Source organism: Biomphalaria glabrata, chromosome 16, assembly GCF_947242115.1.
Source record: "Biomphalaria glabrata chromosome 16, xgBioGlab47.1, whole genome shotgun sequence".
Lineage (NCBI taxonomy): Eukaryota > Metazoa > Mollusca > Gastropoda > Planorbidae > Biomphalaria > Biomphalaria glabrata.
The window spans coordinates 28,469,451-28,579,815 of record NC_074726.1 but is presented as its reverse complement, the minus strand read 5'-3'; the positions used below and the strand labels follow the sequence as shown (position 1 = coordinate 28,579,815).

The following is a 110,365-nucleotide window of genomic DNA, read 5'->3' as shown; positions in this document are numbered from 1 at the left end:
ACTTAAATTAGCATTAAAGTAAGCACCTTGTATTATGTTGATAACACCAACTGCAACAAAATCAATATTTCATAAATTCTGCTCAAGCTTTGACTGTGACAAGTAGGTATGAACTGTCTACACATGTCAATCTTGATAGAAGCATTTAAAAACTGTCATTAACCCCTGACCAGAACCCACAGTAATAATATGTAAACCCAACACTGAAACCAATGACAATGATGATACACATATTCAGGGAAATACCAGAGCCCACAGTATCAATACCGGTATGTAAACCCAACACTGAAACCTTCTAAAATAAATAACAGATCTAAAATTCCAATACATTAGGAGATATAAACTATGTTTCAATACAAAGGAAGGTATATAACTGTTTTAATGCAAAGGCTGGTAACGAAAACTGTATGTTTCAACGCAAAGATAGATAAAAAAAACAACTGTCAATGCAAAGAGAGGTTTGAAAACTACTGTATGTTACTACGTACAGGGAGGTAACAAAGGCTATTGTATGTGTTTCAATGCAAAGTAAAGTAAGCAACTAATGTTGCTTGATTAACATTGACTTCAACGAAATCACAAAATTTCATAACTTCAGCCAAAGATTCTACTCTGTAACAGGTACTCTTATAAACTGTCTACAAAGTCAATCTTGATAATGACGTACAAGAACTGTCATAACCTCCGACCAACAATAATGACAATGATGATACACATATTCAGGGAAATACCAGAACCCACAGTATCAATACCGGTATGCAATCCCAACACTGAAACCTTATAAAAAAAAAAACAGATTTATAATTCCAATACAAAACGGAGATAAAAACTATGTTTCACTACAAAGGAAGGTATCAAACTGAATGGAAAGAGTGGTAACACAAATTACTGTATGTTTCAACACAAAGGGTAGTAACATAGAAACTGTATTTGTTTCGATGCAAAGGGCGGTAACAAATACTAATGGTTGTAAAAACTTAAAAGGGAAATAAAAGCTACTGTGTGTTTCAATACAAAGCAAGGTATCAAACTGTTTTAATACTAAGGGTGGTAAAAATTACTGTATGTTTCAAGGCAAAGGGATGTTCCAAATCTACTGTTTGTTGCTATGTACAGGGAGGTAACAAAGGCTACTTTATGGGTTTCAATGGAAAGTACAGTAACAAAAACGACTGTTTCAATGTAAAGAAAGGTAAAAAAAATAATTTTTTGGAGGTAACAAAAACTGTTTAAATACAATGGAAGATATACGAACTTTCAATGCAAAAAAAGGAAAAAATAAGAAAGAATTATGGTATGTGTTTCAATGCAAATGGAGGTACCAAGACAACTGTATGTGTTTCAATGACAAGGGAGGTATAATAAGAAAACTGCAGTGCAAAGGGAGGCTACATAGAAAAACTCCAGTGCTAAGGGAGGTAACAAAAACAACCTTATGTTTGATCACAAAGAGAGGTAAAAACTTTCCATGTAAATTAAAGTAACAAAACCTGTACGAGTCAATACAAAGAAAATGTAACATAAATAAAATTTGAAAAAATACTTGACAAAATATCATTGCCAGGGATTTGAAACAAGGGATTTCTAGCAGGCACCTCCAGCATGGGATTTCTGTATGTCTTTTTAAAGTGCTTTATTCATCAGACAAATGCATCAGCTGAAAACATAAAAAGGGACACTATGCAGAGAAACAGAAGCAAAATAATGTTCAGGATATTTAATATCTATTAAATTAAATATGAAAAACTACTTGCGAAGATTTGATTGCCAGGGATTTGAAGCAAGAAATTATTAGCAGGCACCTCCAGCATGGGATTTCTGTTTGTCTATTTTATGTTCTTAACTCCAGAGACAAATGCATCAGCTAAAAACATTAAAAGGGACATTATGCAGAGAAACAAAAGCAAAATAATGTTCAAGATATTTAATATCTATTAAATTAAATTTGAAAAACTACTTGCTAAAATATCGTTGCCACAGATTTAAAGCAAGAGATTTCTAGCAGGCATCTCCAGCAAGAGATTTCTAGCAGGCACCTCCGGGTAGGGATTTCTAGCAGGCACCTCCAGCAAGGGCTTTCTAGCAGGCACCTCAAACATGGGATTTCTGTTTGTCTATTTTGGGTTCTTAACTCCACAGACAAATGCATTAGCTGAAAACATGAAAAGGGACACTATGCAGAGAAACAGAAGCAAAATAATGTTCAGGATATTGAATATCTATTAAATTAAATTGAAAAACTACTTGCCAAAATATCATTGCCACATATTTAAAGCATGGGATTTCTAGCAGGCACATCCAGCAAGGGATTTCTAACAGGCACCTCCAGCAAGGGATTTCTAGCAGGCACCTCAAACATGGGATTTCTAGCAGGCACCTCCAGCAAGCCTTTTCTAGCAGGCACCTCAAGCATGGGATTTCTAGCAGGCACCTCCAGCAAGAGATTTCTAGCAGGCACCTCCAGCAAGGGATTTCTAGCAGCCACCTCCAGCAAGAGATTTCTAGCAGCCACCTCCAGCATGGGATTTCTGTATGTCTACTTTAGGTGCTTTATTCCACAGACAAACGCATTAGCTGAAAACATCAAAAGGAACACTATGCAGAGAAACAGAAGCAAAATAATGTTCAAGATATTTAATATCTTTTAAATTAAATTTGAAAAACTACTTGCCAAAATATCATTGCCAGGGATTTGAAGCAAGGGTTTTCCAGCAGGCACCTCCAGCAAGAGATTTCTAGCAGCCACCTCCAGCATGGGATTTTCTGTATGTCTTTTTTAGGTGCTTTATTCCACAGACAAATGCATCAGCTGAAAACATCAAAAGGGACACTATACAGAGAAACAGAAGGAAAATAATGCTCAAGATATTTAATATCTATTAAATTAAATTGAAAAACTACTTGCCAAAATATCATTGCCACGGATTTAAAGCATGAGATTTCTAGCAAGCACCTCCAGCAAGGGATTTCTAACAGGCACCTTCAGCATGGGATTTCTAGCAGGCACCTCAAACATGGGATTTCTGTATATCTATTTTAGGTTCTTAACTCCACAGACAAATGCATCAGCTGAAAACATAGAAAGGGACAATACGCAGAGAAACAGAAGCAAAATAATGTTCAAGATATTTAATATCTATTAAATAAAATTGAAAAACTACTTGCCAAAATATCATTGCCACATATTTAAAGCATGGGATTTCTAGCAGGCACCTCCAGCATGGGATTTCTAGCAGGCACCTCAAACATGGGATTTCTGTATGTCTATTTTGGGTTCTTAACTCCACAGACAAATGCATCAGCTGAAAACATAGAAAGGGACAATACGCAGAGAAACAGAAGCAAAATAATGTTCAAGATATTTAATATCTATTAAATAAAATTGAAAAACTACTTGCCAAAATATCATTGCCACGGATTTGAAGCACAGGTTTTCTAGCAGGTACCTCCAGCAAGGGCTTTCTAGCAGGCACCTCCAGCATGGGATTTCTGTCTTTTTTAGGTGCTTTATTCCACAGACAAATGCATCAGCTGAAAACATCAAAAGGGACACTATACAAAGAAACAGAAGCAAAATAATGTTCAAGATATTTAATATCTATTATATTAAATTGAAAAACTACCTGCCAAAATATCATTGCCACGGATTTGAAGCAAGGGTTTTCCAGCAGGCACATCCAGCAAGGGCTTTCTAGCAGGCACCTCCAGCATGGGATTTCTGTCTTTTTTAGGTGCTTTATTCCACAGACAAATGCATCAGCTGAAAACATCAAAAGGGACACTATGCAGAGAAACAGAAGGAAAATAATGTTCAAGTTTTTTAATATCTATTAAATTAAATTTGAAAAACTACTTGCCAAAATATCATTGCCAGGGATTTGAAGCACGGGTTTTCTAGCAGGCACCTCCAGCAAGGGATTTCTAGCAGGCACATACAGCAAGGGATTTCTAGCAGGCACCTCCAGCATGGGATTTCTGTATGTCTACTTTAGGTGCTTTATTCCACAGACAAATGCATCAGCTGAAAACAAAAAGGGACACTATGCAGAGAAACAGAAGCAAAATAATGTTCAGAAAATTTACTATCAAATTAATTTTTAAAAAATCACTTGCCAAAATATCATTACCATGGATTTGATTGAAGCAAGGGATTTCTAGCAGGCACATACAGCAAGGGATTTCTAGCAGGCACATACAGCAAGGGATTTCTAGCAGGCACATACAGCAAGGGATTTCTAGCAGGCACATACAGCAAGGGATTTCTAGCAGGCACATACAGCAAGGGATTTCTAGCAGGCACATACAGCAAGGGATTTCTAGCAGGCACATACAGCAAGGGATTTCTAGCAGGCACATACAGCAAGGGATTTCTAGCAGGCACATACAGCAAGGGATTTCTAGCAGGCACATACAGCAAGGGATTTCTAGCAGGCACATACAGCAAGGGATTTCTAGCAGGCACATACAGCAAGGGATTTCTAGCAGGCACATACAGCAAGGGATTTCTAGCAGGCACATACAGCAAGGGATTTCTAGCAGGCACATACAGCAAGGGATTTCTAGCAGGCACATACAGCAAGGGATTTCTAGCAGGCACATACAGCAAGGGATTTCTAGCAGGCACATACAGCAAGGGATTTCTAGCAGGTACATACAGCAAGGGATTTCTAGCAGGTACATACAGCAAGGGATTTCTAGCAGGCACATACAGCAAGGGATTTCTAGCAGGCACATACAGCAAGGGATTTCTAGCAGGTACATACAGCAAGGGATTTCTAGCAGGCACATACAGCAAGGGATTTCTAGCAGGTACATACAGCAAGGGATTTCTAGCAGGCACATACAGCAAGGGATTTCTAGCAGGCACATACAGCAAGGGATTTCTAGCAGGCACTTCCAGCAAGGGCTTTCTAGAAGGCAAATCCAGCTTGGGATTTCTGTTTGTCTATTTTAGTTTTTTTATTCCACAAACAAATGCATCAGCTGAAAAGAAAAAGGGACACTATGCAGAGAAACAGAATATATCTATAAAATAAAATTTGAAAAACTACTTGCCAAAATATCATTTCCAATGTTTTGAAGCACGAGTTTTCTAGCAGGCACCTCCAGCAAAGGATTTTTAGCATGCACTTCTAGCAAGGGATTCCTAGCAGGCTTCTCCAGCAGCAGCTGAAAAAAAGGCACATTACGCAGAGAAACAGAAAAAAAGTTTGTTCAACATATTTAATATCTAATAAATTTAATTTGGAAAACTACTTGCCAAAATTATTTCTGGCAAGGCATTTTTAGCAAGGAATTTCTGTATGTCTATATAGGTACTTTATTCCACAGATAAAAGAATCAGCTGAAAAAAGAAACTATGCTGAAAAAATGAAAAAAAAAGAATTATTGTTCATGGTATTTAATATGTAATTAGTTTTGAAAAACTACTAGCCAAAATATCTCAAGATATTCCCAGCAAGTGATTTCTAGCAAGGCATTGTCAGCAGGGATTTTCATCTATTTGGGTGCTTTTCCATTCAAATGCATCAGCTGCAAAAAAAAGCAAACTATGCAGAGAAACAGCAAAAACTTTTGTTGAAGATATTTAATATCTTTTAAACATTATTAGAAAAACTACTTGCCAAAATATCTCGCAAGGGATTTCTAGCAAGGCTTTTCCAGCAAGTCAATTCCCTATGTCTATTTTAGCTGCTTCTTAGGATTTTTTTGTGCCTTTGCTAAAGATCAAATAAACATTTTTATGATTTACATATGCATCTCCTAATTCAAGAATAATTCATGTTTCCTGTAAATCTGTTTAAAAGAATTAAAAAGTATTTAATTACAACTGCAAAATGCTTGAAATATGAGTTTCAAATCAATATGAGTAGACTGGCTTCATTACAACTAAAGATAATATATATGTAATATGTCCAAGTATTGCAAGCATCTAGAATACTCTTCAACATTGCAGTTCATTATAAAAGAAACATGCAATAAATTTCATGAAGGAGACAATGCAATAAGTAAGAGAAAAGAGTTGATTGTGGAATCTTTAAAACTAATAGATTTTTATACATATATTTTTAAGTCATCAATAATGTATGATAATGAGCTGAAAAGACTAAAAATAGCATTTAATTACATAACTAATGCAATACTGGATTAGGTCAAAAAGTAAAAAGTATGAATTGATAGTGGTACTGTTAATGATCAGTGGTTAAATTTGTATGTACATCTTGTATGCATCATGTTTCAACCATGTAATATTTGTTACGTGTTTCAACCATGTAATATTTGATATGTGTTTCAACCAAGTAATATTTGATATGTGTTTCAACCATGTAATATTTGATACATGTTTCAACCATGTAATATTTGATATGTGTTTCAACCATGTAATATTTGATACATGTTTCAACCATGTAATATTTGATATGTGTTTCAACCATGTAATATTTGATACGTGTTTCAACCATGTAATATTTGATACGTGTTTCAACCATGTAATATTTGATACTGTTTCAACCATGTCATATTTGATAAATGTCATATTTGATAAGTGTTTCAACCATCTAATATTTGATACGTGTTTCAACCATGTAATATTTGATACTGTTCCAACCATGTAATATTTGATATGTGTTTCAACCAAGTAATATTTGATATGTGTTTCAACCATGTAATATTTGATACATGTTTCAACCATGTAATATTTGATACGTGTTTCAACCATGTAATATTTTATACGTGTTTCAACCATGTAATATTTGATAAATGTTTCAACCATGTAATATTTTATACGTGTTTCAACCATGTAATATTTGATACATGTTTCAACCATGTAATATTTGATACGTGTTTCAACCATGTAATATTTGATACGTGTTTCAACCATGTAATATTTAATACATGTTTCAACGATGTAATGTTTGATACGTGTTTCAACCATGTAATATTTAATATGTGTTTCAACCATGTAATATTTGATATGTATTTCAACCATGTAATATTTGATACGTGTTTCAACCATGTAATAGTGTTTCAACCAGGTAATATTTGATATGTGTTTCAACCATATAATATTTGATACATGTTTCAACTATCTAATATTTGATACATGTTTCAACCATCTAATATTTGATATGTGTTTCAACCATCTTATATTTGATATATGTTGCAAACATCTAATATTTGAATATATGCTTAGTGGCATTAAAATGGCATTCAATTACTAATGAAACAATGCAATAAATAGGAGATAAGATCAAAGTAGAAACTGATAGTGACATTCCTAAAATAAGAGTATTTCTAATTAGCATTTAGCATATATTAAAATGTATAAAGAAAGCATTTCATTACCAAGAAGATAATGCAATTTATAAATTAAACAAGTGAAGTTGATATAAGGCTTTGCAAACAATTGTAATACATATAATAAATATCATGAATCCATCAAGTCTTTCAAGCATTAATGTTTAGTAAATATGTAAAGCATTAAATATAAAATGAAAGTATCAGTATTTTGTAACAAATTAATAAAGCAATAAATAAGAGAGAAGAACCAAGAATGAATTGTCGCTTTGCAAATCATAGTAAATGTCTATACTTCATCCAAGCAAAAAATGCAATGTCAATACTGGATTAGTTCAAAAAGTAAAAAAAAAAATTTATTGTAGCTTCCTTAAAATTAATAAATTTCTATACATATATTTAAGTTATCTATATTCGATAATGTGCTGAAAAGACTAAAAATATAATTTAATTACAGCCATTCAATATTTGATACATGTTTCAACCATCTAATATTTGATATGCTTTGTGACCTGAAAATATTCAATTAGGGCCTACAAATGAAACAATGCAATAAACAGATAAGATCAAAGTAGAAATATGAATTTCATATTAACATTCCTATTAGTTGTAAAAAAAACATTTCTAATTAGCATTTAGTATATATTAAAAAGTATAAAGATATCATTTGATTACTAAGAAGATAATGCAATTTATAAATAGAAAAAGTGAAGTGGATAAAGGCTTTGTACACAATTGTAATAAATATAAATATCAGGAATCCAAGTTTTTGAAGCATCAAATATTTGTTAAATATGCAAAACATTAAATATGAATCAAAGTACTGGTATTTTGTAACAAATTAATAATGCAAAAATAGGAGATATTAGAACCAAGTATGAGTAAATTTTGGCTTTGCAAAAAATCATAGTAAATGTCTATACTTCATGTGTATTAGTTTAAAATATTCAAGTAATATTTGGCTGTAAAGCAAAAATATGCAATGTCATAAAATTGAATAGGAACAAGTAACTGTTTCAATCATTCAATAGAAAACTTTGGTGTAAACATGGTTTAAGGCATCGATAAAAGACAAGAAATAAAATGCTATAAATAGAAGATAAGTAAAGATCCAAGTAGGGTAAGTGATGATTTGAGAAAAATAGTAAATTTCTATATTTCATGTGTATGCAAGTGTTTAAAACATCTAAGGGATGTTTGAAATGAGTTTTGAAGAAAATAAAAGCATCTTATTACAATGACAACAATATAATAGACATTGCGCTAAATTATTTTTCTAAGGTTAACGAGTTTAATATATAAAAGTGATAAAAGAAAAATGCATGAATAATCAAATTAAAGTTTGGTATTAGTAGACATAACCTGATTTAAATAGCAATGTATTAAAAAGTTCATTTCATTCATATGCAGCCCTCAAACAACGCAGGCAAAAGATGGTTTGAGAACACAATAACCCAAAATAAGGTAAACTAAAAATGTATTGCCATAGAGAACCAATGATAACCTCAGTCTAAGAGGATCAAATTGAATGTTAGTTTGTGTTCATCTGTCATTGCTGTTCAACATACATACATAAAAGGATAGACATGCCTAATGTGCATCTAAAGTTTTCAAAAGATTTGAAATAGCATTCTTAGATTCTAAGTTTTAAACAATAAACTCCACATTTAGGCTAAATTTACACTTGTATACTTACAAACAAACAACAGCCAAGTCCACTCCTCTGCTTGCTGAGCGCATCATTAAAATAGGTTCCATAACCTACTACGGTAAGTTCGGCTAACTTGACATCGAATCTTTCACAATCTTCTCTTCTCTACTGGTCCACTGAAAGTGACGGCTTTAGCCAACAGTCAAGGTCAGTTCGAGTCACGTGGACTGGTGTAAGATCTGCTCAGGTTGGCTATTAATATTGACATTATAAACAAAATGATGTCCGTTTGGTCACTGTAGCAGTGTACCAGTACACATCAATCAACACTGGCCTACATACATTGCCGTCGGAAAAAAAACTAACTAAAAACTAAAAATACTTAATTTAAAAAAATGAAATAAAAAAATGAACAACCGCCTGTTGCTATTGCCAGTCTATCACTCACATCAGACAACACACGCCTATAGAGCCAAAATAATATTGCAACTATGCCGGGGCGGACTAGGTGTCAAAATCGGCGCGGGCAATACTATACGATTCGGGACATAACTTGATTGCATATGAAATGCATACGACTGAATGCATGTATACAAACGTGGATTGGATTAATATATTGCACGTCTACATTGAAATAGACTTAGGGACTAAAGGCAATCTCAATTTGTCCCAAAAAAATGTACAGTATAGTCGCAGTCTTAATTAGTCTATGACATTATTTTCATATCACTAAAACAGAAAAACTAAACACTTGGTGGCTGCCTGTCCGTGTGTTATGCGCCCTGGGTATCTTCTCTATGATCCCAAGTTCGAATTCTGCCCGCCGCCCACTTCCCCCGCCCCGGCAGCCCTGCGGGGTGTTAGGGCTATTCTGAAGTAACAACCAAAACATGTAAAATAAAACAATACAGGTCTTATGTTGTTTGTTAATCTCTTAGTGTTAATAGATGATAAAAAAAAATCACACAGGCGAGGTACAGAGGTATACGAGAATCCATTATTTCAAAATGTGTATTTAGATTCCCACAATAAAGTCGGTTAATATCTTTTATAAAAGTTAAAGCAAGGCCAATCACGTTACGTAATGACAGTTAAAGTGGTCCAACAACACCGGCCCACCCCCCGCCCACCGGGCGATTGCCCGGTTACCCATATAGCCAGTCCGCCTCTGCCCACAATCTTTAATAATTTTTAAATCCACGAGATTTAAGATTCGAGTTGATGGAAACATTGTAAAATATGTCACACGCAAACACACACACATACATAGAGAGAGTGAGAGGGGAACAAGTAAAGAGAGGAGAGAGAGAGAGGGAGAGAGAGAGACAGAGAGAGAGAGACAGAGACAGAGAGAGAGAGACAGAGAGAGAGACAGGGAGAGATAGAGAGAGACAGAGAGAGAGAGACAGAGAGAGACAGAGAGAGAGACAGAGAGAGATAGAGAGAGACAGAGAGAGAGACAGAGAGAGTGACAGAGAGAGAGAGAGACAGAGACAGAGAGAGACAGAGAGAGAGACAGAGAAAGACAGAGAGAGAGACAGAGAGAGACAGAGAGAGAGACAGAGAGAGAGACAGAGAGAGAGAGACAGAGAGATAGGCTACACCTTGCTGCACTTGAATCACATTAATCGTATAGAGCGGTTCGCGTTGTGTCTCGGTCTTAAGGACTTCCAACAACCGCCCCCTTCCCTCTCCCTTTTTTTTAAAGTTCTGGATTGTCACAGTTGTTACCGTTGGAGTGTAATTTGTTTTAAGGGGGTGGGGTGCGCAGGAGATTATAGACAGTTGAAATTTCACATTCTCTACTGGTGGGTGTGGGGGGGGGGGGAGTGTGCAGGTACTCAAGAAGACAAGACAAACTTTTAATTGCATTAATGCTTCTTATTGGAAGAGTCCACCCAGCTCTAATGGGTACCTGACATTAGTTGGAGCAAAGTAAAGGCGGTTGGTCGTTGTGCTGGCCACATGACACCCTCGTTAACCGTAGGACACAGAAAGAGATGACCTTAAAATCATCTGCCCTATAGACTAGTATAGACCACAAGGTCTGAAAGGGGGAACTTTACTTTACTTTAATGCTTCATATGCTTTTGTTTTTTTTTTTGTTTGCCTAAGACATGCAATTTGAGGCGGACTCGACGAAAAGAGAACCAGATCTAGATTAGAGATTAGAATCAGGATTATTACATCGACTGGACCCCATGATGACCTCTAACTACTAACAAAAAAATGCAAACTAAATTTTTATGTCCAAATTACAAGTTCCTCATGGCTCGTAAAGACTTTCCACCAGGGAACAGTACCAGGAAAACTATTTACACTGTCAGCTTTATAATTGAGTGGCTGACGTTATTTGGAAGGTTGTTCTATCAAAGTTACTTTTAGTTACGTTGAAGTTTATACACTGGTTATTGGCCTACTATTATACAGAATTCTGTATCATATTCTTTATAATTCTATATTCTAGAATATCCTTTTTCATTAAAATAGCTTAGCCGTTGTGATTTGTCTGTAAATGTGGAGGGATTTTCTTTTAAAATTATAATTTGTAAAATGTTGTTTTTTTTCCAACTTTCCTGGATCACGAGACATTTTTTTTTTAAATCAACGAATTAGTTAATCATTTAGTGATAATTATTTAATTTTGTTTTATGCATTGAAAGGGGGGCCTATCCCTCAGTATTGAGATAAATGGAAGTGATTTCTAAGTTCTTTCCCTTCGTTTTTTTTTTAAAAGTGACCTGTTTGATAGTTCACGGTTGGAGAGTTGGTAAGATAGTGAGAGAGAGAGTAAGTTAAAGAGAATTCGTCAAAGTCAGTCAGCTGCGGACAGTCAGTTGAATCAAACGAAGTTAAAGTGATTGGAATATTAAAGAAAATATTTCACAAGATACAATAAAATGAGTCGATGAACGGCAAGCTAAAAAGTTGGTCACAGTTTAAGCCAACACATGAAGCTGTCACTGCATGTATTTTCTGTTCGGTGACGTTGGGCTCAAGTTTATTACTAGACGACGCATGGTTAAATTGGAGGATAAGAAAGTGGAGGATAAAAGTTATATATTTCCTCAATAGAAGAACCAGGTTTAAGTCGGCAGCCTTTCTCCCAGTACAATTAAAAGGAGAGTGAAAGAAATGTAGATAAACTCTTCAGTCAAAAGTATTTATCAAATCAGTACTTTTCCAAATATTTTCAATTGCCATTAACCCTTAAAACGCGTGTGGTAGTTTAGCCTCTCAACATCAGAATTGTAATTCCATTTTGTATGCACTCATTGTAAAACAGCTCAGCAGTTTAAGGGTCAAGTACAACGACACATTGAAACTGCCCAAATCATGGAATTTATTTGCATTACAAACAACATTTGTGAAATCTTAACCGAACTAGCAGCTAAGAAAATTATGCCACCTCCACTCTCGAAGTATAAACTCATAAATAACCTTTCTATTGTAAAGTAGTCAAGTTTATCTTTCAGACCTTGTGATGATGTAAAGGTAAATATGTTTTTTTTTGTGGCCCACCATTAACTCTTTACCTCCGTAATTATTTTCCTTGTTCTGACAGAATTTTCTTTTTTCACATTTGTATGTTATGATCAAACTTCAATAACATCGTTGTTTGATAAGTAAACTTGACTTTTGGTATAGAATTATAGGAGGATGCATGCTCTTTTTATAAAAACACAAAATTAAAGTTTATAAAATAAAAAAAAAATTAATTGAATTTAATGGGGTCAAATCAACGATGGTATCGTTAATTAGGAGAGGAAGAGTTAAAGAAGGTGTAATGTGGGCAGCACAACGACTAACTTTTCCCCCAAATTAGTGTCAGATACACATTAGAGCTGGCTGGACTCAGAGGGCTGGCAACAAGAGCATTCAGAAAAGTTGTCGAGACCAATAAACAGAACTTGTACGACTAGAACTCATTATAAACTAAGAAAATCTTTGTGGCAAAGTGTTGAATCCGAGCCTCGTGAAGTTAATAGTGTTTAAAACTTTAAATGTCATCCAATGACATTCAATGAACCACCACACCTCACCTATCACTTAGTCCATTGAACTGTTGGGGCACCACAAACGATCTGTTGACCTTCTTGCTCCATTCTTCTCTTATTTTTCCCTTTGATAGAATTTCATTCAATTACAGGCCTGTCCATTCTTTAATGTTATTTCATATATATATATATATATATATATATATATATATATATATATATCTGTGGCATTTTACGTCTCGAGAGACGATCTTTTCCCTTTCCAACTTCTTGTGTGACTAAAGAGGCCAATCCTTGGTACACAGCTGCGATCGCAGGTTGGGCATATGTAACCACCAGGCGCCGTTGCATTTTCACCTTTCTTTCTGCTTCTGTTGTGTATGACATCTGCAATCCCTGACCCTTTCTTTATACTCTCTCTCTCCATGTGGATACATCCAGTGCCACCTCTTCCCAGTTGCCAGTGTCGATTTTGAAGAGCTGCATGTCGCGTTTGCATACATCCTTATAACGTAAAAGTGGGCGACCAGCGGCTCTCCTGCCTTCTATTAGATCGCCATACAGGATGTCCTGTGGAAGTCGACCTACTGGCATTCTACGAACGTGGCCAAGCCAGCCAAGGCGTCTGCTGCTGATAACAGAGCGGATGTCCTGGCACCCTGCTCTTTGTAGCGCTTCCGAATTGGTTATCTTATCTTGTCACCTTATTTTAAAGATCCGCCTTAGGCATCAGAGGCGGAAGACATTCAGCTTTTTTTCCTGCCATGTGTAGGTTGACCATGTTTCACTTCCGTACAGCAAGGTGCTCAACACACAGGTCCGGTAGACTAGGGCTTTAGTACTGCTAGTCAGCAATATGTTGTCCCAGACTCTTTTCTGCAACCGTGACATGGTGGCCATTGCCTTGGCTATCCTGTTGTTTATGTCTTTATCCAGTAGAGTGTTGTTGGATATGATGGAGCCAAGGTAACAAAAGTGATCAACAATTTCTAGTGGTTGGCCATTAATGCTTACTTGAGGTGCAGTGTTTGTGTTTTGGACAAGTATCTTAGTCTTGCTTTGACTGATATATATATATATATATCAGTCAAAGCAAGACTAAGATATATATATATATATATATATATATATACAGGGCCGCCGCGAGGATTGTGGCCGCCTGCGTGCGAAATTAAAAAATGACGCCCCCCCCCTTTTTTTATTTCTAGAAAAAGAAATGTATTACAATTGGGCTGCACCAAAAGCACCCGTTGATTTAGATCCCGAAATCTCAAATACCAATCTTCACCTGGATTCGATCCCGGTATCCCCGTTTTGGAAGCCAAGCGTTTTACCGTTCAGCCACCGCGCCTCCTGAAAGCATACAATACGTAACACAAAGCTCTTTATGTCGCTGTGCTTAAGATAACAAACCACAATGAGTCAAGGGCATGTATTGTTTCTTAGTTATTTAGAACTGAACGAGTTACATCCCTTTGTTTCTATATACCCAGGTATGACATAAGGGGAATGATGTATTTTATTTTAGTAATTTTTATTATAGGAAGGCCTTCCTAGCCGTGACATTCTGCTGATGGCCAACTATCGTAGCCTCTAAACTGCTAACTTATGGCCAACTATCGTAGCCTCTAAACTGCTAACTTATGGCCAACTATCGTAGCCTCTAAACTGCTAACTTATGGCCAACTATCGTAGCCTCTAAACTGCTAACTTATGGCCAACTATCGTAGCCTCTAAACTGCTAACTTATGGCCAACTATCGTAGCCTCTAAACTGCTAACTTATGGCCAACTATCGTAGCCTCTAAACTGCTAACTTATGGCCAACTATCGTAGCCACTAAACTGCTAACTTATGGCCAACTATCGTAGCCACTAAACTGCTAACTTATGGCCAACTATCGTAGCCTCTAAACTGCTAACTTATGGCCAACTATCGTAGCCTCTAAACTGCTAACTTATGGCCAACTATCGTAGCCACTAAACTGCTAACTTATGGCCAACTATCGTAGCCACTAAACTGCTAACTTATGGCCAACTATCGTAGCCTCTAAACTGCTAACTTATGGGCAACTATCGTAGCCTCTAAACTGCTAACTTATGGCCAACTATCGTAGCCACTAAACTGCTAACTTATGGCCAACTATCGTAGCCACTAAACTGCTAACTTATGGCCAACTATCGTAGCCTCTAAACTGCTAACTTATGGGCAACTATCGTAGCCTCTAAACTGCTAACTTATGGCCAACTATCGTAGCCACTAAACTGCTAGCTTATGGACAACTATCGTAGCCTTTTAAATCTAAACCATAACATCCAGACAAATAGTCTCTGTAACATTTGGATGTCATTGCTTCAGAAATTTCCATTACTTTGGTGTCGTAATAGCAAAAGATCTAGATTATTGATTTTATTGAATCACACGTTTCGTAAGTTTCCATTAATCGATCCGCACTGGTCCAACTTTTTTCACTACTCAAGGAAGTGTGTAGCTTCTTGTCTAGCTATTTACTACGTTGACTTTCGGTGTTTTAAAACTAATGATATAGATCAGCGGTTCTCAACCTTTTATGCTCGGCGAAATCCTTTTTTACAATCCCCCACTCTGCCGTGACCCCCCCCCCCACATACACCAATAGAAGAATAGACAATATCAATCCATATTTGCGATGGTCTTTGGCGACCCCTAGCAAATCGTCAATCGACCCTAAGGGGGTCACGACCCACAGGTTGAGAACCCCTGATATAGATAGTTTGATTATTTCTTTTAAGTAAGTATTTTAATATATATTTCTATAGCTGTATGCCATAATCCTAGAAGTGGTACCAAGCTTTAAAAGTGTACATGCCTACACACACGCCCATACAAACACGCCTACACACACACACACACCAATGGCGTAGCAAGGTACCCGTGCACCCGGGTTCAAGAATATGTTGATGTGCTCCTCCCCCCCCCCCCCCCCCCCCCAAAATATGACACATATTTTGTGTGACTAAGAAATCCAGTAGTTTGCATGTATCGGTACATTTACTGGAAGACATTCCAATGCAAATTCATTAGGACAGCTGACAGAATCATTGAAGATCATGTTTAGGTACTTCTTAGAGGCTGCTTTTGTTCAAACAATACCGCTCATATTGAAAAAATGTCATTGCCTCGTAAGTAATTTAAAGAAAGTTATGATATTTCATTACTTAAAAGTATTTGTTCAATCAATCCTTCAAACCTACAAATGATTTTGATTGCAATTTTCTGTGAGTAGTTCGTCATCGGAGTTCACTAAACATTTTCAGAAAATAATGCTAATTTAATACATTTGTAATTCTCTTTGAGTGTTGTCAACAGTGATAGAGAAAAATGGAACAGATTAGATCTCCTTTAATATTTTGTTGCTAAAATAGCAATGTCCAGCAAGTCTATTATCGCGGTGTAAATGTGTGGGTCGAGGTAAAGGGTTGTGTTTTTTTTTTTGTTTTCTTAAGAATGTGTGTACTGCTGAGACATTGTCGTTGTTACGTGTGTCACCTAAACTCTTCGCGATGACCACTATATGAAAGGTTGTGGCATTTTAAAGTTAAAGCTAACATTCACTAGGCGATGAATTACTTTCAGTCAGTAATTGTCAACTTCAGTGTGCTCTTTGTTTGCATCATCCACCGCTCTCAGTCTTTCATGTTGTTTGTATGTTTAGGCAGCTTGTTGATGAAGTTAAGTCATTAGTAAGCCTATCACTTTTTCTTTTGGTGATACAGTTGGAAAACAAACAACATTGATTCTATCTCAGGGTGTAAGCCCGAAACCATCGAGACCATCTGAACGACTTTCCAGTGCACATACCAGACGACTAAGCAGCCATTCAAGTGAAAGACACTATTTAATGATAAATATAATTATCGCTCTATCTTGAAATCTTTTGTTATAATAACTCCTACGCAGTTCAGTCCATAAAAAGTAGCTGAAAAGTCATCATCTTTAAGGTTTTCCTAAGTAACTGAATATGAAGTTTCCTTTGCTTGTTTAATATCTAATTTTGAGCATAAATCTAGATTTCTGGTAATAGAAGAATGGAAAAATAAAGATGCTTACTTTAAACAAAAAAGGAGAAAAAAAGAAAATACTATCAACAAGTTAATTAACATAGAGAAAAAGAAAACAACGAAAAAAATATTGGGAGATGGTATTCAACCGTCACCACCAACACACCGTCACCACATTACATAATAAAGCTTGTCTTCGAGTCCGAAGATTAATGAGGAATACAGTATTTCCCGTGGCTGCGCAGCCCCAGCTGTGACCTGCATATTTTGCCACATCCAGGGCGAGCATAACCATTGTCCGCAGGTGGTCGATTTAGATTTTCTTTTCGTCGTCTGCGTTTGTCCTCGGCAACAGATTTTCTTTTGGTCTCAAATGTGTATCCCGCGGCCTTCGTGAGTGACCTCCAGATGTCTCGTTCTGAGGCCGCATGCAGCCAGGGGCTCTCTTCTATGCCAGCCAAGGAAAGTTGACGCCTTAGCTGTTCTTTTGAAGCGTTTCCGTGGAGCGCCTCTGTTACGTCGACCACCTTTTAGCTCACCAAAAAAGACTGCCTTTGGCATACGTTCGTCTCCCATACGGGATACGTGCCCTGCCCAGCGTAGCTGTCGGACCATAAGAAGTCCCTCTATACTGTCCATACCACATTACAATAAACCTGATGAAAGCAGTTCCTTATATGTTTCTAGGTTAAAACATAGGTTAATGTTTGGAAGTTAATATAAACGGAAATACAACACAATAGGTCATTTGTCTTGGGACCTGGCGATATCAAAACTCTACGCGCCATGCAGTGACATATTTAGAGCTGAAAAGATGTTACGCCACTGCTACACAGACACAAGCCACCATCAGCTAGTTAGGGAACATGTAGAAATCTGCAGCTCACGTAATGGCGTTCAGGAGGCTTTTAGATTAAAATAATTAAAAAAAACATGACTATTTCATATTACATTTTGCAGGGAAGGCGCGGTGGAACAGCGATAATGTTCTTGACTTCCGGGGGTGAAGACAGGGATTCTTAACGTGGTTAACCCATTCACATATCTGGGAAGCAGACTACTAGTGATTAATGGCTATTAAACCAGGTTGATAAGCATCTGGAGCTCAAAGTAGGCACGCTCGAAACAATTGACCTCATTCACCAATCGTAAACAAACAACATGTCTTTTAATTCACATTTGTACTGTATTATGCATTTATATTTCTTTTTTTTTTTTTTACACTCCCAATGGAGAAATTGCAACAAGATTTAGCAATATCTGAAACTCATTTTACGAATTAAAAAAAAATCCATTGTGGTCTTTTCACATCACAACATTTCACCATAAAATATACAGTTGTACTTAATATGAAGTATATAAGTATTTACATTCGTGCATAATGTTCCGAAACTGTGGAACTAGTTTAATAGTTGTTATCCTAGTGAAAGGTGCCAAATTAAAGTCAGAATCGACTAGATATGGATATTGTCGTAACCCTGTAAACCTACCCTGCACCAGTGCTTGTGGTGCACACGATCGCACTATTGAACGAGAACAGGAAGGCGCTAGGATAAAGAAAAGAACAGGGTATCCAGAGATTGGGAAGAGTCTGTTGCTAGAAACTAAGGAGCCGTCTTTTGTGATTCCTGAAGTCTGTAGTGGGGACCTGGAGCGAAGTGGGGAAGGCTGTCGTTTGTTCGTATTCAGGTTGCTGGTGAAAGCACTGGTATAATTAGTAGAAAGACTCTTGGAACGCAGAAGCATGTTATGTGTTTGTCCTGGTAAATAAACACACGTATTTATTACTGTAGAACTTCATTAAGATGATTAAGTTGCCTGCCTTAGAGCTACAACAATATTTATAATTATTTATTTCTAATATATTTGCATTTTTATACATAAAATCTGCGAGCATATCTGATTTCTGTACGTGTCCGCGGTCCCCATGTGGCTCGCGTTCCGTACTTTGCCCACCTCTATTTAGTTTGGATTTTTGTTTTTAAATTGCATTGCATTTCTTAGTGTACAGACCAATAGCACTAAAGTTGAGGTTTTCAGAAGTCATGAAACCGCTGTGAGCATGGCCACTTGGACAAGAGACATTGAACACTGGAGCACCACTGCTTCCTGGGCATGTAGCCGCTGTGTATGTCATTTGTGTGATGCTTATTGTTTTGTTAAACTCAGCTATTTCGGTATTGTCTATCCAGTGTCCGAAACTAACATGTTTAGAACAACCGTGAGGATGCGACACAACGAAAACCAGCTTATCGTCAAAAGATTCGTATTTGGTCCATACTTCCTTCCAAAGAGTATCCAGATTTCGTTGCATGGCGTGAAACGTCTTCCCCAATGACTCATCACACGTCACGTATTTTAAGTTTGCAGTATCCTCCTCGACATTGACATAGTCAACCACAAATCGGCTCAAATCAATCTCTTTAGCTCCCTCGCCCCGTACATTTTGTGGAGCTTGCTTCGCAGTCATCAAAAACCACATGTGCGGCTGTACCCACAATAAATTCCCACCAGACAGTGCTAGGATCATCTGACAGTAGGCATTTTTCACATGGACAAGTTTTGTAACATCTGTTACAGTTGAGTCCAAGGTCTTCATATGTTACTCCATCTTCGGTTAGTCCAATGCCATCTCTAAACATGTACACCATCAATAGTCCACTACCACATCTTAAGTAAGTTTTCCCTTTATAATCACAGAAAGGATACGGTACGTCTTTGCCGGGCCAAATGTTGGGTCTGTGACAACTCGTCATTTTGACGTCCACCTTTACCGTCAAATCGGCGACGCCTCTGATCAGCTCATAGAACTCAGCGTCTCGATATCCTTCAGGTAGATCTTCTACTGTAAGAGTCTCAATAGATACAAACTGTGTATGATTTGGATTTTTCTTGCATCCTATAAGTTGATTAAATAAATCCGCTTCTCCAGCCTCTGAAATTAAGCATTCGTGTCGACCTGCATATTTAATATATAATCACTATTAGTTTAATTTAGCATTGATCTAATTTAACAACAAAAACATAAAAGTACTTTTTAAAAAAAAAAGCTTTTATTAAGTGTAATTATACAATTAGTTTGGATCAGTCATGTAATTTAATATGTAGTAAAACCAGACTACAAATTTTTAATCTGTGCGTTTAGAAATATTTTATCAATTGTTTTGTTTAGCGCAATTTCATGCTTTTAGTTACCTTTCTCAATGCGCTTTGATCATATCACCCGTTTGGACCAGTTGGGAAAGGGGACGGGGAAGATAGGGATATCTGTGTGAATGTTACCGTGATCGCTTTATGAATGTTAAAAAAAAAAGTTGTAAGACTTGAATTGAATGTCAGGGCTCAATCCTCCTAATGGGGACTAACTCCAATTAATGAATGTTACCGTGATCGCTTTATGAATGTTAAAAAAAAAAGTTGTAAGACTTGAATTGAATGTCAGGGCTCAATCCTCCTAATGGGGACTAACTCCAATTATACCGCCACATCTGACAAGTACATTTTTTTCTCTTGTTCGATACCAAACACAATAACTAATTACCAATAGTTAAATAACTAATAGTTATTTTTTTCTTTATTCTTGAGTTGTCAGGTAAAATTAATAATTGTCAAAAATTTCAACTTGATCCGAGACTAGATTAGGGAGATATAACGTGTCCAACTTTTTATCAGAGTAAATTGATATAGCTTTGTTAAAATTTAAAACTAAATATAGATTGTACTATTTACACTACAAGTCCTTGCAGTACAAATTATAATTATATGGCCTCATTTAGTCGTGAAGCAACTCTGGATCATCTAATAGAGATGAAAGCCTGGTCATTAGCCATGGTCTGAACGATGTCGCCAACACAGCAGTTCCACACACACACACACACACACACACACACACACACGCGCGCGCACACACACACACACACACACGCGCACACACACACACACACACACGCACAAACACGTAACTGACGTGTTTAAAGGAACGACAGGTACCGTTAAAGTTTGAAATCAGCGGCGTCGTAAGCTCTGCCAGGGTGTAGCATTGAGCTGCAAACTCCCTAAGGGTCGCCGGTGGTCAGCCAAGGCTAACGATTCCCCTCCTGTCAGATGCTTACTGGATTATGTGCTAGTTTCTCGCCTTCACACCATTAACTTGCCAGTGATAACAGTTCCGACGGAGTCAATATTTGAGCTACACCTGAAGGCTAGGAGTTGGACTCGTTGTCAGAAACTATTTAACGACGCATGTCATTGGAAGCACTTGATACATTATAGGTAGAGGAGTACATAGAGCTACATAGAGCAGGATGCCAGGACATCCGCTCTGTTATCAGCAGCAGACGCCTTGGCTGGCTTGGCCACGTTCGTAGAATGCCAGTAGGTCGACTTCCACAGGACATCCTGTATGGCGATCTAATAGAAGGCAGGAGAGCCGCTGGTCGCCCACTTTTACTTTATACGGATGTATGCAAACGCGACATGAAGCTCTTCAAAATCGACACTGGCAACTGGGAAGAGGTGGCACTGGACAGATCCACATGGAGAGAGAGCATAAAGGAAGGGTCACAGATTGCAGATGTCATACACAACAGAAGCAGAAAGAAGGGTGAAAATGCAACGGCGCCTGGTGATTATATATGCCCAACCTGAGATCGCAGCTGTGTATCAAGGATTGGCCTCTTTAGTCACACAAGAAGTTGCAAAGGGAAAAGATCGTCTCTCGAGACGTAAAATGCCACAGAGACAGAGAGGAGTACTTATATCCATTACCATTTCATGCAATAACAGTTTTACGGACCCAAACTATATTTTTTTAATTATGAGAGAAATTAATTTATTTTTTAATTAATTAAAAATTTAATTCTTCTTTCTCCCAATTCATCATTAGCATCATCACCAGTACTTGCTCTTTTATGTGATTTGTGCAAGTGGTGGAAAGCGTGGTCGAGAGGCCAAGTGCAATTGAACTTGGCTTGGCTTGGCTACCTAGACACCCGACTCGGGCAGAGTTGTGTTTACTGAGCGCCTAAAGGCAGCACGGAAAACCAACTCCTAGATACCCCCTCCCCCCCCCCCCCCCCCACTGGTCCACAAATGAAATTGGACCAAAAGCGCTCTGAGCATGCTATAAGCATGAAAGTAGCGCTATATAAAAGCTATATATATATATATATATATATATATATATATATATATATATATATATATATATATATATATATATATATATATATATATATAAGTGAATTTAATTAATTATTTGACTTGGTTTACGCATGAGAGAAGAGCTAGATGGAAAGAAATATTCGTCTGCCTAGTAAAGTCTAGTTACTAGTCACTTTCGTCACTCAACACTGCCGTCAAGATATATAATTAATAAAAATAACAAAAATCAATGAGGTCATCTAATCCTGCCGCCTTTCAGTGCACGTGAAAATTAGGAAACAGTACTTCAAGACTCTGTTCTCCTCTCCAGTAGGGCCTTAGATCATTGGAGGTCATGGGCGAAGTGAGTTTGATGGGCCCCAAATGAAATTGAAAAATAAACAAATAAACAACAAAGAAATAAGAATTACACAATTACCATGAGAACGGTTCTTTGAGAAACGGTGTGTGGATGATGACATGCTATTTGGGTGGAGGGGGGGGGGAGGGTTTCTTCCATCCTCGCCAGTGCAATTAACTCGGTTCTTTAATTGCTTCCCTGTTGGTCTAATCGTCTCCTCTAGTAACTGTGCCCACTTTGAGGCTGAGAAACATTGCTATTTAATGTCCATATTTTAGCTTTAAAAAAGGTGTTGTTTTTTTTGTTTAGTTTGTGAAGAGTAAGGTAGACGCACTTAGATGCTACCAGCCAGGGGCGGACTGGGTGTTAAAATCGGCCCGGGCTTCTCTATACATTCCGGCCCTTTAACTGTATATCATATGATGGACATCCATTTCTAGGTCTACCTGTTCTCAAAATCATTCTGTTAAGTTTGATAATGTATCCATAACTGAACGCATGCATACAACTCTGTATCTTTTAAAGAAATATAGTAGGCCTTATGTTGCTTTTAAATCGCTAAAAATGTGGACCCTAAATAGGATGAAGCCTACTAGTAGCACTGTCTACCGATGTAGACTATTATATTATTTCGGAAAATGTGTTACATTAAATTAACATTACACTGTTTTAAACACACTCTCAGAGTGCCCCCTTTACAAGAGAATATTATAAAACCATTAATAATTTAAAACGTTCTATAGTGGCATTCTAGGTGACCCTACCGGCCCATTTGGGTACCGGCCCACCGGGCATTTGCCCGAATGCTCATATAGCCAGTCCGCCCCTGCTACTAGCGTACACTTTCTTATACGAGGCAACGTGCGGTCACATATTTTGCAGACCCCTAAGTCCAGTCCTGCCTTTATCTTCTTTCCCAAGTTCTTTGTCTGCTTATCACCTTTAACCACATCAGGGGCTTTTTCTTTTTTTCATTGTCTTCGCTTTTCTTCGTTAACAGGTTTTCGTTGGATCTTGAGCATAGACCTAAAGACTAGGCTACTAGCATTGCATACCGATTATGCTACTTGATTTCTTCACAGGCTTTGTGTTTTTTGTTTATTTTGGCAAGAACATTTCCCTCCTTTTTTTTTTTAGTTGAACAACGGATCACAATAACAGATAACTCAGGTGTACCTGAACTAACAGTTGTATGTCCTCCGCCAGGAAAACCAGTGGCTTGGCAGAATTCAAGTCATTGATTAGCATGTATGACTAGATTGACCTAAGGACACGCGTAGGACGTAATCATCTTCTTTTTTTTTAAGTAACGTCTGTATTTTATAAGATAAGATTTAAACGATGCCCCCTAATGTGCTTTTTATCCCTTGAGGGTAGACTTTTGACTTGAATTGGAATGGCCAGTTTTATAACACCCCTCCCACCCGACACATAAACACGTACCTACACATACTTTTCGGCCGTAAATTTCCCTCCTCCTCCTCCCGCCCACGACTTAGTTGCCTACTAGGTACAATTTTTAACTTTTCTTCGGCTATTTTTGGGAGTGTAACCCCCTACCCAACCCCACTTTCACATTTTCAGCCCTTTTCTATTACAGTGACAACGTCTAACATTTTTTAGCATCCCCCGATGAATCTATCCCCTCACCACACACTTTTCAGCCCTTGAATGGTAGATATAACACCTTTCTGGTTAGTTTTACCTTTTTTCCCCCATTCAATCGTAAGGCAAGCAATGACAGCTCACAAATTGTTTTACACCTAGATGGGGGGGGGGGGGAAATGCGTTCTCCGAAAGCCTCAATCGATTGCGCCTTTCCTATTCCCCACACATTTATTTTGGCAAATATTAATTTGTTTTTGAATGCCCGGCCCCAACCCGCTTCTACACTACATTCATTATAGCGTAAGGATCATAGACATATATATGTCTATGGTAAGGATATAATAGGCTGCCGTGAAGAACGGTAGAAGTAGCATAATCGGGAATTTCTGTAGTGACGCGACGATATATTTAAAACATAACGCAAGTAAATTATAGAACATATGAATATGTAAAACATAGATATATTTATTTATGATAAGCTATGTATTTTTTAAGTTACATAAATAAGCTTGGCATCCTCTGCCACGTGTAAATTGTGGAATCAGAAACAAGTAACATCAGCTTCCAAGTCAAATTAAAACTGTTATTCGCTGGTGGTCTTTGTGCTCGTAATGGTTGTGAAAGTTGGACACTGAACGCTGAGGGTGAAAGGAAAACCTCAGCCTTTGAGAGTAAATGCTACAGAGAATTCTGGGTATCAGATACGAGGATTAGAAGACAAATGAGTTTATACTGTTACAAGTCAACACTCTGGTTGGCAAAAAAAAAAATTGAAGACCTCCTCAATACTGTGAAGAGACAAAGGCTGACCTGGTTTGGTCCTATTGTAAGACATGACTCGCTGTCTACTAAAGTCATCCTACAAGGCACAGTGGAGGGAGCACGAAGAAAGGGTCATCCGAAAAAAAAACTGGCTGGACAACGTAAAAGAACGGACCGGCCTATCACGTGATATCCTGCTAAGAACAGCTGCTGACGGGAAATAATGGAGCTATTTTGTTACGCGAACTGTCACAGCGCCCCCTACGACGAAAGTCAAGAGATAGATGATGAAGATGATAGTGTATGCACTTTTTAGCAACGCAAATTCAATTTTCTAAGCTCTTTCACTTGTTTATGACATTTGTTTAGTATATCGTGGTGTAATGCACAAATTGTAAGACAAATTTCCTTACGGATAATTAAGATTATTATTATTATTATTAAAAGACAAAAAAAAAAGGGGGGGGGGGGTATTTATATTAGGCCTACCTGTTAAATTGAGATCACGACAGTCCTAGAGAGAAAATGATAAATGAAACATTTAGTTGCTTGACTAAAGAAGAAAAATTACAACAATATTTAAATATGATATATTTTAATATGGAATTATAAATACCATCCATATATAACAGAAGATAGTTTATCTTCGCGCTCATTTGCCAGATGCGAGTAGTGCGAACTTTCGTTCAAGATCTTACACAATGAGAAATACTTTTGTTTATGATTATCTTTATGGTGTAAGGATTAAGTAATAAATGAAATACCTTTTTGTTGAAGTGCATTTTGTCCTTGTCAATTGATATCATAGAGCCCATTCCGCCGCAAACGTTACTGCGAATTTTATTGACAACTACTCATTTGGGGTTACTTCTTACATTTGGTGACCCATCACAGAGTGGAATTTTTATTTATAGATTTCAATAAAAACAGAAATGTCAAAAGGAGTCATTGACCTACCCACCTTGAAAATAGAATCTTCATAACCTATGGAATTACCCGTTACAGCAAAAGGTACTTTTAAGCCTTTAAGTAAAGTAAAAGTTCCATCTTTCCAACGTAGCAATCTATAGGGCAGATAATGTAAAGGTCATCTGTTTCTTTGGCCCAAGGTTAACTAGGGTGTCATGTGGCCAGCACAACGACCAGCCGCCTTTACTTTCCCCCAACTAAAGTCAGGTAGGCCTACCCATTAGAGCTGGGTGGACTTAGAGGAGCGCAAAGATCCCGAAATTAAAAATCCCAGTTTTCACCAGGATTTGAACCCGGTACTGGGAAGCCAAGCGCTTTACCGCTCAGCCACCAAGCCTCCACACCTTTAGCCTCCTTTTTTTTTTTAAAAAAAGTAGGATGTTGCCCCCTAAACCTTTTTATTTAGGTCTATTAAGGCCTACTCAGTCACAGGTATTTTTCCGGTGTCTTCTGTAGATCTATCTACAAGTTGGTTGGCCGCTTTCAATAGTAGCCTATATAGCGACCTTAATTGTTGTTTTTTTTTTCCAACAGAGCACTTCTTCTTGTGGCTGTAGATATGTCTTATCTTATCTTATATAATACAGACGTTACTTCAAAAAAGATGATTACGTCCTACGCGTCAACCATTTAGTCATGTATATTAACCAATGACTTAAATTCTGCCAAGTCACTGGTTTTCCTGGCTGACTCAGGCAACCCATTCCATGCTCTAATAGCACTAGGGAAGAGGGAGCATTTGTACAAATTTGTCCTAGCATATGGGACGAGGAATGTGCCTTTATCTGTGTGTCTTTCAGAGTATTTTTATTAAATTTTGTTTATGTATTTGAAGATTATGGTTCAGTGCTATATGTCCTCCTTTATGGGACCTTGTCCTCCGTCTGGCAGACATAATCTGAAGTGCTCCCCTCTCTTGATTTAGTTCAATTAGGCTTACACATTAATCAATATTCATCAATTAAAAGAAGAACAACTAAGGTTTAGATGGTCATGGTTGACACACATGACTAGATTGATCTATGACGTGATTATCTTCTTTTTTGAAGTAACGCCTGTATTTTATAGGATAAGATACGATATTTGAACTGTGGAAGTGTGATAAATTGGTGAACAAGACTAGGTAGGCTATGTGTTTAGCCTAAGTAAAGCTCTAGTGCTATTAGAGCATGGAATAGATTGCCTGAGCTAGCCAGGAAAACCAATGACAGCAGAAGTTAGGTCATTGGTTAATATGCATGACTAAATGCATGACGCGTAGGACGTAATCATCATCTTTTTTTTTTTGAAGTAACGTCTGTATTAGGCCTAGTCGCCGCCTAGATCTATATAGGCCTATTCTATTCTATGGCCTCCTTCAGTCGCAAAGCGACTATGGCTCATCTCGGTGAGATGAATACCTGGGCATTAGCTGTGGTCGGAACGATGTCGCTCACACATCAGTTCCACCCTCTCCACGCAGCTGACTGCAGTGCCTTGCGGCTATACCCAATCATGGGAAAGGCTTCGGGAGTCAACCCTGAGGAAAAATCAGGAGCTGGCGACCCTAAGGCAGTTTGCAGCACCCAGTGCAACTAAAGTTGATTTTATTTGCCTTTGGGAACCGGTAATAGGGTAATAACTAATACAAAAATTATTTTGAAAGTGTTAAACTCTTTATTGCTTGATGTAGCAAATTTGCCAACGACAATGCTACAATGCCAAGAAAGTCTAATTAGAATAGCATTATGATTATTGATTTCTCATTCTTTGAAGCGAAAATATTTTTTCTACAGCTTCCGTTTTCCGGTTGACTAATGACAACAATGTAAATGAAATACAAAAAAACAACAACAATATTAGACCTAGATCTAGATCTATATAATAAGAATTTATAAGATGTAGATCTAGATCTTATTTTTATAGACTAAAGTGAGTCTGTAGACACTATAGTCTATAGATTTTAGTATAGACTGATCATACCACTAGTCGCTAGTAATTATAATTATAGTATTATAGTAAGTATTCTAGACTAGAGTCTGACTAGACCAATATTTATTAATTAGATCTAGACTCTAATTCTAATTAATTAAATTCAAAATTGCTTAGTCACTTAGATTAGATCTATGTTACTATGTCTTGAGTTAAAGTTAAGCCAGCCCATAGCCATAGACAGACTTTAGAGTTCAGTAGATCTACTACTTTATTAGTACTTATCATCTAGTTACTAGTAGAATAATCTAGACTCTAGACTTAGACTTAAGTCAAAGTCAAATTTAAGACTTAGTAACTAAGTTAGAGTTAGATCTATCATCTAGATCTAGAGTAGTTTTATACATTGTAAAATGTTTTGTTTGTTTTGTAAAATGTTTTACATGTTTTGGATGTATCTTCATGATTACCCAGAGTTGAAGATAGTTTACTTCTTGTCCAAACCTCCCGCAGGACAACGGGGGATGGGAGCGGGCAGGGTTTGAACCCTCGACCGTCGATAAATCCGAACGACAGTCCAGCGCCCAAGCCGGCCAAGCCGCACAACCAGGCACCCATCCTATGATGTTTATGAGTTTATATTTATGGCAATTTATCATCTTATGATATGCTATTCGAACACCTTATACTTTTATAGGCACTATAGTAGTGTGACTATAGCCTATACTTATACTATAGGCTACATATAGATCTAGCTGCTATAGTATAGGATAGGCCAAAAATTCAAAGTTTGACTTTGACAGTGATAATGGTTTGACATAAAAAAGAAAATGAAGTATCAAAATCTTCTTTATTTAGTTTAAGGAGAATAAGAATGACTACTTTATTTGCACCCCTAACCTATATTTGATATATATTATTATATTTACGGTCAAAGAGGCCATATGTTTTCATTTAATTCAGACAAATTTGACGCACTACATTATTTGATTCCGGACACTGTAATATAATTTATTTCAAACAGTCTCTATATTTTGGCATCAATAAACTCAGATTTTAATTCTATATTAATATTAACTAAATTTTAAGATCCCCGGGCACATGAAATCATTAGTCATTAAGATGTTTTCAAATTATGCATAAATACAAACACAAAAGTCACTTCTACACCGACTTTTAGACTTATTTTTATGTTTGCATGATCAGATGTCTGTTGAATGTTTGTGTTTTTTGTTTATTCATTTAATAAATTTCTAATACAGATGATCTTTTGTAGTATAGTACAGGCTAGGATGGAAGTTAAATGCCTAGATCTAGACTAACTAAATATATCTAGATTTTTTATAGAGATAAAATAGAGAATTCAGCTAATTAGACAAAAATGGCCATCCTAGCCTGTACTAGACTACAAGAGTTACAAGGTATCATCTGTATTAGAAATTTTTTAAATGAATAATAAAAAAAAACACAAACATTTAACACACAAGTAATCATGCAAACAGTCTAGATTAGATGGATAAAGTGATTATTAAGTCCAAAGGTACTACTACTACTACTCGATCTACATCTCTAGGTTAGCTCTAGCAGTAGAGTCTAATATTTCATAATATTTAGTCATTACACAGCAGTAGTTTAAAACTAACATTTAAAAAAAATAGCTTAGATAGTTAGATTGGGAGAGAGTATGTAAGGGGCCTCAGTGACTGCTATGTATGTGTAGAAATTAAATTGTATTGTTTATTTATGAAGTGTGTTCATCATTATAGTTATTTCAAGTTCTAGAATAAATGCTTTGTGTTTATTTAAATAATATTTCTGTTCGAGTTCATAATTTAAACTAATAGCTCTGGCATTTTGATGGTGTTTGAATGATTAGACATTGTTCTGAAGGGTAAAGCACATTATAAAGTATTTACAACACTGTATTGACCACACAATCCCATTATCACAGAGGGCTTTGAAGGCAGGCAAGTTTGACCTGAACCATCAATGTGGCAGTATAGCATACATACCACATGACCAGGCAGCCATCAGAGTTCGAAGTTTTGAAATCTAAACTAGTTACTAGTATACTATCTAGAATGTCTAGATCTAGTTTCAGAGACTCAGACTGCTGCATTCCATCAAATGACAGACTATGAGTTAAGACCGAGTTATAACTTGACCCTTCATTGTAAGTGCTAGCAAGAGACTCAACACTTATAATAACTGAAAAGTCATGGCAGTTAAGTCAATATAAAATACACCTACTTGTAGAAAAAAATTCTCAGCTAAAATAGCCCTTCACTAGCAATTATTTTAAAAAAAAAATAACTCTCTTACTAAACAGTCTTTTACCACAATTAACAAGAAGCTTAATCTGATGACCCAGTATTCAATGGTGACCTGACAAAATAGCGCAGAACAAATATTTTTTATTTTATCTTCTTTTTTTTTTCGTCATTTTGCAGTAAACACTTCATATATATAGTAAAATATGAATATGTGAACATAATAGAGTAAGCGAAAATGAATAATTTCAATATATATCATATATATTTATTTATATTCCAAAAAAACAGGCATGCATACATCCATACTTGTCAAATATGTAACCATCAAATTTATTAGGTCTTATATTAAAAATATGTGAGAATATAATAAAGTAATGATCAATTTTCTTTTTTTAGGAAGATGTCCAATACACCAGATTTAAAGGAAGATTTCACACAAGAACTGAAGAATGTCATTAAGTCTGAATGGAAAGAAGATGATGGAAGCTATTGTAGCTCAACACCGGGGGTTTTCATTGAAAACAGACTTCACGCAAGTCCCTATTTACTTTATAAATTTATTTTTTTTTTATTTTTTTTTTTTAAGAATGGCACACCTTAGAAAATAAAACAAGCAAAATATATATATATATTTTTTTTTAAATTTAATTATATAAGGGAAAAAAATTGCATATTTACAGCCATGTAGTGTTTCCCTTTTTCTATATCAATTAAAATTAATTAATTACCACTATTTCATCGATATTATTTAATTATTATTTTTTTTTATGTGTTGTCTTTGACAATAAATAATTGCGCAAAGTTTCAACTTGATTCGAGAATGGGAACTGGGAGAAATATTGTGTTTAAAATTTGTATCAGACAGACAGAGTGAGTTGGTATAAGCTTTGTAAAAAAATATCTCATGAGATTAATGTCATCATTAACATTACAACATCAGTTTCATTTACTTCATTTCTCTCTTGCTTCCACCCCTTTGGTTTTTTTTTTTTTACTATAACAAAAATTATTAATACCAACTTATCATCAAACAATTTTATATTATGTAGCCTTATTTTTTTAGCATGTTATCTAAAGATTATTAAAGAAGGCTGAAAAAAGATTTATTTATTTTTTAATCTATAATTTTTTTAATGAATAATTTTTTGTTACTGTTGGACGATCCTTTAGAATAGTTTTGAAGAAAAAAAGATTTTATTACATTAATTAATAAAGCGATCAATATGTATTGTGTTTTTTGGGGGGCATGTTTTGAGACGTTAAACTTTTCCCACTTTGTTCACTGCTTTGTGGCATTTATTACTAGTCTAACTTTAACACTCTGATGAGCACTCTGCTATACGGATGTGAAACATGGTCAACCTGCTCTTGGCATGAAAAAAGATGAATATCTTCCATCTCCTATGCTTAAGGCAGATTTTTTAAATAAGGGTGTAAGATAAATTAATTAATGAGGAACTGCTGTGAAGAGCAGGGTGCCGGGACATCTGCGCTGTTATCACCTTGGCTGGTCTGGTCATGTTCACAGAATGCCACAATGTCAACTCCCATAAGAAAATCTCTGATGATCTAATAGAAGGCAGGGGAGGTGCAGAAGTAGAGATAAGGGTGAAAGGGCAACACCGCCTGGTGGTTACAGACGTCCAACCTGTGTCCACAGCTGTTTATCAAAAATAGTCCTCTTTAGTCACCTGTCTTTGGTGACGTAAAATGCAACAGAACTATAACTCTGTAGTATAGATTGTTTGATGAGTTTTTAGCTTTAAAGTTGGAGATACATTATAACTTTACAATTTTACTCTGACAGACCAATCCAATAAAATAAAATAAAATTGTTAAAAAAAAAAAATTACAACGATGACTATCAAGCAAGAGTTGTGAAAAAAGATTTTTAATTTTTAATCTTGTTAAATTCATCTATTGGTAAACTGCATTCTAAATAACCTTGTAAAGTCATCTATTGGTAAACTGCATTTTAAATAACCTTGTAAAGTTTAGTTTTCCCTTAAAGTAAGTATTAAGCAAATTTTTTTTTTTTTACAGGGAAACATAACACAAGAAACAATATTGAAGGACCATCAGTTGGTTCAGTCAAGTAATAAACTATTTGAATGTCAAATATGTCAAAAACTGTTCGCTGACGCACCATGTTTGAAAAGACACAAGTTAATCCACACTGGTGAAAATCCATTCCAATGTCAAGTATGTCAGAGAGAATTTGCTCGCATAGATTATTTGAAAAAGCACATGTTTGTCCATAAATATGAAAAACCGTTCGAATGTCAAATATGCCTGAAAGCATTTAAAATGGCATCAGCTTTGAAAACCCACCAGGTGGTTCATAGAGATGTAAAACCATTCAAATGTCAAATATGCCAGAAAGCATACACTTCTGGATGCTCTCTGAAAGCACACCAATTAATCCATACTGGTGAAAAACCATTCACATGTCAAATATGTCAGAAAGCTTTTGCTGCTGTCTCAACTTTGAACAGGCACAAGAGGGTTCACACTGGCGACAAACCTTTTGACTGTCAAATATGCCAGAAAGCATTTGCTTCTTCAGAATCTTTGAAAAGACATGAGAGGTCCCACACTGGTGAAAAACCATTTCGGTGTCAAATTTGTTGTAAAGCCTTTACCCGCTCATCAATTTTGAAAACTCACAACTGTGGAAATAAAAGGAAGGAAATGGTAGAGCGGCCATTTCATTGTGAAAGATGTGACAAATATTATTCAACTCCTTTTACCCTTAAGCGACACAAATGTCATCGCCCGTGTAAACAGTTCATAGAGTTCAAATGCAGCCTTTGCAATAAATTTTTTCCAAAAAGGAAACGAATTCAAAGACACTTGGTGACACATATCAAAGAAAATTTAACTTGTGTGTTAGGGAATAAAATATTTTCTACCTTTGTAAAAAACAAAAAACAAAGCGACATATATTGATTTACATTATTAAATAGGATAGATACTCCTTTTTAGTCATTGCAATCTATGGAAGCAGATGTTGTTAAACTAACTTTTTATATGGCCGACAGTTAACGAGGGTGTCATGTGAGCAGCATTTGGCCAACTGCCTTTACTATTTCAGGTACCCATTAGAGTTGGGTGCATTCAGAGGAATCCGAAAATTCTTGAAGCTCAATATCTCAGTCTATTTACATTATTAAACTTTTGTAACTTAACGAATTTGTTTTTTTACATTTTATTAAATACAGCTATTATTAATTGATCATGTTAAAATAGAAAAATCATTTAAATCTTTGTAATGTAGTTTTAAAGAGAACATATTTTTTAGCAACTTTGACTATAAATTAAATTGTTGGTACTAGACAGTAGAATCTATTTATTGACCAATGACAGTTTGAAAAGTTTGTGATAATAAGGATAATAACAAGTAAATGTATTTTGTAAATTGTAATTTATGGTGAAAAAAATAAATATAAATAAAGTTTTTGAATTGTGCATTTTTTGAAAGGGGAAAAAATTATTAAATAATGAGTCCTTGCTCATTGTCTGTACAAACATATTGCTTTAATTAATATATACAAGATATTTTGGTTAGTGTACCAAAATTAAAAGTTGAAATCCCATATTGGACCTATTTTTTTTTATTTCATTATATAATAGTTAAGCAATATGCAAAAATATCTGGATTTTTTTTTTTAGGATTGTTATGGTTCAATATTTTTTTATCAATGTCAGAACTACTATGGTATATAATGTTACTATGGTTAGAACTCACAAACCACCTTAAAGAATCTCAAAATGTATTAGCTCTGTGGCAATTTACATATTTTTACTGTTTTGACTATAGATTTGGACTGAAAGCAGCCCTGTTGTTAATGTAGCAATTTTATTGTTGAATTTGTTTGTTTTTTTATTCTCTACAAATAACTACTTCATCTGGCATGACCTTTTATTCACCCCTGTTTGTTTGCATTGACCTTACTGCAGTGCTATCCACACAATTTTTTTTTTTTAAGTTTGGTGGGGCATATGAATTTCCAACATGTGTTAAGGCAGCTACATAAGTTTTGGGAAGCTGGACAGCGCTGTTTTAAAGAGAGGTAGCTGGCAGTTTTGTACTTTGGTTATCAATGCCTTATAGAATCAAGTTTTGATGTTGTTGTGTTTTTTTACATTTTATTAATTTCTTATACAACCTATAGTGGGATCTTTTGAGAGCATTTCTCTTTGATCTGCATGACATTGTCTTACAAGTAAAATTGTAACATTTTCTAAATATCATAGATCCATTATTTATTTAGCATACAATTTTCGTCTTGGTTTGTTTGATTTGCATGTTTCGGATGTTCCTTCAGATTGTGAAGCCCAAACCTCCCACAGGATGATGGGGGGCGGCAGCAGGTAGTGTTTGAACCCAGGAACTTCGAGACAAACAAATGACAGTCCAGACAGATTACCACACGACCAGGCAGGCATTTACGTGTGTGTGTGTGGGGTGGGGGGTGTTGCTAAAGTTTGTTGGAAATAATTATAAAGAAATAAGTCATACACAATAAGAGACATCAATTAGAAGCCATATTGCTATACTTGCATGTCACTGTTGTTATTTGTATGATTATTTTGTTTTTATTTTTGTTGGGAAGGTGAGTAGCTATTCAGCACTACATAGACCATGTTGCCCCCATTTATACTGTGTTTATACTTTGTACAGCAGTCTACTGTTTGCTTATGTCAGTCATATATTGTATGAATTTTACTGTTATATCAACAATAGTAACAAGTTTTATACTGAATTTTATTTGTGTATACACCTTCACAATTTCAGAAGTTTTTAGCACATTTTATTGTACCTAGTTAAAAAAGTAAAGTTCCCTTGTTAGACCTTATGGGTGTCATGTGGCCAGCATAACGACCAACTGACTTTACTTTTCCCCAACTAGTGTCAGGTGGGCGCCCGAAGATCCAAAAATTAAAAATCCCAGCCTTTACCAGAATTCAAACCTGGGTCCCCTGATTTGGAAGCCAAGCGCTTTACCGATCAGCCACTGCGCCTACCCTTATACCTAGAGTTGGCAAGAAATGTGTTTTACAATATTTATTTGATTGGCTGAGAGAGCAGAAGTGATTATGGGCAATGAACTCTTCAGAAAAGAAGGGAGAAACGTTTATTCCAAAGATGGAACAGAGACATTTGAATCACTCAGGAGTTGCAATCTTTACTTACATTCTCTTATTTATTGGGACAAAGTCTTATTGGAAACTCAACAGTATTATCTTTGTATTGGCATTAAATGTTGATGCTACTTGATATTATTGACATAAGTTGATGTGGCAATTTACTTTGTAACAGACAGTATTATCTTTGTATTTGCATTAAATGTTGATGCTACTTGATATTATTGACATAAGTTGATGTGGCAATTTACTTTGTAACAGACAGTATTATGTTTATCTTATTGTAAGACTTTTTATACATCTTCAATATGAATTTTTATCTAAATCGTTTTGTATGTGTATTGTATTATTCATGTTGTCTTCAAAGTTTGAATAAATCACACATATTTTTATGTGAACATTGACTTATTATTTTAAAGTTTGTCTGTTAGCAGTTTGATTAATTTACAAAATAATACAATTGTCCAATCTTTGACTTACCAAATACACACACACACACACATCTACACATGCACAAAAAAACAAAAAAAAAATTTTTTGGTTTCTTATTAGTTTTAAAATATACAGTATCAATTTTGAACAATTTATGTATTGTCCTTGAGAAACCAATTTTTGTTTAAATTCAAAATGGCCAACAGTACCATGGCAACCATGAAGCATCAACTTCAAATATAACTTTTTTTTTTTTTAGTTGTAATGTGATTGTAAGTTGGAGCAGAAATTTATTTAAAATCTCCTCAGTGGCCGTTTAAAATTAAATACCTCTAAAAATGTTTTGACTTAAATTGAACATTGTTGACTTTTTTTTTATCATTCAGCAGATTAATACTACCCCTACACAAAAATAATTTTGAATGATATGGCACCACTTGACACCAGGCATTCAGTTAATGTTCCTCATGTGGTTTTGTGCACTATAAGAAGAAACTTTGGGCACATCAATTGTAACCTTTTACCTTTACCTATCCCTTTTTACCTTTACCTATCCCTAAGTCTGTTGGACCGTTGGGGCACCATGCACGATTTGTCGACAGTCTTTCTCCATTCCTCTCTGTCTTTTGCCTAAGTTAGAACCTCTTTCAATGTCAGGCTCGTCCATTCTTTTATATTGTTTTCCCATCAATTGTTATTGAAGACACAAGGAGCCATGGTATAATATTAATAATTTTACAGTCACTAGAAACTCTGATTCCTCCTATATAAAATGACTCAGGATGGCACTATATAGCTCAACAACAACAGCAAAAAAAACTGTGATCCAATGGATACCAGCACATATAGAACTAGAAGGAAATGAAAAGGTTGACACACTCGCCAAGTGTGGGAGAAAAAACTCACAATTAAACATTGCACTCTATCCAGAAAAAATGAAGAAACTAATGGTAAATAAAATAAATGAGAAATGGACAAGCTCTCATGTTATAAGCTATCCCGACAAGATCAATGACTAATCTTTCGACTCAGGACCGGACACAACAGAATGAGACAACATATGTACCGGAAGCTCAAAAATTGGAACCAGTGAAATCTGTCCATGTGGAGTGTCACCAGAGAATGCTGACCATGTCCTTCAAAACTGTTCTCTTTACCAAAAGGCCCGTACAAGACACTGGCCCCAAAACAGCCCAATAGAAAGAAAACTATATGGAGAGCTCCCTGATTTGGAAACCACTGCGCAGTTCATCTCATGTGTTGGTCTAGTTGGTCTAGTCATCTGAACACTCCAGCTCCCTGATTTGGAAACCACTGCGCAGTTCATCTCATGTATTGGTCTAGTCATCTGAACACTCCAGCATAAAAATGAGAACAAGGAAGAAGAAGAAGACTAGGAATAGAAAAAATAAAATTTAGGAAAAGCTAAGAATTCGTAAGAGGAGAAGAAGGAGCACTCGAGGATTGACTGTTTAACACTTGCAATGAAAGTAGAACCACAGAAATGTATGCAAGTAGAGGGGAGAAAACAGAGGTGTAACAAAAATTCAGAATTTATTTGGAACTTTAATGCTTCATAAAATAAGATGACCAGACGTCCAGACATAGTTGGTACGGTACAGTCTTGCCTTTGACCGTCTGTCAAGCCAAGTTGTTCATAGAATGTCCGGGCGGGATAAAAAAAAGTATATCATTGCTCCGCTTTTATTTCAAACTTTAATTTAGCGTATCCCCATTTGATTAATAACTTCAAAGTTGCCGCCTTCTTGGCCTTATTTCATGTTCACCCCCCCCCCCCCCCGAGGGCTTTTTAAAATTTTATTTTGAACAAATAAATAAGTCTGGGATGCCCAGTCAGTGACAGTGTTCACGGTTGGTTGGAACTAACTTGGAACAAGACCAATCGTCGCAGAAGGTTTGAACACTGACCTGCAAAATCACAACCTGTTAGCAGTCAGGAAAACAAACGACTTAGCAAATTTTAAGTTATTTATTAACATGCTTGACTGGATTGACACATGAAATGCGTAGAATATAGGCCCAGTTATCTTCTTTTTTGAAGTAAAGTCTGTAATCTATAATAATAATAATATGACTTGTGAGTCCGAAGATTAATGAGTAAAATAGTATTTCCCGTAGCTACGCAGCCCCAGCTGTGACCTAGATATTTTGCCACATCCAACACAATCATAACCATTGTCCTCCGGTGGTCGATTTAGATGTTCTTTTCGCCGTCTACGTCTGTCCTCGGCAGAGAATTTTTTTGTCTCTATGTGTATCCCGCGGTTTTTGTGAGTGACCTCCAGATGTCTCGTTTTGATGCCGCATGCAACCAGGTGCTCTCTTCTATGTCAATTAAAGCAATAGTTGGTGCCAAAGCTTGTCTTAAAAGCGTTTCCGTGGGGCACATCTGTTACGTCGACCAACTTTCAGCTCATCAAAAAAAAAAAACCAAAAAAACTGCTTTTGGCATACGTTCGTCCCCCATACGGGATACATGCCCTGTCCAGCGTAACTGTCGGACCATAGGAAGTACCGCTTTACTGTCCATACCGGCGTTCGCAAGGACATCGCTGTTTGCAGTGCGTCTTGCTACCGTATGTAATGATTTGTAATCTATATGTAGGCTCATATGTAATCTATATCTAAGATAAGATAAGATAAAAGATAAGATAAGAAGTTGGTTAAAAGTTGAAAGCACTAGCGAGGTGTGAATGTGGAATGGAGCAAATAGGCCCTACGTGTCTAAAAAAATAAATAAAACTAAAACTTCACCCAGTCAGATCCAAACTGATCCGTTTCGATCTGATACAGTTTTCAAGCTAAAATTTAAGCAAAATCAGATCAGGTCCGATTAAATCTGATCCGATTTCAATCTAAAATTTCGAACTTAGTAAGCCTATTCCATGGCTGCATGCTGGTTGATAGAGTGTCGAACTAATAGGCCTACTGGCTAATTTTATTTTCTCACTTTATATTTCGAAGTATAGATCTAGAAATTATATCTTTCTCTCCGTAATTATTTTCCACGTATCAATGGAATTCTTCATTTTGCTCATTAGTATTTTTCTACCCTGTTATGAATTAGCTTGAATAACTTTTTTTGTTTGTTATCAGAAATTGTTTTTATTTGTATAGAATTAAAGGGGAATGCATGCTCTTTTTATATAACACAAAGTAAAGTTTATAAAATCAAACATTAATTTAATTTATTTAGGTTAAAATCAACGATGGTATCGTCGATTAGGAGAGAAAGAGTTTAAATTAAAAAACAAACAAACGTGTATACTATATTAGTTGTTTACATCCATATAAGCGACATGATGACATGCGTCTCGCTTTCGCTCCCCATAATGCTATCTGGTCACGTTGTAAAACGGAGGCCTATTTTTTTTTTTAAAGGGAGAGGGGGTAGAGACAAGAATAGTGCAATGACAATTAATACTTGAGTGAATATTTTAAATTGAATTTTAAACAGCTGACTGCACTAAAATTATTTGGCACTTCTGGCTGGGGCTAAATAGACCTATTCCGTAGCGGCTTTGATTAAATTTTCAAAAACAACTACGATCTTTAAGGGCATCTTATCTGTCTGTTTGCAAAATGTTTTACATGTTTCGGATGTTCCTTCAGAGTTAAAGATAGTTTACTTCCTAGTCCAAACCTCCCGCAGGACGACGGGGGATGGGAGCGGGCAGGGTTTGAACCCTGGACCATCGATAAATCCAAACGACAGTCCAGCGCGCAAACCGCACGACCAGACAGCCATTTTATCTTATATTTTATAGACGTTACTTCAAAAAATGAATATATCCTTAGTACGTCCTAAGCATTTCACGAGTCAATCTATAATATATTATAGTCATCGATGTTAATCAGTGACTAGACTAGAACTCTGTTCGAGTCATTGGTTTTCCTGGCTGAGGCAACCCATGCAGGCATACCATCTATTTTTATGTAAGCCTATTAGCTACCAATAGTATGAAATCAATTTCCATTTTTCATAATGTCTTTTTTTTTTTTAATTTTAAATTTACATTTTAATCTAATCTCCTCTACCCCCCCCCCTTTTTTTTTTTTTCTTTTACCGTCATTAAAAACATCTTTTGTCGAAAGAAACATAAAATATATAGGTCATTAGTATTTTAGGATCTACATTTTTATCGTCCTTACAGAAGAGCTACATGTAAATTTAAGATGGACTCGAATTCTCATATACCAACAACAATGTTCACAAAATGGAAATCATATTTGACATCGGTAATATTAAATATAGAGTAAACTAATCATTAGCATTAATTGACCTAATCTAAATAACAGGATATAGTTAGAAATATGTTTTTGTTTTTAACGCAAAATGAAAAAGACTAGCGAGTTTTCGCCTGACGTCTGATGACTGAAGTGAAGAGAGTCGAGATGTCTTTTTATGAAAATATACATTGTCATTACATATGAAGATGTAGATTTTCATTCTATCTTTATTGCTAATGTAGCTTTGCTCATTTTTGTTTCTGTTAGCCCAATAAATGTTCCTTGGTTTCCTATCAAATTTTCTCAAGCAAGCAACATTTCCAAGCTTTATTAAAAAAAATATTTTTAATACTTTAAAACTTTTGTTTTTGATTAGCAAACTTCCTGCATATCTATTAATCTATATCAATATCATCTTATCATATTAATCATAATGATAAGGTCAACTTTGTTTACATTTTACATTCAGGTGACACCAGTTGAGGGGGTGTGACCAGGCCTAATTGGAAATTTTATCTAATCTGCATATGAATTTTTATATATTTTTTTAATCTTCTTTAAAAAAAAATTCATTTTAGATAGCTTTAGATACATCATTCTATAAATAGTTAATAAAAAAAAATACAATTTATTATTTTTTTATTTTTAATTGGGCCTTTCCTTTAACCTTAGTGACTAATGTTTACCCTGTCTATAGATAATAGACATTCTATGATTTTTGTTTTTACTAAAACTGTTTTAGAATGCCTTTATTTTAATATGATAGACACTCATTGTAAAGATAGTAAATTCTGTCATGACTAATTAGGCCATAGTTTGTTGTAACTTGTTTTTAATTTTGTCTTACTTCTTGTGTCTTTTGATGAATGAAAGACTTTTTTCATTTTTATGTTTTAAATCTACCCTTCCAAATATAGTTACAGCTTGAATTTTAACTGAAAAGTTAAATGTAATATATATATTTAAAAGGACTTGAAAAAATTTAATAATTTTAAGGTCTAAATGAACAGCTTTTTTTTTGTTTTAGTAATTGACATCTTGAGAAGTTATTTGTGACCTAAAGAGAAAGAAAAAATATATATATATAGTTGGTATTAGGTTTCTCTAATGTGCAATCTTTTTTCTTATTGCAAACTATTAAACTTGAATGACGCATGAATTGACAAAAGATATTCAGACAGCAACACACTACGTCAATGTTGTCAACACATTCTCACAATATCACATAAACAGTAAAAAGTATCACAATGATTTCACAAAAGTATATATATGTGTCTCCTTCAGTTGTAGAAAGACTATGGTTCATCTCGAACACTTTTTCATATGGCTGTTTAGCCCTATTTTGGAGAGACACTCCCATCCACATATATTGCAGGTCAAGGTGGCTTTCGCTTTGGTGGTAGAGGAGCTGGCCTTTTTTGGTGTGGCATGCTTTTCTTTAAGAGCTGAGGCCCATGTTTTCTCGCTTTCCATAGCTTTCTTGATCACTGTCTCTCTCCAACTAGTGTGGTCTAAAGCTTTATCTTCCCAATGGTCAGTATCAATGCTTACTGATTATAAATATGCAAATAAATGAGTATACATATATATACAGTGGTCCCTTGACATTAGTGGAAGAACTATACCATAAGTATTCAAAATATTAGTGGAAAAATATTCAGCTGTTGTTTTGTAAAATGTTTTGTAAAATGTTTTATATGTTTCGGATGTTCCTTCAGAATTGAAGATAGTTTACTTCCTAGTCCAAACCTCCCGCAGGACGACGGGGGATGGGAGCGGGCTGGGTTTGAACTCTCGACCGTCGATAAATCTGAACGACAGTCCAGCGATCAAACCGCACGACTAGGCAGCCATCCCGACCAGGCAGCCAGGCAGCTGTTTTTTTAGATACTAGAGGCAATATCGCCCCTTGATATTTATGTGCAGTATTGGGGAAAAAAACTGATTATGCTTATAGGCCATAATAGCTGTTTAGCACATCAACTGATTGAATATATGCTAGTTTAATGAATCCTTCTGACTTCTCACTTACCTACCAGCCTTCATCCCCCTAGTATGTTTTTTTAATCTCAGTGTTTGTGTGCGTTATTTGTGAATAGTTTTACTTAAACCTATTATAAAGACATATAATGCTTACTTATTTTTGTTTTAGCTGGTAAGCCTCATTTTCTTTCAAACCCTACAAAGGAAATGTTGCCCCCCATGTTTTGTCTATGACTAACTGTACTTAGCAATTCTTTTTATACTTAACTGCGACATATAGGACAATACTGTAAAAGTTACTGGACATTTAAGGAGTGTTTTAAAAGAAACAGCATGTAAAGGTTATTAAAGGAATGGGAAATTGTTATTTAAGGGTTGAAAGTGTAAGGATGCCCTGCGATACTGTTCATATCCAAAATAGTGTAAGCATAGGAAATTAAATAACTGCATCTCCACTTTGTGGAAATTCAACTTTTGCTGGTGGTCTTTTAACTAATAATAATAATAATAATCTTTATTATCCATAAGGAAATTGGTCTTACAATTTGTGCATTACACCAAACAAAACATTATAACTATAGGAAACAAAATGTACATTTACACCAGACTCACTCATAATTTACATGCAAAAAGTTTATATCAGATAGTTTCTATTTAATGATTTTATTCCAGGGGAACAAACAAGGTTTAGTGTCTGTTTGTCTTTGCTAACAGTGTCTTGTATCTCTTTTGAAATGGTAAAATTACACAATTCTGACCGAAAGGGAGATTTTTTTATTTCTAGAATCCTTTAAGCTTTTTATGAATGTTTTTCTCAAAACAGCTGCCCAAATGTTTTTTTTGTTTGTTTTTTGCCATACATATAAAGTAAAGTAAATGACCCCTTTCAGACCTTGCAGTGATCTATCAGGCAGATGATGTAGTAACTTTTAATTGCATTAGAACACATATTTAATTGTTGCAATACTTTTTTTATACCATAAAACTAGATCCACTTCTCATCTGATCATTTGACAAAAAATGTGTTTCTTAAATTTTGATGTTCTAATAATGTTAACTTAACTTCACTGCAATCATAAACAAATATTTTTCATATTAAAATGACATTTTTATTTCAATTATATTTTCTCATTAACAGGGAGAAACATCCCAACTATTACAATTCTTAGAAGAATACATACATTTATTTGGACATTTTTTAGACCTTGAATTTCAGCAACTTAGTGAAGGGTGAGTTAAAAATTATATATATATTATTTTTTTTTTACATTTTAATCCTGAGTGAAGGGAACTCAAATTGTTAATTCATTCATTCTTCTTTAGCATCATTTCTATTAGATTCATTCTTTTGTAACTTGTAAATATTTTGTCCTGTTTAATTTTAATTTTTACTGGGTTTTTTTTTATTCACCACAAGCTTGTACAATGAAAGCCCACCCAGTTTAACCCAACACCCAGAGTCCTTACTTGATCATTTAGGAAGAGAAATACTGAAGTGCAGCTGTGATTTGGCTAGAGATATTCAACAAGACAGCCTGGAATTATTGGCAGCTATTATGAAGTGCCTTATAATTATATGCAGGTCTGTGTATGTCACATTGTATGATACTATCAACATCAGTAATTATAAAGCAAAATATGAAACTTACATATGTACGAGAGATCGTTATTATTAAAGTGAAAAGTTGGTCCTCGTGGATTTCTAGTTTGAGTAATTTAAATGCTCTTCTTGGCTGACTTAATCCTTGTAAGTCCCACTGGAGCCTAGGGTGCAACAGTACTTCATCATCGGACTCTGATCTGGGCATGTCCCTTCGGTTGAGTCCATGTTTGTCCTGCCATCTTAGCTTCTTGGTCTACCGTTCTCCTCAAAGTTTGCTTTGGTCTTCCAGCCTTACGCTTCTGCTGTTAGTTCCACTATAGAGCCTGTCATATTGTCTGCTCTTTTTCACATTGTGTGCCCCATCCAACCCCATTTGCATGTCATTAGATTTCTTGTTCTATTGGTATTGGATGAGTTGTTTCCCCTAGGTTTAGTTTGAGGTTTTGTTTAGCCATCTGACACTTATTATATTAGGCAAGAATTTGTTGGTGAATGCCTGGAGTTTGTCGGTGTCGCTAGTTACTACTCTCCAAGTTTCTGCAGCATAACAAAAGAACTGCTTTCACATTGGTGTTGAAGATTCAGATTTAATTGTACAGAGACAGTGTTTTTGATCGCCAGATTGGCCGCAGGGTGTTAAAAGCATTCCTAGCCTTGTTGACATATGCATCTGCTCCCCCTTTTTTGTTTATGATGCTTCCACGTTTGTTTTTACTAGGTTTTCCTCCTTGAAGCTGTAGTGGTGTTTCTTCGGCATTATTTATTATCATCACCGCAGGTTTTTTTGTTGACTTTTAAACCAGCCTTCTCAGCTTCTAGCGTGAGCTTGGTTAATTTTGTCTGAGCATGTTGTAACCCTCAGAAACTACAGATTCTATTATTTCAGTGTTCTCATGTGGCAAAAATGTTATTTTTAAAGTTAATGCTCCCTATACATTATTTTATTAATGCCCTACAGCTGTGTCTTATGTTCTGTTCTCTTGAAATAGTTGGTTGTTAATGAACTTACATTCTAGTCCAAATCTCCTGGCAGTGGGGATGGTTCAAACTTAGAGCCCTTGTGATGACAGTCCAAAGTGCATACCAAATGACCAGGCGGCCATCCTGTGGAGGTAGAAAAGGATAAATGCATAAAAAAAAAAGAAATATCTGAATAATTGTATCTAATTTGTTTATATCTTATTTTAATAATTATTCTTCCTACATATTAGTTCTCACATGCTATGGTTCAGTATGAGATTTATGTTGAATTTAAAAGATTCATTCCAGTGAAATGCAAAAAATAAAGAAGGGCAAAATGAAGGATCTATATAGGTCTATGTTTTGTTTGTTAATGTTTTACATGTTTCGGATGTTCCTTCAGAGTTGAAGATAGTTTACTTCCTAGTCCAAACCTCTGGCAGGATGACGAGGGATGGGAGCAGGCAGGGTTTGAACCCGGGACCATCAATAAATATAAACAACGGTCCAGCGTGCAAACTGCACGACCAGGCATCCATCCGTCTATATCAAATATATGAAAAATAATTTTGAAATGTTGAATTTTCTCCTAAAGTTGAGTGGCTCAATCCTCCATCATTAGAGGATTCATTCATCTGTGTCCCTTGCATACTCAGCTCGTGTGATGGGATTAAATATGTTTTTATACGTTATTTGAAGGTGTTAAATGTATTTATTTATGATAGTCACCAATTAAAAAAAATTTTTTTTTTGCTTTTCTTTTTTAGAAATTATGACAACGTGCTTTTTGTAGCGTCCTGTGATTTTGTTAAGCATGCAGTGGCCAGTGCTCAGACTATTCTGTCCAATGTATGTAGGATCACCATTTTTCCTTTGGCATTGTTTATTTTTTTTTAATTTGTTTTATTTTTAACTTAAGCTGTTTATCAGAATAAGTTTGATATTTATTCAATATTGTTTAAATATTTATATTAGTTATGTCAAAAATAATATACTAGAACAATGTAAGTAGTTAGTGCACAGAAGTTTATATCTTATCCTAAACCAGCAGACAACACCAAAACTTGTGACTACAGTCTGAGGGCATACAGAATTACTAGACTATTTCTCCTGTTTTTTGGAAATACTTTTAGGCTCAGATGAATGCAAACAGTGCAGTTTTTTAGTCTGTCTTATTCATTTATGGTTCTAAATCTTCTTAGTACAACTATTTCTCTATCTATTACTACAGAATTTTTAGATTGGATTTTAAAAGATGGTTTAAAAAAAATCTTTTAAACAAGTTTGCTGTTGTTGGCCTCCTTCAGTTATAGTGTGACTATGGCTCATCTCATTTGGCACTTATTTGTGTGACTGGAGAGCCTTATTATGCAGATATTCCTGCCCACAACATAACATATAAATGTGATATTTTTTGCTTTATTTTCCAGTGCTGAGGTTATCTTTCTTTTCTTCCAGGGCTGAGGTTATCGCTTTTTCACTGTCCATAGCTTTCTTTGTCACTATTTTTCTCCACATAGTGGGGGGGGGCTATGTCTTCCCAGTAGTCAACATTTGATTTTACTGCTTTGAGATCCTGTTTGATTGCATGCTCACTACCATTGCAGCTCACAAGTGGCAGCAAGCAAACATTGAGCACAGCTTTGTTGAACATGATGGAGCTGAATGTCAAGTTGGTTTTGCATTTTCTGGAGTGTTTGTATGATCCTTACTTTGTTTGGAGAAAAAGATTAAAAGGGTAAGATTTAACTTTGATGAATATTACGTTCTAGTTCAATCTCCTACGGCAGTGTTTCCCAAACTTTTAACCTATGTGTACCCCCTTTTATAATTTTTGTAATGCTGAGCACCCCTCGCCCCCCAACCACACTGTAATTTATTAACAGAACACAATAAATGGGTATTTTAAAAAATCTGCATAGTTAATGAGGTGTAAGGCATATCCCATCTTAAGTCTTTCCATACCTCTAGGGGTATGCATACCCCAATTTTGGAAACCACCTACAGAATGACAGGAGATGGTGACTAGAACCTGGGCCATTGAGACGACAGTCCAAACCACATACCACATGATCACTTAAGTATAATGGTTGAAAATGGTAAGTTTCATGCAAAGGTTAAAGGGTTAAAGGGTAAGGCTTTACTTGTAACTATTTTACCGTTAAGGCTTTATTTCTTAAAAATCTGTGTGTCTGAAAATTCAGCAATTATGAATTTCATTATTATGTTTGGATAAAGGTAAAAATTTAGGTAAATGAGTTGTTTTTTAAGTGTCATGTTTTTCATTAATATTGTCTATTTTATTTCACTTTACAATTTAAGTGAGATCTCTTTATATTTTTTTACTTTCCATTTAGATGGACAGTTGATGTAGAACAGTTAATTTCCCAGCCAGCATTGGTGCATAATGAGGTCATTCCATTTTTTCATGGTAAATAGATTTTTACACATTTCTTCTCAGTGTAGCTAGCATGTTTGTGGTTATCTTATCTCTCGAGATCAAGATGTCATTTGATTAGTACACATGCTATTTTATTTGTTCCTGTCTTCAATATCATAATAGGGGCATGGTGGCCAAGTCATAAAGCACTTGGCTTCTGAAACAAGGATGCTTGAGTTGAAATCCAGGTGAAGACTTGGATTTTGAATTCTGTGATTCCTAGGACACTGCTGAGTCCACCCAACTTTATGTTGGGAAAGTAAAGGTGATTGGTCTTTGTGCTGGCCTCATGACACCCTCATTAATCATTGACCATTGAAACAGATGAGCTTTACATCATCTGCCCCACTGATTGCAGGGTCTGAAAGGGATATCTACCTTTACATCATGATGTCATGCATCTGTAACATAACTAGTAAACAAGTATCTTTACTCATGAGAGTTTTTGTGACTTCAACATTTTCACAATAAAAATTATAGATATAAAATATTGCAAAATATAATATAGTTATAAGAAGAAATAGATAACTAGACAGTCCCTTGTGTAAAAGGCTTTGAGATATTCCTTTATATGCTGGAAAGAAGCGAAGCCCCAAGAATACAAACTGCGTTCTTTACAACAGATCATTCTATACATTTTTGTTTGTTCTAACCTTGTATTTGTGCTGTATTTTCAGAGTGTTTTCAGAAACCCAGTCTTTCACAGGAGCTGCAACGCTCTCTTCTTCATATGTTTGGTGCCATAATGTCTGGCTCTCAGGTCAGTAGTTTCTGTTACTTGTGATGGTGTAGTATTGCTAGTGATACTACAGTCTGACCGAGAGAAGAGATGGTGTGATGCTTACTAAGTTACTCTCTCCTGACATCGCATTGGCCTGTAGTCTAAATAGCATAACTTTTTAACACACTCACAAGTATTAAGATTAGAAGGAGACCTTCACCTATCTCTTAGTTCGTTGAACTGTCAACAGTCTTTCTCCATTCCACTCTGTCTTTCAATGGCAGGCCTGTCCATTCTTTTATGTTGTCTCCCCATCGCTTTCTCTGTCTGGCCCTTCTTCTTTTTCCTGGTACTGTTCCCTGGAGGAAGGTCTTTGTGAGCTCTGAGAACCTTGTGAAATGGCCATCAAGATTTAGTTTGTGTTTTTTTGACAGTAGTCAGCAGGTCATCGTGGGGCCCAATCGACATTGTGATCTTGTTTCGAAACTTATTTGTGATGCGGTGTAGGTGATACCTAGTATCCTTCTATACCATCTCAATTCCATTGCTATGATCCTTCTCTCTAGTTCTGCAGTTAGCGTCCAAGATTTGCAAGCGTACAACATGTCAATTATTAATAAGATAAACCTTTTTACATATGAAATATAAGATGTCTTATCACACATAATTTATAAGATAAGCCTAATCACACATGAATTATCGGATAAAATATCCTTGCTACTTTTTCTAAAACAATTTTGTGCAATCTTGTCTAAACAAGGTCAGAGAATTTGATAAAACAAAAGTTAATGTACTCACTTATCGTTGTAACCAGGTTAATGCCGTCAGGACAGTGACCCCCGCTACACTTGATGTCCTACTCTCCTTGCTGTCCAGTAAAGCACAGTGCAGCTTCAGTGTCACGGATGACAGATACCATGAGCTCCAGACCCTCACCCTGCGATGCATGGTCATAATGATTCACACTATACATTCCTGCAGTCCTGATGAGGTAATGGCATGGCAGTCTAAGCCTCTTAAGGCAAAGAACATGTCTATTATGTCTGTGAGGTGAAATCTAATTTGTGATATAGTTGTCTATCAGGCTTTTTCAATTCAACTAAATGATATTGTTTATTTAGAGCATTTTTAATAAGACAAGTCACTTTAAACCTTGGTGAAGACTGGGATTTTGAATTTCGGGATCTTTGGGGAGCCTCTGAGTCTACCCAGCTTGAATGGGTACCTGAAGTTAGTTGGGGAAAAGTAAAGGTGGTATCATATGCCCTAAAGATCATCAGGTCTGAGAGGGGAACTTTGCTTTTCACTTTTATGTTAGTTATTTTTAAGTTTAATATTGATCTTCTGCTAGTTAAATATAAGTTTAATATTGGTCTTATGTTAGTTAAATGTAAGTTTAATATTAGTCTTATGTTAGTAAAATGTAAGTTTAATATTGGTCTTATGTTAGTTATGTAAGTTTAATATTGGCCTTATGCTAGTTAAATGTAAGTTTAATATTAGTTTTATGCTAGTTAAATCTAAGCTCAATATTGGTCTATTGTTTGTTTAATGTGAATTTAATATTATCTTGCTATTAGTTTGTTAATCTGATATTTTCTCATGTTGCTATACTATGAGTCTAATATTAATTTTTTTCTCTTTGATGTAGCGCCAAGTAGAAGTACCAGAAGTGTTCTCAAATTTCTTGGAAGTGATATTTACGCTGAGTGCCAGCATTCGTCAAGTTGACATTCTGTGTGCAATGATAGGTGAATTGTTGGACTTTGGACTTTTGTTGATGTTACTTATGAACTCTTTCTTTTAACCAATCTTTCAAAACTTTGACTTTTAGAAACACAATAGTTTTTATCTGAAAGGAAACAAAAGATTAATAACAAGCCCCAAATTTAAAAAAAAAACCTTGTTTGAATTTTGCCAAATTGTTTTATAAGATTTATCCATATTTTTTATTTTTTCATTGTGAGTCAGTTATGTTCTCTTTACACTTTGGGCGGGGGTAAGTGGATGTGAGTGCAGGTAACTCTACAGATATCCTGATGAAGTTGAGATAATAATTTCTTAGCTGTATATTTTGTTTATTTGTTCCTCCTTGTTCTGTCGTAAGAGGACATTGCCTGTTTGCTTTTAGGGGCTATTGCCCTGCTTGAAGCTAGTCTTGTTTAAAATGTTTTACATGATTCGGATGATCCTTCACAATTGAGGATAATTTACTTCCTAGTCCAAACCTCCCGCAGGACGACGGGGGAATGACAGCGGGCAGAGTGTGAACCCAGGGCCATCAAAAAGTCAGAACGACAGTCTAGTGTGCATACCGCTCGACCAGGCAGCCACCCCAGTTTTTCTATTTAATTCACTATTACCTATGCCATGACAGATCAAACTGGGCCTATTTATATTTCTTGTTATTACTCCTCCATTATGATGTTGGTTAGAAATACTAGAAATTGGGCAGTGTGGGCTTGTTAGCTTTGCCTGGCTACCTGAGAGAATGAGAATTCTGAATCCAAACATCAGCCTTGTGGCTGTATCCAAACATGTGAAAGACTTGGGAGTTGACCCTGAGGAAAAAAATCTGGAACCAGTGACCTTCTTAGGTAGCTTGCAGCGCAAAGTGCTACAGCCTGGTAGAACCTGTGATGCTGGCTGATCCTAAACTATTTTGGTACCTTTCAGTCCTTCTGACACATCAGCTGCTTGGAGGGGGGGGGTGACATTGTTCAACCATAACTAATGTCCAGCCTTTCATCTCATGCTTTGATGATCCATAGTCTGAAGGGGGCTTCCACTGGGGAACTGCTGTGTGGGTGACATTGTCCAACTTGAGAGAAGGGAAGGGGTGATATGACTTGATTGTGTTAAGATTTGTTTATTCTGTTGTTGCCAGGCAGCATTGGAGACATAGTGAACTGCTCGGATAAAGTGGCACTACAGGCATTGGTGATGAGTGACAACCTGTTTGAAGGACTTGTCTCCTTGTTAAAAGGCAGCCAGGTGTGTTAAAAACTGTCTCAGTCCTATGTTTTTATCATTCTTTTTACGTCTGTCCATTTTAAGTATCTCTTCATTTAGATTTAACCTCAATAAATAAATTGAGAAGTTGAAATTGTTATGTTCTCTTTTCATCCAAGTAGTGGGGCTTGGTGGCTGAGTGGTTAAGCACTTGACTTAAAAACCTAAGGGTGGTGAGTTTGAACCCTGGTGAAGACTGACATATGATTATTGGCTGTCTCTAAGCTCACCGAATTTAAATAAGTACCTAATGTTGGGGAAAGTATAGACAGTCAGTTATTGTGTTGGCCACATAGCGCCCTCATTAAAATAAATAAATAAAATAAATTATAGTTTTTATATAGCGCTACTTTCATGCTTATAGCATGCTCAGAGAGCTATGGTCCAATCATCTCATTTGTGGAACAGTGGAGGGAGGGGGTATCTGGGAGAAGGTTTTTCCATGCTGCCTTTAGGGGCTCAGTAAACACAATTCAACTTGAGTCGGGTGTCGAACCTTGAGCCCCCTTCATAGATAGACAAGTTCAAGCGTACTTAGCCTCTTGACCACGCTTCCCGCTAACCACCTAACCATCTGTCATAGAAACAAAAAAGAATGACATCATTTGTTCTTTTTACTCTACCTGTCCTTTTTTCAACAAGTACATTCACTTTGTAATGAAATGAACACATCTGGATACACTCATAATTCAGCCATACAAAACTATCTTGGTATGTGATTCATAGATTGTGGCTTCAAAGTTAGCTTGGCATAGTTGGTCTGAAGGGAGGGTCTCCAGTCATGGTCTTATGGAGGCTAGAAATATTAGTTTCAGATGTAACTGAAACTGAGTTATGTTTGTTCAGTGTATTATGTTAGCACTAAAACTTCTCTTAGATACTCTCCACCACCTGTACACAATTTGAACTAAATGCTCTATGCATACATGGAAACATTATACAAAAATAAATAATAGTAATATCCATAAAACTTTATTATTGTTTTATCGAAGATGCTATATAGAAATGTTTTTATTAGATCACTTCTTAGGATGTGCTTAGATGTAAGGGTATTCCTCAAAGTCTATACTTTTGTTAAGGCATTAGAATACATTCACACCATATATCTTCAGTTTCAGGGACTAGATCTTCAAAAACTTGCTTGTGCAATAGTCAAAACACTACAGAGCATTTTCTCTGGGTCACCGAGTGCAAAGGTAATTACTTAGTACTTTGGTAAGGTTTTCTAGTTGTATCATTCTGTGTAATAGGGAAAAGAATTATAAAACATATATACTATAGACTAACAAGTCCAAAAAAGGATCTTCTAGAAAGATTTATGGTAAAACAAATATTTAGATCTGTTGACTTCTTCTTGTAAAAAAGATGCATAGATTTAAACATATGCTGGTGTAAAAGTGTGGGAAATCAGAAAAATGCTGTCAGACTTGGTGTGGGGGTCAAAATGTTTATTCCTGTTTCATTTAGCTGCTGAGGTGTAAGCGCTTTTGCAGTCTGTGTCATGGACAAATAGTCCTCTGTTTTTCTCAACTGTTCCACGCTGTCCTACAGAGTGTTGGTTATGCTGGGTGGTTGTGGTAATAGTGTCTTTTTAAGGTGAATTAAATTGGGGCAGCCTTCAAAGGTACGAGTGACAATTTTATAGGAGTGGGAAGAGTGTCTACTGTGGGTTGTGCGTTGGTGTGTGGGGGTTTTTTTTAGGTGAAAATCTAAAGACATGTCCTATTCTGAGTAGATTGCTATTTGCATAGGGGGAAATCTGTTAAATTTAGTCCTATTATCTTATCTTATATACTAAAGACGTTACTTCAAAAAAAGAAATTTATGTCCTAGACATTTTATGTGTCAATCTAGTCATGCATGCTAATCAAAGACTTAAACTTTGCTAAGTCGTTGGTTTTCCTGGCTGATTCAGGCAACCCATTCCATTCTCTAATGGCACTATGGAAGAAAAAGCACTTGTATGAGTTTGTTCTAGTGTATGGAATAAGAAATGGTTGTTATTGGTGTCAATTATTGTCTATGAACTTAAATATTTATGTAGATTTTTGTTTGTTTCATGTTTCCCAGGGAATGTTTGAGATGTGTGTTGGATATAACGAGTTCCTACAGATATTGAAAGATTGTGGACAGCCGTCTCGAGAACTGCTTGTATGTCTGTTAGATTTGGTGAGTAAAATTGTACATTACCATATTATATAGAGATGTATAGAATCGGTAGACTTAGCATGTTTAAAAAACAAACTTTGACAGTTTTCATTATAAATGTTACTTTTACTGAGATGCCTTCTTAACACTTTTTTTTTTCATTTTGTCTGAAAATATGCAAGTGTTGAGTTAACCATATTTAGCTCATTCAGTGCACTAAGGGGGAAACATTCTGATATTAAGAAAACTGGCCTAAATTTTTGTAACACATGTTAGGTAAAGCAATGTTTTATATAATTAACTTAGATACTACATTTTTAAACACATGTTAGGTAAAGAGGTATTGTATAGAATTAACTTATATATTACTTTTATTAAAAAGTTTTGTTGAGAAGTTCTGAGACAATTTCTCATCATGATTAGTTGGCTTTTTTTTTTAGTGTTTTTTTTTAAAGTTTCAGATGTCCCTTCAGAAATAAAGATTGTTACATCCTTGCCCAAGCCCCGTGCCCAAACCACAGGAAATGTTAGAGGGAAAGTTTTTTTTTTTTTAAGTTTCTTGAAAACCCAGACCTTGGTGGTTTATTTTTTTATTTGATTCTTTTTTCTTCATTTTGACATGACACATGAATGAAGCAACTAATCACAAGCTGAAATATGAATGCTTCAATTAAATAAATCCAACATGGAAAATCATAAGTTTTTGTCTTGTAGGCTGAGTGGTAAAGCACTTGGCTTCTAAACCATGGGGTATCGAGATCAAATCCCAGTGAAGACTAGGGTTTTGAACTATGTGATTTTAGGACATCCTGATACAGATACAAATCCAACTATAATGGGTACCTGACTTTAGAGGATTAATGGGCTTGTTTTTTTGTTGTTGTTGTTTTTTTTTAGAAGTTTTAGATGTACCTTCAGAAATGAACATTGTTACATCCTTGCCCAAGCCCCCTGGAGAACCACACAGGATGGTAGTGGGCAATGTTTGAACCATCATGAAAACATGGATCTTCTAACTTTTATATAGATTTAGTGTTTCCTTTTCTCATTCACTATGCCTTAGTCTGTTGGACCATTGGGACACCACACGTGATCTTTTGACCCTCTTTTTCCATTCCTCACTTTCGCCTTGACTAGAATCTCTTTTCAATTATAAGGTTCATCTGTTCTTTAGTGTTGTCTTCCCATAACTTTCTCTGCCTGTTCCATGGTACTGTTCCCTGCAGGAAGGTTTTTGGGATCCTTCAGGATGTCATGATAAGTTTTAAGATCCAGTGCTACCATTTATTAACCAAATACTTAAACTTGTCTGATAGCATGAATGAAATGGGAACAATATTATTAATACAGCATTTTTTTTTTCTATTAGTCTTTAATCTGATTGTTTTTGAGATGTTCAAGAAATATTTGGTCATTATTGTTTGATACATAACAAAAAACTGAAACGTCATTAAATGAAGGGTAACCAAAGAATAAAGGTTTTAGTCATTATTAAGAAAAAATAATCTTTACCTTTACTTTCTACATTCAAATAGATTGAAGAAGGACCTTTCCAAACGACAAAATGTCATGTGATAAGGAACACCCAAGCTGCTGTTTTGCTGATGAAATGGGTGGAACACATTCAGACTCCTGAGCTTCAGGTTTGGCTTGCCTCTTAATTTCTTTTAAAAATTGTATTTATAGAAAGAATTGAATATCAATTTAGAAAGAGATGTCTAGACAAATCGAGGTCTAAAATAATTTAAAAAAAAACACATTTAGATCTAGAAATATGTGGATTATGCTGGCAACTAGATTTATATTCTAAGCATTGATTAAGATTTTAGTATTGGATCTAGATTACATCAAAAATAAAATACCTGAATTACTCGATTTTGTTCTAACTTTTAGGCCTTAAATAAAACTAGATAATCAAAAAAAAAAAAAGTTTGACACCATGAAATCAGAAGTGAACTCATATTTTAAGGTTTTTGACTTAAGTCTGGAAAATATCTGATACTCAATATTACAAAGGTCAAGGATAGAAAACAAATATGGCAGCTGAAAATTAAGCTGAGGTTGACATTATCCTAAAAGAGCTAAATCATATCAATGTGACTATGATATTTTTTTCCTTGGATTCTTTGATTTCATTGTCTTTATTTCATTGACTTTAGTTCATTGTATTTAGTACATTGACTTTAGTTCATTGATTTTATGGACTTTATTTCATTGACTTTAATTCATTGACTTTATTTCATTGTTCCCCACAGGTGTGGCTGAGTGAAGAAATGAAGAAAGTCTGCACTGCCAGTTATGGTAACAGAATGGCCTGCTGTAGAGGACAGATGGTTGGGGTATTGATCTCTTTGTTACAAAACCACTCGAACCTTCAACTCAAGACTGTTGGTATGAATAAACTGCACTAGTTTTTAATTGTTTCTTGAAAACCCAGAGCATAGTTTCACTTCAGTCAGACCATAATTTCACTTTGCTGTTGTGTACTTTCTATCTCTTTGTAATCCGACTTTTATAAAGAGTATTCCCAATGATTTAGTGTCACAGTTGTATTGTACATAGCTGGGCATATTCCCAGTAAAAGTAAAAAGTAAAGTTTCCCTTTCAGACCTTGCGATCTATGGGGCAGATGATGTTAAGGTCATCTGTTTCTACGGCCAACAGTTAACAAGCAGGGTGTTATGTGGCCAGCATAACGACCAACTGCCTTTACTTTCCCCAACTAAAATCAGATACCCATTAGAGTTGGGTGGACTCAGGGGCGCCCTAAAAATCCAGAAATTTAAAATGCCAGTCTTCACTAGGATTTGACCCCAGGTTCGGAAGCCGAGCGCTTAACCACTCAGCCACCGCGCCCCACCATATTCCCAGTAACTCTGATAAATTTTGGTGGATTCTCTGTCTTTACCCAAACACAACACACTGTAATGAATAAAACAAAAAATGAAATATCCACCAGTTAAAATATGCATTCTTCCATTCAATAAATCCAACAAGAAAAATCACATAAGTCTGAATTACTATATGGGTTGTTGTGGCTGAGTGGTAAAGCACTTGGTTTCCAAACAGAGGAGTCTCAAGTTTGAATCCAAGTGAAGTCTGGGGTTTTAAGCTCCTAGATTTTGATTACGCCCCTAAAGCCACCCCAACTCTAATGGGTACTGACTTACATTGGGGAAGTAAAGTGGATGTTGGTTTTGCTGGTCACATGACATCCTCATTACTTTTCGGTCATAGAAACCGAAGAGCTTTACATCATTTGAGCCCAAGGTCTGAAAGAGGCACCTTGAATTACAATATCGAAATCACATAAAATAGATTTAGGCCAAACTAGTTTTATAACGGAATGAACTGGACTCCTCCCCCTCACATTACGTTGTTTCCATTTTATATAACATTTACAAGTCTAGTCTTATCGTCTTATCTTATATGATACAGACGTTACTTCAAAAAAGAAGATGATTCATCCTGCGTGTCATTTAGTCATGCATATTAACCAATGATCTAAACTCCGCCAAGTCACTGGTTTTCCTGGCTAGCTCAGGCTACCCATTCCATGCTCTAATAGCGCTAGGGAAGAAGGAGCTCTGCTAGATACTTGTGGAGGAGAAGCTTCTGACTTGGTTCTATCCCGCCAGTCAACCTTATTTCTAAACATTTTCAGGGTACATAATTTGCCTCTTGGAGAGACTTGGTAACTTGTCCATCTCTGCTTCAGAACTCAAGAGTTTAATTGGTCTCTTGAAGCCCTCGGCAGATAAAAAACAGGTAATTATATGAGATTACATCCAGACCTGTCCTATTACGGACTTTTATCATAACAGACTTGTCCTATTACAGACTTTAACCATAACAGATTTGTCCTATTACAGACTTTAACCATAACAGACTTGTACTGTAATGAACTTGTTCTATTACAGACTTATAACATAATGGATTTGTACCTTACAAACTTTAACAGACTTGTCCTATTACAGACTTATATAAAATAACAGGCTTGTCTTATTACTTATTACAGACTTATAACACAACAGGCTTGTTCTATTACAGACTTTAACCATAACAGACATTTACTATAATGGACATGTCCTATTACAGATTTATACCATAACAGACTTGTCCTATTACAAACTTGAACTATAAAAGGCTTATACCATTTTTTTATTTTTTTATTATAGCTTTTATATAGCGCTTCTTTCATGCTTATAGCATGCTCAGAGCCCTTTTGGTCCAATCTCATTTGTGGGGGGGAGGGGGGGGGATATCTAGGAGTTGGTTTTCCGTGCTGCTTTTAGGCGCTCAGTAAACACAACTCTGCCCGAGTCGGGTGTCGAACCTCGAGCCCCCTTCTAGGTAGCCAAGTTCAAGTGCACTTGGCCTCTCGACCATGCTTCCCACATAACATACCATAGCAGAATTATCCTATTAAATATTTGTCCTATTAAAGTCTTGTCTTACTACAGACATTTTCTATTACAGTTTTGTCCAGTGACAGACTTATTAACTTTTAGTAACAAAAAAAAAATTGAAGTCATTGATTCATAGAACCTCATCTGAAATCATCACAACATAATTATCTTTAAATTGTATATGATTGACTTGTGTTGACAGTATCCTTACACCACGCGACTGATGAGGTCATTATCATTTATGGCAAGACGAGATGGATTGTGTGGACCTCTTCACTTCTTTGATATACAGAATTTATCTGATGTAAGTTTTTTTTGTCTAGCGGTGCTGATAGAGACATTTCTATTCTTCTTGTATCAATGTTGAATTCCTAGGACATATTGATCATTTCTATTCTATCAATGTTGAATTCCTAGGACATATTGATCATTTCTATTCTATCAATGTTGACTTCCTAGGACATATTGATCATTTAGTTGGCATCTTCTCTATGGGCATGTATCTAAAAATAACGTTCTGTCATGCACTAATAAACAGGACTTTAAACATTGATCTTGGGGCATGGTAGCAGAGTGGTAAAGTGCTTGGCCTTCCAACCAAGGGGTCCCCAGTTTTGAATCTCTGTGAAGAGAGTGGTTTTGAATTTCAGGATTCTTAGGACGCTCCAGCCAACTCTGTTGGGTACCTGGCATTAGTTGGAGAAAGTAAAGACAGTTGTCATTGTGCTAGCCACTTGACACCCTCATTAACCATCAGCCAGAGAAACAGATGACCTTTACATCATCCCCCCTATAGATCCCAAGGTCCGAAAGGGGTATTTTACTTTACTTTTTTGTTATTTAAACATTGATCTATATACTGCTGCATAGCTAATTTAACTTTCTTTGACAGGGGGGTAGGAGAAGGTGCTATTAAAAGCAATCAATAATAATTTCTGCATCTTCCATCTCTGTTTACTGCAGATTCAATGAGTAACTGTTTCTATTTATACACAATAAAACAGTACAGTTTTAATTTCTGTTACATTTTGTCAGTTTTAAATTAACCCTTGTTGTTTTTTCTCTCCACTACAAGGTGATCAACTTACCTGGCATACGCAAGTGGCCAGGTCCTGGGTTTTCATTCTTCACCCTTCTGTGTTTAGAACCACACCCGAGTTTAGAAAGAATAAGGCAGTCAGTCTCATCGCTATCATCATTTTCATTGTCATCTGGAACATTATCTTCACCGTACTACAGGAGAATCATTTACAGGTAATAATGATATGATAAAGTTAATTGGCATTTCAAGTTATGGCATGATTAATTAGTGTTTGGCTACCTTTTTTACAAAACTTAGATCAACTCTGTCTGTCTGTTGGGTAAAAAGTTTGAACATGTTTTTCTCTCATTTCCCATTGTCAGATCAAGTTTTAAAACTTTGAACAATTATTCATTGAACCTGACAAGTCACGAAACTATAAAAAAAAATTAACCAATTAATTAATTAACTATTGGGGATTAATTATTTTGTTTGATATAGAAATAAAGGGAATAAATGCTAATTAATAAGAGATGTTGATGTATATATGGATTTAACCCCCTTATTAAGTTATGACACTTTTTTTCTCTCACTTCCCATTCTCGGATCAAGTTTAAATTTTGCATAATTATTCTTAGTCGATGACGATTCATGCAATCAATCCAAATATTAACCATTTAATACTAATTAATTAATTGTGTTTTATATAGCAGAAAGGGAGCTAAACCCTGTAATTTTAAGATAAATAGCAGTAATTAGCATCTTTTTCCCTTAGATGAACTTTGTTATTAAAAAGTGTTGTTTTTTTCTATTGCTTGTAAGAACATTGGCTTCAAGCCTGTTGAGAGATATTAAGATGTATTTTCGTGGGTGATTAAGAGAATTTAATTAAATAGACTTAAATAGACAACGGCTTTGTCTGAGTAAGATGTTATAAAAATATGCAGGTTGCAACTAGGTCTCCATGGTCTTATGCTGCACTCTTCCTTAATCTTCAAACCTGAAGACAATGCCTCAACATTTTCCTGAACATTGAATCTCTTTGCTTGCTCATTAGATTTGTATATGTAGGTAATTGTAGATTTTATTCTGTGCCTTGCAAAGACTAATTCTGAGGATGAGTAGCCTGGATTGCTTCTCATGAGCCCATGAGTTTATTTTATCTCTTTTGGCTGTTTCTTTAGCTTGTATCTATCACTCTGAGCCTCAAGACAATGGGCTTTAAGCTCTAATGGAGACAGTGGAATTTTTTTAAAGTCTCAGTCCGCTAAAACTCATCAGTATACGTTTCTGAATTAACTTATGCAGGAACATTTTACTAATTAAAAAGACAGAAGTAAACCCAACATTTTGAGTTTGTGAACCAGACGCTGCAGCCTCTCTTTAAAAAGTATATACTGTTTCTCTTCTGCTAATGAAACAAATCACTAATTTTATGGCAATTTTAAAAAATCAGAAAACTAAACTTTGATCTAGATGAGAGTGAAAAAAATAACTGCAAGCCATACAAAGAAATGAAGTACAATATTTTGTATGTATAAATAACAAAAATGATATACAGTTATTTCATTTTCTCAGTTTTAGCAGCAGTAGTGGTTGTGGGTTTGAGGCTTTTGTGACGTCTGGTCTCAGCCTGACTGTTGCTACCTTCAGTAAAAAAGATTACAGCACAGTTACAGTTCCAGAAGTCACTCTGGATGATGGTTACTGGGTAAGTGTGGACACCCAGGTTGCATATTACACTCATTATGTCATGCAGCCTCCTGAAGCATTGATGGATTTTTTTTTTCCATCTGGAAATCCTTAATTCCCAGACTATCCTAACCAAAGGGTTTTTATTGTACAGCAAACTTTGGCAGACATAATGAAGCTGGGTACAAATCTTCCAGCTTTACTTATGCATGTTCTTTTTTTAAACTGTTCCAAGCAGAAAATCATATTACTAGCCGTGTGTGACCAGCGGCATGTGGGCCTCAGTTTTGGTATTACTGTTGGGTATTACTGATCAACTGGATTGAATTTGAATCTGTTAAACATGGAAAATGTTGCAACGAAAATAAAAAGTAGAGTGTGAAAATGGGTTGGCGCATTCATATTCATAACTAATATAAAATACTGTGATAGGGGGTTGACACAATTTCTTTAACAAAGATACAATTAAGTATTTTATGTCTATTTTTTGGGCCCTGTGGTTATGGGAGGGACATTAAACATATACTTCGGTCTCCACCATGATCTAAGGAATATTTAGTTTTATAAAGATTGGCCCAACAGTTTTGATTTCTATTCGAGACATACATACATACACCTTACTTTGTGCTTTATATATTAGATATACCATTTCCCAAATCTAGATTTTGATAGCCTTAAAAAAATAAAGCAAGTCAAAACAGTAAAACTTTTTGAATAATAGTAAATTATTGTTATTGTTCTTTTAAGTGATTCCTTAACTTACTAAGAATCTCATTCTTTTCACTTTTGCAGCATTCCATTTGCATAGTCCACCTGGCTGGTAGGAGATTCTCCAACAGTCCTGGCCAAGTCATCGTGTATATAGATGGTAAACTGAGAACCACCGCACCACTTAAATTTCCAAGTCTTTCAGAAGTAAGTCATTCCATGTATTGGTAGATTTTTATAAAGCTTCATAGCATCACTGGCCTCCTCTCATTTGTAGAAGCACTATGGTTTATCTTATAGAGCATAATAACAGGCCTGGACATTTGTTATGGTAGGAATGATGTTACCCACGCAGCTGATATGTCGAAAGGAACAAATAGCGAATACACGATTACAGTTTGGGATCAGTACCTTCACACATTCTGTCAGGATTTAGCAGTGTGTGCAGTAACTTGTCTAGCAAATGGTCACTGGCTCCTGATTTTTCCTCAGGGTTGACTTTGAAGAATTTCTCATGTTTGGGTTTAGAAGCAGGGCAACAGAAGTTTTGTTTCTGAGTTTTCCTTCTCCTAGGTGGGTAGCCAGACAGGAAAAGATATTACAACTACAAACATGCTTTGACCTTAGATCTAATTACAAGTTTCCCCTTCAGAACCTTGCGATCTATGGGGCAGATGATGTTAAGATCATCTGCTTTTTGGGGTCCTGGGTTCGAATCTCGGTGAATACTGGGATTTTGAATTTCAGGATTTTTAGGGCTTCCCTGAGTCCACCCAACTCTATGGGGTACCTGACATTAGTTGGGGAAAAGTAAAGGTGGTTGGTTGTTGTGCTGGCCACATAACACTATGCTCTTTAACATTTGGCCAAAAGAAACAGATGAAACAGATCTAGTTACAGATCATTTGCTATTTCTTAACTTATATACTACAGACCTGCTTCAGAACAGGTTATTATTATATCTTGAGCATGTCCATGTCCTTCACTTAGTCGTTCATGTTATTTAGAGACTGAAACTTATTATGTTCTTCCGTCTGGCTCATGCAACCCATTCCATTATTTCTCAACAGGACACTTTCCTTTCGTAAATAGACAAATAAACTAGAGTAATATGTATTTTAGGATACAAAGTGTTTGACTTAAATCCACATGGAACCAACATGGACCTGCCTCAATAAGTTTTCAAACATTTGCTTGTATTTTGTTAAGCAATGACAAGAAATAACATGCCTATCCCAAACTCTTATAATCTTCACTAATTGGCTGCTCAAATTGATTTGTATTCATTTTGTTTTCATTTTAACTACCATTTTTGTTTCAGCCTTTCAATATTTGTCAAGTCGGGTCCCCTGGTAAGAAATTGACAACAGAATGTGTCAGCGACACGTCTGCTAACAGTCAACAAGAAGTGAAAAAAGTCTCTTCCTTAAAGTACATGTTATCCTTCGCTGTGAGTAGTTTGACTTCTCATTACCCAGCATACATTTGTCTTGTTTGTTTTTTTTTTGTTTTGAGCATTTGGAAGCCAGACCTCCTGCAAGATGGTGGGAGATGGCAGTAGACAGGATTCAAACCCTGGACCATCTTGAAGACAGTCTTGAATGCATACCACACATCTAGGCAGTCGTCTTTGTTTGTAAAAATGTTTCACGTTTCGGGTGTTCCTTCAGAGTTGAAGATAATTTACTTCCTAGTCGAAATCTCAGGCATGATGATGGGGGATGCCAGCTTGCAGGGACTGACCCAGGACCATCGAATGACATTCCAGCTCGCATACTGCATGACTATGCAGCCACCCATGTGATATAATTTTAATGGCTCACATATTGTATCAATCTGTGTTAAACCATCAATAACTTTATGCAAAAATTGATACTGTTACTTTATGCCACAATTTTATACAGGTCATAGACTCTTATCTAAGTAGATGGTTGCTATTCATATTGTATTTGGATTCCTATTCAGTTTTGTACCTTCACTGCTTTAAGTTTACTTTGTGTAGCAGTCTAGAAATGTATGGCTGTGAGTCTAGAAATGTATGGCTGTGAGTCTAGAAATGTATGGCTGTGAGTCTAGAAATGTGTGGCTGTGAGTCTAGAAATGTATGGCTGTGAGTCTAGAAATGTGTGGCTATGAGTCTTGAAATGTATGGCTGTGAGTCTAGAAATGTGTGGCTGTGAGTCTAGAAATGTGTGGCTGTGAGTCTAGAAATGTATGGGTGTGAGTCTAGAAATGTGTGGCTATGAGTCTAGAAATTTATGGCTGTGAGTCTAGAAATGTATGACTGTGTCTAATTAGTTTTTCATGTTGTTAGTAAATCTCAGCCTTTCTAAATGTGGACTTTTCTGTTTGTGGGTCAGGCACTGCAATTGTTATAGCTTATTTGTAATGCAGCTATTTGGGTATGTCTTAATGTCATCATATATTAAGATACAATATATATATATTCCTCATGCTTTTAATTTGTATTAGTTAAAGCAAATCTCAAATCTGTATTTAGGAGATGGAGAATATATAAAAAAAAAAAACTACATGTATTTACTTATCCTTTCAACTGATCTTTCCCAGCTTCGAGGCAGTGATACATCTACTAGTGGCTCCAATGTCAACACCCTAGCCTCCGGAGCTCAGGAGGAGACTTGGGGTCCAGTGACGTGCCTCCATGGTCAGATGGAGTCTATTTGTGTGTTCCATGATTCCCTCCAGTCAGATCAGGTTAAAGCCCTCCATCAAATGAGTGAGTAATTGGCTGTCAAATTTCCAGCGATTGTAAATAAAATTTAAAAATTAGCAAAAAAAAAAAACAACAACAAAAGTGGCAAGGTACCTGAAGAGCTAGGTAAATGTGCTAGAATCTGAAGAGAGAGGTATATGTGCTAGGATAGCCTGATGGTTTGGTAGTTTTTTTTATGAAGCTTTTTGGAGAGAATCTAAATGTGTCTACAATGGTTGCTAACATATGCAATAACTTGTTGGCTAGGTAACATGTCGGGAGGCGGGATCTTTGGGAGCCTCTGAGCCCACTCAGCTCTAATGGGTACCTTCTATTACTAGATCTAGATGTAAACATTTAATGATATGTTACATAGGTTAGGGTTGAAAAAAAAAACTTTGCTTCATATAACTACTTTATAAAACAATGCTTTGTTTCAGCTTTTTTAAAGTTTTTCACATTTTTGTTAAGAATTTCAAGTCCAGTCTAGGTATAATATCTATAGGTCTGTGATCGCAACATATTTTCATTAAGGATAGCGCAGTCTTTGTCTTCAATAAGGCATCAGTCTCATGTTTGAGGGACAGTGACACTTTTTGCTTCTTGTTAAGTTTGTATCAATCTTTTCTGATTGTCATCACGTTTATCTTTTTTTACTCTTCAATTTATTTTGAATTATACAAAGCTAAAAACAAAATCTAATTAGATACATCAGATTAGTCTTATAACTTGACAATATTATCCATGCTAGTTATATTTTGTTACTTTGACATTGGTCTGAATAGAAGCTCTACTTCTATCTGCCACATGAAACTAGCTCTTTTTTTTTATCCAGGCGTCAATTCACTGTTCCATTTTTCCACTGATGCAATAATGGCTGACTTGCCAAGTAAGCTGATAGCCAGGTATAGTGCAAAGGTGAGCAGCTGGTAGTATATTTCAATTTGTCTGAGCTATTACAATACAAGGCCTTTATTTGGCTTGAATACTGTCTTATCTTGCTTAGGTTTGATTATGTTATCAAAGAACCACAAATCTATTTTGATATCTCTGCCAGGCTTGCAAGGGCTCTGTGTGTGCTGACCTTTCACCTTTTCAAAATCATGGCACATTCTCAGGCAACAAGTGTATCAACTGGGATTTAAAAGTGAGTTGTTGGTAGCTTTACATTTTAGTGTCACAAATAGCTAGCTAGAAAAATAAAGCCAAAAACACCCTCTATTTTAATGTCTGTCTAATCAGAAAGACCATTAGACATTTTTTATATATATTTGCCACAAACCAAAAAAAACAAACATTATATAAATACAGTGCTTTTTTTGGAATAAAAAAAAAATAGGTGGCGGTACTCAGTGATGGATTGCCTAACTTTTAACTACTAATAAATTAATAATAAACGTTAAAATACTAGAAAAGTAATAATTTTCCTCCACATTGAAAAAGTTGCTGGTACATCGTACCGGTGTGTACCGTAAAACAAAAAAGCACTGTATAAATATATATGGGGCATGGTTGTTGAGTGGTAAAGCCGAGGTTTCTTGAGCTCTAATCCAGGTATAGATTGAGATTTGAGATTTTCAAGATGCCTCAACTCTAATGAGTACCTGACATACATTGTGGAGTTAAAGATGGTCGTTCATTGTGCTGGCTACATGATCCCTGTTGTAAACTGTCTGCTTAGAAATAGACGAGCTTTATTTCTTCTACCCTCATAGGTCGCAAGGTTTGAAAGGGATACCTATACTTTTTTACTTTTATAGTTATAAACATATCAAACTTTTTCTGAATTGGCCTTCAAATGATATTTGTAAAAAAAAATTTTGTTGAAATAAGAATTGTTGTTTATTATTTTCTTAATAATAATTTTTTTTTTCAGGATGTCATAAATTGCCTGGGTGGCATCCAAGTGTTATTTCCCTTGATAGAACTCTTGGACCAGAGAGTCATAGAGCTTCCAGATGAAAGCCCAAGTTCCCCAACAAGGGGAGAGGCTGAAGAGCTTGACCTTGATGATTGGGCCATTGTGGATAGTCGAGCTTCGCTAACAACAGGTTGGTTTTCTTTATCCTTTTCCATTTCAGAGGTATCAGGCAATCATATAAAAATTGTCTTCTAGTCTAAAGATGGGAGGGGGGGGGGTGACTGAGTGGTTAAGCACTTGGCTTCTAAACCTGTGGTCCTGGGTTCGAATCTCGGTGAAGATTGGGATTTTGAATTTCATGATTTTTAGGACGCCTGTGACTCCACCCAACTTTAGTTGGGAAAAATTAAGGTGGTTGGTCACTGTGCTGGCCACATGACACCCTGCTCATTAACCTTTGGCCATAAAACAGATTACCTTAACATCATCTGCCCTGTAGATCGCAAGGTCTGAAAGGGGAACTTTTTCAACACCATTTGGTACCTGCATTTTTTGGTTATATCTGATGCAGATAGAACTCTAGTCCAACAGGGATCTGTTTAAGTTTAAGCATGGTCCAGAGGCTAAGTGCACTTGAACTTGGCTTGGCTTGGCTACTTCTGAAGGGAGTTCGTTGTTCAACACCTGACTCGGGCAGAGTTGTGTTTACTGAGCGCCTGAAGGCAGCACGGAAAAACCTTCTCCTAGATACCCCCTCCACCCACTGGTCCACAACTGAGATTGGACCAAAGCCCTCTGAGCATGCTATAAGCATGAAAGTATCGCTATATAAAAGCCATAATTTATTTTATTAATTTCTTTTGCTGTCTGCATCTGTCCTGCTAGGGCTTGGGATTGGGTAATATTTAATTCAAAAAGAATCGACCAATGTGGTTAGTAGTAAACTACTGTATTAAGTTGTTGTCAACTCAATATTGAATCACTGCACCACTTGCTATAGAAAGTAGTTGCTTGTAAAGGACTGATAACTTGACTTTGTATGTTTGTATAGAAATTAAACTGGACCACAACCAACTGGCTGCGTTCATCACCATGCTGCGATGCATGCTAAAAGAAAAGTCGGTAAACAGAGACAACTTTGTCCGCTCACACTGTGCTTCCACGCTGGGGATGCTGATGCAGAAGGTAGGTTGAAAATTATTCAAATTTTAAAATCAGAAAGTATTTTAATATACAAAGCGTCTATGGATCGTCTCATAGATGTCCCCCACATAACAGTTCCTCTCTCTCCATTCAGCTGATGTATCAAAAGAAACGGCAAGGGTCGATACAGTTTGGGGTCAGCGGCATCGCTGACTCTGTAAGGGTGTAGCACTGCGTGCTGCAAACTGCCGAAGGGTTGCCAGCTCCTGATTTATCCTAAGGGTTGAGTCCTGAAGCCTGTCCATGTTTAGGTGTAGCTCCAAGGCAGCAGAGGTTTGAATTCATCATTTTCTTTCTCCTAGCTGGGTAACTAGCCAAGGCTAACAAGCCCCTCTTGCCCAAAGCTATTTCAATACATTGTGTATTTGAATAATCATGCAATAAATAACAAATGAGAACTTGCCCTATAAAACATGGGTGGCTGTTAGGAAAATCATTAAATCACTAAATTTAAAAAAAATCATCTGAGACAAGAATTAGTTCCTAAATCATTTCAGAGACAGCAGTAACATTATAGAAGATTTGACTATGTTTGTTCAAAGCCAGCAGTACAACAGATTACAGAAGATTCGACCATGTTTATTAAATTGTTTTTTTTTTGTTTTGTTTTTCTGTGGATAAGAAGAGTTTTTTATTATTGTTTTGTTTTCTTTTTGTATATCTTTATCTGTGGATGTGTGGCAGCGTGACACTTGGCTTTCTGAGAGGGCTTGAGTTCAAAACTTGATGTAGGCTAGAAATGTTTGCTGAGCGTTTAAAGGCATCACAAAAACCTCCAAATACTGCCACGCCCCCCCCCCCCCCCCCCCCCCACTTTCCATGTCACACAAACTATTGTGCTTGGAAGTAACTTTGAAGACATTGTATTCAAAAGCAATAATTAAAAAAAAAACTAATTGTAATGATAGCCGAATGTTGTTTTGTTTTGAGCTGTTATGTATCTACTGATTGGGTATTATTGGGGTGGGATGCTTTCTCTCCCTTGTGGTAAAAAATAATAATAATAATAAATCCTTCTTATTTACAGACTTTTTGATTATCCTGAGTTATCTAGGTTTATCTCAGTTTTTTCCCAAACTGTGTTTTGTGGAACGCTAGTGTTTCACAAGGCCTGAATAGGTGCTTCAAAAGCTACTGGAATAATTAACTAGTAGGCCACTCGTGAATTAAAGCAGTGTTTCGCTAAATACTCAGAATGTGCAAAGTGTTCCATTCAGGAAGAATGTTTGAGAAACACTGGTCCACCTGTTAGAAGAGATCCTAATGATTCTTAGTCACAGTCAACTTCTACATAGATCATTATAAAAATTATTTTGAAGAATTCAGGCCAACATATAAATATATATATATGTATATTGTTACGTTTATTATGTGGTGAGACTCTAGCGATAAACCAATATCAAAACGACAAAATCATAGTTTATAAATGCTTTAAATTTTATTAACACTGACACCACTATTTAGTTTCTATTCCCCCATTTTGGATCTCTCCTTTTCAACACGCATCCGCACTGTTCCACATTTACGCTAACATGCGCATGTATATATAAAATCTAGCTGTTGAACTAATCGTTGTACTCCCTTGAAATGTAAGAGAAATACAAATCCATTGGACCATAGCTAATTTCATATGGGATTTAAATTATATCCAACTGTTTGAACAGCCAGTACTGTTTTGTTTCAGGTTCATCCAGACTTCATGGATGTGACTGTCTTGATGGCTGTCCAATATCTGGTTGAAGATTGTGATGACAGGACAGCGGTCAAGTCAACATTACTACAGCACATCTACCACTACATTTTGTTTGACTTCTCCTTATGGAGCAAAACACAGTTTGCTGTTAGAATTGGTAGGACATTGGTTTTGTTACTTTGCATAGAATAAAACTGTCTGCTGTTAGAATATTTATTACAAGTGTTATACTCCTAAACTAATAGCACTATTTTTAGTTACCTGTACTTTGTAATATAAATAAAGGATAACTCTTGCTTTGAATGAAATAATCTTCATTTCTGATGGAATGTCTGAAACTTGTAAAACCAACCAACAAAAAAATATTTTTGTTCCTAGGCCACATCCAGTACTTGAACACACTCATCAAAGATGACAGGAAGTATTTCAGAAACAAATATGGAGTTCAGTTTTTCTTGGACATCATCAGAGCTTATTACAGGTTTACATTTGTTTAAATTTGACCTTTCTCCTGAGTTTCAGTAATTATAACTTAATTCATTTAGGCATATCTAAGTGAGTTTTTATATAGTCATTAATTTCTTTATATTTTTTTTTCTATATAGCTTTTATATAGCGCAACTTTCATGTTTATAGCGTAGAGCACAATGTCCAATCGTATTTTTTTGTACCAGTGGTGGGAAGGGGTATCTGGGAGAAGGTTTTCCGTTCTGCTTTTAGGTGGTCATTAAACACAACTCTGCTCGAGTTGGGTTTTAAACCTCGAGTCCCTTTTGATAGGTAGCCAAGCCAAGTTCAAGGGTACTTAGCCTCTTGGCCACACATCCCAACTTAGTTGGAACAAACCAGTAACAAAGGTTCAGGGAGATGCATTATGTACTTTAACAAATAGCTGACTTTGCTTGGCTAGCCCAATGATTGAGGTCATCAGTTTGGCCCATAAGTCCTGTGCCATCTTACATCCGAAGAGATGACTGTTTCCCTTTGCATCTTCTCATATGACTTAAGAGGCCTTGAAGTTGATACGCAGCTGCAGTCACATCTGTCATTACCAGGCACCACAACATTTTCACTCTTCTTTTTACTTCTGGTGTGTGCACCATCCATGATTCAGGAAACTAATATGTGAATAGCGTGAATGTTGTGTATTCTATCAATTCTATTCAATCTAGTCTTTTTTTTTCTTTTTTGGATGGCATATTAAATATGAATGTTAACTTGACTGTAAACTTTTTATAATTTTGTTTTCTTTTTGGCCCTTAGATAAATTTCTTTGAATTAAAACTTTTCTTAAATCAGTGCGCTTATAAACCAAATTAGTTAAGACTATAATATGTCTTGATTGTTGAAATCAGAAAAGCCTTATGCATGTAAAATATGCAACTTAGTTTGAGTCACAAATCTTGTATGGCAAACACTTGTCGTTTCAGTACACCAGAAGACAGTCACCTGAGCGAGGATGATGGGAAGGTGATTAGAACGTCCTTGTTCTCTCTGATCAAGTTCTACGTCATGAATACCATCAAATCAGAAGAGCTGACTCAGATCATGAGCTTTTTGTTGGCTGTGAAGCAACCTGCATTGGTCAGTGAGATTTTTACAAGTGACTTTTGTTGTTTGAAAAAAAAAAAAAAGGTCGTCGCCTTTTTGCTGACAGCAAAGCTCAGTAAAACTAAAACATTTCTTACACCAGAATATATGTTATAAATAGTCTCACCTTCACCTATCCCTTAGTCCATTGGGGCACCACACAAGATCTGTCAACCGTCTTTCTCCAAATAGTCCATGCCAGCTAAAATTTTGGACATCATTCGACCAAAGCTTGTTTTATAGTATAAAGTAAGCTTTTGTGTTTACTTGAGGGGGGGGGGGAATGGACTCATCATCTCTGAGCAGAGTGAGTGATTAGTATGTCAGCTTGAGGAGGCGTGAGACATGAGTTTAAATTCAGGTCATGAAGCCTTTTTTTGGGGACACTGTGGCTGAGTGGTTCCGAACCTGGGTCCTGGGTTCAAATCTTGGTGAAGACTGGGATTTTGAATTTTGTTATTTTTAGGGCACCCCAGTTGGGCAAAGTAAAGGAAGTTGATCATTGTTGTGCCCACAAGACACCCTTTTCATTAACTGTTGGCCAAAGAAACAGTTAATCCTAACATCATCTGCCATATAGACCGCAAGGTCTGAAAGGGAACCTAATTAACTTTACATAGGGTGCTTGGAAATACAAAACCTTCTTTAGTGTAGTACTTGTAAGAAAAGAAATATCTAACCTTATAGAATACATTTATAGTCATTTATTTTGTAATAAATGTGTTAAAAGTCATAAATGTGTTCAGGAATTCTATGTTTAACTTTATATTTTCTTTGAAGTCCCTCTTGTATACTTAAATTAGCTGTTTTTGATTTTTGACTGTGTAGCTTTTGGAAGCCATGGACCTCCTGATCTCACTCTTAGAGAACCCAAACAGAAAGCAGGACCAGTTGATACTATTGCTGTACGAGGCTTACCAAGCCGAGATGTTTTACAAACTGTTGACCTACCCCAGGCAGCCAATCATATTCTATGAAAAAATTGTTAAGGTTAGTATTGCAGAATTTTGTTTTGGTATTTCAATTAACTTTTTCAATTAACCCCATCCTAGATGGTTTTTTTTTTACTGACCTTTTTATCAAGTTGTATAAAAATGGTGAATTTGTGTGTTTTTTTGTTGTTGTTTTTTTGGTTTCTTGATATTTGGGTTGACATTGACATTAAATTTGTGCACAAGTGTTATAATGTCTTTAAATCTGTAAATGTTCAAAACTGATATTCTTTTGTTTTCACAAAAGAAGGTAAAAAAGAAGGCATTCTGTGTTGTTATTTTTGTGTTATCTTTTATCTTCTGATGTACAGTAGTATTATGTCTATTTAATTTTCAAAGTTCAATGTTCATATTTCATCTATTTGTGCTTTCATGTTAATGTTTAATTAAAAAAACATAAGTGTGGGTTCAGGCTTCTGCTAGGCAATAAAAACTTAGCTGTGACTTAGATATTTAAGAAGGATGCCTCCTAGTCGTGTGATATCGAGACCAATTCTTACAATAGGCCTGAACACAGACCTGCGACAGGCAACCTATGGTCAGTGGAGACCAATAGCTTGTTGTCAAGTCTAGTCTGTGTTTAGACCTACTATAACGATTGGCCTTGGTGGTATGCACTTCAGACTGTCATCATAATGGTTCCAAATTGGAACTCTGCTTGCTTCCATCCACTGCCGTCCTTCAGAAGGTTCAAACTAGGCCTTAATAATCTTCATTTCTGTTGGAAAGTCTCAAGCTTATAAAACAACAAAACATAAAGCCGATGTCTTTTTGGTTGATAAAAATAAATTTTGGCATGTCTGTGCTTCTCTATGCAAGCTTGTTCACTACTCAGTTGTGATTAACTAATTAAGTTTCACTACTACAAGCTGGTTTGTTTTAATCAGTTATGACTTGCAACAATAGAATACTAAAAGTGCCATTTCATTTGATTTCACAGATTCTCTATATCCTGTTGAAGTCAGAAAGAGTTTATGAGAAGAACAAGTCTCGCCTTCGTCTGGCTGACATTGGTCACTGGGGTCTCATTAACTTGATGAGCCTGTATGACATATCAGCACCAATGATCAAGAGGTTTATTGAACAAGTGTCTTTCACAGGTAGACTGTTTTTCATTGGTTGATAGACTGTTTTTCATTGGTTGATAGACGGTTGTTTGATTGGTGATTATCTTAGATTATAAGTATTATCTGATTTATTTGAGATTATTTAATAATAATAATAATTTTATTTATAAAGCGCTGTTAACAAACAAAATGTAGGCTCAAGGCGCTGTAATAACATTACAAACAAAAACACTAGAGCTAAAATGACAGTTAATCTAAAAAAGTTTTAAACAGATAGGTCTTAATGTTCTTCTTAAAAGTGGTGTAGCATGTTGTCTGTCTGATATCAATGGGGAGTGAGTTCCAAACTTTTGGTCCGTGAACTGAAAAAGCACGCAGACCGTAGCTTTTGAGGGAGAAACGTGGCACTACTAAAAGCGTTGAGTCCATTGAGCGCAGGGCTCTCTGGGGGACATATGGTGTAATCAGTTCGCTAAGGTACAAGGGCATCTCATTGTTATATATACACTGATGACAAAGTGTGGCGACCTTGTAATCGATTCTCGCTTTCACGGGAAGCCAATGGAGCGTGCGCAAGAGCGTAGTAGCAGAATCTTGTCTAGTTTTTTTAAGGACTATTCGAGCGGCGTTGTTCTGTATACGTTGCAGTTTGGCTATTTTGTCATCAGGTATACCTGCTAGCACGGCGTTGCAGTAGTCAAGGCGGGAGAGTATGAATGCCACAGCTAGACTGCTCTTACTTACCTTCAAACTAAGTCTTTGCCAGCCCAAGAATAGCTGGCAAAATAAACTTGACTATAGACTGTAAGTGTATTATTATTTTTTTACACTTATTGATCCTCTCAGAAACACCTCAGACCTATGGAGCCGTCTTGGCTGTACTTGGACTGGTACATAACTGTGGTATGGACATCAAATCTGAAGCTAGTAGGCAGGTTAGTGAAGTAGATGTAATGGTAGTGTCTTTATACCACGCTTATATCAACTCACTCTGTCTTGTAAAATGACACACAATCTCAGATCAAGCTGAAATTTTGGACAGTTATTTCTTTTATCTGACAAACACAAGAATCATTTTTAAAAAATAACAATTGAGTTCATTCATTAATTTGTTTGGTATCTCAAACAAGGGAAAGAAATTGTATTTGACTAAAATAAGCTGAATTAGTCCCCTTATAGTTTTTTTTTTTTGTATATGCTTTTAAAAACCAATTCTGGTAAAATCCACCCAGATATCCCTTCTCCCCCTCCACCCCCATTTTCCCAACTAGTCCAGAAGTGATAAGGTCATAGCGTAGTGAGAAAGCTAAAAGCAAAAAATTGCGCTAAACAAAAACAAGTGGTACAAATATTATTAATCGCAGATTTATTGTGGTTGGTCAATATCTATTACAAATTTAATTACATGTGTGATCCAAACTAATTGATACAATTACACTTCGTATAAGCTTTGTTTTTTAAAAAAAATATTTTTTACGTTTTTTTTTTTGCTTTTATGGCCTCTCAAGGATTAAACCTTTAAAAATCATTTCCACTTGTTCCTTACAAAAAATCTCTGCTATGATCAAGCTTCAATATTTCATCCTTATTTTTATATGAAAGCTTACATTGTTATTTTATTTGCAGTTGTTAGCCATCATCGTTTCCAAATCAGGTGCCGCCAAAGGTTTGGCCAAGCAGCTTGGCTGGCAGGAGAACATCACACGTCTGCTGACACTGGATCGCAAAAGAGCATTCTCAGTGGTTGGAGAGGACATCAGCAGTGCAGCCAGAACTCTCAGGCCTAGGACACAACGGATGAGTGTGAGTGAAGAGAGTATTGTAGCACATCCAGAGACAGGACACGCGGGTGGCAAGCAGGACATCGATGAAACTGACCCACATCTGGAGCAGAAGTTTGTTTTCGATGAATCAGCAGAGGAAAAAATATCTAAGGCTTGTCCTGACTCGGTCTTTATCCCAGACAGCATCAATGCAGGTCAGTCCTCAACAAATCCATTCACAGTTTTGTAATTGATGTTTAACAAACATTTTTTCCTTATAGAATGCTTAAACTGACAAAAAAGGGCCATATACATATTTCTATCCATTAGGATGTACTTTAGGATGTGTTAGTTTAACATAATGGCCCAAAAGTGCTTCGAGGTGTCTAATTAGAATCGGGTCTCGTCTGTAGTCTGTTGTTTCACTTTACTCTATCATTTTTCCTAAAAAAAAAAAGAGTTCCTAAATAATTTTTCTGCTTAGTTCTATAAAATTATGGCTATAAATCTGTGGGTCCTGATTATGTCCCTTTATTCAGTGCTCAAGTTTTTAGTTCAGAAATAATATAGATATCTTTTAATTTTTAGCTCTTGCAAGACATCTGGGCATCTACACAATATGTACACTCTTACTTCCCCTGTGGACAGTTTCTAGATCAAAATAATTGTATGTTTGTAATCATTATTGGTATGCATTATGTCAGTGAACAGTTTCTAGATCAAAATAATTGTATGTTTTTAATCATTATTGGTATGCATTATGTCTGTCTATTTTTCTACTTTTCTTTTTTTTTTATGTTATCTGAAGGTATTTTATTCTTAATAAACATCTTTAAGAATGGGGAACATGGTGGCTGAGGGGTAAAGCACTTGGCTTGCAAACTGAGGGATTTTGGATTCAAATCTAGGTGAAGACTTGGATTTTGAATTTTAGAATTTTCAGGATGCTCTTGAGTCTACCCATCCCTGACATTAGTTGGGGAAAGTAAAAGTGGTTGGTCATCATGCTGGCCACATGACACTCTCATCAACTGTCAAGTAAGAAACAGATGACCTCTACATCATTTGTCTTATAGATTGCAATGTCTGAAAGGGTTACTTTACTTTACTTGAGGCGATCAGTTTTTACTTCATTACTTGTTTCGATGTCTACTATACTAGGGCTACTCTGATGTCCAGACTAAAGTGTTCCTGTATCTATCCAACATTCTAGGTTCCCCCACCAGGCCCACCATGCTGCCCTTCCCACTCTCAAGTCCAGACAAAGACAATGAAGACATCCTCCAGATGATGGAAGAGCCTGCCCCCAACACTCCCCTGTACATCAAGAGAAAGTTCTATGGAATGGAGACTCCAGACCTGGAGGACGGTGATGGTAAGTTGTAGTAGCCTGTTGATGCTGACACCTGAATCATAACTTATTATAGTCCAAGTTCAAGTGAGGAAACAAAACCAACAAAAATTTGTAGAGCTAAAACTTATTAAAATCTGTCAAACTTGGGGGGGTGTTTGAAAATGGCTAAACTCCTTCCTTTTAAGAACTCTATGGTTGCACATAAAAAGCTTTTTTTTTTCTATACTTCTGAAAGCACTTAGCTTCTCTGACTGGTCAAACTAAGAATCTCCAAGTCAGGGATGGTCATACACTCAAAGTTTTGGGACATTTTTCTTTCTTTTTCTAAAATATTTCAATAACATTGTAATCCTTGATACTTTTGTTGTCGTCTGGTTTTATGTGTCGACCTCAATCGCAACAAAAGCAGGGCTATGAAGTTATATTTGCATTTGATGCTAGTGCATTTGTTTCAAGATTAGTGTGAAGTATTTTTACTATTTTTTTTTTTTTTTTTGTTAATCAAGTTTTCCATTTTGGTGAGTGTCTTGTCAAACAACACTTCACTCTTTATGTTTTGGATGCTCTTTCCAATTTTCTCAAGACTTTTGTTCTGACCTGACCAATGTATAGTGTTGGTCTTTTCTGTCAATTACAGGGAGGCTGTCATTATTGTTACTAAAAGATTTTTATTTATAACATTTTATTTTAAATATAATTCATGGTGGGCAGTGTGAGTCAAAGGTCCTGGGTTTAGATCCTTGCAATGATTTTAATAAAAAATTCAAGCATGTCCAAGATGAATGCCTTGCAATGTAAGGAAATGATTGGTCATACTATGGCCATATTACATCCACAGACACTAAAGGCTGCTGCGCTGAAAATCTGCTTTTATTGACCTAAAAATCTCAAATTATGTTTCTTTTGTATTAAAAAAAATGTTGATTTTAATTTCTAATAGTAAAACTTCACAAATGGTTTTATTTGTTCTTGCATTCAGGTCTGCATAATGAAAGCAGAAGTTCTAGCACAAGTGTTGAGGATCTTCTCAGAGATACATCTTCCACTAGTGACTCCATTGGCCTTGACCTCTCTTCCAGCGCCAGCAATGTGTCCATTTCCTCTGGCGTCTTTGAAGGGGACAGCACTTCCAGGGACTCTCGCTCATCCCTAGACACCATCGGCAATGTAGACGACCTGGTTCAGATGAGATCACCAACTTGCAGAAGGGACTCTTCTGCCGAGAACATCTTAAGTAGAGACGATGATTCCTTGAGGGCTTCTGCTGTTTTTCAGAAAGAAAGTTTCAAAAAGGTAAGCTGTATTTTAAGAGAGACTGCTGTTTTTCAGAAAGAAAGTTTTAAAAAGGTAAGCTGTATTTTAAGAGAGACTGCTGTTTTTTTAGAAAGAAAGTTTTAAAAAGGTAAGCTGTATTTTAAGAGAGACTGCTGTTTTTTTAGAAAGAAAGTTTCAAAAAGGTAAGCTGTATTTTAAGAGAGACTGCTGTTTTTTTAGAAAGAAAGTTTTAAAGGATAGAATGTATTTTGAGTTGTTTGCTGTTTTTCAGAAAGTCTTTTGTGTATATCTTTGTATTGTTAAAGGGAAACTCTGATGGTTTTTCAATTTAATTTATTGACATATGTAAATTCTGGGTAAAAGTTGTAATAGTAAACAGTTTACCATTTTTAAGTAAATGCTTAGAAACATTTATATTTAATAAATTAGTCAGTAAATTCTTGACTTCTAAAAAAACAGGGTTCTTTGAGATTTTGTTTTTAGCTTTGGCAAGGTCACTTCCCTCAACAGTACTGAAAGGGAAACTAGATTTTGTTTTTAGCTTAGGCAAATGTCACTTCCCTCAACTATACTGAAAAGGAAACTAGATTTTGTTTGTTTTTAGCTTAGGCAAATGTCACTTCCCTCAACTATACTGAAAAGGAAACTAGATTTTGTTTTTAGCTTAGGCAAATGTCACTTCCCTCAACTATACTGAAAAGGAAACTAGATTTTGTTTTAGCTTAGGCAAATGTCACTTCCCTCAACTATACTGAAAAGGAAACTAGATTTTGTTTTTAGCTTAGGCAAATGTCACTTCCCTCAACTATACTTAAAAGGAAACTAGATTTTGTTTTTAGCTTAGGCAAATGTCACTTCCCTCAACTATACGGAAAGGGAAACTAGATTTTGTTTTTAGCTTAGGCAAACGTCACTTCCCTCAACTATACTGAAAGGGAAACTAGATTTAACCAATCATATCACTTCATTCTTACAGTAGCTGTTAGGCCGTGGTTAGTCGTGCAAGTAAGTCAACTTTTAGCACGCATTTTTTTCTTTGCTTACAAGATCTAGATCTAACTGCATAGACGAAGATATATTTCTTTACGAGAATGTAACTTTACTAAATGGTTTTCCGTTATACAGTAAGTTAATAGATAAAATTAATAGGTTTGTGTGACATCACATGAAAGTGAAAGTCTGACCAATTTGGATGCGCAGGAAAATTACGTCAGAAAAACATCAATTACTAAGTTATTATTGCAAATAAAAATAAAAAGAATAATATATTCATTATCTGTAAATCAAAACACATTATATCTAAAATTGTCAAAAGCATCAGAGTTTCCCTTTAAACTCATTATACTTAACAGATTATTTTGAAAGTTCTATATCTCCATCCAGGTGTTAGACCATGTTGGTGTTGAGTTGAATGATGCCACTGAGCAGAAGGAAGAGCTCTGTCAGAATGTTTTAATCATACTTCTGTCAATTATGTGGAAGGGGATCGAAGGCTCCACTACACAAGCTTGGAATGTGAGTCGCTAGATAGAAGAATACCAATAGTTACCTCTTACAAGGAGTCTCTTCTTTTACTATTTATCTCTTAAAAAGATTTTCTTCTTTCCTTTTGTACTTTCATTGACTCAATCTGGCCTTATAACAAAAATATGATCAGCTTTAGCCCCTGCAAACTAACTCTCCCTCTATTCTATAAAGGATTTTGGGAATAAATCTAAAAACTTCCTTATTCCTTACTCCTAGTCATAACCCCATCTTTACAGCAGAATTAGTGTTGTACATAAAGCCTTTTTTTTTTTAAATACAAGTTTACTGGGTATTTCTTCAAAGCTTATATCAACTCACTCTGTCTGTCTGGTAAAATGTTTGTACATATTATTTCTCCCACACTATCTGAGATTAAGCTGAAACTTTGCACAATTATTTTTTTTTTTACTTGACAACACAAGAACCAATGAAAAAAAAAGTAATTATTATGTTTGGTATCTTGAACAATGGAAAGAAATCAAACTTGACAGATGTCGTTTGTTGAATTAGTCCACTTGAGGACTCGAGCCATGAGTGAATTTTTTCGCTATGCATTTAAAAATTTAAAAAACGATCGTGTAAACATTGACAGATTTAATATGTCTATGTCAATTAATCCAAACTGATCCAAACTAATTGATACAATCAGACATAATATAAGCTTTGCTTTTTTTTTTTAAATATTTTTATGTTTTTTCTTGTTTAATTTGCTAGATTAAAATTCTTTGAAACTCAAGTTTCTGAGATATATGAAATAGAAATTACATTTTGTTGATGGTAGAATGAAATCATTGCCTCATGTTGATCTCTCCAGGAGAGGTGCCAAGTCTTAACTTGGATAGGTGAGCTGGGCGACTCGCATGAATTGATCCGGCCTCCAGACGAAATCAAACGCAGACTGCTGGAAATGATGCTTCACAACTGCACCACAGACATTAAGAATAGTGGAGTGCAGACCCCTGTAGCTCTTATGGAAAATGCTGCTGAAATAATGCGTTTAGTGCAAGACTTTGTCACCCGCATTGATGTCTCTCAAGAATCCTTCTCAACCAGGGTAAAAAATAATTTCAGGATAGTGCATTAAATGTTTGGGGTTATATAACAGGGCTTCACTTTCAATCTCTCTTTGAGACATGATTGCAACTTATAAAATTTAACTCTTTCTCTCCGTACTTATTTTTCCACGTTTCGACGGAATTCTTCATTTGCTAGTTACTATTTCACTACCCTGTTACGATTAAGCTTTAATAGCTTTGTCGTTTGTTATCAGTAAATGTTTTATTTGGTACAGAATTAATATAACACAAAATAAAGTTTATAAAATTAAACATTAATTTAATTTAATGAGGTCAAATCAATGATGGTATCATCAATTAGGAGAGAAAGAGTTAAGTGGCCTGACGTCAAAATTTAAGTGGCCTGACGTCCCAATGTCAGGGTTGTATAAGCCTTGGCCTCTTTGCCTCGGCCCTGATAGTTGTTAACTAGAATAAAAAGCTGATGTAGATATCATTTATTTTACCTCTTGCTAGAAAATCAAAACTTAGGCATATATTTAATAGGGACCCACTAATTCCCCTTGGAGCAGCTTTTAAATCTGAATAAATTGTTTTGTTTTTTAGTCATTACTTGTATGCATCATTTCTTCTAATAATCTTTTTTTCTATGTTACCCCAAAGCCAGTGCTTTTTTTGTAAAATAATAGGTGCCAGTACTCGTTGATGGATTGAATCAATTTAACTACTAATAAATTAATAATAAAGGTCAAAATACAAGAAAAGTCATAATTTTTTACCCAATTTGAAAAAAAGTGTCGGTACGCTGTACCAGTGCGTACTGTCACCAAAAAGAGCACTGCCTAAAGCTGTTTTATTCCTAATACCCATCTTTAAGAATGGAGAGTGGTAAAGTGTTTGGCTTTTGAACGGAGGGGTCTTGGGTTTAAATTGGGATTTTGAATTTCGGGATTTTGAGGACACCCCTGAGTCTACCCAATATGGATGGTTATCTGACTTAGTTGGAGAAAGTAAAGGCTGTTGGTCATTGTGATGTCAACATGAAACCCTCATCAATCCTTTGTCTTGGAACCAGTTGACCTTTACATCATCTGCTTTATAGATTGCAAGGTCTTTACTTTTTTTTTTTTTTACTATCTTTTAGATCAAGGGAAATTGAAATGATAACCTTATTACTTTATTACTTATTTCAATATCTCTTTTATACCAGGGTTACTATAATGTAATAATAATTATAATAACAAGCTTGTCTTGGAGTCCGAAGTTTAATGAGGAATGCAATATTTCTTGTAGATACGCAGTCCCAGCTGTGACCTACATATTTTGCCACATAAAATAGTTTAGTTCACTGAACAAAGCACATTAACTGAATAAGTGTTTAATTAAAGATTGTTGTGTTTACAATGATATGAATCTGGCAGAAGTTACACAATAAGGGAATAGAGTTGTCATATACTTGTCCAAACAATGCTCATTCAATCAAATGTATTTATAAATAAATGTATATTTATGCTTGTTATAGTCTTTTTAAACCTAATAATAATGAGAACAATTTATGGCCCACACCTTAAGACAACATGCACATTGACCACCTGTGGGCTTTGCATTGGTTGATACAGCCACAGCCCCAACACAGTTTCTTGGCTGGTTTTTGTACAAGCCCCAAGCTGGTTCCCTAAAGCAAAGAAAAATCATTTTGAACTCTGCTGACAGATTATATTGAAAGAACAATGGCGAACTGAATCACGTAGCCACATAAACAAACCATACTACAAATAAACTGACCCAATAATGGGGAGCAAGAACGGTACCCCCCTCTCCCCAAAAAAGGCTCACAAAGCTCTAACAAGCAGCTTCCATTGACAAGGCAGAAGGAAAGAATGAATTGCTTTAATAAAAGCCTGACAACAATGTGAAAGCAATTAGCTATGCTTAACTGTGCAGATGCACTTGACTCCCACTACCTTTCTGTTATAAGCTAGCATATAGCCAGGCACCAGGAGATTGGCATCTGTCTATTTAATTCCTTTATGTCCTCTATTTGTGATGACATACAAGCAGCTACATCGTGTGTGTTTCTTTTCTCCTCAGCTCCTAGAAGATGTGATGCTCCTTCTTACCGCACTTGGAATCTGGGACTCACCAGCAATGGTGGCCTGGACTGACATGATCCACAGAGGCTTCTCAATACTCCTGGCATTCTCAAAACAACCAAACCTTGAGGTAATTTGTCCAAACTGGGAGATTTATATTGACTATTCAATGCAAATACTGTTTTTTCCCATTCAAATTTAAATACTTGTGGTTTCTTTTTTTTTTTTGCTAATGCAAATAATGGCCAGAAAAAAAACATTATTTGATATATTCAATTATTTTAGTATTTACATATTTTTAATTTATTTAAGATTTAAAATTGATCTCCAAACTTCCAAGACCTAAGACAAATCCTGAGGTTTGGCTTTTGGCTGAACTGTACTGACAGGGGGGTGATTCCTGCTAGTGTGTGTGGGCTGTGATTTCCCCACCCCTGGAGGACAGCATATTGAAACAAGCAATGACAATTCTAAGCAATCAGAATACCCTTCAAGAATGTTAATTATTTTTTTTTAAATTGTTAAAGCTAAGCAGCCTGACTGCCATAACATTTACATGTATAAAGTCTTAAATAATGGTAGTAGCATTAGTCAATGTCTTGGCTTTTTTCAACAAGATCACAATAATCAAATGCATACACATGACTGATTCTTCAAGTACTATAGGTACACAATGGACATGACTTTCTGACACAGTGGACACATGCTGAGAAACTCATTCACACTGTCTAATTCTAACACTTAAACAATATCCTCTACAATTACAACAATCCAAGATCTTAAGAAGAAAAAAAACAACTTATCAACTTACCCACTAAAAGTGGATACACGACAAACGTTTTTCAACAGCAATAACATCTGATACTAGACCAAACTGTACTTCAGTCAATAACATGGCCTCCACTTACAAGTTACAGGACTACTTGCCTTGAGAATTTGTCCACTTGAGTTTCTTATAGTTGGAACAAAATGTTCAACTCACCAGATGAAATGGCTGTTGAGACTGTCCACTTTATAGTACTTGCCTTAAATGTTCCAATTAGCTTCTCATAACAAAAAAGACCTTTATAAAAAGAGTTATTTTTTGTTTTGTTTTTGCAGCATTAAAGGCTAGGTGTTTCAGACCTACATTTTGTCATTTATCTAATAACTAGATATCCTGCTAAGTTAACTCTTTCTCTCCATAATTATTTACCACATTCTGGTGGGAATCAATGTTGGTATCGTCTATTAGGAGAGAAAGAGTTAAGGGACAGATGATTGATGCAATTGACTTTATGTTAACTATGTCCCTTGTTCTAATGACAACCATTTGCACTGTAGTCTATGAAGACTGTCATGAAATGTGTTGTTTTTTTTAAAGAAACTTGTTGATTTGTACCCTATTTAAACAGTACATTTTTGTTTTCACTTTTTTTTTTTAAATCAAAATTTATCAAATCTAATGACTTTTCTCTGTTCATGATAATGTAACAAAGCCACAATCTTATCAACAGTTAGTGTCTGCATCGTCCGTCAAGCTTCATGCTTTTGTCCAAACCAAACTCATCAGTAGCTCTGCTGAAGCCTCGTACATCCTAGGTGTCCTCAACTCCATTATATTGAAATCTATTGAAGGTGAGCCTGATAGCTACCAAGTCTCAGTAGTTGGTGAATAATTGAATGCTGCTTTCTTTCTGACCATGGTTAATAAAACTCTAGATGTCTTTTAACAAATCTTTTATTTGCACAAATACATAATACAATTTCATTAATTTTCTTCAGAAGCATTTAACTCTTTCTCTCTGTTCCGATGAAATTATTCATTTTGCTCATTTGTGTTTCACTACCCTGTTATGACTAAACTTCAATAACGTTTTTGTATGTAATCAGAAAATTTTATATTATGTTTATAATTATGGAAGAATGCATGCTCTTTGTATATAACACAAATTAAAGTTTATAAAACCAAAAATTAATTTAATTTAATGGGGACAAATCAACGTTGGTATCATCAGTTAGGAGAGAAAGAGTTAAAACGAGATGCAGCATGATGTAAAACATTTCTCTGCGCAACATTCTTATTGGTTTTCTTCCAATTTATCTCAGGCAATTTTCTGTTTGATAATTTATAATTTCATCATTCTTCTGCATGCTTCCTGTCCCTTGTGATACAAACCTTTTATCTTCTTTTCTGGAACTCTTAAACTATATAAAAGCAATTTAATATTTTTCTGTTGGAATGTCTGTAATTTATAAGATTCCTTAGATTTATTCCTTCTGCTTACGGTAGTTTCATTGGCTTAGCTGGGGAGGAGGGGGAGAATTTGAAAATCCCTCCGGGCCCGCACTTGAGGGGGCCCCATAATGAGTGTTTTTTTTTTACATTAAATATTACGTAAAATGCACGTGCCCCAAAGAGGTCAAGCCCCCCCCCTCCCCGGCCCCCAAATGATGGACAATTCCTAGCTACGTCCCTTGGTAGTTTTGTCTTTTTTGCTGTGAATATAAGGAAGTTATGGATGTTTTTTGTAAGCTTGAGTTATGTCTATAATTTTTAAAATAAGAAGAATAGTGAAGAATCTTCAAAATTTAAGCATGTGTTCTATCTTTGGTCCACTGCTCTATTACTTTTGGTATTTTTCTAGTACATGTTCCCTATGTTACATTTGTACCATCTGCGGCAGCCAACAACTTTATTCCCACAATGCAATTCCCCAGAGAACTCAGACAATTATACCTTCCTGATGAATGTACTCCGAGCACTGATCGAAAAGGGGCAAGAACTCCTGACCACCAGCATCCACCTGCCTCACTTGCCCAAGACATCCATGAACCCGTCGTTCTTTGATGACTTCAAAACCTATGTGTACAGTGAAGAATGGCAACGCTTCATATCCAGCTATGTAAGTTTTCTTTACTGAAGCCAAAAACTCATTCTTTTTTTAATTAGAATGATTCTTCCAAATAGTGGACAGTGAACAAGCTTGCTATGCTGTGACAAACAGTTAGTTTTGTTCAGACATTAGACCTAGTAGTCTAATGAAAGACAGGAGAGCGGCAGGTTTCCCACTCTTATACTTGTGTATGTGAGGAATTTAGAAATCTCTTGAACACCAACAGTTGGTAGAAAAAAGCACAGGGTAGGCCAACATTGGGGAGGGGGGGGGGTCCACAAAGGAGGGGTCATGGGTCACAGAGGGTGATCACACCACACTCAAAGCGCTGCAGAGCCAGCTGCACAACCTGTTAGCATGGATCTGTATCAAGGATTATTTTTCTTTAGTGACATGAGAAGTTGCCAAGGGAAAGGATTGCCTCTTAAGATTAAAAGTGCTACTGATCTGATGAGACTTAAAGGATGCCCACTTAAAATCTCCCCCTCCCCGCCCCCCCAAGGTTAAAGGCTATACAAAAAAAAAAGGAAAGGAAAATCAAACTCTAGACCCTAGATTCAGCATCCCAGCTTTGGCCACCATCCACTGTTTGAGATCGAGTGAACAAAATTGTAAGACTATGCTTTCCCATGACATTGAATTATCTCTCATTGCTGTGTGTTTACTTTGCTGAAGGTTGGCCCTCAGATGACCCACTTCATCGAGAGCAACTTTGAGCAGGACCTTGCCTCCATGTCCACCTTCTGGTCAGACTGCCACGAGCAGATGATGATGAACCACCACAAGCACAACCGAGAGATAGGGGAGAGTAGGCTCAAGTTCAAGGTCAGGCTTTAACCTTTGTCTGTATTGCATGCATCAACTTAACTGCACAATGTCATTATAGCGTTTTACAATGTAGATTACAAACCTATTTATAGTTTTGTATATATATAATATATAAAGCACAATGTAAGGAGTATGTGTGTATGACCGTTTGACAAATCTTGACAAAATTTGGCATGAATGTTCCTTAGAGCATAACGGAGACCATAGTGTATGTCAAATGTGTCTCCCACAACAAGAAGGCCCTAAAAATACCTAAATTTATCTCCATTGAGCAACGAAACCCTTTTAACAAATCGGGTAAACCCATTTTCATTGTATTTTTATTTTAAGGCGCTAGATCAGTGATGCACAAAATAAGAGGGCTGTGGGTCATATCTAGCTAGTTGGATATAACATTGAATCCATTCATGTGATTATAAGCTATTGATGTGCCAAAAACTTTGTATACATTTTAACAATGCAGAGGCTACATGCTATAATTTTAAATAATGGGTGCCTGCGTGGCTCAAACTGGTTTGCTATCTATCACGGGGGCTCGAGTTCAAATCCCAATTCAAGTTGAGATTTGTTTGCTGATCACATATGTCACTTAATTTCTGATTGTATTTTCCCGTCAGGCACATTTTGATGAGGTCTACCAGAAGAAGGTGGACCTTGAGACCAGAAGGTTTCTAAACATGCAAGCTCAGCAGAAGAACCAGCATCTGTTTGCTCTGCGGCAATGGAGGGCAACCAAAAGATTCTTCACCGGAGAAAGAGGCACTTGGAGGAGCGGGTACATTGATTTGTATTCTCTTTGCTAGTCTGATTCTTTTCTTATTGGTCAGTTGCTTTTTTGTACAACAAAGCTTATATCAACTCACTCTGTCTGTCTGGTAAAAAATTTGAAAACATTATTTCTCAAACACCCATTCTTGGATCAAGTTGAAACTTTGCACAATTTTTTATTGGCATAGACTAGACACTCGAATTAATTAAAAAAATTAACCAAAAGTCAATTAATTACTGGTATTTAATTATTTTGTTTGATACCAAAAAGGAAAATTAATTCTTCAGTATTCACAGATATGTCTAAATATGTAGGGTTTCGTTCTCTTAGATAACTGAACTTATTATTTCTCCCACACCCATTTGTCAGATCAAGTTGAAACTTTAAACAAGTGTTAATTGTACCTAACAAAACATGAATCAATTTAAAAATGAACCAGTCAGTCAATTAATTACCGGTATTGAATAAGGGAAGTAACTTCTACATTATTGAGAAAAATAGTTGTAAGTGTGGACTCTTTCCCATAGATAAGCTTTGTTGTTGTTGTTTTTTATTAAAAGGATTTTTTTTTAATTTTTTGATTGTTTGTATTTGTTTGTTTTTTGTGTTAATTTCTCTAATTGGCTCAAATTGTAATTCCCAGGCAACAGCAGGAAGTTCACTGGAAACTGTCCAATCAAGAAAACTTCCAAAGGATGAAAGTGAAGCTGACCCAAAACTACAACTTTGATAGTCACATCAACGCTAGCCGGCTCAGAGACAATCTGGGTGAGTGACAGAAAGTTTAATTATAAAAATTATCTTAAATGAAACAAATTGCTGTCTTGTATCAAGTAAACATTTTTTAGATTATTTGACAATTAAATGTGCTATCTTTAGCATGAGGAGGCACTGTGGCTTAGTGGTTAAGCGCTTGACTTCCGACACTGGGGTCCTGGGTTCGAATCTTGGTGAAGACTGGGCTCTTTAATTCTGGATTTTTAGGGCACCCCTGAATCCACCCAACTCTAATGTCTTTATTTTGTGAAAGTAAAGGCGGTTTTATATTGTGCTGGCCACCTGATACCCTGTTTGTTAACCCCTGGTCAGAGAAACAGATGATCCTAACATCATTCACTCTATAGATCACAAGGTCTAAAAGGGGATTTTTACTTTTTACCTTAAGTATCAAGTTCTCTGGAATTTTTTTTCCTATTTATTTAAACCACTTATGAAATATTGACTTGATTTATATTTATTTACTTATTTTAGACCTGTCCTGTTTGGTTTTCCTTCATTCACAGGAGTGATAGATGTGGATAACTCCATCCACTTGGAGGAACTAAAGAGTGTGAAAGATGCTTTAGTCTCAAAGGAGGATATTGCTGATGACAGTCTGGGAGATGAAGAATGGAGTGCCATATCTGCATCAAGGTGAGAATCTCTCAACATCAAAGAAAACAGCAGGGTATCTAATTCTGCCAAACTTAAAGTTGATGCATTCAAAACTTAGTTATTGTGCTAGGAACTGTTCATTAGGGTCTGAAACTCAGGCTGTATCTCTTAATGACAAGTTCATATGTGGGAAATTATTTTCCCAGTGAACTCTTCATATCAAGATTTGAATGTTATCCCATCATTAAACATTCTGGTTCTTGTTACTTATTTAGACTTAAATCCTGGCAAATTGTCTCCAACGAAAATATTCTCCAACTATGTTTGCCTCCATAAAGGTGTGGCACCAAGTTATAGGAGAAGTCCCTGTTTGCATTCTCCTCTTTTGGCTATCCTATGGGACGTACAATTTATTCTATTGGGGAAAATGTCCCACAAACTTCATAGGTTGCTCTGTCACAACCTTGTTAAGAAGTGGAGTGACCCATTCAGCATAGGATTTCTCTTTTTGTGACCTAATCTCTTTAAGTGACTCTTAAAATCTGTTCTACTGAGCCACATTTAGCCTTCCCTCAAGGTAGCTTGTCTTGTATGCACAAGTCGCTGTCGGGACGAGGATTGTGGGATTTTGCTTAACTTATAAACATTCGTCCCTCTGCATTTCTCAAAATAAAAGTAACGTCTTCTATCGTCTGCCAAATGTTATCCTGTATTGTGAATTAACTAATCTGAGTGAGGTCCCTTTAATTATACCAATGCATGCCAACTTCTTATCTTATCTTATATAATACAGATGTTACTTCACAAAAGAAGATGATTATTATGATTTATGATATGTTTATGATTGTGTCCACTTGATTTGCTTTTTCCCATCACCTAGTGCCAACATGGAAGAGTACACTGGTACAGAGAAGCTTGTCATCTCGGCAGACTGTGACCTAATTACTGTGACAGATGATATCAAAGGGAGGCTAGAAGTGACTACAACTCATGTTTATTTCTTTGACTGCAGTCCTCATAAAGAAGAAGGTACAAGTTTAATTGTTATGGCCTGAATAATAAATAACTTTGGCCTGGACAATAATTAACTTTGGCCTGGACAAAAACATATTTGTCTGTACAATTATTAACTTTGGTCCATACAATAATACAATTTTTCTGTACAATAATCAACTTTGGTCTGTACAATAATTAACTTTTGGCCTGTACAATAATTAACTTTGGCTGCACAAGAGTTTACTTGTCTATGCAATAATTAACTTAGCCTGGACAATAATCTACTTTGGCCCATACAATAATTAAGCTTTGGCCTGTGCAATAATTAACTTTGGCCTGTGTAATAATTAACTTTAGCTTGGACAATAATAAACTTTAGCCTGGACAATAATTAACTTGGCCCATAAAATATTTGTCTGTACAATAATTAACTTTGGCCTGTGGTCTGCAAGAAATAAATGTATTTCATAATAATTAATTTAAGCATACTATATAGTAAAACATGTAAGGTATTTAGGCTTGCAGTGTCCCCTATACTTGTGTACATATTTAATTGTTCTTCTTGTCCAAAGGGGGAGAGGATTTCAAGTGGTCGCTGTCACGGCTTCGAGAGATTCACTTCCGTAGATACAACTTGAGGCGCAGTGCCCTGGAAGTTTTCCTCATTGATCAAACTAATTACTTCATCAACTTTCCAGAAAAGGTTTGACGTCTTTTTTTACGATTTTTAAAAACATTTTTGATTTCTTTTTTTAAGATTGGATTGAAGAACATCCTTGCTAGTTTCTATGGGGGTGCAGTGGCTGAGTGGTTAAGTGCTAGGCTTCCCAACCTGGGGTCCTGGGTTCAAATCTCAACAAGAATGGGATTTTGATTTGAGGATTTTTAGTGCACCCTGAGTCCACCCAACTCTAATGGGTACCTGGACTTTAGTTATGTAAAGTAATAGGAGTTGGTCATTGTTGATGCCATGCTTGTTAACCTCTGACCAAAGTCACAGATAACCTCAACATCATCTGCCATATAGATCACAAGGTCTGAAAGGGGAACTTTACTTTTTATTAAATCTAAAATTACCCCCCCCCCCCCCCCCAAATGTAAATTAAAATTTAAACCTGTCAGCCCTTTCATATATTAGTGACTTGTGTAAAATGAAATTATAAAGTTTTTAGTTCTGTATTACCTTTCTTCCACATTTTTCTTCAGTATTTATAATTATCTTAAAATTATGAAGGTCAGTGACAGACAAGCAGCAGGACTATAGATAGAAAATACACACTATGTTTAATGAGTTATTTGTTTGTTTCTTTTTTCTTTTTAGCAAATGCGTAATAAGATCTACAGCCACATACTGAGTTTAAGACCTTCCAATTTGATCTATAAAGGTCAGAGGTCACCAGCAGATCTACTAAAAGCCTCTGGTTTAACTCAGGTAATAATTTCAGTTTTACCAAATTTTTTTTATTGTATCTCCCCCCCTCCATTTTTTTTTTTTTAGTTGCATGTCAACATTGAATTTTAGTCGAAGCCAAACATTTTTGTCTACAGAAGTGGGTGAACAGAGAAATATCCAATTTTGAATATTTGATGCAACTGAACACAATAGCCGGTAGGACTTATAATGACCTCAGCCAATATCATGTGGTAAGTTGCATATATTACTGTATAATACAAATACCTCTTATGTTAGAACTTGTAGAGATTTTTTTTTTTTTGGTATTTTTTTTTTATGCCGATTCTTTTTTCTTAAATGTTTCAGAAAATATATATTGTTTGTGAAATATTTTTTTCCGAAATATTTATGTTTTCAGTTTCCATGGATACTGACAGATTACACATCTAAACACCTTGACCTTGAGAACCCCAAAAGTTTTCGAGACTTGTCTAAGCCAATCGGAGTTGTGAACCCACGCAACGAGGAAGAAGTTAGAGAGAAGTAAGTTTAAAGGGGTTTTTTTTAAAGATCATGTTACAAAACACAACACACATACACACAAAATATATTTTTTTGTCAAACTTCCAAATTCAAAAAGATTTTATCATGGAAATGTTGAAATTTTCGATTCTCAATTTTGTGTAACTTCTAAGCATTTACTTCAGGTTTTAAAATTCAGTTCAAATTCTTACACACTAAAATTACTCCTTTTTGTTTTCAACATTCATAATGTGTAAAAAAAAATAAATAATTTTTAAAAGTAATTCTATTATTGACCCCATCAGACTACTGCATATCTTGTAGACTGTAGACCATTTTCTTTAGTGGCCTAATTTAGAGAGGCATTTATCATGTGCAAAAGTGTTGGAGGTTCCTGTTTTTTTTTTCTTTACCGCATTTTTCTTTTTTCAGCTGAGATCTTTACTAGCTTGCTGTCTCTCATAGATTGCTTGTTTTGCTACCTCTTCACTCTTCTATATGGAGTCTCCTCTTCACTCTTCTATATGCAGTCTCCTCTCCACTCTTCTATAGGGCAGTCTCCTCTCCACTCTTCTGTATGGCAGTCTCCTCTCCACTCTTCTATATGGCAGTCTCCTCTTCACTCTTCTATATGGCAGTCTCCTCTTCACTCTTCTATATGCAGTCTCCTCTTCACTCTTCTATATGCAGTCTCCTCTTCACTCTTCTATATGCAGTCTCCTCTTCACTCTTCTATATGGCAGTCTCCTCTTCACTCTTCTATATGGCAGTCTCCTCTCCACTCTTCTATATGGCAGTCTCCTCTTCACTCTTCTATATGTAGTCTCCTCTCCACTCTTCTATATGCAGTCTCCTCTTCTTCTATATGCAGTCTCCTCTCCACTCTTCTATATGGCAGTCTCCTATCTACTCTTCTATATGGCAGTCTCCTCTTCACTCTTCTATATGGCAGTCTCCTCTCCACTCTTCTATATGCAGTCTACTCTTCTTCTATATGCAGTCTCCTCTTCTCTCTTCTATATGCAGTCTCCTCTTCACTCTTCTATATGGCAGTCTCCTCTTCACTCTTCTATATGCAGTCTCCTCTCCACTCTACGATATGCAGTCTCCTCTCCACTCTTCTATATGCAGTCTCCTCTCCACTCTTCTATATGCAGTTTCCTCTCCACTCTTCTATATGCAGTCTCCTCTCTACTCTTCTATATGCATTCTCCTCTCCACTCTTCTATATGGCAGTCTCCTATCTACTCTTCTATATGCAGTCTCCTCTCCACTCTACGATATGCAGTCTCCTCTCCACTCTTCTATATGCAGTCTCCTCTCCACTCTTCTATATGCAGTTTCCTCTCCACTCTTCTATATGCAGTCTCCTCTCTACTCTTCTATATGCATTCTCCTCTCCACTCTTCTATATGGCAGTCTCCTCTTCACTCTTCTATATGCAGTCTCCTCTCCACTCTTCTATATGCAGTCTCCTCTCCACTCTTCAATATGGCAGTCTCCTCTTCACTCTTCTATATGGCAGTCTCCTCTCTTTTATATGGCAGTCTCCTCTACTTCTATATGCAGTCTCCTCTTCACTCTTCTATATGCAGTCTCCTCTTCTCTCTTCTATATGCAGTCTCCTCTTCACTCTTCTATATGGCAGTCTCCTCTCCACTCTTCTATATGCAGTCTCCTCTCCACTCTTCTATATGCAGTTTCCTCTCCACTCTTCTATATGCAGTCTCCTCTCTACTCTTCTATATGCAGTCTCCTCTCCATTCTTCTATATGGCAGTCTCCTCTTCACTCTTCTATATGCAGTCTCCTCTCCACTCTTCTATATGGCAGTCTCCTATCTACTCTTCTATATGCAGTCTCCTCTCCACTCTTCTATATGGCAGTCTCCTCTCCACTCTTCTATATGGCAGTCTCTTCTCTACTCTTCTATATGGCAGTCTCTTCTCCATTCTTCTATATGGCAGTCTCCTCTCCACTCTTCTATATAGCAGTCTCCTCTCCACTCTTCTATATGGCAGTCTCCTCTCCACTCTTCTATATGCAGTCTCCTCTTCACTCTTCTATATGCAGTCTCTTCTCCACTCTTCTATATGCAGTCTCCTCTCTACTCTTCTATATGCAGTGTCTTCTCCACTCTTCTATATGGCAGTCTCCTCACCACTCTTCTATATGGCAGTCTAGAGCTAAATCTTCCCAACCATTTGCATCTGTGTCCTCTGATAAATTTTAATAACTGATTAAAAAATCACAAAACACCCATACAAAAAAAATGACATAGAAAAAAAAACAATTTTTACAGAGCAAAAATGAATTTGGTTACTAGGGCCTCTATCTCTGCTTCCCTCCCAACTTTTTTCTGTAGGTACGATACATTTGAAGATCCATCTGGCATGATAGAGAAGTTTCACTATGGCACACACTACAGTAATGCTGCCAGCGTCATGCACTACTTGGTGAGAGTGGAGCCATTCACCACACTCCACATTGAGCTACAGAGTGGCAAGTGAGTCTTTCAACACTTTTCTTCCATTTATCATTATAATGTTATTCACGCTGTGTTTAATCTACTTATTTTTTGTCCTGTTAATACTGGTCAGAAATTTAAAGTCGTACATTAAAAAGTAGCATCTAAGCATTTAGTCCTACATGTACTTAAAGGTAACACAATTATTTCAAGTCAATAAACAAGGGAGACAACCAGTCCTTTGCACATAACTAGAGAAAAAAACACATTAGTTCCAGCCCAATGGCTCCCTCATGTACAGTGGGATTGTAAGTTAAATTTTCAATGAAGTTTGATAGAAATATGTGGCTGAAGAGAAGAACAAAAAATATAGGTTGCAGAATTTACACAAAAATTTCATCTTTGAAGCACCCACTGTGGCATAATCATCTCATGAAGCATTGGTGTTAGTTAATGAGTGTCCATTGAAGCCCCCACTGAAGCATAATCATCTCACGAAGCATTGGTGTTAGGTAATCAGTGTCCATTGAAGCACCCACTGTAGCATAATCATCTCATGAAGCATTGGTGTTAGGTAATCAGTATCCATTGAAGCCCCTACTGTAACATAATCATCTCATGAAGCATTGGTGTTAGGTAATCAGTGTCCATTGAAGCACCCACTGTAACATAATCATCTCACGAAGCATTGGTGTTAGGTAATCAGTATCCATTGAAGCCCCTACTGTAGCATAATCATCTCACGAAGCATTGGTGTTAGGTAATCTGTGTCCATTACAAATGTAGTCCTGAAGAACAGATGTAGCAGACATCCAATCCCTAGAAAATCTATCTAGCAAGAGAAATCTGATCACCAAACTATAGCGCCAAACATCATGAAACCCCACCCCCTCTTACTTTCAAACCACAAAGAAAGAGGATTGAACACAATTCATCAATGCTTTTTACTCAAGCGAAACAATTAATCACTACTGAAGACAGTCCTTGTGACTAATGAATATGTTTGACTGCAGCGCTAAATATATTTGATAAAATGTTATATATCTTCTACTTCCTACTTTTAGATACATACAAGATAATGAAAAGGTTTTGTTAAGTTATAAGGTTACAAATTTTGTCCTTAAGTTATGACCTTGCTTTGGAATTTAGTCTACAAGCTTCATGGCTAAATTAGTTGCAAAAAAAAAACAACAACATTAAAATGTTTGGAATATTAGAGCCTTTTAGGGCTAGAAATAGATAAGTTTCCTTGGACATTTTTTTTTCTTGCTCTTTCTTATCTTGCATGCATTTATTTTCACGCCTCATCTCTTCAATCTTAGGATTTCTTACTTTCATTTAGTATTGAAAATATATTTTGTTTCATTTAGTCTGTTCCAGTCACTAAGTCCTAGTTTTTAATTCGTTTCCAGGTTTGATGTAGCAGACAGACAGTTTCATTCAATTCCTGGCAGCTTTGCTTCGCTGATGGACAACCCTAATGATGTGAAGGAACTGATTCCTGAATTTTTTTACTTCCCAGAATTTTTAGTCAACTTTAATGGTGAGTGAATAATTCATGAATGGGGCATATCAACTTCAATGGTGAGTGAATAATTCATGAATGGGGCTTTTTTTTTTCCCCAACTTAATGAAATCACTCATAAGACATTGCTGTAATATTAATTTTAAAAATTCAACTCTTGCTCACTTTCAGTGGGTACAATAGAGAATAAGTGTGGAAGTGGTCTATTATTGTCTATAAGTGGAACATTGGACATATTCCCATTTAACTCTTTGTCTCCATAATTATTAACCACACTCTGGTGGAATCAACGCTGGTATAGTCAGTTAGGAGAGAAAGAGTTAAGAACTGATGTGTGATTTTCCATTGAATGTCATTTGAACTTAAGCTGATGTGGACTAAATTCTCCTTTATCTCAAGTTCAATGTAGCCAAACTTAGAAGTTTATGAGGTTTTAGTTGAACAAATAGAGGGATACTTTAACACAAATTAACATTGCTGGAAGTGTAATTGTTGCAAAGATCACGGTTTTCAGAATCTAAAAAGTAAATCAAGTTCCCCTTTCAGACCTGCGATCTATAGGGCAGATGATGTAAATGTTACCTTTTCCTATGGCTGATGGTGTCATATGGTCAGAACAATGACCAACCACCTTTTCCCAAAAAAATGACAGGTAAATTAGAGCTAGGTGGGATCAAAGGCGCCCTGAGTATCCCAAAATTAAAAATCCCAGCCTTCACCAGGATTCAAACCCAGGACTCTTTGGTTAGGAAGACTAGCTCTTTACCACTTAGGCAGCTTGCCTTCTTTTGAGGATCTATAAGTAAGTAGTTTTCTTTTCACACCTTGCGATCTATAGAGCAGATGATGCTAAGGTCATCTGTTTCTGTTGAGGATCTAGCTGCAAGTTAAATATTTGGCAACATTTTAGTACAAAACAAAATGAAAAGAAATACAGAAAATTATTTTTGAAACATGAAATAATAAAAGAGTGGAATAGATGAACACAAAACATGTGGACATTATATTAAACATAAGGACATAGTATTAAACATGTGGACATTATATTCTATGTAAAGCATCACTGTGTGGTATATACTTATTTTTATTTGTAGGTTATTGATACATAATGCTTATTTTTAAACATGAAATAGTAAAAGAGTGGAATACATGAACACAAAACATATTGACATAGTATTAAACATAAGAACATAGTACTAAACATGTGGACATTATATTCTACGTATAGCGTCACTGTGTGGCATATACTTGTTTTTATTTGTAGGTTATTGATACATAATGCTTACTTTTTCTACACTTTGAATGTCTCTATGAAAGGTTTTGATCTGGGGAGGCTGCAGATCACTTGTGATCCGGTGGATGATGTGAAACTACCACCCTGGGCTAGTACTCCTGAGGAATTCATCTATAAACATCGACAGGCTTTGGTAGGTTAAAGGTTAATTTGGAATATGCTGGAATGTTGAAGTTTACTCCTATTATCACTTATATTGTATATTTGTTTTCATAATACTCTTTATCAGTTTTTAAATAGAATATTGTCTTATATATTGTTTTTTGTACATAATATTGGTTTTTGATACATATTTTGTACATAATTATTTTTTTTACTTTTTCTAAATCTTTTTTTTTCCCATAATATTATATCTAAGCTTTTGATCCTTTCATAATCCACAAGTTCTTAAATTCTTTCCCTTTTATTTAGGAATGTGAGTACGTGTCCTCTAATCTCCATAACTGGATTGATCTTATCTTTGGCTACAAGCAGAAGGGACCAGCAGCTGTGGAGGCTCTTAATGTGTTCTACTATGTTACTTATGAAGGTAAAAGTAAAATTTGCAATATTTCTCTCTGAGTTTGTTTATATAGCTCAGTGCACCTTTGCCTTATTTTCTCAAGATATCTATGTCATTGTCATTTTTGTCTGTATCTGTGGAAAAGTTGAGCCACATGTGGATCTAGATCTCCTGTTTTTGTTGTAGGTGCTGTGGACCTTGATGCTATCCAGGACCCCAAAGAGAGGCTCTCTGTGGAAGGCATGATTAGAAACTTTGGCCAGACTCCTTCTCAGTTATTGAAAGTTAGTTTCAATTTTAATACCAATTAAAGTTGGATGTTTTTTATTTGTTGTTTTGGTTGGGGGGAGGGTTGTTAGTTTAAGATATAAATAATGAATTATTTACATTACTGAGATGGTGCTGGTATCTTAAACAATCTATCAATCAGATAACTTTTAGTTTATATATTGTGCATTTTTTGTAAATAAAATATTTTAATTGTGGCTTCTAAGTGAAATTCTTGTTTGTTTGGTCTAGGAACCTCACCCAAAGAGACTAACATTTGATGAAGCTGTAACAAAGAGTGCCAAATCTGGCAAGCCAATGAGCATCTTCAATTTCCTGAAGGATCTCAAGCCATTTTTTGTTCATGTAAGTAAAACCCTTTTATTTATCTAGACATTGTGTTCTCTTTGTTTATCTGGCCACTTCTGTTTAGCCCTAACATTATAACAATTGTATAGTAACTTTCAGTGTTAAGTCTCATTCATTTGTAGACACTGACTGCTGAAATAAAAAAAAACAAGACACAGTACTCATTTAGCATATATTGAAGATTTTCATGATGAACTCAACAATGTCAAGCATGCTCAATTGAACTTCAACTAAAGGAAAAAGAATTGAGCTATAATTTTAATACTAGATCACAATGAGTACCAGTTGATTCTTTATTCAAATCTTCTTTTATTGTTTTTTATTGTTGCCCATTTGTTTTGAAATAAATGTAAAGTCCTAGAGTGAAAGTCTAATGCTTTCTCCAGAGTCAAATCATTTTGTGCTAGAAACAGAAGAGCTTTGAACAATGTGACCTCGCTGCAGTGCTAAAAAAGTGCAAACAAATGATCATAGACCTTTTTTAAAACAAACAAAAATAGTCTATCTACACTTCTGTACACCAAATACACCAAAAGGCAAAGTATTTATAGTTTTTCCGCCATGTATGAAAAGCGATAATATTGTTGTAAACCTGGTGGTGACACAGATGGGGGTAGTGCTGTGTGTTTTTAGCCTACCCAAATCGCCACAGTCCAGCGAAGGATGAGCGGTCAACTGAGTCCAGTGACAGTATACTCCAGTTCGGCAAGGACCAGTGTCATAAATATTACGCACGCAAGTCACGGGCAAAAGTGATCAACTGGAGTGGTCAAGAAGGTTCGAGGCCAGTAGAGACACTATATAAGAGCGAGTGTGTCAGAATCACTTAACTTCATGTTACCTCGCTATGTGACCAGTACGAGGCGAGAACCAGCACGGTGTGTGAAGTCAGTGCGGAGCAGAGACTATGTTTTTGTAAAGTCAGTGTTAATGTTGTTGCCAATTGCGATGTATTTGAAATTAAACTGACTTATACTTTGGAGCCCTGAGTTGTGAGGTTCTTTAAGTTTGTTGTGTCGTGTGGTGCAGTTTGAAGAGAGCCTGGATAGTAGGAGAGATCTTGTCTTCAAGTCCAAAGATTAAGAATGAGTGCACTATTTCATGTGACTTGGAAGACCCAGTTGCAACCTGCATATTGTGTACATCTGTGAGAATCGTCAAAGAATTCTTCCCAAACTAAAAAAAAACAACATAACCAGTGATTCATCTGGTCATATTCATTGTCTTTCAAGACAAGAATTCTCCATCTTTTTGTTTTATAAGCCATTTTCTGCTGGTCTTAATAGTGCTTCCACTGTGAACTTTTGTCACAGCATCCCTCCTTTAATGTCACCACAACAGATTGCTATAATACTGAACAATGTCCACTTTCTTATATCATTATATCATTTCTTACCTCCCCTAACATTTGACTTACTCAGGACTATTATAAAGAAAGTATGTATATATATATCAATTTTTTTTGTTTTCATTAGGTGTCAACTGACCTGGACCCTTTGGTGTATGTGACAGTGCCTAAGAGCCAATCAAGATCCATATTACAACAGGGAATGCCAGACAGTCTGGTATGTTACAATTTGGTGATGTATTTGTATCATTTCAGTTACATTTGGTCCTTGTGAACATCTTTTTATGTAACTTTTATATAGTTTCATATTTTTCTGTATTTTGTTCCAAAAACTTTTACAGCAGCATTTTTAAAAAATTCAAAGTTAAAACAAAATGGTAATTATAAATTGTGGATTTTTAATCCTTTAAAGATTAAGATTTTTGACAATTTTTATGCATTGAAATAAAAAGCTATTTTAAAAGGAACTATAAAATAACATCCTGTAACGAAACTTGTCTTGTTCTTTATTCCTCATTAACTTCACCAGGTTACAATAACAGAAGAAGGTATTATTGGTGTACATGGGTGGCTTCCCTTCGATAAATCCATTCCTAATTTTTACACATTTGACAAGGACCCGACAATGTTGAGTCCAAAGTAAGTGAAACATGGGCTGTTGCCTTTGTTTATTTGTCACAAATTAAATAACACTAAATATGCTAAACAATGATTAAATAATTGGTTGTCAGTTCAGTTTTTTTAAATGTATTGTTGACATTAGGTTCAATGTGATGCTGTCTGACTTAGCCATTGACTTTGTGGTTTTGTTATTTTGACTTAGCCCATAACTTTGAGGTTTCATTATTTACAGAACCAAGAAGCGAGTTGGAGGGTCATTCTCTCCTGGGTTAAAGGTCAGTGCCAAACTGTTTGTGGTATCCCATGATGCCAAGCTGCTGTTCAGTGGAGGATACTGGGATAACAGCCTGCAGGTGTACAGTTTAACTCGGCCAAAAGTCATTAACCACATTGTTAGACACATAGGTCAGTGTTTCATTTTGAATTCTTTTTTTTTTTATTGTAACTGCTGACATGCAAAGTACTAATCTTGGTGGATACTCTGAAATTTTCTATAAAATATTGGAGACTATCCACGTTAGCCTGACATTTGAGGGGGAGACTATGCATGTTAGCCTGACATTTGAGGAGGAGACTATCCATGTTAGCCTAACATCTGAGAAAGAGACTATTCATGGTGCCTGACATCTAAGGTGGAGATAATCCATGGTGCTCTAACCTCTTAGGAAGAGACTATTCATGGTGCCCTAACATCTTAGTAAGAGACTATTCATGGGGCCCTGACATCTTAGGAAGAGACTATTCATGGGGCCTAACATCTGAGGAATGACAGTTGACAAGTGCATGTGCTTATTAAGCTGGCCAGATGACCCTAAGCAAGAACTAAAGATGAACTCTGGTATTGAAGAGCTCTGAACTTTATTATTTAATCTATTATCACATCACTATAAACTGCAATGTTCACTTCTACTAATAGTTTGTTTCACTTCTGCTAATAGTTTGTTTCACTTCTGCTAATATTTTGTTTCACTTCTGCTAATAATTTGTTTCACTTCTGCTAATAATTTGTTTCACTTCTGCTAGTATTTTGTTTCCTTTATGCAGACATAGTCACCTGTTTGTCCCTTGACCTTTGTGGTAGACACTTAGTCACAGGCTCTAAAGACACGACTTGTATGGTCTGGGAAATCATCCAGCAGGTAAAACTCTTTGAACTTTTTACATTTTCTCACATTGTTGAAGCCTAGAATGCACATGATTGAAAACATCATTGGGCAATTAGTTTGAAAGCATGATTGAAAACATCATTGGGCAATTAGTTTGAAAGCATTATTGAAAACATCATTGGGCAATTAGTTTGAAATCATGATTGAAAACATCATTGGGCAATTAGTTTGAAAGCATGATTGAAAACATCATTGGGCAGCTAGCTTGAAAGCATGATTGAAAACATCATTGGGCAGCTAGCTTGAAAGCATGATTGAAAACATCATTGGGCAATTAGTTTGAAAGCATGGTTGAAAACATCATTGGGCAATTAGTTTGAAAGCATGATTGAAAACATCATTGGGCAATTAGTTTGAAAGCATTTTTGAAAACATCATTGGGCAGTTACTTTGAAATCATGATTGAAAACATCATTGGGCAATTAGTTTGAAAGCATGATTGAAAACATCATTGGGCAGCTAGCTTGAAAGCATGATTGAAAGCATCATTGGGCAGCTAGCTTGAAAGCATGATTGAAAACATCATTGGGCAATTAGTTTGAAAGCATGGTTGAAAACATCATTGGGCAATAAGTTTGAAAGCTAATATGGTTGAGAAGTTGTCAATGTAGTCTTAGTTAATTAATTAACAATGTTACTGATAAAAGTTGTTTTATGATGTTTTTGCTTATACCTGAGGTAAGTAATTTAAAACTGGTGAAGGCTTAGATGATTATAATTCTAATTTCATTTTGGAATGTTAAGCCAACAAAAAAAAAATTGCATGGCATCACTTTTAATGGTCCTGTTACATAAGAAGAAGAGATTGATTGTAACATTGGATAATGTTGACCTGCTTAGTGCTGCCTCTACAGGAAAGTCACAAGGAGTGGGACCTGTCTGTTCCCACTTGAATGCAATGTGTGTTGATAATTAAATGAATTGCGGCTTTACTTTCAGAAACCCCTTTTGTATTAGTAGCTTCACATAACAAATTTATTGGTCATGTGGTATGTGCTCTGGACTGTCATTAGGTGGTTTTGATAGTCCCGGGTTCATACCCTGCCCACTGCCATCCCCCATTGTCTAGTGTGAGGTTTGTGCTAGGATTTAATTATCTACATCCGAAGCATTTTACAACCAAAGATGACAACCATTTCTTGCAGTAGTTTTTATAAACCTCAAACAAACAAATTGCATTCAACTTCTCATCACATTCAACTCTTTGATTGACAGGCTGGTGTAAGTGTCAACCTCAATTCAAAGCCTCTACAAACTTTGTATGGTCATGACTCGGAGGTCACTGCCGTTCATATCTCTACAGAACTAGATTTGGTTGTGTCAGCTTCCAAGGTAATGTTAGTCTTATATACTTTTTAAATATTTCGCAAAATTAAAGGGTTTTCTGAAATAAAGTGAAACAAATCTTATTACCATTTATATTTATAAGATTTAAACAAATGAAAGTATGTCTTAAAATTAGGAAAGTGGTGCCAAAATTAGCAAAGTGATGCCAAAATTAGGAAAGTAAGTGATTCCAAAATTAGCAAAGTGATGCCAAAATTAGGAAAGTAAGTGATGCCAAAATTAGCAAAGTGATGCCAAAATTAGGAAAGTAGTGCCAAAATTAGGAAAGTAGTGCCAAAATTAGGAAAGTGATGCCAAAATTAGGAAAGTGATGCCAAAATTCGGAAAGTATGAGCCCTAGAGAAGACATTATAAAGTTCAGATGTTGTTTTTCATTTAAAATAACATACTGTGAATGTTTTAAAACGTATGTCCATTCCACTCATTATTCTACATTTGTTTTATCAAAAATACATCATTGGTCTTGTCCTGGTCTTGTTTATTGGCACTAGATGGTTCTATTACATTTAGATTTTACCAATCAAGTCAGTCTTAGGTCTGCTACTATTTTTTTTTTACATAAATGATTTACCCAATTGCGTTAGTTCAGGAACAAAAGTCAGATTATTCGCAGACAATTGCATAATATATAGAACAATAAAAACATCACAAGATACATACATTTAACAAAAAGAATTAGATGAATTACAGAAATGGGAATCAAATTGGAGAAAAATGTCACTTATTAAGAGTAAAAAAAAAAACTAAAACAAATTAATTCCACTTATCTTATTCATGGTAAACCAGTAACACAGACTAAAAACGCAAAATACCTAGGTGTTATAATAAATGAAAAACTGTCATGGTATCCCCATATTGATGAAAAAATCAAAGCATTAAAGTTTATTGAAAGAAATTTTAGAAATGAAATAAGAACAAAAAACTAAAATGTTATTTAACCTTTGTTAGGCAAATAAAAGAATATGCATCCTCTGTTTAGGACCCCTCAACTCAAGAAAACATTAAGAAACTAGCACAGAAAAACATTTGATTAGAGTAACACATTTAGTAAAATCATGATAGAAGACTTAAAAATAAAGTAGCAATTATACACAAAACACTGAACCATAATCTTCAAATACAAAAATAAAGCCTAATAAAATACTCAGAAAGACACAAGGCACATTCCTCATTCCATATGCTGGGACAAATTTGTACAAATGCTCCTTCTTCCCTAGTGCTATTAGAGCATGGAATGGGTTGCCTGAGCCAGCAGGTTAAAACAATGACTTGGCAGAATTTAAGTCATTGGTTAAAATTCATGACTAGATTGACATAGGAACATGCGTAGGACGTAATCATCTTTTTTCTTTTTGAAGTAATGTCTGTATTTTATAAGGTAGGAAGAAGAGAATATAAAGTCAGGTCAAAGTTTAGACTATAGTTCTAGCGAGCTTGATACAATATATAAGATTGTCGTTTGTTTACAATAACTACCCATTTATCCCTGCGATATATATCTTTTGTCTTTCTGCAGGATGGTACAGTGATTCTACACACTGTCCTGAAAGGTCACTACACTATGACTCTCAGAGCACCCTCCCAGTTGGGCTGGACACTGGACATTCCTCTGATGGCTGTGTCAGACACTGGTCAGATTGTCCTCTACTGTGTGGAGATGGAGAAGCAGACAGGGGAGGGGAGGCGAAGGCAGCAGGTAGACTGATAACATTGTATGATGTGAACAAGTGTGTTACTGCATCTTGTATCTACCACTTTTATCTTTTCACTAACACAGCTGGGTCTGTGTAGTCAGTTGAAGTACTACATCTTGTGTCTAGAACTTACATCTTATCACTTAACACAGCTGGGTCTGTGTAGTCAGTTGAAGTACTACATCTTGTGTCTAGAACTTATATCTTATCACTTAACACAGCTGGGTCTGTGTAGTCAGTTGAAGTACTACATCTTGTGTCTAGAACTTATATCTTATCACTTAACACAGCTGGGTCTGTGTAGTCAGTTGAAGTACTGAATCTTGTATCTAGAACTTATATCTTATCACTTAACACAGCTGGGTCTGTGTAGTCAGTTGAAGTACTACATCTTGTATCTAGCACTTTTATCACTTAACACAGCTGGGTCTGTGTAGTCAGTTGAAGTACTGCACCTTGTATCTAGAACCTATATCTTATCACTTAACACAGCTGGGTCTGTGTAGTCAGTTGAAGTACTGCACCTTGTATCTAGAACCTATATCTTATCACTTAACACAGCTGGGTCTGTGTAGTCAGTTGAAGTACTGCACCTTGTATCTAGAACCTATATCTTATCACTTAACACAGCTGGGTCTGTGTAGTCAGTTGAAGTACTGCACCTTGTATCTAGAACCTATATCTTATCACTTAACACAGCTGGGTCTGTGTAGTCAGTTGAATTACTACATCTTGTATCTAGCACTTTTATCACTTAACACAGCTTGGTCTGCGTAGTCAGTTGAAGTACTACACTTATCCTTCATCTTCAGAAGCGAAGACAATGACTCATTAATATTATAATTTAAACAAGTTTTAAATTGTATGTCAGTCAGGATAGAGATTCAGTGTAAAGGGAAACAAAATTTACTGTCGTCTTCCCTATTATTAATTATCATTAAAAAGGGAAACTTAACTTTTTATATTATAATTATATCTTTTAATTATGTCTTGTAATGATATCTTCTAACCATATCGTAACACTATAACCTATAACTTTATTTTAGAACTATAAATTATTGGAAAGTCTTATATTACATAATATATTTTATATACCACTCCTGATATTTATTTTGGCTCAAACCTCTTTTAATCAATGAAATTGTAATATTAATTTCAAATCTAATTCATATTTGTTTTCCAAGATGTAAACTGAGCTTCAGTAAATAGTCAGGTGCTAAATGTTTGTTTGTTTTTTTGAAATGGTGATTTTCAAATACTAGATTATAATATTGGACACAATTCTTTGCTATTTAGGCATCACACTTTCATACAATATAAGTTTGTAACGTTTAGTTCTTGGTTTCATCCCTCAGGAAAGACATTGCCTACATTTGTACTCAGTGAATGGGAAACATTTGTTTAGTGAGCCGCTGACCTCCAGCCTTGGAGACATGTGCATGTCAGGGGACCACTTGATTCTGGGCAATGGCTCTGGACAGCTGACTGTGATGGAAATATTTGGGTGAGTTTAATTCCTCTGAATTCACTTGCTCATTTGCTTAATGTTGTGGTTATATTTTATTATTATTATTATTATGTTGTAATAAAATATTTTTTCTGAACTGTCACTTTACAGTCACTGTGTAATCTGTGTGAGATGTGACAAGTAAAATAAACAAATAAAAACACAGCAAATACTAAAAGGACAAATTAGTTTTAAAATTATTAATATAGAGTAGAGTCACTATTGCGGAGCAGGCATGTTTGCGGAACAGCTCGTCGAAATTAATTAAAATCTACTTTATTTTGAAATTTTCTGCTAAACTACTATAAAAGTACTGCGCATGGTTCATTTCTCTACATTTCCAATATAAAGGTTTTCCTTTCACAGCAGAAAATTAATTTTGACTCCAGTTTAAAGTTGACAGGTGTAGAATCGTCCATTATTTTTCACGTACCAGGAGAACCGCATACACCAGGGCTTAAGGCTTTTTAAAAATGATAATGACACATCACCAGCATGATACACCTATTTTTCGATTTATAAATGGATGTGGAAAAACTTCATTTCGTAGCGATGTACCAGGAATTCAATTTTTTTTAAATTGGGAGGTGTTCACCCAGTTTTTACCTTTTTAAAGATAGTCACAATTGTGGAACACTATAGATGTCATTTACTTGACCTGCGCATTTTACTTAATATTTAGGCCTACATAGTGATTTAGATTATCGGAATTTAAATATGAGTTTGTATTAGTATACATAAATTTTAAAACATTTAGAGAATACTATTACATATAATATATAATTTATGATTACCAGACGTCCAGCAAAAAGAGGACAAATCATAATATCAAATAATATCATATAGGCCTATATAATATTAATATAACAAAAAAGAATTAAAGAATAGTGGAAAATAAAACCTTGTAAGGAAAATCAGGGTAGTGTGACATCAATTAAATTAAAGAGGTAAAGAATCAAAAAGTTACAATGTGATGTCTTAATTTTTAATAAAATATGATTAATGTAAAGGATAAGGAGTTCAAGTATTATATAAGACTAATAAAATATACTTTATATAGGCTTTGTTCTGACATTTTTACCTTGTTCCGCAATTGTGACTTCTTAAAAAATCCTGTTCCGTAATTGTGACTGACCATATCTCAGTCGATTTGAATGTAAAAGTTAAATATCTGTTGAAAAACTAAACAATTCGTCTATTTTATCGGAAAATGGATGGGCAATGCCTATAGGTCTAACCATTACGGAGCAAAAAATTGAAAACTAAAAGTAGCTGCAAACTGTTCCGCAATAGTGACTCTACTATAGATCTAGCTATAGAAATGTAATTTTTAAAACTAGCTGCTCATATAAGAAAGAAAATAAATAAATAGCAGAAACAAAAGGTACTAACATATATAAATGTTTTATGTTTGTAATCTCAGACTGAGGCACTGACATATATAAATGTTTTATGTTTGTAATCTCAGACTGAGGCACTGACATATATAAATGTTTTATGTTTGCAATCTTAGACTGAGGCACTGACATATATAAATGTTTTATGTTTGCAATCTCAGACTGAGGCCACTGACCACTATGGAGTTGCTTCTCCCCATCCAGTGCATCACTCTCTCCAACGGCAACAGCCACATCCTTGTAGGGCTGAGAGATGGGAAACTGATCATCATTGGGAACAAGGGGAAATAAACAGAAAGTGTAGAAAGGATGACAGAGTTGCCTGCCCTTGTGTAGAGCTTGTTGTTCCCACTCCGGACATCATTTGTAATTGAGATTCTGTTTAGCCCTGAAACTATTAGCACTTGACTGTACAAAATTTTATTTATTGTTTCCTAAACAAGTGATAGTGCAGGCTGTTTCCTGCAGAAAACTTTAAGTTCATGAACAAAAAACCTGGCAGACGTGTTGGACATTGGTTGTCATTGTTGCTGATATCAATTTTGTTTGTAATGCGTTGTTATTGGTTTCTAATTTATTCATTGATAAGCTATGTCAAGAGGCATAACTCTTTATGCTGGGGTAATGCTTTTTATATTTTTTGGCTGTAGAAAAAAATTATTTATTTGACAATTTGTTTTATTTGAATGGTAATATTTTTTTTTTAAACATGAATCACTCTCCTGGGTTATTTGACAAACTGTTGTATGTGAATAGTTTGAAGAGTTTCTTTCACGAATCACTCTTATTTATGTCTTTGTTATTGTGAAATGCCATAGAGTCAAGACAATGATATTAATGCTGTATTCTCTCATGTTTTAGAGTTGTTTTTTTTGGTTAGTGCAAGGTATTACATTCTTGTTGTTTGAGTGACATCAATAGACCAGAGTTTATGTATGTACCCCTCAAACCTATTTATTGTTCTTCAAATGTGTGTTTCAAATGTATTGTAATATTACACTTCTACATGAATATGTATCCAAAATAAAACATTTAATGAAGCAAGTTAATTATTTCTTTGAGTAAAATAATAGGAAGAAATGGGATAGTTTTATGTTATAACGACCTGGCTTTGCCCTACATATTATGCAACAGTTGATGCGTATAGACATGCTGAGAAGTGATCCAGTTCCCTCTATATTCTCTGTTCTGTTCTTTCATCAGGTCTTTTAAAGACTTGAATGTGCTGGCGGTCAAAACTTTCTGCCCCTATCTGTGATTAAAATATTCATTTAAATTACTACCAATCTTATAACACTTTAATAGCGGTTTCAAACAATGCCAAGACACTATGTTATTGCTGACGAAGGATCATATCATTTTAGTGTCCCTGAATACTCTACCTGTCAAAGGCTTCCTTCTGCACCTATCAGAGATAGAAATGTTTATTTAATTTTGGTTTGACTTAAATAGCAGTTTCAATCAATACTAACAAAGTAAAAGTCATTGCAAGTTTATTCAAGGCAGTGATTAGACTAATGCTCGTAACATTGGGACTTTAGAGAATGCTAAACACAATGTTGGTTATATAAATATATTTTCTTTCTATGTGCAGGATATTTGTATATATTTACCAAAATTTGTTAAGATATTGATCAGCTGTTTTGACATTCAGTGAACATGACAGAACCAAAGAACTCCTCCAGCTTTCACTCACATGTTGAAAACTACATTTATGTCAATTGGATTTTTTTTATTTAGAGTTTACAAGGAAAACAATTTTTTTTTCTGATGAACTGGTTACCATTGAACTTATTTATGATTGAACTTTCTTTTCAGAATCATTCATGTTGAGCTTTTTTTTAAAAAAAAATCATAAGCCTTCCTCATAAAATTGAAAAAATTGAAGAAGAGAAAAATGTTATTTTTTAATTTTCTTTCAGTGCGTAAATTATCACAAATGCATATCTTTTGTGAATTAAAATGGATCAACAATTATACACAGCATTAACCTTCAGTCCTCTTCAGGCAGGGTTTTATCAAGACGCTTTTAATTGAAATAATTTTCCTGCACATTCAATAAGACATGCTCGACTCAAATTTTAGTTCATCTGACCAACCCTTACACCTGCTCATTCCAGCAGAATCTTAAAGTAGCAAAATATTCCTTCAACATTCAGATGATCATGTTTGGCCATTATAAAGGCTAAAAGATTTTGTGTCTAGATGTGGTCCAAACTACTGTGCATTTTTTGATGTATTACTTTTGCAAGACACAGAATAACTCTTGTTAGATTGTTGTCCCATAGATTTTAAATAGTTTACAAGTATATGGAACAAAGGGGATTGAACAGAATGTAATGTATGTTCTAATATTTAGATTTGAATGCATATTTCTTTTTAATTATTCAACCAGGTACAATGGCTGTTGTATTTATGAATAATTTATTGGCATATTTATATTATCTGTGCAATTTTAGTTATAAACATTCCACACAAAGTTTTTGAGGTTTGGACAACTATACAAATGTGTGTGTGTGTATTTGATTATTTATAATTGATATAGTAAGACATATACATAATGTACTGACATAGGTCAGTGAACAGGAAGAGAAACTTTGTATCTTTGATATATATATATATATACACTCGGGTTATGACTTTTTGTTTCAAATTGAAAGCTTGCATCTGTAAAAAATAAACTTTTGCCTTTGATTCTCAGAAAAAAACTTCATGAATTGTATTCCTCCAGTTGAACTGGAAATGGGATAAAAATGTTCTCAGCTTATCCACTTATCAGCTTATCCCCTATGTTGAGCTAAAATGTCAAGAATGATAGTTTTTGCGGAGCTCTTCAAACGGACTACCTGATATTCTTCAATGTCACTTCTCTTTCCATTGAAATTCAAGCAAAATTCTTTGTAGAGATCAGTTGTTGTTTTTTTTTTTCAGGCCTGCATTACCTTTGACGACATCCATGCTCACTAGGTGCCTAACTTTTGATGTTGCAGATAAATCTCTCTTCACTTCAAGTTTGAATAATATTTCATGTTGAGAATGTCACCATCTGGACTTCAGATTTTTCTTATGATACTTTTTTTTTTTAATGGAAACTCTTCGCCAGTATTAGGTTCTGTGCTTCTCTTGCCTTCTTTAGTAGAATAACCATTAGAGAATTCTTGCAATTGACCAGTCTAATACGCTTAGGAGGGGGCGCGGTGGTCGAATGGTTAAGCTCTTGACCTCCAAACCTGAGGTCCTGGGTTCAAATCCCAGTAAAGACTGGGATTTTGAATTTCAGGATTTTTAGGGCACCCGAGTCCACCCAATTCTAATGGGTACCTGACTTTAGTTGGGGAGAGTAAAGGCGGTTTATCATTGTGCTGGCCACATAACATCCTGCTCGTTACCGTTGGCCAAAGAAACAGATATCCTTAACATCATCTGCCCCGTAGATGGCAAGGCCTGAAAGGGGTAACTTTACTTTTTTTTTATTAAGCTTAGGAACATTTACGGTGCAAGAATTTTTACCTGACCAAACAGGAAAAAAGTAACATACTGGCAAAAGTTTATCAAATGAAACATAGGGAAAATTAATTTAAAAACAAAAATAAAAAGTCATAACTCTAATATACACTGTGTGAGTTTGCTTATACTTGTTATACAGGTCAGGCCTCTTAATGTTTACTTGCCATGTTGAGTCATGACATATATATCAGTTGCTTGAACTCAGTGAACTGTTGATTTGTTGGTCCATGGCCTACTTTGATTTGTAGGTCAGTTTACTTTTGGTCCATTGATTGGTTGGTCTGTTGTCTGAAGGGGGTCAATACTTGTTTGAATGGTCAATACTTGGTTGTTGGTTGATTAAATGGTCAATATACTGAATGGTCAGTTGAATGCTTTGCTGATGTATTAGATTTTCAGTCTATGTACAAGACTGTTAACGTCAGCTAATATTTGTACATATATATTACATTATGTCGGTATTATTATTGATAAGCAACTTCACAAATATTGAAGGCAGTAATATGGACTTTGATATATACAGTGTAAACCCGTTAATAGGCTTCATTCCTTTTTAATGACCAGGCCCTCCAGTAAAATATAATGTTATGGAATAATCAAGCAGCTTAGCGTGTTTCTGACTGTATTGTTGCAATATGATTGAATATGTTTCATTTTAAACAAAGATGTGCTATTTGCATGAACAAAACATACATCATCTCACTAAAGCTCAGAAAATATGCGGAACGCCATCAAAGAAAACTGTATCTGATGAGGATGGCCTTAGTTGTTTGAATTTATCGGTCAGCCAAGTGCGTCTTCACTATGAGCTGTTTTTTTTTAAAAGGATAATCATATAAAATGTTTCATTTTTTAACTTAGGCGTATTTTGTGCATAAATTGAACATACATCATAGCATTTTACATACATACATGTTATCATAGCTCAGAATATTGATATATCCTGTCAGTCTAGAAGTATTATATCATATATATTATAATTTGTTTTATTGTGTAGCAAGAAATATAGAATGTAGTACAATTTCCTTAATTTGGTATTTCTCTTCCAAACCAGAAAAATACTTGAATTTAAAAAAAGATTTATAATATTTCTTCAAAAATTAATTTTTTTTTACTGTTAATTTATTATAATTTTTGTAGAAAGCCAATACAAAATACTTATTTTCTATACTGATGGCTGTTTATAGGACTCTTCTTTATTGCTATATATATTGTATTTCTTACCTGTTTGACTGTTTTCATGCATAACTTCAATAACTTGTATGAATTATTTTTTAGTCTTTCATAATATGGGCTCATATCATCATTCATTTTTGTGTCCTGACATTGTGCTATGCAAAAGAAATACTGTGGTGTCAAGCTTTGTGTCTGAACTGATCATCTTCATTTTTTTTTTTTTTGTCAAAGTGAAAGTACAGTTATCTATCTTGTTTGTGAATTATGTCCCTTAGAAACCAGTTTCTATTGCTGTGATACATGTTTGGTTTATTTTTCCTGAGAAATGGAGATGAAGAAAAGTAAAAAAAAAATAAAAAAATATTTATCATGGTTTAAACTTCTGTCAGTGGTTGTAGAATTGACAAGACCATTGGTGCTGTCTGTTTTTTTTATACCACAATGTGTGCGTGTGTGTGGCAGTAACTTAGGCAGAGGAATTGTTCTGATTTTACATTCTTACTTGGTATCTATGTTTGTCTTACTTGAAACAATAATTTCAAACAAAAAAGAGGTCTAAGACTCAATAGTTTATGTATAAAGCTCAATAGTTTATAATTTGTGCATATCTAAAGCTCCTCCTTCAATGTCCAAATGCACACATTCTTATTTCATACACATAAGCATCATCTATATTTGAAGTCACAGTCAGTATTTCTTAAGATATGAACTCAAGGATGTCTGCAAAGACCAACTC

General features: G+C 35.6%; 3 protein-coding genes across 6 annotated transcripts; 2 read left to right on the top strand and 1 right to left on the bottom strand.

The window, feature by feature from the left end:
• The first annotated feature begins 15,979 nt into the window (after positions 1-15,979).
• Positions 15,980-35,563, top strand: LOC106067844 (gastrula zinc finger protein xLCGF3.1-like). Of its 4 annotated transcripts, none has more exons than XM_056014784.1 (3): positions 15,980-16,105; positions 30,407-30,542; positions 32,054-35,563. In XM_056014784.1, the coding sequence occupies exons 2-3, from the start codon at positions 30,411-30,413 to the stop codon at positions 32,957-32,959; spliced, it is 1,038 nt and encodes a 345-aa protein (XP_055870759.1). In that variant the 5' UTR covers positions 15,980-16,105; positions 30,407-30,410; the 3' UTR covers positions 32,960-35,563. The 4 variants fall into 4 exon arrangements, with proteins under 4 accessions (XP_055870759.1, XP_055870758.1, XP_055870756.1 ...); XM_056014783.1 differs by lacking the exon at positions 15,980-16,105 and adding an exon at positions 27,623-27,737; XM_056014781.1 differs by lacking the exon at positions 15,980-16,105 and adding an exon at positions 27,628-27,823.
• On the bottom strand, positions 19,408-25,748 carry LOC106067845 (uncharacterized). Its single transcript, XM_013227117.2, has 3 exons — positions 25,622-25,748; positions 25,347-25,371; positions 19,408-19,943 (listed from the first exon to the last, which is right to left on the bottom strand). The coding sequence occupies exons 1-3, from the start codon at positions 25,670-25,672 to the stop codon at positions 19,408-19,410; spliced, it is 612 nt and encodes a 203-aa protein (XP_013082571.2). The 5' UTR covers positions 25,673-25,748.
• Positions 35,564-39,745: 4,182 nt separating the features above from the next.
• On the top strand, positions 39,746-110,060 carry LOC106056697 (neurobeachin-like protein 1). Its single transcript, XM_056013843.1, has 62 exons — positions 39,746-39,850; positions 42,963-43,054; positions 43,242-43,406; positions 45,155-45,236; positions 45,995-46,125; positions 46,745-46,818; positions 47,505-47,587; positions 48,363-48,539; positions 49,200-49,299; positions 50,436-50,542; positions 51,673-51,756; positions 52,631-52,729; positions 54,244-54,351; positions 54,964-55,099; positions 56,373-56,476; positions 57,320-57,421; positions 58,193-58,371; positions 59,717-59,849; positions 60,623-60,745; positions 61,860-61,988; positions 63,107-63,275; positions 64,087-64,169; positions 64,309-64,398; positions 65,128-65,302; positions 66,164-66,297; positions 68,000-68,165; positions 68,387-68,489; positions 69,439-69,592; positions 70,427-70,588; positions 71,531-71,690; positions 72,504-72,592; positions 73,284-73,635; positions 74,634-74,795; positions 75,754-76,067; positions 77,433-77,564; positions 78,391-78,630; positions 80,684-80,815; positions 82,182-82,302; positions 83,386-83,570; positions 84,237-84,386; positions 85,007-85,164; positions 85,802-85,926; positions 86,442-86,571; positions 87,413-87,561; positions 88,101-88,231; positions 88,850-88,960; positions 89,077-89,172; positions 89,340-89,464; positions 91,808-91,948; positions 93,322-93,452; positions 94,752-94,861; positions 95,140-95,257; positions 95,417-95,514; positions 95,750-95,863; positions 97,342-97,431; positions 97,744-97,853; positions 98,068-98,240; positions 98,880-98,974; positions 100,217-100,333; positions 101,865-102,044; positions 103,398-103,546; positions 105,108-110,060. Exons 1-62 carry the CDS (start codon positions 39,788-39,790, stop codon positions 105,235-105,237), a joined length of 8,325 nt encoding a protein of 2,774 aa, XP_055869818.1. The 5' UTR covers positions 39,746-39,787; the 3' UTR covers positions 105,238-110,060.
• Positions 110,061-110,365: the final 305 nt, after the last annotated feature.

Bases quoted from the DNA above. Each gene is read 5' to 3' on its own strand.
- LOC106067844 (XM_056014784.1), top strand. From the start codon at position 30,411: ATGTCCAATACACCAGATTTAAAGGAAGATTTCACACAAGAACTGAAG. The intron at 30,543-32,053 runs GCAAGTCCCTAT...TTTTTTTTACAG, and splicing joins TCATTGAAAACAGACTTCAC to GGAAACATAACACAAGAAAC.
- LOC106067845 (XM_013227117.2), bottom strand. From the start codon at position 25,672: ATGGGCTCTATGATATCAATTGACAAGGACAAAATGCACTTCAACAAA. The intron at 25,372-25,621 runs GTATTTCATTTA...TTTTCTCTCTAG, and splicing joins AAATGCACTTCAACAAAAAG to GACTGTCGTGATCTCAATTT. The intron at 19,944-25,346 runs GTAGGCCTAATA...TTAAATATGCAG, and splicing joins TCGTGATCTCAATTTAACAG to GTCGACACGAATGCTTAATT.
- LOC106056697 (XM_056013843.1), top strand. From the start codon at position 39,788: ATGGACTCGAATTCTCATATACCAACAACAATGTTCACAAAATGGAAA. The intron at 73,636-74,633 runs GTCAGTCCTCAA...CCAACATTCTAG, and splicing joins CCCAGACAGCATCAATGCAG to GTTCCCCCACCAGGCCCACC. The intron at 98,975-100,216 runs GTAAAACTCTTT...TTTGATTGACAG, and splicing joins TCTGGGAAATCATCCAGCAG to GCTGGTGTAAGTGTCAACCT.